The sequence below is a fragment of the Aythya ferina genome (assembly GCF_964211825.1).
Source record: "Aythya ferina genome assembly, chromosome: 3".
In the NCBI taxonomy this organism is placed as follows: Eukaryota; Metazoa; Chordata; class Aves; order Anseriformes; family Anatidae; genus Aythya; species Aythya ferina.
Genome location: NC_140298.1, coordinates 11,364,382 through 11,507,824, shown reverse-complemented (window position 1 = coordinate 11,507,824; position 143,443 = coordinate 11,364,382). Strand labels below are relative to the sequence as shown.

The following is a 143,443-nucleotide window of genomic DNA, read 5'->3' as shown; positions in this document are numbered from 1 at the left end:
TGTTAATATTCGAGTGGGTTTTGTTCATTTCCTTGCTTGCTCTGTTTAATACATTCAAACTAGAAACCATACCAAGACCACCACGTTCATTTCTTACAGGTCACCAAGTAATAGCGAGTTTGGATGCTTCCACCACTGACAAAAATGATGCAGAGCCCAAGACAGAACAAGCTCCTTGTTCTGCTTCCAGGCTCAGAAATCACCCACCCACTGGTAACCATAAAACACAGTCTGGATGTCACTGTATGCTAAAAGAGAAATTTATTTGTCACAACACGAAATAGTTCCTGTGCTGGCAATGCAGCCTGAAAAGATGTCACTCATTCTAAGTTTAACTTGGGCTGTGCAACTGGTAAAACATCGACAATAACCACTATCTCTTGAAACAGAAACTAGTATGAAAGCCCTCTTTGAGCCTTTGATGAAGCAGCCATTTGGTATCAGAAGAGAAGTAATTAAGCTGTTCTGATATGTGTCTCTTCAACAACAGCACGCTCCCCCCTGCTCTTTTGGAGGGGCTGTATTGATTGCGGGACTGTCAGCTTGTCACCTCGAGAGCGGCTCTGCAGGTGGTAAGCAGAGAGCCACAAACCACTTACACGCGGTGCTCTTCAGTCTCTGCTAGGACATCGCTTACATTAAAGGCAGCTGCTAGACTGACAGCGATGGCACAAAACTAATTTTGATCGGTTTTAAATGAGCCTTTAGACATGAAACAAACCGAAGAGTCTGATCTTACCTTACGGTAAAACAAGCTGTGGAAATTCTCCTCTGCTCGAGACCATGCTTCCCCATCTCCCTGTCGCATTATTCAAAAGCCACAGCTCCAAACCCAGACAGACTGAATTTTCACTTTACATCATTAACACACGCTAAACTCAAGTATAGTTTACAGTACATCAACCCCCCCCCCCAAAAAAAACATACAAAAGAGGTATTTATTTATATCTGTAAAACTGTCTGAGTTCAAGACAGCTTCTACAAAACAAGGAGTCACACGGAAAGAGCCACCACTGGCAGAGAAATTGCAACCAGAAGAGCTCTTTGGATTTCAACAAAGAAACTTATGAGACACTTAGGGGTGAACACTCCAGGACAAATGGAAAAAACTACACACAGAAAAAAAAAAAAAAAAAAAAAAAAGAAAAGAAAAAAAAAAAAAGATAAAAAATACCTTGAATATATATAGGCAAACTTCCAAACTTATTCCCAACGAGCAGTAATCCTCTTCCTTTTTTAGGCCTGCCCTATTTTTTGTCCAGGGATCCCTTAAATTGCATCCAGTGACTTATTATCAAGCTTATAGGGTAAATGAATGGGGAAAAAATTGCTCAAGGTCAAAAGAAAGGTAATGTTTGTGGAAGGGGAAGGCAGTGGGGCAGGTGAGGAACAGAAGAAGGGACTTTACCTTTCCTCTCATAAAATCGTTCCAAAGTCACCCACATTGCCATGGTGTCTGAGTTTTGGTAGAGGTTCTGCATGTCCTCAGCAGAGACCAAGAACAAATTATCTTGGAATCTACTAAAATCTGAAAGTGCATCAGTGAAATTGTAGGTATAACAAACCGATGGGGGGGGGGGGGGGGAAGGACATAGGAATTCCAAGTCTTTTTTTGTTTGTTTGTTTCTTTAATCATTTTGTGCTCCTTTGAACCCTGAAAACATTTCCGTGGACTTTTTTTTTTTTTTTTTTTTTTTTTTCTCTGAGCCCTCAGACTAAGACCTTACAAAAGAGGAAAACAGGTGGCTTGACTGGAATTGGTTTATTGCTTAGGAGAAACAAAATTTACCTGCTGAAAGAAGTTGGCCTACTTTTCTTTTTGTGGAATCTCGGAGTTCACTCCAAAAAAAATGTGGAAATACTTGGCATTCATATGTTATAATTAAGTAGAAGATAAATTACCTAGCTAGTCTTAGAGAAGGACTTCGGCAGTTTGTTTCCACGCTGCCATGATGTACATGTATGATCTAACGCTCCTGCTTATTTTAAATCTAAAGCCTGTTTCAAAAGTAAACAAAATTGTTTTGCTCCTCTATTGTCATGACGAGGACTTCTAAATTAAAAAACATCATAAATTTTAGACAAAGCCCTATTTGGCTAAATATCAGTATCTCCAAAATATTCTTCCTTAATACAGAGTGCCTTGAGCACTGCAAATTCAGGATATATTTGGATATATATTTGGATATACCCAAATTCAGAGTGCTCTGCAAGGAAGGCAGTTCAGGCACTAGATACAAATTCCTGGGAGCCCACCAAAACCCCACGATACCAGGCATCAGAAAAGCAGCCGCATAAAGAAATGTTGCAATGTCCCCTCAAAAAAAAACAGACACAAAGACCTGCGCAGGAGGCCAAGTCTCTCTCTGCCCTGCTAGTTTTGGCAAGGGGTCAGAGTGATTAGGAGAGAAACATCCTTCCCAACCGTCTGCTGTACCGAAATGGAGAAACGAACACAATAACATGTGCAATGATTATTTGCACAGCTGTTTTTAGATGTTCTCATCATCTCAAACTTTGTACAGCACGTAATTGTCACTTACATAACGTACAGAAAGTCAGGATCCCTCTTCTGACAGTCCACTGCAGACAAAAATCAATGCATTTATCCTAAGGTATCTCTACAAACCAACCTCTCTGAAGAAGGCATGAAGTATGTTTTCTGAGAAGTCAGTCTTATTTAAGATGCTAAGCAGCTGCTACTGAATACAGCTGCTTTTATCAACACTTAAAGAACAATTTGGTGGTTTTTTTTTTCCCAGTGTTTTTCCACTGTTTTTGATATTTTTTTACAAAATATCAAGCCAACCACCAGAAAAGACTGCTTTGCAGAAAGTTCATGGTAGTGGTTGGACTGATTCCCTTCACACGAAGCGTGTAAAAGCAGCCTGGTAAAGCCCGAAGATGGCAGTCGGCTGCAGACCGAGCAGCCCCGGGCATTGCATCATCCAGCAGTCTGCAGGAGCAACAGAGATATGATGTGTGAATAATGTAACCGCCTCACAGGCACAAACAAATAAGATGCTTACATGTTTTTTGTGGAGGAATGATCTGCTCTTTATTGCGCAGACATGTTGTGCGTGTTATGCATTACATGCATCCCAACACAAATGTAAATGTGATGACAGATTTATGCTTTGGAGATACGATACCCTGTGTGATCCTCAGTCTATCCGGAACTACTTCAATAGGCAGAAGAAAAACATCAATGCAACAGTCAAAAATTTTTAGCAAGCCCAAAGAAACAAAATTTCTTGCATTTATCATGTGTTTTCTCTCAGTCCAGAGCAGACAAACAGCAGACGCCTTCTGAGCAGGCCAGCGCTGCCTGGATAACACTGAAGGACTGTCACTGACAATGAAAAATGGGTATTTTCTTCTTGTGCAAGCACTTGGCCCATTTCCATTACCTTCTGGCTTGTACACTTTAAGCCCACAAGAACACAGCAAGTACTATGTTAAGAGGCAAACTTGAGGGTTTGCTTATGTAAAATGTTTAGTTAGGGTAATATTTCCAGCTGAAAATACTGGCGCGTCCACAGTGTTAGTTCTGGTTAAGATACCAAAATAGATGAGAGGTAAGAACTAAACTGTTCCTATTTATTGTAACAGGAAAACAAAACAGTGCGCTACCCACAAGTAGGAGAGAGGGTTGAGTCATCCAGCCAATTCTGTTGAAAAAGCACAATTTACAAATTCAGCTAACAAATTAATCTAGAATTCAGTTATGGCTACAGAAAAGTTTTGAGTCTACTTTGCAAGACAGCAATTTGATTTTTTTTATTTTTATTTTTTTTTAAACAAACAGACTAAGTAACACAACACAACAAAACCTGCAATTTTAAACTTAATAACCTCTGCATTTTCAAATTCTCCCTCTCTTTTTTATTAATCTGTTTTTGGCAAGTAAAGATGACTACAGCTTCTAGTTTCACAAAGATTTACTTTCACTTCTGCACAAAGTCAGATACGTGGTAAATCACTGAAAAAAAAAAAAAAAAAAAAAAAAAAACAAACTTGAAAAATTAAAATACAAAGCTGGTTTTGGAAAGAGGTTTTACATAGCAGATTTTTAGAAATAAGTCAGATAAAAAAAAAAAAAAAGCTTTTGTTCTCAAACGTGTGTCCTGGATTAATTTCTAAAGTCTTTATAAATCTTCAACGTTATTCAGATATATTATACATGAAATGTGGCATAAGTCGGCAAGTTAATTTATTACAGTATTTAATCAACAATCTATGCTGATCTTCAGAAAAGATAAACTAGAGAACAGATTCTCATTCTGTGGAGAAGATAAAAGTAAATGGGAAACTCTGAGCACGTTCCAGAAATGCAAATGCATACATCATTTGTGCTAACGGCAACACCAACATTTTCCCTTAAACGAAGCAATATATCAACATGTAAGAACAGGGAAGCATTTTTCTGTCAGCAGAAAACACGGAAAACATTGCCTGTGATGAGTAAGCGATCAAACCTTAAAAAAAAAGAAGGCAGCATGTATTACACTGTACTTCAAATTTTATTTTCCATGTGCTTGTATGCCTCAATACGTACGGATTGTAATTTAAAAGACATACAATGAGCGACACTGTGACTTGCCTGATTTTCTATAGATTCGTGATCTACAGTGTCACTATGATGTCAAATTTATCTCCCAAACCTCCACATTAGGCTCCTCGCATTTCCTTCAAGTTTACCAAATTCTTTCCACGTTGTTTCCAGCTCGTTCACTTCTTCCTGGCCGTGCACTTCAATTCCTTTTTCCATCCCCTCCTCTGCCACTTGATGCAACCAAGCACGAAAGCAGCAGGCTGCAGCTGGCCCAGACCTACAGAACTCCTCAGCCATCGGTACGTATGCGTTTAAATATTGATCTCAGAAGCTGAACAGAAGAAATCTTTGATCCCAGGTTGCAGCCCTTTATTGAGGAGTCAACTCTAATTTGGATGTCCGTGGATTTTCACAAAATACACGTATTTGGAGCTTTTCAGACCTCTACTTTGTCTGTCACTGGAATGGGCCAACAAGCTCCAAAAATAAACGTGAGGGAACAGAAAAGCAGACTGTCTCTCTTTAGGTAACCAAAGAAAAATGCTGTCCCTTTGCTCAGCAGTTTTTGCTCACAGTAGTCAAGCAATAAAAAAAGGGGAAACAATGCTGTTCCGAATATACCTGCCTCTGTTGTCTACCTGGAAATTACAGCTGCTACGTTGAGCTAAGCATTAACTCTACTTCTAAGTCATAATATGAAGACAGGAAAATTCTCATGCTTATTGTTAAATACTGTTGTGATGCCCAAACACATTTTAATGCTTCAGCATAGCAGATTAACTGATTTAAACCCTAATCTCAATAGAGACAAAGTTTCCGCGACCTACAGAACTAGTATTTACTCATTCCAGAAAAAGACTTCCAGAAAAGTAATTTTTTACAGCTTGAAATCTATCCCAATTTGTTTACCGTTGACACTAACTATGAAAACTGCAGTTTTAAAATACGTTTATGAAACTATACAACAAACCCATTAAAACCATCCTTCCTTAAAAGCTCGGTGATCGTTGTAAGTTAAGTCGCTCACTGCCCCCCTCCCAAAGTACATTACCACATTTCACCTGCCACTGCTCAATGTAAATATGTAAATCCGGACTTGCAGCTCACTTCTGAAATCTAGAGCACTGATAAATTGGCATTAGGTCCCTGAATTCAAGCACTCTGTGGTTATGACAAGCCTCCACTGCAGAGCAAACATGCAACTGGGCAATAAATGCCATTCTCCGATTCAGTTTTGAACAATTTAACGTCTTAATAATCAAAAGGAATGTTAGCCAAGCTCCGAGGAAAGATGCATGGATGAGTGATAAGACAAAGTAATGTATCTTCAGAGAAAAAGCATGAAGAATAACTCATTCTTCTCTGAAAGAAAAGGTAAAAATTGCAAAGCACCTCTACCTGGTGACAGCCAAATGGATTTCAGGAATGTTTTCTGCACTTTTTCTAAAATGCGGGGAAAAAATGAAAACAAGCCCTAATTATTAATACAATGCAGCTGTAATAGGGGTCATGAAAAAATACATTTTGGGGTGCACGGAAATGCTTTTCCCCAGAGGGATAAAGTTCCTTATACCCAGTTTCTGGCATATCCAACCACAATCCTGACTTTGCAGGGCAGATCCACTTTTTCATCACTTGTACTTCATACAAAAGCGTGCCCTGGAGCTACAGTTCTGAAAGGCAAACAAAAACTCATTTCATACCTCTTCCTCGAGTGTGGACAGTGAATTCTCATGTACTTCTCAAAATCAGAAAGAAGTACAACTTGTGAAAATGTGTGTTAAGTAAAACCTGGGCAAAGCCCAAGAACACTTGAAGGTGTCAACAAGACTTGGAGGGGCAAAACCCATGAATTTTTTCTGGAGAAATGGACAATAGTTGTCATGTTGAGGAAGCTGCCTCAGTTCTTGCTGAGCTCATTTCCACTTTCACATTCCCAGGCAGCAACTACAGTTAAAACCAAACCAAACCAAACCAAAAAACAAACAAACAAATCAAAACAAACAAAAAACCAAGCCACCAAACAAACAAACAAACAACAACAAGAAACACTTTTTTTTTTCTCCGTACTGATTCATCAAGATAGCTGTATCTTTTTGCAGTATGATGAGTGTCTAATTACAATGATTCAAATCTCTTGTCACCTTCAGGCTAGACTACAGATAGCAATGGTTTTTAGCCAGGGCTGATAGTGAAAATGAACTTGACACAGCATGCAATGGTTTGTTAAGCATGATATAATATTAAAAACATCACTCCCCTTTTTAATCTAGCCAGGAGGAGGAAGAAATCACAAGATTTCAAGTTCAAAGTTGCTAAATCCCTTCTCCAGCAGGGGAACATGCTTGTCTGATTACATTTTCAGGTTGAATGCATTTGTCAGTCTATCACCTTTCCCTGCGTTCAGTCCTGTTTTGAGCCCTGTTGGCTTCTGTTAGTTCTCCTGTCTCCTAATTTTGCAGTAAATTCTCAGAAGTTCCTTCAGTTTACTACCTATTTTTCTTCTTGGGAAATGGTTACATGCAGGCTGGGCCCTCTAGTGCATCTTGATGTTAATGCAGTACACGCCTGTGATGTACATTTCTGGTGCTTTTGTGTGATGTGTTTCCTCTACCAATAAAGTTGTGCAAGAGCATTCACTTTGTCCATGTGCCTTTTACAAGTGGGCTCTGTACGTGCTGGTATAACTTCAAAGAAAGACAGGCTGAGAGATGTCCACACCAGTTGTACAGTTGCTTACTGTCACGACCCAAACTCAAGTACTGAGCCCCATGAATGGCGCCTTCTGCTTACACACCACAAAACCTGCCCCAAGAGCCCACCACAAACCTGAGAGATGAGTTTGGAGAAGCAGCTTTCTCCCCAGCGGCAGAAGCTCAGGAATGAGAACATCTGAAATCTTCAAACACGGGTCCTTTACAGACAGAGATCTGCACTGTCCCTGGAGATCAAGACTACAAAGACTTGTATACGCATACACATCAGGACTATGTGGGCAATAGTAAACAACTTCTTCATATTTTGACCCTCAAAATATGTTCAGCTTCTGCTTAAGTCGGAGAATGAAATCCCAAGGCTGTAAATCTCACTAGTCACAATGCTGCACATCCTATCCAAGCCAATCTCAAGCTTCAGCGTTTAGAAAACAATCTTGATACTCCCGCATCACAAATTTTAGATTCCTCAGGTTCCATTTCCTGACCATTAACATCATTATTCATCTAATCTTGAGCCATTTACTTGTCTTTCACTTTCAGTTTCTTCAGATAAAAAAGACCTTGCTAACAGGCAGAACTGGAGATGGTTAAAATGCTTTAAATAAAAAGCTGCAATTAAACAAATTGTTACGTAATGTAAAATATTTATGTTTTTAAAGCAATGAGTGAAATGTTTTAAAAATAATAAATATTATGTACAAACCCAAAAATGACACTGACAAAGCTTGCAACAGTCCAGAGGAAAAGAACAAGTCCTAACGTAACAAGGAAACTGGCCGTGGTACAATTAGAATGAACAATATCAGGATTATCGCTAGTAATTCTCCATCAAGGGTGTATATAACTTCCCCATGTGTGATCTCTAAACCCATAAAAGCATCAAAGATCAGCAAACACAGATATGAATCTCCTCTGTAAGAATGACCGCTATTTACACTGATGAATCTTTCCAGTGAAAAAGGAAGCCTAAAGGAACGGCAATCCGATGGTAGAGGCAAAGTTGCACATTTTGTTAGAAGTCCCACAGTTACTAACAATCCAATGCGCCTCTTGGTTGCATCACACCCTGTCCAGATTTCAAAAGAAATGGTGGAAAAGTTGTTTTTAATTTTATAAGTAATATAAAATTATAAATAATGAGAATAAGTAATGATTTGCAATCAGCAAATGTGAAAAAACATGGGGAAAAAAAAAAAAAAAAAAAAAAAAACCATGAAAAAACAAGGGCTGAGAGGAATCAGACCATTAGACCATTACAGACCTCTCCAGTCCACTTGAAATAATACACTTAATTCAAATAAGGCACATTTGTTAGAAAGATTCTCCTATGATTGATACATACGACCAGTTTGACATAAGGATGAAACCTGGCCTGGCTGACTTGTAAACAAAATAGAGTTAAATTCTTATCACTGACATAAACTATAACAAAACAATGACTGTTTATGGTTTCTCTGTGAATTCTAGGAGTAAAACTCTGGATGCGGTCACAGAAATTATAAATCTGCTTTGTTATCTAGAAAACAAAACAATTATAGCAATTTTCTGTTATTACAACCAATTGTCTTTAATTACCCCAATATATTACTTAATTGTCTGAAAAGACAGGATGTCAGTGTGAATAGCATTGGTTTGGCAGCCCCAAATTATCAACAACCATCAAAATGGTACATGCTCTTTCTCTTCCCTTCCCTGAAGACAGTACCTGAGCTTTCAAAGCAGCTCGACTTTTTACCTTAGCATCACGGAAAAAGGAAAACTAAAGTGAAAGGAATCGGACAGAATTTTTAAAAGTGCAAGTGGTGTGTTCATGGCTTCCAAGTTTGCTTTCTGCATTGTGCATATACTTTAATTCCCAACCATTTCACAGTTCTGTCCACTCTTCCTGCCAACCCTTTTTTCATTTGACTCCAACTTACAACAAAGGTAAGCGTCAAGACAATGGAAACACCTGTTAAGTGATAGTAGTTCTGCAGCTAGCTGTGTAGGGATGCCCTTACAGGATCAGCCAACCACCCGCAAAATTCTTGATCTTGCAGAGTTTCCAAAGGAAAAAAAAAATAGAAAAGAGAAAAATAAAACAAAAATAAAAACTGTATCAACTCTCAAGTCTTTGGCCTTCTGTAAATCCATATATTCCCAAGATATTTTTTATCATTCGCAATTTTTGGAGTATGATTTTTTCACGCCAAAAGATAACAATTGTCATTTTTAAGCAGTTCAAAGACTTAGAATCATAGAATCATTATAACTTATTAAGGACATTGTTAAAAATGCGTTAATTCTGGAATTCCGATTAATTTGGAATGATTTTTCTCTCAAATGAGAGCCCCAAATGACCTGCCTATTTAGCTGCAACATTTCTTTCTATTTCTATACCTGTAAAATAAATGATTAAATTAACTCATACATACAAGTTTAATCTTCCACGGTACTGTCAGTGCAAAACCAAACCATTAAATGGCTTCACCTGTGGGAAGCAGAGCTAAGTGAGCTCTGTATTTATATATAAGTCTTTATTTTAGAAAAATCTTTTATGACTGATAGAGCATTAGGGGCCTTCTCACTTCTACCTGCGGATTTCTTTACCCAAAATCTTTGTCTGAGTTGGGCTCGCTCAAAAGTGTGTCTGCTGCTACACCTCTATGTGATGATGCTTCCTTTTCACCCACCTTCACAGGTTAAGAGAGGCAGCAGTATTTTCACCATTGTCGCTATTCCTTTCCTCAAAAGGAGGCCAACATCATAACCTCCATACTAATCCATGAAACAGATGATGATTACTACATCCATGAGAAAAAGATGCAGAGTTTTCATTCTTCTGCTTCCTTGTCCTATTTACCAAATATTGTATGTATCCTTTCATGATAATTGCATTTGTTTGATCCCAGCAAAGAATTTTTAAGAGTTTTTTTTTTTATTATTATTAAATGAAGTTAGTAATAAAAGTAAAATAACTAACTTGCACGGCCTCAATTACAAAATGGCATTTACTGCAGTTCAACCATGACTGGGGAGCTTTAAAATTCACAGCATGCCATCTTCTGCAAATCAAGCAGCAGCACCTTCACAGGTATGCCACTCCTGCAGCTCTATGCAGTGCTGGTGCTCTCATCACCTTGAATTCAGATTGACCAGTAACCTCAGCACAGCCCATACTTTAAAAGAAAATTCAGGCCAAAGTTGCCATTTATTCACTGACATTACAGGTGGTGTATTTTCTAGGCTGCTTTTTGAAGAATGTTCAACTACTTGCCTATTTTGCAGAATTTCAAGATCACCACAGCAAATTTCAGCTGTGCACCAGAAGTGAACACACTGCACAGATTTGCCAATCAGATTCGGAAAACAAGCATGACAGCAGTGCAGATAATTTGCTAAGTCACGCACTGAAAAGGGATACACCTTGATATACTGCAAAGCAGAGAGACCAAAAAAAAACCACTTTGGGTATTTCTATTACCACATATATATATATATATATTAAAAAAATAGCGAAAGAAAGGTGATACAGTCAAACAACATCACTGATGGATGCCAAAGAAGCTAGTCCAGCTAGTTCTTTATGGAATTTAAATATTCAATTTTCCCTTTGATGAAATGTCAAGTAATCAAGTTATTCTGAAATCAAATAATCCCCTGAGGAATATGTTCCACTTACTACTTAAGTATTTTTCGAGGGAAGCTGCCACTGACGCCACTGTTTCATTATCAGTCTGAATTTTGTGTTTTACCACATGAATGGCATTGTGTTATGAATTTTCCAGTACTAATCTTACACTGAATTCCACATGAAGAGACCTTTGGAGCCACCTGAAGGTGTAGTGAAGTTAACAGGACTCCCAACAGGTATGGAGCTTTGCCAGCACAGCGCTAACGAACAACCTGGGCTTTCACATAAATTCTGTCTCAAGCTGTACCTCGTTCACTGCCATTGCATCACAAAGAATTTTGTTTCAGTTTGAATGTATTAATGCTATTTACAAAGGAACAAAATAACGTGCCAGCTTCTTCACATGTCATGATGTTACAGACTGTCCATTCACCATTCTGCTTCACGGGACGAGCTGGCCAAGCCATCAGAGCTAAGGCAGAACGATGAATTGGTAAGCACCCACTCAAATATGCAGCTCAGGTAGAAAAGTATTGAAATAGCTTTGTGCACACATTAAGCTTCACATTTGCTTCTGTTTTTATGCTATTATTTAAAGAGCAGTCACTTCATTTAACCATTGCCAAAGAAATACAATCACCAAAAAAAAAAAAAGGCAATAAAATTGGAAATAAAACCATGTAATATGACCGATCTTGAAGTCCACATAGACTTACTCTTTCAACATAATTCCTACTGCATTTTACAAGCCTTCCATTTGTCAGGGAAGACATGCTCGACATTTAAAGAACCATCTAGCTTTCCTCCAAAAAAGCTGAATACCTCTAAAAGTGTATTTCTTTATTGTTTGGTCATTTCTGTGAAAAGCTAGAGAGCTCTCAGGTTTCATCACCCTGAGGTGGATGTTCTTGTCTTCTAGGAGGTGAATTCAAGCAGATAATTCTCTCTCAGACTTCATACAATGGAACTGCATCTGCAAGACAGGGTCTCACTCTACTGGCACAGAAATTTGGGTACAACTACCTGAGACCATCTATGATGGAAAAAGAGTCCATTATTCTCCAGCAGGCCTCAGCTGCCACGAAAATGTACGTGGTTGTTCAGAGCCCAGGAACAGGAGCTCAGCAGGCACACCGTGTCCACCAGTATTGCCACAGAGCCCCCAGCAGTGAGAGCAGATCTCGCAGCAGGGCTGCAATATTCCAGTAGCTTTCGTTACAAAAAAAAAAGCACGATTAATTTGGCAAGAGTGCTGTCTAGTATTCCAGTTAGCCTAACGGCAACATGAATGAAGTTCCACTAATTCATGTCCCGCATAGCTTCATTGTACAAACACATTATGTATACATGATAGACACGTACACCTGTACTCACAGCCACAGCATCCACATGATGAAAGGCAAGTTTATTAAACTGCATTTATCGTGCATCTTAAACCACCTGGAGGACACTGTTCTTTCAGATTCTCTCGGCAGTCTCTAAGTCTTTAAAACAAGTTCCCCTCTCCTCCCATCTGGTTTATTAGGCAAGGCGTAACGCTACACCTCCACAAGCAACTCGTCCACTATTGTTTAAAAAAGCTGTTTATCATGAAACTCTGAGCAGGTGTGAAATATCACAATATTGGCATTGTGCTGGACACTGCTCATGTGTACATCAGTCAAAAGTACTAATAGGAAAAAAGTCACCTACAGGTAAAACAAACAAACAAACAAACAATTTCTCCAAAGAGCATAGATCTTAAATTTCCACTAAACACCTTCTTACTCTGCCAAGTACTGAGATACTTAAAACACAGGATAAGAAATATATTTGTGCTAGAGATTCTGTAAAGGTTTTCTGCTCTCTCCCAAGGAATTTGTAAGCTGGGAACTCATTGCTCAAAGAGCTTCGCAATCAAACATGGCATATATGGACTATAAAAACCTAAAGGTTTAATCAGTGACTTTTTAGTTAAGTTCACAAACAGGTTTGACAAATTAACCTGCCCAGAACTGTGTAGATGCATCGTTAAGCTACGTTTTGAATTTGCATATTACCTGTCTCTTAGGAGCGTATTCATCTTCTGTTTGGGAATTTTATATACTTACATGGATACTATAAAATACTAAACTTTTGTCTTAAGAGAAAAATTGCATACAACGAGGGAAAACTTCTGCAGTAACTTTGGGATCTCACAACTTCTAAATTAACAAGGAAAGCATTGAGATAAGTCTTTGGGAGTATATTTGAAGTTTTAATGAAAGAGTTAGATTACAAAAAGCCATAGCGGGAGTCTTATATAAGGAAGCTTTAAAGTTGGTTGCAATGTATTAAAAAACAACATTCAAATAAATTATTTTTCACTGCAGTATGCCAAGCTTTTGGAGATAGAATTAAAATTGGGCTTTCATTTTATACCAAGCAAAGCATAATATTAGACTATAATACTGCATATACTAGTGAGATCCAAATGCCCATGGTGTTGCAAGAGAACATTTTCCCTCAGGCATTTGAAATTTAATGCTTCTTTAATATTCTCTGTTGGATATTGTTAGAATGGAATTTCAAATATTTCCTGCAATTTGAGTTAAAGATTACTGAATAATGCTGAGCAGCAAAAAATTTTTGAAGCGTACATCTAGAGCTGGCATAGTAGCTTAATGTCCTGTTGTTTCTTGCTTTAGCAAAATTAATTTCTACAGTCTTCAACCCTGAATTCAAGCACCACCTGGAGATTCAAACCCATAATTTAACTGTAGTGTATTTCTAGCTCCCTTGCCTAATACACTGAGGCTAGACCCTGGATGTCAGACAGCTATAAAAGGAAAAGGCCATTGCATAGCAACACTTTATATTCTTTTAAGTCAGGCAGAATGCAACTGAAACAGTAGCCGGCCCATTATTGTAAATAAATGGGATTACCTGCCATGAAATAAATGTACATGGCTTTGCCTATATTAAAAGTATATAGAAGTAGATACTGAAAGAGTAACATCTTTCCAATAGGACTAAAAATATTCAAAAGGCTTTTATCCAGTTAAGTTACAACTTTTTCACCACACGTTAGTGAATTACCAGGGCTGCTCAGGAGCTAAGGGTAGGCTGCAAATTAAGGCTAAGAAAAAAATGTAGCTGTATCACTCTAGAAACAAACTAGAAAAAATTAACTAGAATCATGATTCCCTTTGCTTGATTACTTCATGGGGAAGCTTTCTTTACCCAAAGATGAGGTTATTTTCTTTTCCATCATTTGTGTCCACACTATGATGTGCAGGATGCTCTTGATTTTGTTCCAGGGCCACGGATCCCTTATCATTCATAGTGGGCACACACTGACTCACTCCTTGGCTCTCCTATAGCAAGGTTTTTAATTCCCCTCAAAATGGTTCACAACATTGCTTCAGAAAGTATGACTACCACGAGTTCATGTGAAATGATTCCTCAACACCATCCCTGCAAGAGAAGGCAATTCTAATTGCCTTTGTGATATGCTCAGAAGTTAGTAACATCGATCCTCAGCGTCACACTATAAGAAATCCACTTTTATGGGGTCCAGCATAGCCTCTTTTGGCATTCTGAACTGAAAAACAACACCACCACCAACAACAAAATACGTTGCATGTTTCAGAGCCATGGGAAACTTGAAGTTATGCTGCATGAGTATAGCTACTAGTGCTGGATCCAAGGGCTTTACGCTTTTATCAAGAGATGGAGGCAGTTCAGCCTTGTAGCATGCAACTGATGGCAGGCAAGCATGTGCCGAAACTGAGTACTTGGGTTTACGTGAGCAGAATGAATAAATACAATTTCTTCTTTCTTTCTTCACACATCATTAAAACCACCGAATAAGGACACTACTAGGAGCAACACTACAGCCATCCATAGGCTCTGCTGCTGTTTACAAATCAATTTGGTAAGGTTCCAAAAGCAGGCCAGATAGTAAAATGGATGTGTGAAGCAGCAGAAAAAACATCCGTACAGGAAACAAGGAGTTTTAACTTGCTCTTCAGCTTCTTACTGTTCAAGTCTTGTTTTTAAAGTTATGTTTGACACATAAAAAATGAAATTCAGATAAAAATATTGACTATGGTTATTTCCTTTAACATTTATTGCTATTTCCTTTCTGTAAAGCGTTGTGTTTTGTTGTTTTTTTTTTTTTTTTTTTTTAATTTAACTTTAAAAAGTCAGTATCATAAGCCTTCATTTTCACTTCCCAGATACTTCTTTTGAAATTTTATTTAAAATAATTCTTAAAAGAGAGAAATTCAATCTGCAGAATGATAGCTGTTAACAACTTAATTCTGTGCAAATACAGAAGCAAACACAAAGGGATATTGTATAACAAGCTGAAATATTTTAAATAAACTCTGTGTTCATAATCCACGGAAATAATCTTAATGAGACCAGTTCAACATAGAAGAGCATCCATCAGTCATTTGGACTGGATGGATAAACAAAGCCAATGGATTCACCCACCTGCATTGAATCTAAAAAATGGAAGTTAACCGTTATGGCTAGTAACTTTTTGTATCTAAAGTTATTCTTTGATTATCAGGTTATCATGAACAAATGCCAAAGAAAGTCACTATGAGAAAAAGTAAGCGCTGATTTTCAGTAGAACCTGTTTTACCATTTGATTAACTGTTTATGTTGTTTGGAAAAAAAAACCTGCATGGACACCAGCTTAAACCTTGTCTAGGTTAATTTAACCTTGTCTAGGTTAAATGTGGGATTTTTTTGTTTGTTTTTAAAACTGTTGTAATAAATTAATTTAAGAGTACCGTGTTTGATTTTGCACAACTTCAATTGTCACACAGATAATTTATTCCATGGAAAGCCAACCTACCTCTTCTGATCGGGTTTAAAACACATCAACAGTTTTACTATGTTTTATAAAACTAGAGGAGAGGGAATGAAAAAGCTGTTGTATAATAGCAACAGTTTTCCAATGTTTATATAAAAACAACAGCAACAGATTTACAATTACTCATATGCTTTCAGTTAGCAAGTTAACCTGTTAGTTTTACTGAACAGCAATGTATTAAAACAGGCTGGTGTAATAATCTTCATTCAGATGTCTCAAAAACGTCGATGCTACGGATATGCCTTGGAAACCCTCTACATAAACACAATAATTTCATAACACTCAAAAAACAAAATGACACAAGGTAACATACCGCTTATTGTGATAAATGCCTAAGTTTTGTTTTGTTTTGTTTTGTTTTTGGTTTTGTTTTTGTTTTTTCTTTTTCACGTGAATCCCTAATCTGACATTCTTCTCATTAGATTTTAATTGGGAAGTCACATTTCCAAATGAAGTTGCCTTATTATGCTCATAAATCTGAACAGAAAAAAAAAAAAAGCTTTACTGCAAGCATTTCAAATAGCTAATAGAATCCATGATGTCCCAATTACGGACTTGCAGTTTTTGTCACTAACGTACAGTTAGCTTCTGTGGTCTGGAAAACTGCTTGACGGAGCAGCAAATACAAAAGAACACCTTCTGCCATACTCATGCCGTTCTCCCGCTTGCAAAGGATGCTCTTACTCTTCCCCTCCTTCCATTTCCCATCTCCCGATGGTTTGCAAAAACTTCTACCACCACAGCTCACCTACTATGGGGAGAAGTACCTAATTCACCCAAGTTACAAAGCACAGTCAACCTCCACATGTCAGCCTTAGTGAGCAAAAAATCCATGCTGCTGTCACATAGCTTCTGCATAACCAAGAAAAATACGGATTTCTGCTAAGTAAAAGGAGTGAATCCAGGAAGACTGTTTGTCAAATGTGTAGCAGGTGTTTGTACTGGTAAACTACACAGAAATAAGCAACAAAAAAGAACATTCTGGTCTCAATTTGTATTAAGATTTAAAACATAGATAGTTCAAAAAGATTACTAATAGACTCTACAAGTGCGCTATACATCATTCGTCTCTTCACACTAGACACATGAGCAGAGAATGTTATATGGGATCCTATCCACCCACCAAAAACATACTGGAAGCTTTATAAATAACTTAATGAATGTTCGATTACCTCTAATTACATTAAAGCACACCTAAACTATTAAGTAAAATTGAAGCTACGGGATGAAACAAACTGGTTCCGTAGATAGAAAGCAAAGCTTCTTTTTTAAAGAAAGTTTTCTGAACCACAGCAAAAATATATAAAATAAACTCAACGTTATTAGAAGAACGTCTAGATATTTGACTTTCTTCGCACCATTTAATGCCTGTGCTGTATCACTTAAGTGAAGGTTAGAAATGAACAGTAAAAAAGGAAGATTTGGACATTCAAGTTGGGAATACAAAATAAAAAATCTTGTATAAAAATATCAGTTCTTAATGCAAATGTATCTATTTTCATTTTCTAAGCTAACATCTTTATTGTTCTTGCCTATATCTACAGGTTTATCGTTTTTAAAACTCTTACGGATTTCTCATTATTTTAAAAAAATAGGTACTGAACCTCTTAATCTCATTCCAGTATTTTTTTAATGCTTTATTTCTGAAAAATCCCTTATTATTCCCTTGGATCATAATGGAGAGTAGGCTTCCAAAATTGTTCAAATTCTACTATTATATCTGGGATTGAAAGCAGCAAATATATAGTTAACTTTTTTTTACTTAGTCTTAAACACTTGAAGAATTACTTATATCACATAGGTTTAGCTACCTGAGACACATTTCTGTATAAAAATTGTAAGCAAGTGCATTAGGTAAAAGAAAAACTGTATGACACATGGAGACAATAAATAGATAACTTCACAAATTATTGGAAATGAATGTAAAAACTTACCCAAAATAATTCAATAATTTCTACAGATGGCAATGAAGAAAAAGAAAATCTGATCCAAAATATAAAGAACACAGCCGTCTGTTAACAGAGAATAATTTATTTTTAAAATATTGAAATATATAAATGTGGATTTATATAAATAAAACAGATTGAATTCTGGAAGAGTATCCTTCAAAACTAGTGGTTACGTTGAAAAATAATACTTAATAATTACAAGATGAAGATCGAAACATTTTGACTATTAATTGCATTGTTTAATTACACCAATTTCCACATAAATAAATACCACTGAGTGCAAAAAATGTAAAATATATTTCAAGAGTCAGCTTGGAGTCCAATCTGTGCATACTCAAGTTCTTTGCATCTCTGTGCATACTCAAGTACTTCTTTTGCACTTTTTTTTTTTTTCCATTTACACAGCTCTTCATCTGAAAGCACTACATAAGTGATATATATTAATAAAACATGGGGGATGCATTAAAGAATTTTTAAAGAATTACATGAACATCTCACCATCTCAAAAAAATAGAAGATGAAACAGTGGCAAGAAAACTATGAGACAGTAACAAATGGGAGGAAATTTGCATACTGTAACAAAATTGATCGGGAAAAACGGTGTTAAATTTTGAGTGAAAATATCCAAAACATTGAAAAGGTGTTAAGACTAATAAATCAACAAAAAGAAATCAAATACATCGCAGCTCTTGAAGATAAAGAACACACAGATTTGGAAGAATGGGATGCAGAAACTCAAACACTGTATGTTCATAGATTCCTGCAGTGACAACAATCTGAAGATGATGACATGAGCTAAGTGCAATAGGAATGCAACCAAGAACCAACATTTCCTGGCAAGAACGCCAGAAAGGTTTCTATCCAGAAGCAGAGGATTTTAAGAACTAATAAATATCAGGGGAAAAAAAAAAAAAAAAGGTGTTAAAACAGATGGAGAAGAAGGAAGCATCTCACATTTCTCTCATTTAGTTTAGTGCAGTTAGATATTGCTTGGAAGATATAAAAACCTAACAAGTATAAAACAAATTTAAGCCAAGAAAAAAAGGAAATTGCAGAATTGTTACATCTTGCTAACTATGAAAATTACACCACATTCGCAAAAGGCAAAACTTTAACATATCTTCAGTTAAGTCAGCACAAAAGACAGAGTTTGGCTTAAGACTGCACATTCTGGGACTAATTATACAGCAACAGATTTAAAATAAAGTGATATACACATCTCTGACTAATCAGTTTCAACACCAGGTATGTTATCTTCATTAACAAATAATCCAAGGAGCACAAGCTTGGACAGAAAAGGACAGAGTATGAAAACAGAGCCTTACCTACAGAAGAAATTGCAATTAGCTTAACTGAAATCCATTAAACCAATATAATCTGCCACATTGACAAGCAAATCAGTTTACAGCATGCTTACATTGATTTAGCTGAAAATTGATAAGGAATCAACTTAAAATGAACTCATTAGACCAAGTGGAAATTACCTTAAGTGGGTCCACACCAGCTTTTATGTAAATTTATATCTTAAATAATCTTAAATGGTGATAATTGAGTCTGTACAATGTCTGGGTGTAAAAAAAAGGTTAGAGCCACTAGTGTAAAGCATCTTAGGATGCTCTGGAAATATGTTTTGAAACTAGGGGCCCTTCTACACAACAGGCTTGTCTGTGCTTCACAGCAAGCCAGAGCCCAGCCTTGCTTGCAGCTATTTAGCTTTGCAATTCACCCCCAGCACAGGATTTGGGTACAAATTTAACTCGTGGCAAGAGCGTATGGTTAATAACGGGTGCGAGTCAGTAACAGTGTCGAGGAGTTTGGTATTTAAAACAAAACTGAGCGTAACTATACCTTTCCAACTCTGACACGGCGGGTTTCTGCACGCCAGGAGCTGCCAGAGGTTCAGCTAAAGTCTCGGCCAAGCCCCGGGAAGCCTGGAATTGTGGCACAAGGACAGTTAGCGGCGAGAAGTGCTAAAAAAAACAGCACGCGAGCACAAACACCTCAGCCTCGCACCCGCCACCCTGCAGGAGCGACTTGCTGCGCCCTGAGGGGGAACTGCCGGATTAAAAAAACAGCCTGCAGGATTAAAACCCGAATCGCCTCGGAAACCCGGGCTGGGATTAACGCTTAATCCTGCCGAAAAACGTTGGTAAAAGCGAGTTTGGACGGAATTAGGGGCTTAACGCCCTGAGGAGCCCCGTGGGAGACCCGGGGACGAAAAACACCCGCTTGTGCCACCGCCGGGCACGGACAGCAGGCTGGATCCTGCCCCCCTCCCCACACAAAGCACGACCACGCCGGTTTTTTTACGGATTTTATTATTTTAACGCCCCGCAGCCCGGTGAGGGCTGTGAGGGAAGGAGGGGGGGGGGCGCTGAGGTGACTGAGGGGGGGGAGAGGGGGGGGCAGCCCCGGGGGTTCTCGCGCGCGCGCCCGTCACCTAGCAACCACCGAAGCCCCGCCGCCTGCGCATGCGCGGTGACCGCGCCCCTCCCTCCTTCCAGGCCGGGCATTTCCCGGCGTGCCTCGCGCACGTCTCCGCCCGCGCTGCCCTAACCCCCTGTCCCGCGTCTCCTCGGCGCGCATGCGCATCCACCGCCTGCTGCCCCCCCCCTCCGCGGAGCAGCGTCCCCTCAATGAACGAGCCCGGCGGGCCAATCGCGTCGGGGGGCTTGGCGCGCGTGCCGCGAGGCACGCTGGGAGTTGTAGTTCCTCCCCGGCATCCACACGCTGAAGGCGGCGGGGCGCCAGACTACATCCCCCAGGCGGCCGCGCGGGGCGGCGCGCCCCGCCCCTTGCCGCTGTACCTCAGCGCGGCGCTGCCGGCGGTCGCAGTCGCGTCGTAGAGGTGACCTCGAGGTTGCCGGGCCCGCCGCTCCCAGCCATGGTCGGTGCCTCGGGGGGCCGTTGGGGGGCCGTTGGGGGGCCGTTGGGGGGCCGTTGGGGACCGTTGGGGACCGTTGGGGACCGTTGGGGACCGTTGGGGACCGTTGGGGACCGTTGGGGGGCCATTGGGGATTGTTGAGGGACCGTTGAGGGCCGTTGAGGGCCGTTGAGGGGCCGTTGGCTCCCTCAGGCGGAGGTGGCCGTGTGGTGGCGAATCCCCCCAGGCCCTCGCCGTGTCTCGGGCCCCGCGGTCGCTCCCACAGCCTGCGGGTTTTGTGGGGCGTCCCCCGGGGCCGCTGCGGCGGTCTCCTGAAGGGGAAATGCCGAGGTCCGGGGGTTCGTGTAGGCTCTGCGAGTCCTCAAGGAGTTTCTCCGGCTCTGCCCTGAGGGTGCATGGATGAAGGGGGGTGCTTGGGTTTGTATGTACGTGCACGCGTCTTGTGCAGAGACCTTGCTTTTCTTTATAATCTTGAGTGTTTCTTTTCGCTTTTTCTCCTAGCTATTATACCTTCTCGTTCAAACATTTAATTTTGATACTTATCTACAAAAAAGATGTCTAAGTGACCTTTCTAGCTATGTCCTAGAAAGCTAACCTGTCTAGCTACATAGATTACATAAGGCTGTAAACTTTGTCTATTCTACCTTTTTACTCTTTTTTTGTTTGTTTGTTTGTTGTTTGTTTTTTTACTCAATATATGGGTTGTCAGGAGTGACCTCAAGTCAAAATGTTCTGTTTTGCACTTAAGCTTTCAAAACGCTGGCTGCCATGAGGTTGTTGGTCTTCAAAGGGTCTCCTACTTGAAGATGCTCCTTTGGTGCTCAGGCTTTTCAGAATATTGCTCTTTTTGTTCTTTCAGTGTTCTAGTTATTCTTCTGCTGTTGGGCAGAGGCTCCAAACCTCTGAAACAAAATCTTCTGTCTATTGATGTGACTGCTGTTAGCTAAATGAAACGGAAAGATGTTTTTAAGGGCACCTTCCTGAAGGTCACTTGGGAAGGAAAGAATTCCTTTGGAACTCTCTGTGAACCACAGCGCTGCTGGGTTACTAAAGTACACGGCTGTCTTGATTCCTTCTGCTGCATTTCCAGACAGATTTATTGTGAGTGCCTCCCTGCTGCGGTGGGGGCACAAAGGGAGGCCCCACGTTTCTGAGGCGGTGCAGTTAGTTAAGCTCACTGGTACGCTTGGAGCGTTCTTGTCAAGCAAGGTGGGAGAGCTTCGTTAGCATTGACAGGAAAAACGTTAAGTTGATGGCGTGTTACAGACAGTCAAGTGTAGCAGCAATAATGCTTATTCAGTTCTTTTGTAATTGCAATTAGTAATGCAAAGTCCACGAGTTGTGTAAACAGGCCATGGATTTTTCTCGTTCGCACACCTGGTGTATAGTGGGCTATTTAATATTGCTCTTTAACCAAACTTTGTAACCTGCTGATCAGTTTTGCAGTGTAGTGCTATTGTCATGTATGGCACTGGTATTTTAGGTCTGCTGATATCAGCAGTAATCACAAAGATAATTTAGGCATGGAGTTTTTAAGCCAAAGTCGGATTGGGAGAGGTGTTAAACCCACAGTTCAATCATTTGGTAACAGAATCTTCGCTTCTGTCTGTGAAGATTTGGAGGTGGAGGGGATCCTACATGATTGTTGAATTAGAACATTAGGACAAACGCATCTAGGGTTGCGATATTTACACTTTTTTGCTTCCTTTTTATGATTGTTCTCTTTGTTTCTTAAAACTCTTAAATTACATGTCTGATTTATGCAGAGTGGAAAAAAAACTTGGAATTAAATAGCTCAGTTAGATTTGTTATATTTTTTTTTCTCTAGCTCATGTCTACCTGAGAGCGAATAAAGGTCACCTCTGCAGTTACCAAAGCATGAAAGTATTCTTGTCAGAGCCCAGCGCAGGAGCCAAGTCACGGATTAAAGTGCCTGAACACAAATGTGTGGCACCTACAACTGCCACGCAGAGAAGCTGTCAGCTCGAGAGCTGCATAGTTCTCTAAGCTCCCTACCCCAAAAGTAGCTTCAGATGCTCAGTGCTACCAGTTCTTAGATGTGATGTGGCATAAGTTTTCTAGGAAGAGTTAACTTTGTTTTGCTTTTGTAAGAAACACACTTCTGGGTTGCTAATCCAGCTTCTGAAATTGAGAAAGCATGAACATTTCTTTGCTTACCACTCACAGTCACTGATGGGAGAGCTTCTATGTGAATCCAGTGTACTGAGGGCTTGGAGAGAAAAAAACTAAATAGGCAATACTCCTCACTTTGTTAGCTGTCGCATTTCTTCCAGCCCAAAATAGAGGGAGGACAACAGGAAGGATGGTAGCAAACATTATTTTGTGAGAGGGTGGATCTGCGTCAGATTGAGGGTTTTTAACAAGGCTAAATGCTAAGTCTGTCTCAGGAAAAAATAGACCTATTTCTGGCATTTTTTATCTTCCTGTTCCGTTGCTGTGCTAAATATGTAGCATAATGTTAGTGGATTTATTGAAATTTTTTTATGTTTAAATCCCATTAACATATAAAGTGGAAAGCATACAGTAGAAAAAACTCTTGTTGAATTTGTTCACCTTTTGTGACACCGGTGTAGATTGGCTCACAGTTTGCGAAGGAGAAAGAGCCTAACTTCTTAGTCTTCTATTTCAGCAGAAATTCTCATGGAAATTCATTGTTGATTTAAGCTACCATGTAACACCAAGAAAATGCCTTCTGCGGGTTTTGCCCTGAGTTCTGGCATAGCAAGTGTAACACAGGATTTGTTTTTATTTGCTACTGAGACAGGATTTTACTGGGCCGAGTTCTTGCAACACAGTAATTTTTCCAGCACATATTTTCTAAACTAATATGATTAGCTGCCCTAAAATGGCATTCATTGTTCAATTTGCTTAAATAAAATGTAGGTTCTCTTGAAAAACACCTGGAAATGTTGGCTGCTAAACCTGCTTAGTCTGTGCTGCCCATCATCATTCAGACATTGTAGTACATTTGTAGGGTGTAACTTACCTACTTCAGTGCACTGAAACACATTTTGAGATTTTAAAATGAGAAGAACTGGTTTTCTCTTCCTTCCTCTCTCTTTACCTCATTTTGGCGAGGTCTGAGGCTCCCAGTAGGGCAGGTTCAAAAGAAATCAATGCAGTTCAACACCATAGCTGGCAGCTATTTAATTAAATATTTGAAGAGTTTAATGCATAACAAGGATGAAATCACATTGCGTTCTGCATCTGTGTGTTCGGTAGTAGTAACTTGATCACTTCTGCTCTCATTTTACCTATTATGGGGTAGAATGGGATGGCTTCTGGGTGGCCTCATTTTTGTGGTTATCTAATGCTAGCTTGATGCAGCTGTGCTTGGCTGGTAACTACTGCAGGGACTATATACTCAAATCCCCAAATCATCTCCCTATAAGTATTCATAGCAGGAATGCTGTTGGGAAGGATGTCTAGAGGTCATCCAGTCTGACCTCTGCCTTGCTCTGAGTCTGGAGGTTGTCCACTGCAGCCCGATAGCAAATCTTTTGCTGCTGTTAAATCGGGCCTTGCATGGCTTTTTCATCTGAATCTTGAAAAGCACCAAGGGTGAAGTTTGCACAAGCTCTCAGGGTACCTTGTTCCAGTGCAGCAGTTTCCCCCTAGCCAAGAATTTTTCTCTTGATGTCCACACTGAACCTTCCAAGCTGCAATTTGTGGCCTCCTTTTCTGCCACCTGCCATTACCAAGAAGCATTTGGCAGCGTTATTTTTGTAACCCTCCTCGAAGCAATGTTAGGCTGCTGTTGGAGCACCCCGTGTCCTCTACCTTTCCAGACTATGTGCAGCTTCCTCAGCATCATCTTAGAGCACGTGAGCGCTGGGCTCCAGCCATCCAAGTCACGCTTGCCTGGACCCTGTCTGGTTTTCAGCATCCCTCTGAAATTCAGGGCCCCCAAACTGGATTTGGTATTTTAGCTGCAGCTTCCCCAGTGCTAAGCGAAACAACTGCCTGTAGTCTGCAAGCTGTACTTTGTAATGTAACCCAGCATGCAACTAAATCACTTCAGGCATAATTAAATGTGTAAAGTGATTTGCCTGTAACTCAAACAATCATCTTTTAATTATTTGGAAAAAAAAAAAAAAATTGAGTGTGTAATTCCAGCAGACTGGTCAGAGTCTGCTTGTTCCTGTCTTAGCACAGCCTACCCCAGCTGTAATGCCTCTAGAGAAGAAGGGAGATGCAAAAAGCAGGCTTAAAGAATATCAGATTATGAACAACAGCCTTTGGCATGTTTTGCCTTTTCAGTATTAACTAGCCTCTGGAGTTCCCAGCGTCCTGGTTCTGATTAACAAAATGGACTTTTGCTGCTGAGTAAGCCTTCTGGGTGTTTTTTTGTTAGTTACAATATAGCAGTGTGTTGGCACAGTGTTCTTGGAGTTTTTGGTTACTTTAATAATGGACAGTTATACCATGGATATTAGCATCTTTATTTGTCCATAATGTAGCTTTTGTCTGTGGATTTGTTAATTGCTGTGTAACAGTTTACAGAGGTGTTAGTTTTTAAGTCCAACAGATCCCTTGGCTTATGGCATTCAGCAAGTCTTTGGTTGCAACTAAGCATTCAAAATGCTTAATAAAATCAACCCTCAGTATTGTAAGAGTCTGAAAACTGGCAAAGTGCAACAGCTTATGAAATTTCTGCAATGAGGTTAAAGCATAAGTGGGTAGTCTAATGAGTGGGTACGTGTTGCAAACACCTTATGCTAAAAAATATAACACTGTTAAAAGGCATGCAGAGTTTTTCAGATTGTTATTCCTGGCGTTTTAGGAGCTTTTCCAAGAGCATTTCTTCTTGGGGATATTTTTGAAAGTGTGGTTTGGTTCTGTACAGGCAAGTAGAGAAGTTGCTGGTGGTTCCAGCGTGACTCCAGGAGCTGGCCTTGGTCCACATTTGGGCACACGATTTTGGTTAAATAATCTTAACCTTATTTCTGTAGTAACTTAATTTTTACTGCTCAGGGGTGGTGTAAGCCTGCACCGTGTGGCTGTGGTTAAGTCTTCCCAACTTTCTTCCAGGGTGAACCTATCAGAGTCCTGGTGACTGGTGCCGCTGGGCAGATTGCTTACTCGCTGCTCTACAGTATTGCCAAGGGAGATGTCTTTGGCAAAGAACAGGTAAATGTCAACTAAATTTTCGCTTCTCTCTGCTGTGCACTAATGAATAATATCAAAACTGCAGAGTTCTGCAGGCAGAGCTGTCAGAGGCTTTTTTTTTTTTTTTGTAGGCACTCTGTTTTACCAATACGTTAGCAGTTTATTCTGTAGGAAACAAGAGTCCTGCTCTGTTAGGCAAGCTTATGTAGTTGTTTGTGGTGAAGTTTTTCAGCTTGTGTAAATAGATTTGAAGTTGATACCCCTTGCACTAGATAATTTGTCCTGTTATCTCAAATACATGTGAAAACTCAGTCTTTGTAACAGATTGACTCTGACCAATTCGTATTCAATTGTTCCTTTACAGCCGCTTGTGCTCGTGCTGCTGGATATCACCCCCATGATGACTGTTCTGGAAGGTGTAGTGATGGAGCTGCAAGACTGCGCCCTGCCGCTGCTGAGAGGTGGACAAAACAAGTTTTTCTTACATTTTCTTATACTTACAAGATGTTTTAACATAGCTACTGGATTTATAAGTTCCTTTAAATGGTGATAACCGGAAGAAATATTTGGACGATGCTTTTCTTGGTTTTGTATTTTGTGGAAGTTGAATTCATTTGACTTAGGCTGCATGCTAGAAAGAATGTCAGGAAGTGCATAAATTGACTAAGTAGATATCTTGAGTTTTGGTTTACGTAATCTAAACCTCAGTAGTTAGCGTGTACAACAAATCATCAGTAACCTCTACATTTACATTGTATTCTGGCCTAAAGGTGAAATAACTTTTGAATCTTTGGCTATGGCTACATGCTTCTACCAAATGAAAAAGCTATTCTTTAGAAATACCTTCTTTACAAAGACACAAACTGAGAAATTGCTCCTCAAGTCACATAAGCAAATTCATCTGTTCTAAACAAGCAGAAGAAAGGGAGCCAATAGATGCTACAGTAATTATTGCAGTACTTATTTGAAGAACATGTACCTTCCAGCTTTTGTACAAATCAAACCTTCTTCAGTTTGAATTGTTGTTAAAGGTAAAGGAAAACCTCATTTATGTTGGTACTTGGTTCTTTACATTGTAAATTATTTTGGCAACAGTGAAGAGCAACGTATATACATAGGTGTGTATACATATGTATTTATAAATATGTATACACGTATGTATTTAGAGAGAAACAAAAGGTATCTTTTAATATACATCTTTCTCCTGTGCTTAGAATTTATAGTTTTAAATATTTGTATATAGAAACTGTTGACTAGCATGTATTTAATCTTTGGCTTTAAGGCTAAATGACTGTATTTGTATTTTTGGAAAGGAAAGGTGCTGCTGTTTTCAGATTGCATTAAATATTATTTATGAACCAAGGAATAACCCCATTAATGCTCTGCCATAAGTATTTATCTTACTCAGACTTCTTGTTTTCCCTTTTCCTTTTTTTAGAGGTCATTCCAACAGACAAGGAGGAAGTTGCATTCAAAGACCTTGACATAGCAATTTTGGTTGGCTCCATGCCAAGGAGAGAGGGCATGGAGAGGAAGGATTTACTCAAAGCAAATGTGAAAATTTTCAAGTCTCAGGGTGCAGCTTTGGACAAGTATGCCAAAAAGACTGTCAAGGTAAATACAGAAACTAAATTTTAAAAATTAACTCTTCACTGAGTTACTTAGAGGTCTAAACACATTGTGAAATGGTACTGTGCAAGTTGGAGCCTACTCAGTGCAGGCATTCCTTTTCTTAAGCCATGGAGAATATACCACAGTCAAGGTTTGAGATATGATATGTTAAATAGGTAAATGGTTTAGTCCCTAATTCTTTCAGTGGAGAAGGTAAGTCTTACACTGTATTGCTATATTGCACACATACTCTGGAGTGGTTACCAGCAATTCTTAAATGAATAAATAAAAGTCTATATTTTAAAAAAGTATTCTGCTTGTTCTCTGTTCTCTGGGAGAACTGTATTATCTGCATGCAGCTGCCTACTTTGTATCTGTCTGTGGCTTTAACATAATGACCCTTAACTCCAGTGTCAATATGGAATTACAGTTGCACAAAAAATGGCTTTATTTTAGTTGTTTGCAACTTGGTCTTTGGAGCATTGGAAGCTTTTAATTGTTCTCTCTCAGATCGCTTCAGCACAGTTAATGGGATCATGTGGCTGCTCTCCTACTGCTCTTAATCTCAGACCCAGACTCCAACTGTGCTTTGTAACTGACTTTTTAATGTCTACTTCCTCTGCTGATGAACTTCCTACTGCTTCTAAAGACTTGTTTGCTGCTTTATACAGTTGGAATAAAAACTATCAATATAACTATTGCAGAGTAATGGAAAATTTACTGAACTTATTTTCAAAAGGGGGAAATACAAAGGAAGGTTTGTGGATTAGCTTGTGTGATTGAGATTATATGGAGCTGGACGTTAATCATTTGAGGCATATTAGTAGATGAAGGGTGCATAAAAATCAGTTTTCCCATTGTAATAAATCGATCTAAGTTCAGGCAATATTTTACTTCTGTCTATGAACGCTGAGATAAGCAACTGTTCTGACTTTCTAATTATAAAGCAATTATATAAAGCAGTGACAGCCAGTCTATGAACAGTTTTTAAGGTGATAGTGAATTTCCTGTTGGCTGACTAGTATCTGTATGTCATGGTTTTTGTGAATCCGGTAGCATGGAATTTGAATCCAGGCTGTGGGGCAGTGTGCAGACCTCTCTGGAAGTCATGTTCTTTCACATTTGTCAAATTGTAAAGGAAATACCTGCTATTTTTTTCCTGTGTGCATATAGAAGACTCAGTGACTGAACAACACTTATAAAACAATCTTGTTGAAGAAGACCAAGACATGGTTGTGTCAAAGGCAAAGCAGTTCCCTATATACAGTGTTTTTGTATTTCACTTGAAGGAGCTATTTTGCAGAAATAGTATTTCTGACTAAGTACATTTTTTGATGCTTCATCATTCTACAATTCTCCTTCCCTTTTTTTTTTTTTTTTTTTTAAGGTTGTGGTAGTTGGGAATCCAGCAAATACCAACTGCCTGATTGCATCGAAGTCAGCCCCGTCAATACCAAAGGAGAACTTCAGCTGCTTGACTCGCTTGGATCACAACAGAGCTAAATCTCAGGTAAAAGAACCTTTTCAAAGTAGAATGCTTTCTGTTGTGTCTGCGAAATACAAGCACAGCAGTGCTCTCAAAGAAGTTTGTGAATTGAGAAGTTTAAGCTAATGCAGTGGACATCTTTAATTTCCAATCAGATTGCTCTCAAACTTGGTGTGACTTCTAATGATGTGAAGAATGTCATCATCTGGGGCAACCACTCCTCCACTCAATATCCAGATGTTAACCATGCGAAGGTAAATGTGAAAGGGAAGGAAGTTGGAGTTTATGAAGCGATAAAAGATGACAGCTGGCTGAAGGGAGACTTTATCCTGGTAAGATCTTGATTTTTTATTTATTTATTTTTTAAAAAGAACCTTCTGTGCTTCTGCTTTCTCTGAACTTCACACAAAACTATAAACTATGTACCTAACTGACTTGGTCCACCAAGCTCTTTCTGTCTCAGAATATCCGTTTATCTAGAGTAAATCATCTTCAGATAGTTTGTCTTAATCAGTTATTTGCTCTTGAAAATTCAAGGCATTGTGAAACTTGTGTAAACACTACTAGAAAAATCCACTTAGATTGCTCAAATGATTCACCAAAAAAAAAAAATTGGTCATAATTTAGGCGCAACTGATCTGACACACAAGCACTATTGGCAGCTCACTGTAGTGGTTTTGTGGATAAAGCAGGCTGCTTCCCACCCAGCCACCAAAAAAAGCTAGCAGCCCTCCCTACTGTGTGTGTGGTGCACCCCATTCCCTCTTCCGCCCCTTCAAAACAGAATCTATGGCCTCATCATCAACACCTACCAAATCTGGAGGGGAAAAAAAAAAAAAAAGGAAAACGTGCAAGTCTTTTAACGTGGGTTAGTAAAAAATGAAGGTATTAAAACAAAATAATGGTAGTAATAGCCAGAGAACAGTCTACCTAACTGCAATATAAAGTGGAGGAGAATTACTAAAGCCTTTCAACATGGCCCCAAGCGGATGTCCATTGGTTGGTATTGCAGTGTTACTGGTGTGTTGACAGCCAAATTCTACTTCTTAGCCAAGATGCGTTTAGTGTGCGGCTTGGGGTGTGTTTTGTCATATGACTGTGCTCTCTCCGATCTTGATTTGGGTACAGCTTATTCTGCTCCATGTTTGCTGATACAGAAAAAATGATTGTATGCTGGCAACCAAAGTTCATGAGCCAGAATGTAAGCAGAAACCTGTTACAGGAGTTTCTTATTGCCATGTCCTTGATCCTGTCTTGGCCAAGCAAAGTACAGTGAGATACTGGTGTTGCATTCTAGGTACACTGTAATGCTGATCTGTGCTAATATACTTTGGCTAAGATAAGGAGGGGCTGAAGGAATCTTCAGGGACTACATGAATTTTATGCATTAAGTACCACAGGATTGAGACCATCAAGCAGTCCATGTTAGCATTCAGCTAAAAACCCAAATTCCCAATGAGGCTCTAAGAAATCTGTTACAACTGACATGCTTGAAGTCTCCTGATGGTAAAAGCTTGAACGATCTGGTTAGTAAGAGAAGTTAGTGGGCTGCTAACACTAGAGCAGATATAAAGAAGTGAGCAAGCCTTTGAAATATTCCATCATGTTCTTGTCTTAGCAAAACTCTTAATAGTATTTCTGCATTGTATGCCATGTTCGTTTACTGATAGAACAGCATCTTGACTGATGAAATTAAATCACGCTTGGAAGGCGGACTTTCCGTATGGCGTTCACTAGCAACAGTTAGACCAAACTGTGATTCTGCTGCTTATAATTTATTTATTTTCTTAATTGCAGACTGTTCAGCAACGTGGAGCAGCCGTTATAAAGGCTAGGAAGCTGTCCAGTGCAATGTCAGCTGCCAAAGCTATCTGTGATCATGTGAGGGACATCTGGTTTGGCACTCCAGCGGTAAGATGTAACTCTTGAGTAAGTCCTTGTTTGCCTGATGCTTTGATTACATGCCGGTGTCTTTTGTTGACCTCAGGCATCTATGTATGTTGAGAGAAATAATCAAACTCTCTTCTAGTCTGTCAGGAGGTGCAATATATTGGAAGTTAAAATTTTGCTTGCTTTTAGCAGTGAAATTTTTTTTTTTTGTTCTCTTCAGGGAGAATTTGTTTCTATGGGAGTCATTTCTGATGGCAATTCTTATGGTGTTCCTGAGGACTTGCTGTACTCATTCCCTGTTGTGATCAAGGTAACTTGTCTGTATTTACATCTAAGCATTTTCTGCAAGTTCTAGTTAAGTTGTCATAGGAGCTGCTTTAACAGCAATGCTTTTGGTATGGAACTGCAGTGGCTGGGACGTGAGGGTTTTAGCAGTCTTTCACAGAGGGGACTGCTGTTCACTGTTTTGGAAGTAGTTGTCAAATAAGTACAGCAAAGCAATCTGACATGACTAGCTACTGCTGGTAATATTCCTTATCTGAATACAAAATTCACTTGTTGTAAACTGCTTCTGACTGCATAGATCACATTTGAAAAACCAGTCAATTCTTTCACAAGTTCAGATCTTTATCCAACAGCAGGAAAATAGGATTTTTCAGGTAGCTGTGAACAATGCTTACCACCTTTACTAAAGTGCAAAATCAGTGTTGTACATCATTAAGAGCAAGCTAGTTCTAAATTAGCCAATTTGAAAACTCTCCTCAAAGGTGACACTTAGTTCTCTGTAGTTTGTAGACTGTAAAGGTTCCTTTGTGCACACTGAGTGAAGCTTGTTCTCATGAGGAGGACTTTTCTTTTTCCCCAAACAGGACAAGACCTGGAAGTTTGTTGAAGGTCTTCCTATTAACGATTTTTCTCGTGAGAAGATGGATCTGACTGCTAAGGAGTTAACTGAAGAGAAGGAGACTGCTGTGGAATTCCTCTCTAGTGCATGACTAGCTGATCCAGAAATACAAGATCACTTGACAGTGGCAGAATCTAAAAGTCGTCTCTAAGTCTGCTACCAACACTATTACTGTATTCAAGTCAACTGTCTGTGGCAATTGTGCATTTTAAGGTTCATATGCTCACTGGTACTATTGTGCCTATTGAGTTCTTAGCGAAAAAGATTAAATAAGTGAAACTAGTTTGTTGACCAAACTTTGTCTGTTCAATACTAGTTGCTTTCTGTGTATGATAAAATAATTGAGTAATTGTTTGCCTCTGCCTTGGCTAGTGACGCACAACTTCAGTTTTGATTAGAATCTGGCACTATCGGAACACATCCTGGTCTTTCATCACTTCAGCATCCTGTGGCTCAACTGGGAAGGAAATTAAAATGCCAGTAGTTCTCCTTGAACTGGTAGTTCAGTGACAAGTCTATCACTGGACAGACTCCAAATATATACTGTTCACTCTGGTCATGCTTACAATGTTTGTCAATAAAAGTATTAAAAGACGCTTAATCAAATAATGTCTAAGAGTAGTCTGTTGGACTTTATTTGCATGTTTTAGGTAGGTAGAATTTAATAGTACAACTTTACTTATGTTCTTAAATAGGTTATTAAATTTTATTTTTTAAGTTCTCAAGCATAAGTTGAGAACTTTGTTGGTAATTCACACTTCCATTTGTCTCTCCCAGGCAAAATTACTGTATATCAACATTAGACATGAAAGCCTGAAGGCAGATTTATACTCCAGCACTATAGCTCAAAAGCAGTTTTAGTACTGTAGCTCAGTGGCTTCAAAGGCAATCAGAGCCTTTTGTCCCAGGAGACAGGAACCTCACTTGGTTAAGGGCAAGAAAGGTTAATACATGTGCTTGAGAATTCTTACTGCAGCCTCCAACCACTTCACTGCAGGAAGCTATTTCAAACATATTGAACTGTAATTATTCCTTTGCAAACACAAGTGAATGTTTCTGCAACTCCTCTAGACTCCTGTTTTGTCTGTATCTAGTGTAGTAGCCCACCTTATGTATTACAAGATTTGGACTAGGTTTGTTCAGGGAATTTCTTAGATGCGCTCTGTGTTCTACTTGTTTTCTGAGCACCAAGTACGTCCCACCATGTTTGCAGAGTACAAACTCTCATGGTAATGGGATTTTTGCTTAAACGATGTTGGTGCTAAGTTTTTGTCTGCCCTGTTCCAATATATGTCTTGTACTGAAGTAAATCTTGAGTCTGTCACAGCTGGATTCATCTCATTTCCATCAGTTAAGGACAACAAACCAAAACAAAGGATTGAAGAAATAACCATTTTAGAGAGGGAAGGAAAAAATACCAGATCTAAAAGCCTTTATGTATTCTAAGCAAAAGAAGTGGTTTCTTTGGGGATTTATTAATTGGAATATAAAATACATCAGCAAACACTGGTAAGCTAATCCTTAAAATAAATTGCTCTTGTAATGCTGCTGTAGTTGCTAAATTAAATGATGACATGTTGCAAAGAAGTACTAAACATAATCAGTTGAAAGGGAAAAAACAAGCATTTCAGAAAATGGAGCAAAGCTGAGAAGCAAATTTTGTATGTCTCTTTTCATGACAATTTGGGAACTCCTACAGGAATTAGGGAAGTAAGGAAAGCTGCCAATGTGACAAGTGCCTTCTGGTGCTGCACACCGAGTCAGTGAAATTTAATTTCAACATGAGCCAAGGGACCAAAGGTGTTCATGCCAGTAATTACCATGATGCATCTTGTTTTAAAGCAGTGTGCTTTACAGCGAATGTTACAGGGGACAGCTATACTTCACACAACTCTGCTTGAAAAGGCTATGAGCTAATGAAAGGAAAAAGTACAGAGCCGTGCCTGAAAATCATAAATAAGGTGATAAATCCTGCGGTATGTTTTGTGCCATACCTACAGAATTATTACAATGCGGGGAAATTTTTTGTTAAAGAAAGTGAAGATCTGGCTTTCCAAGTTGTATTTTTTCTTTGTTTTTTGGTTGGTTGTTTTAAATCAGCCTTCCAGGTGAAGACATATTCATGTCCAGTGATGCTTACAGCACTTGGTGTGTCAGAACAATCGCATAATTGACCTCAGCACTTGACAGACTATCTGATCATGCCTTCTCAGGTTAACACTACCTAAATTGATTCATCTCATGTTACAAATTTTAAACACTGTTTGTATTTCTTCCATGTTTCTGTGAAATAACTCCAGAAGTCTTCCTAATTCTTATTGACCACATGCTTAACTACCAGCCTACTACCTCAAAACTCTCAAACTAGTGAGTGGCGGATATTGTTTGCATTTGTTCTACTTCCTCTAGGTTTTAGATTTCTGGGAGATTCCTCCCTCTATGGTTAGCTACCTCTTGTGCAAAGTGACAAAAGCCCCAATCAGTGCAGTGTTTCTGCAGGCAGCTTTGCTCTTCTTGTTGTAGCAGGCATATGAAAATATGAACATGAAACCAGGAGTAGTAGCCATCCCTTTTCCTTCTAGCTTAGAGGCTGTTACAGCTTTCTAGTACAAAAGGAAACTTGCATCTTGCTTTTCATTGGGATATTCCTATCCTGGGATTATTATGTTTTTGAGTAGTAATGTGCTGGAGGTTGTGATGTATGAGAAGAGACAGGGCGTTCAGCCTGGAGAAGGAAAGGCTCAGGAGAACGGCTACTAAAATGGCAGGTGCAGAGAAAGCAGAGCCAGATCTCTCAGCAGCATGCAGTTGAGGGTCAAGAGGCAACAGACACAGGTTGGAACACCAGAAACTGAGTTATGAAGTCTGAGGATGATCACGTACTGGAGCAAACAGAGGAGTTGAAGCTTGGATGTAGCCTTGGGCAGACAGGTAGAGGTCGGCCTTGCGTTCAGCAGGAGTTTGGGCTGGGTGGCTTCTGACCTAAGTGAGTCTACGAAAGCCACTGAGCCTTAGACACCCCCTTTATCTTCTAAACAACTTTAAGTGGATGAGTGTTAAAAGGCATTCTTCAGTTAGCAAGGAGGGTACTTTCAGCAAACACAGAGTTCCTGGCTAACAAGGAATCTCAGTTCCACTTATTGGCTTGGTTACTTCCCCGAGAGAACAAAAGTTGGGGCTCCAAGCAGCAACTCCAAGATGAGGACACATAAATCTTCCTTGAGAACCGAACCCCGGGGGAAATCAAGATTTGAATTGCAAAACCCACTCCTGGAAGGTTTCTAGATAGAGCAGCTAAGAACATCAGGGCTGCTGGCTGAGCTCATGCATCAGCAGAAAGGCTCCCAGGGAGGAGAGGAAGCTGTTCTGCGTGACTGGCATGCTTTGTCAGGGAGTCCCTGGATGTTTGGCATGAGAAGAACCTGGAAAACCCTGCGGATCCCAAATCCTCCCTCTGTGCTATTGAAAGCTTATCAAGACAGTTCTGCAAAGCTGATGTTCTTTTGCTTTCTTGACAGCTTTCCATTCCCAGCAAGAATTCTTTGAGAGAAGAAATAAAGCTGTTCCCCAATGAACAAAAAAAAATTGATTTTCAGTTTTTCTTGCATTGTTGTTTTTTCTCCTCTTGCTATTTTTCACAGTGACTGCAGGTGAAGCTAGAAACTCTATTTCATATAAATGAATCTAAACATTATGCTGATGCTCGCCATAAAGATTCACACTTTGGGCTTATAAATAAGGCATCATGTCATAGTAAATCAACGTGATTTGAATCTCGCATTGCATAAGGTAAGGCAAAAAAACTCTGGCAAGTAAAACAGATGCAGCATGCTCTCAAAGTACCTGATTTAACAAAACTTAGGACAATTCTACTGAAAAGAGTTTGTTAGCAATATTTTTTCCCCTTGCTGCCCATGTTTTTATTTGGTTTGTCTGTTTCAAAAAAGACATTTTACATTTGAAGTAGCAAATCCCGGAGTATGATGACTGCTCAGATGAAAAGAAAGTGGAAATTATGTAAATATAACTATTTGCAGCTCAAAATGCAAATAATTATTTTGTGTTAACTACCCTGTTTGGCTGAAAAACATTCTGACCGTTTTGAAGCGTCAGCTTTGTAGAGGAGCATGGCAAATGGTGTGTGCAGCACCTAGTCCACAATCACATCGTGCGTTCCCTTCGCATGATGATGGCCAAACCTCGCCTCTTTGGCTGTGGAGAAGGGAGCACATCTCTGGGCTGACAGCTGCTCTCCAGCTTCGTAAAGAAGCGGAAGCTGCAGCAGGAGGAGAGTGGTCCCCAGCTTTTTGAGGAACCTTCAGGAACATTCACTGGCAGCCCGAGTCCCCTGGGGATGTGCAGGAGGTCAGCAGAGGACAGCTTGGGGTCAGGGAGCCTCCAGAGGGGTGCTGCTTCTGGTTACACCGTGTCAGGTGTCAGGACAGGAAAAGATAAGGAGTGCAGGTCTAGGCAATTTCAAGATGTGAAATTGCATCCAAATTTTGCTGTGGTGCCTTTCATGTGCTTCATGACTAAAAAAAGCACAGGTTGCTTCCCAAAATAGCCTAAACTAACAGACTTGTCACCGCACAGCTGTTTGCAGACTCAGAGTTCAAGAGCAGCAGGGCTGGGCACGAGCTTCCAGCATGGATTCGTTATCAGCTAGAGGAGAAAAAATAAATTTGGCAGCTGACTTAGGAGCATGCTGGGCCTGTTACATATCACTCTGGTGCTGCTCTGGCTGGGTCGTTGCATCCAGCTTTTGGGGTGATTTTCTAATTCAGAATTGTCATTCCTTATTGACAGGAGGTCCTTCTTTATCCCCTCTTCCTGGTGCTCTCTCCACATCATCGCTGGCTGTCAGTCAAAATGCATCTGAAGTGTTTTTCCTGGTACATCTGCTGGTGGGGAACCAGCTGCAGATTCCTGGGGTGGCAAGAGTGAGAAGCACAACTCCACGGGCTGTGGGTGGTTGTGCAGGTGGTTTCTAAGCAGGAAAGCCTTGGAGAAAGGAGGACTGTGGAAGGGCTGCTTCTGCTCTCAGCTGGTCTGGCATGGACGGTCCCTGCCCTCCTCAACTCATTATTATCAGTGACTGCTCTGGAAAAGGGCAGTGTATGTATCCCTGATATGATTTTACTCTAAGAACAATTTGTGATGGAACAATCTGGTATTTATGCCAGGATAGAGTCAAGGACAGCAATTTTGAAATGGATTTTTGAGCTACATGGGAAATAGTGCTTCTGGCTCTGCTTCATGGGTCAGACAGCAGCAGAGACAGCTTCTGGAGCTTGTTTGGATGCACGTACACTTCTCACCAACATGATTTTTATGCATGAAGATTCAGGAGATCTCACCTGCACCATTCACAGAGCAGAAATGCCAACGCTGTTTTGGTAATGAGAGCAAACCTCCAACACAACCCCTTTTCCAGGGATGCTCAAATGGCATATCCCTGGAGTGACACCAGACTTCTGGAGCAAATACTCTCATCCCAGGGGGTTGTGTCAGTCAGTTGCGACTCCTTGTTCCACAGCCCCTCTGGCCAGGGCTGCTCCTTTTGTCTGGTTTGTCTCAGGACCTGAGTATGCTGAAGGTTAGGCATTAAGCTTTTTGGCAGTAGTGTTTTTCAACACCAAGGCAGCCTTAAATCCATAAAACTAAATAAATGGGTAAATAAATCAATGAAAAAAAAAAAAAAAAAAAAAAAGATTTTTATGGAGCCTCCAGGTGGAGCTAGTAGAGAGGGAGTTACACTGGGAGGACTTTTCCCCCTCAATCCGTGAGCCTGAAGAATTCAAACACTTGACCAAGAGAAAAATAAAAAGGCAAATCTTCCTCCACTTCTGTAATTACAAGCCTGGGGGGAGGGGAGGCTAGGAAACACTCAGCAGGAGAGGGGAGGTGTGGGTTACCCCGTGTTCCCACCGTGAAGAGGCCCGTGCCAAGTCCACACTGGGTGGACACCTTCCTCCAGGCAAGGGAGGACAAGTCTGCACGAGGTGCAGATTCCCTTGGGCAAGAAGAATAAACCTCAGACACACTTTGTGAATAGTACTTGAGATTAGGTTATAAATTCAGGACGTGAGTTCTGCTCCTGGCTCTGCAGGAGACATCCTCTCCACCAGCAGCCAGATAACCTGGCTTTGCCCCTCAGCTGCTTTTCCCAAACCAAGATGATAACATGGGGTGAGTGGTATCTAAAAGGTAGCTGATATTTGCAAAGTGAGCTGAAATCCTCAGCTGCAGGATGTTATTAAGGGAGTTGTCAGTATCCTTCCAAAGACTTTGGAGGAGATAGGGTGGCTGTGCACCAAGTAACACTGAAATATGAGATATACAGAGAGAAAGAAATATGGAGAAGTTAAAGACAGGTGAAGATGGTTATGTTACTTTTTCAGGCTTTTAAGGAAAAAACTATTATTATTATTATTATTATTATTATTATTATTATTATTAATTCTGTAATTCTTATATTCTTAATAATGATGATGATGATGATGATGATGATGATGATGATGATGATAATAATAATAATAATAATAATAATAATAATAATAATAATAATAAAGTGCCTTCCTGCAGCAGCAGGAGGAGAAGGCCCACGTAAAAAGCTCACCTCAGAAACAGCCAGGGGCCACCTCTGCAGGGCTGGGTCCTGGTGATATCACTGCACTGAAATACCCAGGGGATGGGGGGAGGCACCTGGTGTGTTTCCAGCCATTCCCGTTTCTCTCTGTACAGCCGCAGGAGATGAGGTTGGCTTTTTTGGAAAGTGATTCATCTGTGTTTCGCACAAATAGAGAAATAATTAATACAGGCTCCACATAAGCAAGGCTCCTGTCTAGCACTATCCATCACTGCGAAACTGGGCATGGGTTAAATTAAGTTTCTCTTGAGCGCTCAGTCTGATAACAGTAAAATCCAAGCAAACATTTCATTTGCAGCAGCTGCTACAAAGCAATTCTCCTGAGTGCCCAGTGCTCCCCATAACCAAACCCCCGGCAGCACCATTGCTGGGCTGATGGCAGGGGGCACACATCTCCACCTGAAAATTTGGGGATTTCAGCTCAGCCAATTATTGTTCCCTTAGGAAGGCTTCTGTCACATATGCATCCTACAGTTACTCTGATGTAAATCCCATATTCGATGCCCATGCAAAATGCATCAGAAATTTATGTAACCCACCTGAAATCCATGTGAATATTTCAAAATAAAGATTAGGATCGTATTCTGGCAGATCATCACAAGTTTTCTGAAGCGTGAAGAGCTCTGTAGCAAGATTTCTGAATTCATGCATATGACTTTCACTGCTTTTATAAATTTCAGTTTGCCATTATAAAAATACAATAATTGTATATTGCCACATTGCTTGTCAGCAGCCAGTTGTTCACTAAGTGTGTAATAATGGCATGCCTGCTTCTATCTCTGTTTCTTTATCTCTGTCCAGCACAGCATAAGCGGACATCTCCCTGGCACTGCTGGAGTTTGGAGGTGTGCCGGGAAGAGGAAATTGTACTTCTGCACAGCAAAACCGACATTGCCTTCTGCTCTGTTTCAGCACTGGACACATTCAACGAGAAGTGCACAGTCTGTAAAATACCATCCCTTCCTCTGTCACCTTTATATCCTTCTCTCTAAAGGTGGAGTGAAGGAAAGAGACCTATGTAATCATCTATGCACACGTGCCCTTTGCTGGAGGCAAGGGATGTGGCTTTGCCATTGCTGGGCTCCTGCACCAGTGGCAAGTGTCTAGGACAGCCTGGTGGACTAAGCTGTGCCAGCTCAGGATCTTATCCCCCTGTTTTTGTCAATTTTCTGCCTGTGTTAGAGCTCCTACCCATCTTGAAGCTATACCAACTCATGTTGTCCTGCAAGAGCAGCCCTCAGTATCCTCTCTGCAAAACATGTTCCTTTTCTTCAAGGATTTACAGGAGGTAATAGTCCCTCTCCAGCTGCCTAGGCTTATCTGTCACAGCTAGGGGTGTGCAACCATTGCTGAGTAATCACCTGCTTCTTTCTTCTTCCCACTCCAACCCTGGGACTGTCTGCCAGCAATGCTGCATAGATAGTGTGGCAAAAATAAAATGTGGGAAAGGACGAGTGGACACGCATGCATGTATGTGCATGTATCTGGGCATCAGATGACTTTTGGCAGCATCCAAACCCGATTGCCATTGTGAGCCTTGTCTGAGGGAGCTGGTTTGTGGTTGTCTGAATGAATGTTTTCACTGCAACTGTAGTGTTCAACATTTCCGTGATTTTCTAGTCTGTACAATTTTGTCATAAATCACCTACTTACCTGCAAGGGTCTTTGTAAGTGGTAAAGTCCATGTATTTTGATCATGTTCAGAACCTTTGCTTGGGAAAACAGAAAATTTTGCACAAGGAGTCACTAGCTGGGGTTGCCTTTGCCACTCACCTTGGAAAGGGAAGCTTTCCTGGAGTGCTGTGACTGTTTTTGCTAGAAGGACCTGGCTTTCTACACAGCATGTTCTTCCCAGAAGAAATCCTCTTTGATTTGCAGTACCTTGGGAAAGCAGCACATCAGGCGTCAGGGTGGGTTTTTTTGAGGCTTTCTTCTCCTTTGCCAGCCTCCCATCTCTTTACTCTCACTCAGGTTCCCAAGCTCTGGCTCTCAGAGCTTTGTTTTCTTTAATAGCAGGGTGCTGTGTATCTGTTTGTCTTTCTGTCATCCCACGCATGCACACACGCTGTTTTCATGTTGCTTGCCACATGTGTGGGTCTGGCACTCAGGTTTTCTCTATAATACTCCAGCCAAGAATTTGAGCCAAAGAAGATGAAGCTTTTCCCTCAGATGCTTGCTGATTCACTTGGTCTGCTGGCTTTGCTCCTCACTCCCTGCTTTTGGGCCATCTCTGGGGCTTTGCCACATGAGCTGTGTGTTGTGTTGGCCACCATGCCTGGATCTGGGCCCATCCACGTTCCCTCTGCTTTCTTGGGTGCTCCATGAGCCAGGAACACCATCAGATACAGGGAGACAATGAAGGAGGTGGGCTTGGAAGGCCCTACAGCCTTCTTTTTGTCCTTCCACCCCTCTTTAACCTTCCCCCTCTGGCTTCTGAGCAGTAGACCAGAAGAAATTATGTTCTCTACTAACCCCATGGAGCTGCCCTGGCTTGCTGGCTGGGGAGAGCTAGCAGTGAGGGGAAGAGGACCTAGCAGAGGAAGAGGATCTTTCCAAAGTCATCTGTGCTCCTGCATTTTGGAAATGTAAACCGTATGGGTTTTTGAGTCTGCTTGGCACTGACAACTGAGGGAGCCTTTGTGCAAAACAGGGCGCAGGCCTGTCACGCCTGTGGTGAAAGAAAATGGCGGAGGGCCGGAGCTGTGGGGGAGGCTGGTAAGGCAGACCTGCTCCTCGTCTCCACCACGTATCTGCCAGAGGTTGTCTTCACTGAACAGAAAAGGCTCAAGCTGCTTGCCCTCAGTCTTTGTTATGGCAGAAGAGGGAAGCAAGTCCTCACCACACCCTGCTTTTGCCTGTTCTGGGCCCTTCTTGCCATGAGCCACGTGGCCACCTTGTCACCTCAGTGGGGAGATCATTTCTGGATGTTCCTGTAGAAGCACTCTGTAAAGTTACTCGTGCATTGTAAATATACGTAAGAAACAAAGTAAACAATGAAAAATAGCTGCTGTTTTTCCATGTGGATGTCCAGGCGTCCAGGCAGTACCTAAGATTACAGGCAGAGCGATAACTGCAGGGAGGGACAACGTCTTTTATTGTAGTTGCTGATGCATTTGGGAAAATCAGCTTCTGTTAGGCAAACAGGTCTTCACAGAGAGAACAAATCCTCTTTTTTTCTTCTTCCCAAGTAGATTATTTGTTTTAGCAATAAAGCAAATACAAATCTCTGAGGGGAAAACAAATATATATGGTTTTATATAGGCAATGACAGGAACGGAAAGATCTCGAGGTCACGCAGGGAGAGGGAGCAGGACTTCCCCCGAACAGGCTGGGTTCACACACATGTCACTTGGCTCAGCCGCCTCCTCGGAGCTGCGTGACGCACGGGGAGATGGTGGCATTGCAACACAGCCCTGGCAAAGCAAATACACAGCTTGTTTGCCTTAAGCTGAGGTGGTGAGCCATGCTGAGGGACGGAGGTTCCTGCTTGGGGCAGTGGTCTGGTGACAACGAGGGCTGACGGTGGGGTTCTGGATGCATGCAATGGATCAGCTGTAGGTGTGTGAGTGTGGTGGTTTTACCAGACCCAGTACAATGAGGACTGCACTTGAGGTCCACCAGGCACCTCAGACCTGCCTTGGATCCATTTGGATCCAGTCAGGCTTCTGTAAGTCACACTGCACCTGAGCTGACCAAGCCCATGATAAAAATGCCCATGCAGACTTTGTAGCTAAGGAAGTTTTGTGCAGGCACCGGAGACATCTCATAAAAACAACACACGGTCCCAGATGATTAGTCTCTCTTGTGCTAAAGAAAGCTGCAAGAAGAGATCAGACAGATGGGCTTTCCACCAGGAGGCCAGCATGACAAATGCACCAGAAATGAAGAGCGTGTCACCTCTCTCCAGTATAAAAAAATAAACAGATTTTCTCCTCTGTAGGTCATCCCAGACTTCTTTCGCACTCAGCATGACAACAGTGAGTCTCTCGCAGATCTTCACCCGGATTCTGTCACATCCCTGCCCACGGCCAGCCACCACCACAAACCAGAGGCCAGCCTTTACCACAAACACATGGCAGGCATAGCTCTAGAAGAGGAAAAATACCTGTGGATGCACATACGTGTTGGTTCCAGAGGGACTACTGCCTCTCCTAAGTCCTTGGAAGAAAGGGATGTGGTTTTGTCGGAAGAATACTAAGGTTTCTTCTTCCAGAAGGGTAACATGAGTGTTGGTATAGGTGGGCAGAATTTTTAAACAGACACAAAAAGTGTAAAAGGAAAAATAACAATTTTCCCTCTATGCCTAATAGACATGTGTTGGAATAAATAACTTAACTGAAGTCTCCATCAATGAAGTGCCTGTGTTCTGGTCTGGTTTTGATACTCTCTGGCCTAACTGCCAGTTTCTCAAATACGTGTGTCTTAAAGCCTCAGGAATTTGAAAATGGATTCATGGCTTTATTATCCAGCACCAGGTTCATTTGCCACATTGCTGTAGAATCACTCAGGTTGGAAAGGGTCTTGAAAGGTCCCTGCCTGGTACAACACCTGCTCAGAGCAAGGTCAATGGCAAGATCAGGCCAGGTTGCTCAGAGCTTTATCTTGTTGGGTCTTGAAACCAAGGGTGGACACTGGGCAGCCTCTCTGGGCAACATCCTCCAGTGCTTAATTAATCTGGTAGTGATTTTTTCTCCCCTAATACCTAGTGAGAACCTCCTCTGTTTCAATTCATGTCTGTAGTCTCTTGTGCCCTTGCTGTGCATCCATGAGAAGATAGCGCCTGCCTCTGTTTTCTCAGAGCCTCCTTGTAGGTGTTGGTAGATGACTTTTAGGTTCGCCTCAAGCCTTCTCTTCTCCAAGCAGAACAAATCCCAGTCACCCAGCCTCTCCTCATACACCGTCTTGGTGGTCTCCCCTGTACTCTCTCCAGTTCGTTAACATTGTTCTTGATTCAGGGGCCCCAAAACTGGGTGCAGCATTCAGACGTGGGATAACAAGTGCCAAGGAAAGTGGAACATCACCTCCCTCTACTAACTGGCTGTTGGTGTGACCTAAAAGTGACAGATACTCAGGGAGAACAAACCTCTCATGCAGCATTCTGGGTTTTGTCTGAAATGGGTGTTAGCAGCTAAAAATCATTAGGAGAAGAGTAAGCATTTGGCAGAAATTATAGGCCAGACTTGTCTCATTTAGATCCCACCTCCAAATTTGACTTCATGTTTCACCTCCCAGATGGGACCAACAGTTCTAACCAACAGTTAAAATGTTTTGTGCAGGTTGTGCAGGAAGAGGTGCAGTTTCCCTGAAGCCAGCCAACAGCACCCAAACTAGAGGTGCCTCTTGAACCACGAGGTGTCCCCACAGGGCAGCTACACGGGCTTGGGAAGGACACAGAGGGAAGCCACAGAGGAGGGAGGACTCAGCCCTGCAGGGTAGGACATGCAGATCTACCTCTTGATATTTCAGAGATTTTTTGATTATTTTTTTTTAAGGGGAGTAATGTTTTTATTTTGTATTATGGTGGAAGTGGTGCTCCCTTTCACTTGGAGAGAAAAATACTCAATCTTTTCCAGTCTTCCTTGGATTCCTAACGAGGGTAGGTGAAACACAGGTGCAGGATAAAGCAGAAGTGTCATTTGCCTTGTCCTCCCCTGTTCCCAGAGCCCTGGTGTCTCCAGGTGGCAGCCAGGCAGAGGCAGGGAAGTGATCTGAAGAAATGATGCTCCTTGGCTAAACAGTAACTTCACAAGAAGTGATCATTTTGGTGCAGAAATTTTCCATGACATTTCCCATTCTTCTGATCCAAAGAGCAAAAAGGTGGGGTAAAGCTATTTAACTCCTCAAGGAGATTATAGTAAAGGGGTCTTGAGTGCTTTTGAGTAGGTTCCTGCAACTGTATGGCTATTTCTACAGGGTGAGATTAGGAGAGGTTCCCTTTGTGTCCCAGATTATGCAGGAGGCTGGGCACCTTCCTAAGCAATTCAAACCCTCTCATGGAAAGAGGACAGCAGAAGCAAGAGCTCTTTGTTAAGCTCTGAGCTACTTGATAGGCACAACCAAAAGCACCACTGCTATGTGAAACTAGCCCTTTCTTTCTCTTCTTTTTCATCCAAGCACTGAAACAAAATGCTTCATTTTGATTCACAGAGAAGCCTCTGATGTTGGATGAAAAACCCAGACATTTAATTTATTTTTGGTGAGAGGAGGAAAAATGGTGGCCCCACGTTCATGTTTCTGCACTTCCATACCTCACTAACTGGCCCTTTCTCCATTCCTGGTATTAATTTGATGAGTTTGTTATCCTAAAACATAACGAAGATTTGGGCTGGTGTTGATGCTCTTCAGCACTGACTATTTCCCCTTCCAGAGTAAAGAAGCTGATGGAAGGAAACTGAGCAAAACCTGACTGAAAAATATCTGTCTGCTGAGGCCTCTCTCCAAACCTACAGGCTAGCTGCTTTGAGACATGGCTCTGAGTAACCTGTGCTGAATAAAGTCCTTGGGTTTTTAACCAGGTCTTTAACCTGGATAATGACCTTGGTCATCCAATGAGGGACTGCGAGTAACCCCTTATCTTGGGATTTGGCATGGAAATTGCTGATGATGTGTTCAGAGAAAGCAGAGCTGGATGGTGTGTGCAGGGTGACTGCCCTCCAGTATTTGCTGTGGGCCTGACAGAGGTACCCAAGGCTGAAGAGCTGCTGCAGCTCCTCTTCCAAATCCCTGATGGTCCTGGTACAAAGCATCAATGACACTGCCAAAACCCTGGGAACTGACACATGTCCCTCTTGAAGCACCCAAACTATATTCAGATGTTCATCAACACAGCTGTTACCCATATACCTGACTCCTAACTATGCCTGGTGCAGAGAGAGAATTTGGGCAAAACTGCTTGAATTCTATGGGAAAAAAGGAAATGTCAGAAATACTGTCTGCAAAGTTCACCTACTTACGTGCTCTACATACCTTTATCAAAAATGCCAATCAAAAAATGAAATACGTCAGCAGTGAGAGAAGGGCTACCGTGTTCCGGAATATACTATCCATTAAAGACATATGGCTTATTACATTTTTTTTCACGTAATGAGCCGCCTGATTCCCGATAGGTCCACAAAGGCGCTGACGAAGTCCACACCTACTTGGGCACAAATTTTCTCCCAAGGCAATGGGAGAAGAGATACCTGGGCAAATAAATTGGAGCCTGACTCACAGCGCTCCTACGTGGACTTCCTCGGCCCATTACGCGGGCAGCGCTGCGGGGGGTACAAGGAAATGGTCAGGGAAGTGACTGCAGAAGAGCCATCCACCCACGTGTATCTTCAGGCACACAGTTAAACAAACAGAAGAGTGGCAGAAGAAGTCATAAATGATTACTCAAAGTTTACCTTGGCTCTTTTATTTAAATGAGCTGGAAAGGTGAATGTTGGGGTAACATGGCACAGACTGGCTTCTGGATACTTTTTTTAGGAAGATCCAACTGCAAAAAATCAATGAACCAGAAAAAAAGGTCAAGTGACCTTAAAATGAAAATCAATGCCGCAAAGATGCAACCTGATCAAAGCTGTCTTGTGGTTTCCCAATGAATTTTGCTATAGATTTTGACTGGGGTTTGGTCATGGACTTCAATAAAAGCATGGCCGGGCACAAAATCGATGCTTCTTCTCACCCTTATTCTCAGTCCATTATGTACTATTGATAGCACCACACATTTTTCATCATGACAAGTATTTATCTTCCCCTGGTTACTTCACGAACTTCTTAAGATACCTTTTGCCTGTCCAGCAGGTAGACATTGTTCTGCCCGGATAACTTATTTTTTAAGAGAGCTGTACTGAGACCTCTCGTCTTCAGTCCTAGCATCCTTCCTCAGCCTTCCTTTTCTTTTAGCATTCTGTGCCATTATCTTCTAATTGTTTCAGATGAAAGGTATGTTCTTTTCCCATTATTTTTGTTTCTGCTTTAGGAAGCACTGAGAATGCTGTGTTTTGCGTATGTTTATTAACAAAAAGAGCTTTCCTAACTTTTTCTCTCAACAGAAGGTGTGTTTTTGACTCGCACAGGCTAACCTACTTTTTGGAAGTGAAGGAAACTAGTTGGGAAGAGTGATTAACAGCATGAATGTCAAGAGAGGGGAGATAGGAGAAAATGAGGAGGTGAGCCAAATGAAGCAGTAGCCTGAAGCTCACAAGAAGAGTGGCTGAACACCAAAAAGAGAAGACGTGAAAAGGAAATGTGTGACTGCTGTAGAAAAGCAACCTGGCTGGGAGGGAGGACGTGAAGGTCACCTCAACTTATGAGGAGCTGATGAAGTGGTGGTGATAGAAGGAGAGGGAGGAAAGCCAGACTGGTCTGAGGGAGAATCTGAGTGTGGGAGAAGGGGAATATGGGCAGAAATAGGGAGAAATCAGGTCAGCAGAGAAAGAAGGATGAGTTAGTAAGGAAAAAGCAGGAGGGGAGAAGGGACAGAAGGTGGTGGTGGAAGGCAGATGCAGGGCAGAGAAGAGCTGGGTGTTTGGAGATGTGGGGCGGATGGAGTCCATCCCATGGCCCAGCCCAGCACTTGGGCAGGTGCGAGATCTGAGGCCGCGCCGTCATGCCTGATGCCTGAAGGAAGCTGGCAGAGGACCAGGATTCAGCAAATGCCGTGACCAGACAGCTGCGAGTGCACGTGGCATGAGAAGTGCCTTTGCCACGAGGTGCCTCTGCTGTGTTTGCTTTGGCGAGGCAAATGAACGTAACTGCAAAAAGCAGAGCACGAGTGGCAGCCAGCCAGCCTGCCTGGGAGGGGTGTACGGGGGGGTTATCTCGCCCCGCTGGAGTTGCATCATGTAGGCAGGGACAGAGAAAAAATATTGCTCAGGCAACTCTGATTTTCACTGTCAGGGCAAAAGCATGAAAGCCTTAGGAGGAAATCACGTAGAGCAGAAATCAAGACGGAGGCACTGGCAGCTGGGGAAGGGTGGAGCCTGGAGGTGATCCAGGGTGCAGAGTTTATGAATTTCTGTGAAATACCCCTGAAAGGGGCAGTTCCTCACACCACCACTGAGCCAACACTTTTGGTTAAGACCTCATCATGGTGGGACACGTCTGGGCACCCAGCGAGGACCCACCGCTGCCAGCTCTGGCTTGTTTGGAAATTCACCTACAGCAAAAGCACATCCTGCTGAGCATTTGCATACCTGCAAGAAGAGGCTTTTCTTTCCTTTTCAGGCATCTACGACCTAAAAAGTTTTATCCGAGCCCGTGAGCTGACCTCCCAGAAGTCTGGAAAGCAGGTGGTTTCCCGAAAGTGTGCTCATTACATCAAATGGGCACAGCGCTCTGGTACTTAGACTTAAAGGCTTCTCCTCCATTTATAGCACTTGACTGAATCAATATGATAAAGACAAATGGGTGAAATGGCTGTTTCCCTTTCAGACTCCCTCGAGTGCACACATTTGTGTTAGCTTTTGTACATGAGCACAGTTCTTCAGAGATTTCTGACGTCTGTGTGAGAGGGGGAAAGCAGCAAATCGTCAATCCCCACCATCCCTACCTCCCCTGGCTCCACCAACCTGAGGAAGACGCAGGGGGTGAATTTCCACAGTCCTATTCATCCCCTCAGAGTTACTCTTTTGGCATCCTTGTGTGGCTGTGTAATCACTGCTGAAGTCAAGCTGTTGCCGCTTCTCCACAGAACTGCCAAATACAAAGGAGATAGAAATTAGCAGCGATTGCCTCCAGTGCCTATCAGGGTATTGTGAGTGCAGCCCTCGCTTTCCAGGTGTTTCTTTTTCTCCTGTGTTTTTCTAATGACTACCCTGAATTTGCCTCTTTAGAGGAGAGGCCAACAATTTCTCTCACTGTTCTGCAGGCGATCAAAAATTTTGTCTACACAGAAAGCTGCAACTGGTGCTTTATTTAAGCACATTAAAAATACAGAAACCGAAATCATCCTGCCAGCGGTGAGAGGAGTGGTTCGGGTCTATCTGCCTGAGCAGTTTCACTCAAAGGCATGTGACAGCCCTTCCTGAGCAGTCACCGAGCAGACGAGGAGAAGAAACGCAATAACCAGGAGCCTATAAATCAGTCTGGAGGCGTTAAATGGGAGCTAGAAGGAAGGGTAGGTGCTGCCATGCTATTTATAAATTATGCCATCGTTACACGATTAAGGCCATCCCAAACAGAAGCAGGGCACGAGCTCAAGGCCTCACCCACCCCCAGCACCGTGCACTGCAGCAGCTCCACACCATTCAGCCGCTGCACGCCAGGGAAAAGGAGCCTGTGCTGGGCCCAGGGCAAAGCAGGAGTATTGAGATAAGTGTTAATGTTTAATGGCACGGGCTCACCAGCGCGCCAATACATGCAACATCGGAGGCCTGAGCTCGTGCGCTGGGCTCCATCCACGGAGTGCACATGCTGTCCTGTCAAGGACGAAGTCTCACACTGTAGAAAGTACCAAAGTCCCTTTGATAAGATGAATTGGCTCAGCACTGCTGTCTCAGACCAAAAAACAAAACAAACAAACAAAAAAAAACAGCACACAGCCCAGCACACCAGCACACAGCCCAGGCTCCAGCCTGGGTTACGCTGCAGTGAACCCAAGCACCTCCCAAGCAGCGATGCTGCAAGGTGCATCACCCATCTGCCACCCCTTGGGGTAAAGTCATTTTTCCATGGAAAAGCCTGTGGAGCTCACTTAAGCTTCCTTAAAGAACAGAGAAACTAAAACTACCTGCCCTGAGCCAACCACCTAGGTGCTTGTAAAGCACTGCCAGCAGTCATAAGTTCCCTGATGTCACCGCTGAAAAAATACCTGGCGTGGCTTCAAGAGGGAGGGCAGGTGGTGGAAGACGTTGTCAGAAAGGAGAAGGTGTTTTTGGTGCCTGTTCCCTTCCCCAGGGAGCTGTTTAACCAGCTGCAGTGCCAGATGGGGTACAAAGGAGGAGATTCGAGGTGCTGAGACAATTACAAGCTAACGAAGTCTTGGCCGAGGCAGGAGGTGGCACTAAGAGACCTGGTTCAGTGACGGGACTCGGGAGGTCAGGTGGGGCTTGGTGATTGTGAAGGTCTTCTCCAACCTAGGTGATTGTAGGTATCTCATGTCAGGAGGCTGCCCAAGCACAAGTAAAAAGGCACATCTGGAAAAAATGGCAAGGAAGTCTGTATTTTAAACTCACTGTCCAGGGACAAGGCACTCCACAGCACAGGTCATGAGCACTCTTAGCCTTGGCTGTAGCCCACAGGACTTTTTCAAGAAGCTGCCCAAAAGCAACAAATCAATTGTATTGTCCCGTTTCACTCTGTGAAGCTTCTGCCTCTCTGCCATACCCCTACCCACACGTGAGCATCCTTCATCCTTTCTCCTGCTTGCCCCCTGCTGCTTCTCCATTTGCAGGAGCAGTGCCCAAACCCAGGAGCAGGCGACGAGCAGACGTTGCATTACTGCTGCTCGAGATTTCTGCATCGTCTTAGGTGGGCGGCCATCCGGGGCGGACGGCAGTTTGGGAGAGGTGGTAGCCTCGGAGGCTGAGCAGAAGTCACAGCGACAAAGAGGAGTCTGCTAGAATCACAGCCCCGATGGCTGCCCCTCCTCTACGGGAGCAGGAAATGTTGCCGTACGCTGGGTACGTGCTGTACGTTTCAGTCAGAAAAAGCAACGCGGAGCCTCGCAGATGCAGGGTGCTTTTGGAAAGGAAGACCCAGAGGCACGTGTCTGAAGATGTGCCTTGCAGGTCTGTCTTACGGGGAGAGGCGAATCTCTCAGTGGGTCTCATTATGGGCTGGATTTACAAGACGGTTGTTTTATTGCAGGAAAAAAAATACCGTGCTTAGCAGGAAAAACTCCTGGTAGACTGGCAGGAAAGCACGGAGCAGAGAGGCAATGAAAAGATTTAAAACTTCAGCATTGTTAGGGCTACAATTCCTCTTGGTGCTCACAGCTTTGCCCTTGCGTCATGCGTAACGCCTATATGGCAAAAGCTTGCGGGCTGAAATAACTCACTTTCTCCGAATTTTACAGCAGGAACTGGGTCCGGTCCCTGCAGTTGTTAATGTGACTCAGTTGCGTGCTTATACCCTCATTCACAAGATTAGGAAATGAGTTCTCTATAACTGAGATTACTAGCCACTTCTTTTTCATTTATCTGGAAATGAAAAGCTGTTAGCAAAGTTAACAGCAGCTGAATATCAGAAGAACAATATATGGCAAGAATTGCTGACATATATTTAGTGGCTGTCCCCAGTAAAGTATTTGAAGAAGGCAGCTGGATAAAACCAGACCTAAAAATAGCACTTCTTAAGAACTGATGACAATAGACATGCTGTCTCCTGCGCTAGGAAAATGTGCTAGAGGTTCATTGTCATGTTTATTATTTAACCACAGGACAGCAACTCACAGCCACTGGAAATACTCCACTTAAATCCCAGCGTGCTGCTGAGTCCAACAAGAATATATTTTTAAGATGTAGAAAGAGGGGTGTGAGGAATTGCAAACCATTGCATTATCATAGGCTTGGGGGGGAAAAAAAAAAAGGCATGGAGACATTCAGATGGCCAAAGCTCCCCCCAAAACACTTACAGGAAAGATTTAATGTGAGGGATGCACTGCCAGACTCCTTGTCTGTCACCCCTCCCGCCTGGCCAGGCTCGTACAGCAACAGGGCATTAACTTCCCTTCCCACCAAGCCTTGCTGCCTGGTCTGGCATTTAGCTCTGAAGCGTCCCATGCCCCCGCAAAGTGAGAGCCCTGAGCTAACTTCTATTTGCTGTTTGTGCTGGAACTTCATCGTGCCTAGCAACCCTGGATGTTTTTTTCCATGCTGGTTTACCATTATTTATACATGTTTGTAGGAGCAGATGCAAACACGCAAAAATTCCCCCTGGAGCTGTGCCAGCAATTTACCCACAGAAGGGACTTGGATCCTGTGGTTGGGATTACCCCTGACCATCTTTGCTGTGCTGGTGCAAAACCAGGCTGCTTTGGACCTTTCCCTCCGGGGATTTTGGAGAGGTTCCTCCTGCAAATGTATCTTCTTGGTGAGGGACCGGGCAGCCTGCGCCTCATGCCCTTGGGAAACACAAAGCTTTGGTTAGGCACAGCTTTCTGATTGTCCTGTCCAGGACAATCCTGCCTGGGAGGAAGATCTCCAGCCACGCCACTGAGTGGGACACTCTGAAGGGCTGGGACAAAGTCCGGTGCTGCTGATGCAATTGCAGCAGAACTGCAGGTTTTATGGAAGCAGCAGAAATTTTAAATACTGATATTTTAAATCTGATATTTTAAATAAAAATAAATAAATCTTAAATCCTGATATTTTAAATTCTGTCTCCATGTTTTCCACTTGCTAACACACTTTTTGTTATACATCTCCGTTCCTGGTTTGGTGCTGGGTCTATAAACCATCTAAACCCTCTCAAGCTTCAGAGGAGGTGGCTCAGAAATGAGCAGTTGGACCTGTGTTTAAGCAGAAACTCCAAATCAGGATCTGAGCATCCCTTGTGTGGGAGAAGAGCGATTTGAATTTAGATGGCTGCTGTAGCATTTCTCTGACCTTGCAGCTGCCATGCTTTAGGGCTTGGTATGGCTTCTGTCCTCTGCAGGGTGCAGTCCAGCCAGCACAAGGGCTATGAGGGAGGCTTTTCTGCTCTTCCCCAAAATGTTGCGTTACCCAGAGGGCTGCAGCTGTGGAAGACACGGACACCACAGCCCACACACTGGTGCAACAGGGCCAGCACCAGCGTGTGTGAAAGCCAACCATGCTGCAGCCCATAAAGCAGAGAAGATCTGGGAGGAGGAGATGGAGAGGGAAGAGACCTTGCGGATGAAAAGGATGGTGCTGCCCGGGGAAAACAGAGAAGGAAAGCACAGTGTGCTTCTCTGTGCTGGCCGCACCCAGGATGTGACTGTTCAGCTGCTTCTACAGCAGTGGAAAGTGTTTTGAGCTTGAGCTGCGAGGTTCCTTTTCCCCAGTCCACCTAGCCTGCATCCTGCCGCAGCATCTCCCAGATGCTTAGACAGGTGAGGGCAGCAGGGCACGAAGAAATCTTTATATCTTCTTATTTGTTTTAATATGAGATTACAAGCCATGCAAACATGTATTCATCTCTAACCCAGGAAATGCTTGTACACACAAACACACATACATAGACGCGTGTATTTATACACAAGCACCTCTTTGCCATGCAGAAACCTGGTGCTTCATCCTACTGAACACACAATTTCTCCTAAAAGAGCTGTGGCTGCGATCCAGGCTCTAGTTGCTTTGTTGTTGGAGGCATCCACGCTCATCCTGTCCCCTCCATTAGCTGCCTGGCTGTGGGGCTGCCACTCAGTTTTATCCCACAGCTTTTACAGCCCCCCCCCAGCAAAACTCCCCATTTCGTGAGGAAAGTCCTTCCTCAGGCCTCTCATCCACCAATGCACAAAGGTGACCACAGAGGACTTTGGCACCTCTCCTTGCCCGAAGCACTGGTTCTGGGGAAGGGCCACGTGTCTGGGCTGAAGGAGATGGAGTCCCAGTTTCCACCAGCCAGGGTCAAGCCACTCTTACTGATACTGCCAGCTGGGCATACTGGTTTAGCTGGGTTTTCCACATTCTTCTACCTATCACGGGTTCCCCTGGTGAAGTAGCTCTGCTTCTGCCCTGGGAAGTGAGTGGGAGGCAGCGTGGAGAGTTGGGGCTTCTCCTCAAAAAATCCCATGCCCACCCAGACGGTGGCACCCAGGTCTTGGTGGTGCCTGAGGTGAATGGAGGTGCTGCTCCTGCCCCTCATCGCAGCACGGTTCGGGGCACCGGCCTGGCTGAAAAACAACCTTGCAGCCTGCCAAATTTTGCATGGTTTTACTGGCAATGAAACATAAACCCTTGGTTGCACCTACTGGCTGACTAAAAGCCGTGACAGATGATGCTGTAATCCAAATGTCACTGCAGCTGTAACCTTACACCGAGTGACTAGGACGGCGGGTCTCATGACTATTGTCGTATTTTTGGAGCTGCACTTCACCCGGAGATAAGGCTCCCTTTTGCAGCTCCCTTCCCACCAAGATTATTGCCGTGTGTGCCTGGTCTCCACCCTGGGACGCCCTGGGACATGGGATGGAGCAGCTCTTGTGCTGCTGGGGCTGGTGGAGCCCTCTCCCTGAAGTTGTTCTGTGGACAACCATGCCCACAGTTGTTTTGAGTTATTTTAAAACCACTCGGCAGATCATTTTCTTTCTCTGTGGCACTGATGTAGAAAAGCTGAGCTCTTCTTTTCAGGTTTAAAATATTCCTGAAGTTTAGGGAGAGCCCAGACGTAGAAAAATCAACCTGGGGAGTTCTACCGAGTCGGCGAGGCCTTCTCTTAAGACGCCTCTGGAGGCGCCCGCAATGGACTCCACAGGGTTTTGTTCTGCTTTTATCGGATCGATATCAGCCAGCCCTTCAGGTGGTTGCCTGATTTTTATTTTATTAAAGTTTTCTGTGGAAGACCTGACCCTCTGTTAAGAGGAAGACGCTTTCAGCTTGGTCGAGGGCAGATGAGGCCTCTGAGAGCCTCATCGGATGCCGGTGGTGGGTAGGGTGCGCAGGCCGGCCCCTTGGGCTGCAGACAGATTCCTCCCATTTGCTCACAGAGCACTTTACATTATCCTGGTGTATTTTAAGGCCAGGTCAGTGTAAAGTGGCTTTTGTATTACCGAGTATCAGACCCAGCGATTTTATAACTCCACTTATTGCAATCCTCATAATCAGCTTGAAGGCTCTAATTAGCTGCAGCAATGACTCAGCCTTGTCGACAAACCTTGAAGGTGAAGGGCAACATGCTAGGGCTGCTCTCTTATTAGGGAAAGGCAGAGATATATCATGCTTTTTTTTAGGGAAGAGACAACCAGTTAAAAAATTTACCCTGTCCCGGGTTTCATTGGCAATGCGCTGACTGCATCTTATTTATTTTTTAAGCCATCCGATGTGTTCAGAAGCCAGATCCGCCTCTATTCTCACCTGATCAGAAGTCTCCCTAAATCAGCTTTAAAAGATCCAATTGCCAAGTGGCGCAGCTTCCCAGGTGCCATCTGTTTGACCTCAGTAGAAGGTGAACAGCAGAAAGGAGGAAGTTCTTAAAAACTAAAAGGGTCATGCAAGCTCACACAGGAATGGGAATGTTGGGAGAGGCCCAGGGAAAGGATGAGAAGCTGATAAAGCAAAGCAAAGTCCACAAGGTGTGGGATCCCTGCACATACTTGCAGCTCCTTGCCACCTGCGAGCAGCTGATGTGGTAAGGTGTGACCGTGACATACACCAGCTGGAGCTGAGCCACCTTTGCATTGCCACCAGGCTGGAGGGCAGGACAAGCTGGCACCGGGCTGGAACGATGCAGTGCAGGCTGGTGGCATATGGAGGCAAAACCAGCACATCCTGTGGAGACACAGCATCTGCCAGCCTAACCTCTCACATGGTCACTCCAGCTTTCTGATCTTCATTTTTTTCAGTCTATTTTCCTTCACAAGATAAATTATATTTTTTTTCCCTCTACTTTTTTCACCCCATGCTTCCCAGAGAAGCAGAATGGCAAGCCCTGCCTCAACGCCCAGTGTGGCAATGCAAGTACAAAGGATGGCAATGGTTATGGGTGGTTTGGTCGCCCTCACTGCCTGTCCAGAGCACTTCCAGCCGCTGCCTAACCCAGCACCAGGTCACATCTGTGTGGCTCACAGCCACAGCAGTGCTGTCCCCTCACCACTGACACGGGAACGTGGCCCAGCACATTCACCACAGCACTACATCAACTTGTTGCTTTCCTTCTTGGAGGCTTCCAGCTGGCAAACCCCTCTGTTTGCTGTTCCTAAGGAGTCGGTTTCCAGGGTTTTCACTGAAAGCTGCAGGATTTGGCTCCTGCATGCAGTCTGCGTTCAGGGAATGCTTTGAGTTTCTCCACCACTAGACCGAAACTTCTGCCAAAGCCTCTTCCCTGAAGCAGAGAGCCTCATGTTGCCCTTGATAAGTCTGTAAAACATCTCTGACTATTTCTGGATTTCTCCAGAAAAATTATGTAGCAGTTACGTTTCACCACAGAACAGAAACTGGAAAAATGAAAAGAAAAGTGCTTCCAGACAGATCAGGTGAGGTTGAGGTGGGATGACTGGCTTTGAAGGACCCACTTTGGTACGATCAGGACCCAACTGCATAATAATGCTATTGCTGGTGATGCTGATGGAGCAAAACACAGCTCAGCACGCCACATTGTACACTCTCAGTAGCAAGTACAGCCCAAGGCAGCTGTGAGGAGCCTGGAGATGACCCCGGGTGTCCTTTCCTTCAGCAGCTTTAGCTGTCTCGCTGCCAGGTGCTGAGGTGGTGCTTCAGGCTGCCCACTGGCCCCACGTTGCCCAGCAGTCACACGCTCGCAGACCTGCTTTCCAATCCTCCCCTACATTTTTTTTTCCCTTGATAAGGGGCTTTTCGGGGTGAGGAAGACTTCTCCTGGGCTTGTTGTGTGCCTGCCCTAGTAGCAACACAACCTGCACTGAGGATTTTAGCAGCCCCCACACTAATAACATTGTACCAGGGACGGAAAGGTTTTGCATCACGTTTGTGACCTTTCGTTCCCAGATTTGGGCCATGGTGATGCGGCTGGCTTTGGAGAGGCTGCTGGGTGTGCTTTCAGTAGGAGAGGAGGAAGGGATGGACCTGCCCGGGAGAGGCTCCCCCGCCATGGAGGATGAGGAGAGGAGCACAGACCTAATTTGCGCCTGGCTGGGTTTTAGCATCTCTTACTCACGCACTACGTTAGGCAGCAAATCACTTGGGAGTGCTGCAGAAAACCGAAACATATGTGCACCGGGACTGTCCGCCTCTGCAGGAGAAAACATTGTCGTGCGGGAAATTGTTGAGTAATGGGGAAAATATGCCACTGCTCCTCTCCAAGCCTCCTCCCAGGACATGACACCTCTCAGCAAATGGGGTGCTGACGCAGCCCCCTCCCTTGCTGCCCAGAAAAGCATGGGAAGGACTCACAAGCTTTGGAGTCACTATTTCTGGTCACAAAAATGAAGATCCCTTCTCTGGGTAGATACTGTGATACCTTCTCAAGAAGGTTCAAGGTGCAACCATGGCTCGCTCTCCCCCACTTTTGCTGGAGATCTCCTATATGGCTTTGGTGGGGAGAACAGCCCCCCTCTGTGATGTAGGGTTGCTTGCTGGTCTCATTGCAGCCCTCTCCTCCCCTCGTGCTGTGTCCTACAGCCACCACCTGGCTCCAGAGGAGGGACCACCGTGGCCCTCAGGACCTCACCAAAAGTGCGAGCAATCCAACAGTTAAGCCTCTCCTTGAAAAACTGCCAAAACAGTAAATGTGATTTGTATTCCACAGACAGATTTAGAATCCAACAGCAAAGGAACGGCTCTGGGACAATGTGTGTTGCCACCAGCAAAGCCCGAGCAATGGTAACATGTCATTAAAATGGATTTGAGACTCCGCGTTTGGCACCAAAAGGAGATACAAGGGAAGTTGCATGTGTCACTACATGTACTGTGAGCACTAGAAATAAATTGTTGTCTGGCATTTCATTTAGCTTCTTTGTGAATATTTAGTACTGTGAAGAAAACCAAAAGCCAGGGTTCCTGCTGAAGCCTTTTGTTCCTCTGTAACTAAGAAAGGGAAGAAAACATGGCATTAATTAAAGAGGATTTACTAAGCGGTCTTCCTAGTGATACAAGCTTGTTTCAGCTGAGATGAAGCATGTGTGAGCAGGGAAGTCTGGTGTGGGGCAGAAGAGAAGCAAAAGGATGAAGCCTGCTGAGTTCCCTCAGAGAATGGGGAAAGGAGCGGTGCAGGCTTTGTTGGGAGTTACTGTGCTGGGGAAAAACACAGTGCAGTTTCCAACCACACAAATTGTGAAGACAGAAATGGAAACGACACATGTTGTGGTGGCTTTGGGGGTTCTGGGAGGCTCACCTGGAGATCACAAACTTGGCTGAAACTCTGAGACACGGAAGAGATGAGAAACATGCTCCTTCGTAGCAATAAAGATACTATCTTCTCCTTTCTGCCACAGACTTCAACGTGCCCCAAACGAGCAGAACTAAAACCAAAAGCGCTAAGTCAGTGATGACAAACCCTTCGCTTGAAATGGCTTGGCAGCTGACACTTCTTGCCTTCCTCCTACATCTCCTGAAATATAAGCACCCAAAGGGACACTGGGGACCCAGAGGGACCAAACAACATTTTCAGGTTTCTCCTTACCGTGAGAAGAGGCACTTGGAAGGGGCAGGACATCCTCAGCGAGTTGGGGCTCCAGGCTTGTTGAGGCCTTTGTTGGCTTTTGTTCCAGCAAGAGTCTGCCAAATCTCACTGGGGATGCCTCATTCCTCTACTGTGAAATTGCTGCAGAACGACCTCATGCAGGCAGCAGTCACACCACACTTTACATCTACCAGAAGAAGTTGTGGGGTGGCACTGGGCTGTTGGGAAGCCCCATGTTGATGGTGAAGCTTTGGGAAGCAGCAACAGCTTTGGTCATGGCTCTTTGTTGGATTTTCCTCACCCTCTCACAGTGACACTATTCAAAAGCAACCAGTGGGTCCAGTGGTGTGTCCTAGCTCCTCAAAGGCAGGACCGAGGACACGGCACAGGGCACATGACATGGAACAACTGGGAGACATCGCAGCTCCAGAGGCCTCCACCAGCCTCTGTTCTCCTGCAGATCTATGACTCGTGAAGAAAAACCCACAGTCTACTGGTGAAGAAACCAGAGAAGTGATAATCCTTTAATCTTGTTCTTAACCAGTCTGTGTGCTTTTTCACTGCCAGGTTCACCATGCTCCACTGCATGCCTTGTCCTTCTGCAGGTACATTTAGTTTCTAATTACTTGCCAGTCAAATGTCTACTCAAGCTCTGCTTGGCCAGGTGGAGCAAGAGAGGCCTGAGTAACCCTCTCTTCCTCACCTCTGGCGGTCTGTCAGCCACCAAAATCCTCCTGAGATGATTAACCAGACCCACAGGAGGAGTCACCACCTGGGCTAGGTCTTCAACCACCAAACGGGCCCGTGGTTTGTCAGGTCAGCACAGAAACTTCTGCAATGAAGTGATGCCAACACCTGATGACATCTTTGTGTCTCTGTAGGATCACTACAAGACTACCTTGGTTTTGGGTGGCCTTTGGTGGCCTCAGCCGGCCTAGGAGCTCATTTATCTCACTCCATGGGGCCTCTTTCTGCTGCTGAAAGATCCTTCAAGGGATGGGAGCTGGAAACTTGGCCACAAGCAGCGTGATCCTGATTCCTCAGTGCTCCACAGCCACACCATGGCAACTTGAGAGATCATTAATGACCTTTGTCCTTCTCCCAACCAACTATTTTGTTGTTGTTGTTATTTCATTTTGCTTTGCCCTTTTCTTGTTTCCTAGCTACCCTTCAAGGGAGAACAAGCCCCTTTTCCAACCCTCCCCTTTGGACATCTTCTCTGCTGTGGGGAAGTGGTTAGGGCTTCATAAAAACGACATCAGGTGGTTCTTCATTAGATGAGCGTTGTGCCTTGCAGACAAGGCTGTGAGGACAAGGCTCATCACATTTTGGATGTGCTTGTATTGCCCCACAGGGGTCATGCCCAGCCTCGAGGGCTGTGAGCCCAACCTGGTGGACACACAGATGTTTAGGTGGGCACACAGACACATAGGTGGACACACACGATTTGGGGAAATGGAGCCCATTTCAAGCAAGTAGCAAAATGGGGAATGCTCTGACCCCGTGACAAGCTTCTTCCCTCCCATCTTCCACAACTTGGCTTCAAGCATTGAAAGGAGAAGCTGTATGCCAAGAATTTTTAAGGTTGTATCCAGCAGAGCGAGCCAACCCCTGATTTGCCCTTAATTACAGTGGTGAGAACGGGGCGGGGGACAAATGGGAAAGGGTGAGGAGCAGGTGATGACGAGGACAGGACTCGTCTGTCGTGTGACAGAGGCCATGCCTCAGCCAGCACCACACGGGCTGCTTGTGTGCCTGCGTGCCGCTGGGCAGTGTGAGGGGAGCATGAGGGGAGCGGGGTAAAAACGGGGTAAAAGCAATCACCAAATTACACCAGAGGTTTTGTTGAGCCCATTTGTGTGTGACATGGCAGCAGCCCCAGGGGGTCTCCACGACTGCCTCCAGAGCTGTTTGTGTGAGGGGACGTGGGCGCCTCGAGCTGCTGGCAGGGGGCCTTGCGTTGGTGTGAAAAATGGAGAAAAAGGGTGTTTATAGGAAACGGACGGGGATGTGGGGGAAAGCAGAAAGGCTGTGTGTTGTGTGCAAACGGGAGCAGGTGAGCGGAGTGAGGCGGGTGCTTGATTTACACAGTTCCCTAGGAAAAAAAAATGTAATAATAATAAAATAATAATAATAATAAAAATAATAATAATAAAATAATAATAATAAATAATAATAAAATAAAAATAAAAATTAAAAATGATAATAAAATAATACAAAATAAAAATAATAAAAGTATAAAAATAATAAAATAATAACAATAAAAATAAAAATAAATGATAATAAAATAATAATAAAAATAAAAATATTAAAAAATAATAAAACAAATATTTAAAATAAAAATTATTATTAATAATAAAAATAAAATAAAAATATTAAAAAATAATAAAATAAATATAATAAAAATAAAAATTATTAATAATAAAATAATAAAAATAAAAATAAAAAAAATAAAAATAATGAAATAATAATAAAAATTAATAAAAATAATAAAAATCTGCACTTGGGCAGCAGGGGGGGAAGAGCATTTGTGGGTGCCGGGGACCCCTCAGCCTCACGCTGCATCCCCCTTGTTTAGAGCCCAGCAGCCCCGAGTTGCGGCAGAGAGGCACAGCCCCACTTCCCCCTCAAAACTGCCCAAAATCGGGGTTCCCCCCTCAAAAAAAAACACCTCCCCCCCCCCCGCCTTTTCCCGCGCATGCTCGCCCCCGCGGGGCCCGCCGGGAAGAGCCCGCCCCCTCCCCCGGCTCCCCCCGCCCCCCGCCGCGCCGCAGCGCCCAGGTGGGTCCGGCGGGGCCGCGGCCATGGCGGCCGCTCGCGCCGGGAGGGGGCGGGGCCGAGCGCCCGCTCCTGAGGGGAGGGAAAATGGCGGGGGGGCGGGAAAGGGAGGGGGGAGGCTGAGGCGGGAGGGGGGGGGGGAGAAGGGAAAATGGCGGCCGCGGGGGGCTCGGCCGTGCCCTGCCCGACCCGGCCCGTGCAGGGAGCGGGGAGGAGCCCGGTGGGAGCCCCGCGGAGGCGGGAGGCTCGGCCCGGGGGAGGGTTAGGGGGAAAGGGGTGGTGAATGCCGGCGCGCTGCTGGGTCCGCCTCTGCCACTGATGAAATTTAAATTGCTCGGGGCGAGCACGGGGCTGCGCCGGGCTCGGGAGGCTGCTCCCGGAGGGGACGGGGCCGCTGCTTTCCTCCTTCCCTCCCTCCCCTCCCATCCCATCCCATCCCATCCCGGCCGGGTGTGCTGTTTCTCCCTGCGCTCGCCTTCACCGAGGAGCGAAGATGTCGTTCGCCAAAGGTAGGCTGGCTGCTCCGCCGCAGGGACCTCGCTCCGCACCCGCTTGGTGTTATTTCGGTTATTTCGCTTTGACGCCGTGCCGCCTCCTTTTCTCTCCTCAGCAGCAGGCTGTGAGGGGTGCCAGGCTTTCCCCCGGCAGGTGACGGTGCCCGTCCCGTGGACATGTCCGTGGATGTGGACGTGGCCGTCTGCTCCGCCACGCAGCACCCCGACAGCCCCTCACCACAGCTGATGCATGTAGGGGGCTCCCCCCTTTGCCTCTCCCCGTCTGCCCAAGTTTTTTGGAGGTCTGAGTGTGTTTTGGCATTTGCCAGCCCCCGCTGTAGGCGCCGGCACGCTGCCCTGTGAGCGTCTTGCCCTGTCTTGAGTTGGGAATCGTACATTGGGAAACAGGGAACCGACCCGCGAGGGTCATTTCAGGAAGAAAAATTACTTTGGTGCATTGCCGTGGCACTTCTCCCCCTCCCTCCCCTCCTTTCTGGTGATCCTAGTGGTGCGTGTGTGGTTTTTCTGTTGCGGGTTTCACGCCTGTAGGTTTTCTTGGTGTAAGTCCATTCAGGCCTGTCACCGCCTTTAGAAAAAAAGAGTGAGTGGGCAATAGTAGGTCTTTTGCTGTGTGAACTTGGGTCCTGTGGGGAACCGAGAGCTTCTGCAGGCTTTGGGAAATCAGCCGCTCGCCCAGTGGATGTCCAGGAGTGTGCAACACTTGCTGTGTAAGTGCAGTGACACTTTGTGAATGTCCTGTGACAGCCGGGCGAAATGCACAGCACCGCTCGGGGAAGTGCTGAAGCCACGCTGCTCACCTGGTGTCCTGAAAGTTGTCAAGACAAGCCCCTTCTTGCTGTGAAACGAGTGACAAAAATAGGCTCTGAAGCCTTCTTTTTAAGCGGAATTGGCTTATCTCAGCCTTCTGCTGGAGGTAGCCATCTTGCAGGCAAGTGGTACTGTGTTAACCTACGTAAAGATCGAAGCCAGTTCTTAAAATATTACCGAGGTTTTGACAACACTAGAAGCTTCTTTAAAGAGTACTTTTACTAGGCTGATAGCACCAAAACACATTGCTGATGTCAGGCGATATTTTTAGCAGGAGGATCAGCCTCTAGACTCAGAAATCGTGCTGGGTCTGAGCAGTAACATCGCAGCCCTTGGTGTACGCGGCTGGCCAGGACGGCGTCCTGGGTTGCAAACTTCTGAGCGAGCTCAGGGTAACATGCTTCTCTGTGATGGGAAGACAGTGGCGAGGTTTCACTTCTTGTGTGCTTCAGTGCCGTGTGTGTTGACAAATTTTGCCTGTAGTGGTAGGGAGAAAGAAGTTTGCAAATGCTTCTTCGGTTTGTTGAGTTCTCAAAAGTCAAGCGAAGTAGTAGTTCTCAGTTTTGTGTTGGGCAGTGTGGACGTCTGTGAAGTTTTTATCCCTGTCAAGGATAAAAATTGCCTTGAACTTTCCAGCGGAGTCGGTGGAAGTTAAGGCATTCACTCTGTACCCTCAGCCCCGAGTTCAAGGATAGAGCATTTAAAGTTCAGCTGCGTGTTTCAACTTACGGGCCAACCTTCCGGATTTTTATGCAAGTAGTCTGGCTCCGAGGAAATAGAAATAATTTTCTGGTGTAGCTCTTTCAGTGTGCTTGCTTGGATTGCGGTGCTAATTACAATTCTCAACCCTCAGCCCAAAGGATCCCTACGTTTTCATGAGAGGACTTCTTGCTTGGCTTGTCCCGTGACTCCTTCCTGTGCCATGACCCCGTATGCTATGTACTAAGGCAGTGAGTTCTCTTCTGAGCGAGTTAATGAGCTCTTAGGGCAACAAAACTGAGCTTTGTGTGTTCCCTCTTTTAATGTAAAATAAAAGGAGGGATGGCAGAAAGAAAATACACTGCTGTTCTCTCCGTGTGCAGTTGGGGAAGCCTGGCCCTTATTTTATTTCCCATGGTTCGTGACGGTCTCCTCTTTAGTAACTTGATCTGATTTATCGTATATTGTTTGTTTCCCAAGTGTCAGTTATAAAATCATGCATCATAAACCTAAAAATACTGTGCTCTTTACCATAGTTCACGGTGTGAGGACAGTGGCAGGCTAACAGGGAGATAAGAGCAAAGTAGAAATAAAGGTGGGGACAATATTGTTTGAGTGAAACTCTCCACCGGTGACTTGACTAAAGGTCTTTCTCTACAACTTGACGGAGCATTTTCTGCTGAAGGCATTAAAAGAAGGTGTCCTGGGTGGTCATTTTTCTTGAAAACCCGGTGTTTTCTGGAGCCCCAACTGTTTCATCACGCGTTTCTGTTCTGCACTCATTCCTGTGTGGGCCCATCCCTTGTGAGTCTTCCGCTGCCATATCCCACCCCTTTCTTCCTTCAGAGGGGAGCTGAAGAACAGCGATCCCGTAAAAGTGAGCTTCAGCTGCAATCCGAGGCAGTGGTTGCAGTGTGGCTTGGAAGAGGCATTTCTTTTTCAAAGGTAATTTGGAAGCTCAGGGCAGCGTGTCCCCTGGGAAGTCTCTTCCTGCAGTTCTGCAGCACCCCTGCCTCCCGTCTGGTTTTACAGAGGTGCCATAACTACTTTTCACTGCAGCCTTAGGAAATTCGCCTTGCCTGTAGGAAATAACTGCCCTTAGAAATGCAGTCGTGCTGGCTTTTCTACTTCGTTGCCATTACGGCGAAGAGGGAAATAAACGTTAACCTGGGCTGTTAAATTTAACAGCAGCGCACGCTGAAGGACAGCAGCCATCCTCCTGCCATCGCTAGGCTGGAGGACAGAAACACCAGCTTCTTCCCCAAACCCTGGAGGGGTTTTCCTTAGGGAGGAAATCCCAGCAGGAAGGCTGGTGCTGAGCTCCTCGACGTTGGGTACAGCACTGAAATTCTTACCCTGCGCAACAGATCCCTCCCTGCACCCGTAATACTTGGGTTGGAAGCGTGTTTTTGTGGACTCCAGCTGTGCCAGCTCTCTCATTCCTCTTTCCCCCAGATGATCCCAGTATGGGCAGCGCCAGCAGGGCTCTCCCCAGCCACCCACATCCTGGTGGGCTGGATGAGACCAGTGGTGGCCACCAAATGGTGGCCAGGAGGCTGCGGGGTGGTGGCTCTGGGCACGGACCATCGGGCTGCTGCTCCGCACGCCTTCAGCATTTGCTCATGAAGCCCTGGAGAATGTGTTATCACGTGTTTACTTTTCCTCTGCCTTATCCTTTTGGTTTGCTTCTGATATTGCTTAATCTCTCAATGCTTTTTTGTTTTTTTATCAGGGAGATACACGTCTTTTGGCCATCGCGAGCCAACAGGATCTTCCTGCTTACATGGCAGCCCGGGATGGCTGTTTGCTGGCTCTTCCTTAACAAATGACAGCCTCTGTTGAATACTTGGTATTTGCAGAGTTTCTGCTGGGCTGCGTTGCATCATATCGGGAGGTTCAGCATGTTTTACAGGCTGATGAGCTGCGAGAAATGGTTGCTGCTGTTGCTGTAACCCCAGCCCTGTGTTACAACTCCTTGTAGGGAGGATTACAAACAAACAGCTGAAAGTATCTTGTAGCTGTTGTCGCCCTGGAAGTTTAAACACTGTTTCCATGTGCATCAAGTCGAAATGAGGGAAGGAAAGCTCAGCAGTTCTGGGTGAAACTATTCAGGTGGTAGAGATCTTATGCTCCCTTCTGTAGGAGGAAGTACTTTCAGTGAAGAGCTCTTGTGTTTTTACTTATTTCACCTGGAAAGATAAGCCTAAGGTGCCTCCAACTGTTAACCTGTTTTTACTACCAAGTGAAGCATGCGATGAAAAAATGAACCTATTGTTAATTGTGCTATTCATCTGGTGCTGGCATTTCCCCTGTGTTACACCACGGTGTGTGCACTGCAGCACTTGCCTCTCTATCTCCCTTTTTTTTTTTTTTTTTTTTTTTCCTTCCCTACCTGCAAAACAGTGCAGTCAGGAAAATGGCTTCTGTGGGCTTCAAAGCAAGGGCTTGACACTGTGACCGAGTCCGGGGAGTATTTTGCTTAAAAATACAATCAAAACTGTAATGCGAACGAACTGCCCCTGGCTTTCCGAGGCATTCTCGATAGAATAGCCTTTTAATGCGTGTCCCAAATAAGAAAACTTTAACCAAGGCTGCCTCTTCTGTTTCCTGGCACTATCAGTTCACTCGCAAAGTTTTTTCCTGCCCCTTTTTTGTACTAGTATCAGGGTGTTTCTAACATTCCAGCTATATTTGGCAATGCATCATTCTCCGTGTTATAGAGAAGCGATTACTCAAGGGATTTGGCAGAAATTAAATTAACCGAGGTCTTTAGAGAACATACTCGGAATGTCTTTAGGGAAGGCACTCAGTTCACATGCTTTCTTCTGGAAAATAAAGTCGAGCTATCTTCCATTCCTTCCTGTGCGGTGCTTTGACTATGGGCTTCACTGCATGGACCGTTTGTGTATTTACTCTTTCACATCCATGGAGCTTATCACTTTCAGAAGCAAAACAAATGCTGAAGTGATGGACGGACTATTTTTCCAGGTTGCTTAGTAACTGAAGGGCATGCTGTAGTGTGAAAATACTCATACGATAAAGGAAGGGAATATTTGCTGGAACAAACGGAAGACCGTGTGAAAATGCACAGCATAAATAATTAAAACGTGTTTTTATTTGCTTCTGTGAACGGAAGGATGCCCTCGATCACAATGTTCTGCATACAATATTTTTTTAGTGAATGGCTTTTTTGCGTTTTTACTTGCTAAAGTAAAAGTTGATGTGGTAGGACACGAACACTTTAGCTGCCTAGCAAAAAATACGTGTGCTGCTGTGGATTTGGAACATTTCTTGTGACGGATCATTGATCTTCTGGAACTTTTTAGAGTTTTGAGAGAAGGTTGGCTGTTTTTCGCACGCAATTTAAGATCTGTTCTCCAAGTTACTAGGAGCAAAATCTCTAGGTTCCTGGAGTGCTTGCACAGTAATAAAACAAGACTGGATTACATGATTATTTTTTTTTTCCCCGAAGAAATCTGAAAGCTGTCTGCAGTCTAAATAAGCTAGTTTTCTTTTTTCTTTTTTTTCCCCTTTAACCTTTTTTTTCTTTTTTCCTTTTAATTTAAGATTTCAGTAAAGCCATGTCTCAGGCTGGCCCCTCACAGTTTCAGGAAGTCATTCGACAAGAGCTGGAGTATTCAATGAAGGTAGAACTTGATAAGATACTTGCAACTGCACCTTCAAATGAGCTGGAGGTAAGAAGTGTGATGTGAATGCAACTCAAAGCCTGAGAAGGTAGAGATTTTATACAAGGGGACAAATCACAGAATATTGCTATCCTTATTTTTAAGATGTGCTTGGGTCTTGTGTGGAAGAGTAGCCTGGATACAGTGTCAGTAGGAGACTTTTTGTTGCATGCAAACTGCACGACAGAGTTATTACTAAGTGTTTAATCATCTTTAGTTATTAAAGGTTCTATATAATCTGTAATGGATTACAGACAAAGAGGGTAAAGCTGTTACTCTAAAGATTTGGCCAAATTCTTGTGGTTATAGTTTTGAATAAAGACTTGCCTTTTAGGTATCCAAGGTGTTGGATGTCTTTTTTTTTTTTGTGTGTGTGTGTGTTTTTTGTTGTTGTTTTGTTTTTTTTGTCCCCCCCTTTAACCCCCACTCCCATTTTTAGTTTTAGTGAGAATGAGCTTTTGGCACCTTTTGGAATTTAAAATTTTATCATGTCTGTACCTCACGAGCTGACAAACTTGCTCTTGTGAATGTGTTGTATATCAAGTTTGTAAAAATGCTTCCATGATAGGGTAGGTATTAATAAATACCAGTATTAATTAATATTATTTCTTCTCTGTAGCACACCAAAAATGACCTGGAAGGATTTAAGAAGCTATTTCATAGATTCCTACAAGAAAAGGGACCATCTGTGGACTGGGGGAAGATTCAAAGACCACCAGAAGATTCTGTAAGTTGCAATGGAGACGCAGTCAGTAGGGGACATAAAGCTATATACCATGGAATAGGTGTAACTGCCACGGTTCTGTAAAATCACGTAGGACAACACTTCGGGCTCTAGCTGAGAAGTAATAATTTACAGACATATGCTGTGTGTGTTCCTGAACATCAGGTCCTGCTTAACATATGCATCAAGTTCTGCAGTGTTATTTTGTTAGCTGTTCTCTGAGCAGGGGAGCAAAGTGGGACAGATGCCATCTTACCATTTGGTACCTTCTCTGGAGTGACTGGTAACTTTTGTTAGAGGGGAAGTAGGTAGGACTCTTGTTGTTCCCCTTTCCTTCCTGCCCATGACAGAAGGTCGCGCGTCTCAGTTGAGACTGTTTCCAACAATCCATTCTGCTAAATAATTCGAAAGGGACATATGGCAAGTGGGCTGGGTTATATAGCTCACTTAGCAACTTCTGTAATCTACAGCAGCTCTGTAAAAGTGAGGAATCTGAAACTTGTAGCTGACTGAGGGCTTTTGAGCATCGTTTTCTAATGCCATCTCTGGTGTTGTAACTTACAACCTGCTACTTGAGATGTTGCTGAAAAAGCACTAAACATTTTTTTTTTCAGCAATATTTAGTACCGAAATAAACAATTCCTATTAAACCTAACCTCATTTGGTTGATTCATCTGCAGCCCGAGGCTGTCCTTGGACTCTTGCGTAACTAACGGTGTAGCTGTGCTACGAATTCTTGCTTTTCCCACTGCCGTAATCTTGGCATATCCTGAGACTTCCTTACACATTTGTGGTCTCTCTTCGCCTCTGTGGTGATTCAATCAAGGCTCTGTTTGCAACTGAAAGACAGGCTGGCCAGTTACTTCCAGAACAGATGCAGCGCTGCTTTCTAAAGCGTTGATGAATGATGCTGTTTTAGAGCAAGTATAGGGCTTTTTCCAAGGTTGAGTGTTTTCTTTTAACTTCAAAAACATGCGATGTCTGTCTCTTCTGTACTGTAACACCGAGCAAACTGTTGCTTTGGGGAGAAAAATCCACCTTGAGGAAAGAGGCCAAGGTGAGAAGTTGGAGTTCTAGATAACGTTTTATAAGGAAGTCTGCAGAAAAGGGGGCTGCTTTTAGTCTAGAGAGGGGTGAGGCTCTAGGGGAGTGATAACTTTTGAATATGTAAAAGGGTAGCTGCAACAATCAATGAACGGAATAAACTGTTCTCTGTGTCAAGATAAAGCCTGGGATTAAATTACAGTAATTTGATGCAAGTGAATAGGCTGCTTTGTGGAGAGGGAGAGCTATTGTCTGTCCATTTTTAAGGTTTCGCACACTTTCAGTGGAGGGAAAAAAAAAAAATCAAGTTCTGCAAGGGACTGAAAATTACTGGGCAGGACAATGGGAGCAAATGTCAAACAGGAGGCATTAGACAACACTGAAATAGGTTGTTGGAGATGCCCACGCAAGGCAAGCTGTTTAAAAAGAAGGCCTAACTTAAGATCACAAAGGGCTGAAAGGAGGGCACGTTTAGAGTTGGTATCTCTCTTCTTCCTTCTGGCCTGTGCTGGCTCATCCTCATCTGTGTCCCTTAGCTAGGAAGCAACTTCTGATCAAAAACAGGGGAAAAAAGATGCAGCATCCTGTTGCTTTGGCTCAGGTGAGAAAAATGCGTGTTCTTAGATGAGAGTGTGCTTCCTAGCATGAACTCCAAATCACAAGGAGTCACAGAAGATGTCACAGAAAAAAGACAGGGAAAAATACCCTCAAACAAGTTTCCTCCCCATGCTGTCTTCACTTTGAAATAAAGATCTCTTGCTTTCCTGATCTGACAGGAGGTGGGTTGAGTGCTCTCAAAATTGAAAGTATTCTTAATTTTCTTGATTATTTTTTTTTATTATTATTATTATTTTTTCCCCCCCAACTGCAAGGGTTTCATTTCCCTGTCCTCCTCAAAACCTTCTTGTATTTATCCCAGATCCACCACCTGTATAATACGTGTCATGTTGGGACTGTGGAAAGTGAAAGGTGTCCTACATGAAAGTGTTTTCAGGTGACCTGCAGAGAAACGTCTTCCAAATTATTCTTTGCTGAGGGATATGACTTGCGGAATTATTCGATAAATCTTGATTTCGTTACAACTAGAGCTATCAATCTTACTAGTAGATGAGAACAGTAGGAACTTTTGAAAGGGATGAAGAATGATAATTTTCAGAAGGGCTTCAGAATCAAGTCTGCAGTCCTAACTTCTTTGGAACAGGTATCTGTGAAATATATGCAGATTGAGTGCTTTTATTCAGCTCTCATGGAGTTTTCATCCCGTAGCTATAAAAGCTTACAGTGCACTCTCCTCTTGGTCCTGTGGGAACAGCACAGAGAACATTATGGGCAAGACTTTTGGAAAGCTGGTTGGTTAATCTTGTAGCTGGTTTATAATCGCCCATTTTGATGATGTCATTTTATGAGGTGAGGGTGTGGGGGGCAGTGAGGTTCTCATCTACTTTTGAGACTCTTGTGCTACAAGTAGCATGGCCTAGAAAGGAAGGACTTACAGTCCCCAGGGTGACTTGATTTGCCTGTGATTTTTCTGGGGAATTGGCTTGCTGCTTGATCTGCCCAAAGGATCAAGAATTCTGGCATGTGTGATCTTCAACTGCTAGCTGGTGAAGCTCAAAGTACGTGTTTAGGTATGTAGGTGCATGTGTGTATATATATGCACATACACTTATAAAATATATCTATATACATACAGGTGTGCACGTACGCGTGGCTATATGTATAAGCACCCAAAAATGTGCCAAAGATTTTACCAGCTTAGAGTTATTGAATGGTTCACTGCATTTTTAGGCTTTAGCTTTTAGTTTTCTGTTTTGCATAAGGTTCTTCTGAATGTCAGGTTCAGTGGGAAAGGTGTTCCAGGCTTTTCTGCAATGCTGTGCTGCGCAGGAGGAGAATTTCTGATCAGACTTCCATGGGTCACTTAATGTTTTATCCATGGTACTTGTTCTTTGAATGCAGTTTTCTGTTCTTTTCTGAAGCATCTGCTGACAAGTAAAGACTCCTTTCAGTAAACCGAAATGTAATTGTGGTGTAATGTTCCCCCTTTTTCTCTGCAATGGGAGATTTTATTCCTGAACTCCATATTTTAGCGTAGCAACTAATACCGATGGGCAAGCAAGCTGTAGGCTCCAGATGAAGATAACACAAGATTGAACCCATTTCGTGCTATATTGGTAAACTTCTGACTTGTTTTTTCCTTCCAGATGCTTTCCTTCTATATGTCCAAAGGCTTACAGTGATAGCTGGCATAGTTAGGACCCATTACTGTTACAGTCTTCAGAGAAGAAAGTGCACTTAGAGTGCTGGTTAACGAGGAGGAGACGAGGTAAAGAATGTGGACACGGCAAGTGTAATTTAATCTTGTTGATGTAGATTGCAGTGATCTGTTTGTTTGACTTGGAAGCAGTAACAAAGTCGTGCTGGGAGGCCTCTGAGGGAACAGCAGTGAACAAGTTAACCTCAGAGCAGCAATGCAAAACCTCATCAGTGAGCTAAAGAGAGCACCCAAAGCACTTTGAGTGTGAAAGGAGCATGTCTATTATGATAATTTTTTTTTTAACCCACTGCTTGGATTGTCTGCAGCTTGAGCTGTCACCTCAAAGAACTATATCATGAAGGAAAAAAAAAAAAAAAAGGCATGCTTTTAATCAAAAATCAAATGTCTTCCTAACCCTCAAATCTGGAAGCAGGTTTTAAGGGTTCATTCGGTGCTATTTCTTTTTAAACTGTCCTTTGGTGCTGAGTAGATACTAGCTTGTTTTTCTGCAGCTACATATTGACTAATATGGGTGTATTCCTCTCCAGTCTACCCATGATGAGGGCCCAGATGCTCATTTTGTCTCTCTGGCAAACCGTTCCAAACATCCTTGCAGTAGGAGTATACTTCTGAGATCAGTCACACTCCCAATGTTGCCTCACACAGACTGTTCCAAAAATCACTTTGGTGACATTGTGTGCAAAACCAAATGAAGCTAGATGTTATCGTAGCAGAATCCCTGACCACAATTTCGAGATGTGTCTCAAATGACTAACACTGTAGTCATGTGCCTGTGAGCCCTGTCATTCCTGCCCATTTTTGTTCCTGAAGTATTTCCCCATCAGCGCTTGCTTGTCAAGCCCAGTGTTCCAAATCCTTAGAGCAAGAAGTGATTTTTATTACTGGGGAGCACTTTCTGCTCTTGTGTATGTGCTTAGGAGGTGATGAGGCAGTTCCTCTGCGTGTTAGAGCCTACGTGTGACTGGAACAGCTAAATGGCAGTGCCGACACCTAGCAGGCCTGATGCTGCAGGGATCCTGCCTGAATTTGAATTCCCGACGTTTGTTTTTCTCTGAATTAAAGACCCTTCAAGATCCAGGGCTTCCTTGCCAAGTTGTCATTTCCAATACCTGTGCCAAAAGGAACTGAAATATTTAGCAAGGCTGAGTTTCATATTTTGTGTTGGAGCTGATGCAACCGCAAATGAAGTAAATGCATGACAGAGGCCTGGGCGGAACTGTTAACTGCATCAGGACTGGGTTTCTACTCTGAGCTTTCTGCTTAAGCTCATTTCAGACACGATAGTGAAGACATAAAAGGGGGAGTTGGAACTTCAGCAAAGGAAAATAATTTTTGAGGCAGTCTGGCCCTGAACTGAGCAGCAGACTTCCTTCATTTTGGAGAGCTGTACTGGGCATGATGCAGGAAGAAAGGAGTAAGACTTTAAAGGTGAAATCACGTTTTTGGCTTTTCAGACAGCATCTGAATGCTGTGGGTGTGACTCATGTCCCACCTGCTAAATGTTTAAATCCCCTGGAGTCTAGTACGGGGTGGTATTGACCTTAGAGTAGACTGGAGGTAGTGGCAGGGAGTGAGGATCAAGCTGCATTTCTCTTCTGAATGGTGCCCAGTGCCAAGTATAAATCTCTAGATCCCGTTTGTAGTGAATCGTTCTTGAAGCTTTCTGATGCACCTTCAGCACGTTAAATTTGGTATTTATAACCTTTTTGTTAGTGAGAAAAATAGTTGCTTTTAATGTCTGCCCAGCCTGAACACAACCATTGTTGTTGTCAAAACACAGCAAGGTTCTACTTTTTGTATGCTTCTGTTCCTGAAATCTTCTAGAAGCTTTGGAATGAAGTTCCCACCGATGTTCTCCGTGAAGTAGCGATATGGTGTTTATTTTTAGGAGCAATCTTACAGTCACAGCATGTGGCTACCTTGGCCCTTGAGTAACTCATTTCAATGTTGACCTTGGGAAGGCAAGGGTCTGTAGGTACAGAATTGTATGGATCCATTAGTTAGAGATTTAAAAAAAAACAACAAAAAAAAACACCTTCATAGTTTGGGCAACAGTCTTTTTAGATAAGAACTAGAAGGTTGTGTGCATATTTGCTATTTCTTCTCTGTGTGCACTTGGAATTGGGTATCTGCTGTCAATTCCTGCATTCGTGACCCATTCTGCTGTATCAGCTGTCCCTGTCTTTCTGACAGATCTATGCTTGTAACCTTCAGGATGTTTTATCTTCTGTAGTTTGTTCAGATGCATCCTGCACCACTGGAATGCTGTATCCATGTCCTGCCTCTTCCATTTGTTCTACGTGTTCCCTTTTGAAAGTATAGCAGAATAAATGGACTGTGGATAGAATAAACTGACTATGAACAGATGGTATTCCTGAACGGATGTGCAAGTGGAATAAAAGAGGGATTGCACTAGACCAAAAAGCTTCAGTTCTGTCTGATTTTTGCATATCAACATTCTGCAAAACCGCTTCTGTCAAAGATCCTTGCATAGCAGCTAGAAGATTGCTAGAGGATTTTCTTGTGTGTAGTTTCCCTCGTAGTGGGAAGGAAAAGGTTGTGTGAGATGGAAAGGATTTTGTGTTCTCCTGCATGAAAATTCTTCTGCCTCAGGTTCACAGAGTGTGCCTCTGCTATTCTCGTCTAGCATGACCGTAGCAGTGCTAAGTTAGTGCTTAAGACTTAAAGTAATTTATGCTTTTATGAGAGGATGGCACAGCTGGTGAAAATGGTGGTGTTTCCAGTTGGAACTGGAGTAGCGCACATTATTTGTATCCTTCCTCTCTCCATCCTCCCCTCTCTTCCAGTTAGCAATGAATTTCATGTGAAAAAGGTCCCGCTTTGATGAAGGTTCCTTTGAATTGTTCTAATCTCTGGATCATCAACGAGCGGGTGACCAGATCTGCCATGCAAGCTCATTGCTGTGGCTTATCTCGAAGCTGTGGTTTTGCTCCAGGTGTGACTGGCTTTTGTGATGTTCAGCTTCTCTCCCTCCCACCTGTTTAGCTCCTAACAGCCCCAGAATCCACTCACCCAGTAACCATGTGTGGCTGTCTCACATCTGTGCAGCAAGCAGCCCGCTCTGAACCAGCAGAGGCATCTGTGGGAATGGGTGAAGTCTTTTTGTTTGCCACGCTGCCCTGGCAGGGAATGCTGAACTCATCACGTGCAAAGTCTGGTAGGTGCTGTTTTAATGGATCCCTTTCTGATGGCTGCTGCCATTGCTTTGGTACGTGCTACTTCTGTTGTACCAACAGAGACATCCAGAGATGCCAAGGCATTGCTGAAGCAAGACCAGTCCAGCGTGTGCCTTCTTTTGGTTGCAGAGCTCTTTGCTGATAACCATTTTCTGGAGCTGTTCTTGCCGCTGTCCTTGCGCAGCGTTTTGCCTGGGTCAGTTACCTCAGCTGTGTGCAGCACCTGCCACGCAGGATCTGTGGGGTTGCAGATGACGAGCTCCATAAACCTGTGGTGTTCAGTGATTATTTTCAGGTCAGCTGTAGCTGACTGGCAGTCCCTTGAGGCACGATTACAGGAGTGATAGTTTTCACTTTTGTTGTGAAGATTGCTGTACAAGCTTCCTGTTAAATAGATGTCATAGTCCAGCCTTTCTGCCCAACTAGTGAAGGTACAGTGCGTGTAATCGCTCTTCCCCCTTCCTCATACCCTAAGGAGCTGACTTTCCTTATTTCCTAGTCTATAAAAACATCTCAGTGTTTTCAAGAGACTTTTCTCTATTTCAGAGTGTGCCTGTGTGTGTATACACACCACACATGTAAGTGATAAGCCATGTATGTCCGTGTTCTGTTTATTTTCTTTTTTCAAATATTAGTCTCCTGGTTTTCTTCATCTCACTTCCTGGAAGAAATGAGCCTCTCAGCTAAGTTATAAATAAAACAACTCTGCGGACTTGAAAGCTTTCTCTGTCTTAATTTAGCTGAATATTGCCAGTCAAAGTTTCCTGATGAAGGGCAGTAGTGTTCCTCTGTAACATAAAGTGCTTGTGTGGGCAATCTGAAATGGTCCTGTACGAGTCTGCTCGATGTGGGTATTTAGGAAGTGGCTTTGAAATGATGTTTGTCTAGGTTGCCACGGCTGCCCCGACTTAGTAACCTTCCCATCCTGGTATTCTTTGGACAGTTGAGGTTTACGCATGTGACAGAGGCCAGGACAGATGCTATCAGTAGCTTCGTAACCCGTGGGTTGTGTGAATACAGCTCAGGGCCAAGGAGAACAATTTCCCCCTGCAGAGGAGAAAGGACAATGTTTGAGAATGTCTGGAGAGGTGTAGGCTCCTGCCACACATGGGTAGGTCGGGTTTCTCATTTGGTAGCTTGCCTCCCTTAGAAACCCACTGCAGAGGATCTGAATTCCCCCCTTGTCCCCCACAGCTTTTGGTGTGAGGGAATAAAGAGTAAAGCCCTGTTGAAACAGCGCAACCATCACCGCCTTGGGCCTGCTTCCATTCCTTCTTTACCCTTCCAGCAAGCAGGAGACATCAGGGCTCATGTGTGGTGCATCTTTGAGTAGAGAACATGCTACTGCAAAAACAATTTGACAGCTACCAGTTTGTTCCCAGACGCTTTCCCTGTGTAATAGCATAGTTTCATGCAAGTGTATGTGTTCTTGTTTATTTACTGAAAGTACAAAGTAAAGATGGACTTTTTTTTTTTTGAAATAGTTTATGGGTTTCTTAGACTTTGATTGAATTTCTGCATAAAAAAGAAAAACAAAAAAAGCATAGTTATATTCAGATCACTTACCTGTTGGACTCTTTTTTTTTAATCAAATGAAACCCACTTTAAACAAGGAAATGGTAAGACAAAGATCGACCTCTGTGCTAGAGGAGCACTGGGACTACGTTGACCTGTGGAGGTTATAATACGTTAATCTTATTCCCAGTTTCCTCTAAAAACACAGATCGCTTCCTTAAGCCTCCGGACAAACAAACTCATTCTGAAGACCTCACAGGATGGCCGAGCTCCTGACTTGACAGGCACAAACCCAAATTTAAAAACAAACAAAAAAACCACAACAGAAACCATTAAGAGCGTGTTCCCCAGGGCACGGTATCGCAGCGCAGGCTTGGCGTGGGCAGGCTCCCTTCTGGGGAGGCCACGCATGCATTTGGGCTGCACCGTGATGGGGCTTTCATCCCGGGGCTCTGAGTTGCAGCTGAAGTGCTCTGGAGCCACATTTGGCTGCTCCCAATTTTGCTTATCCTGGGTTATCCATCTTTTAAGCCTTTGCTGAAGTTGGACTGTGGGGATGCTTCCAAAATCCTGCTGGTAAATTTAAAATGTGAAGGGCAATGTTTTGATAAGGCTTAGTGGGCTGACAGTGGTGTACCAGTGCTTTATTTCCTGGCATTTCAGGTCTTTTGCCCTTTTGCCCTGAGTCTCCATTCATTTCTAGCTGCCACCTTATCTTCCACCTTCCTCCCCCTTATCAACCTCAGCTGTCTCTTTCCTTACTTATTTCAACCTTCTGTCATCTCGGGATGATGCAACTGAGCATAATTTATAACCTGGAGGCAGCAAGCTGTGCCACGCTTTGGGGTGGGAACAGGCTGCAGCTAGCTAGCACGTAGGGGAGGGCATGGGCAGCGTGGTGGGCTGGGGAGAGGAAAAAGCAAGCCAAAATGGGTGAGTATTTCCCTCCTGGTAACAGCCTCTTATACCCTGCCTGTGCTTCTTGGAGTAACACATGGCACGTAAACTGGACGCTGTGTGACTAACTGGGAAGATGTGGTTGTGATTGGAGTGGTAGTTTCATTTCTTGATGTTGCCAGATACCAAATCTTCTTTTTTATTTTTATTTTTTGTGTAAAATGAAGTCTGTCACACCCTCACGTGAGAAAGCTGGAATGGAAGGACTCACCTTACTGCTTCCCTAGCAAAGTGGTCAGACTGAAGTACCTTTCGGTTGCGCTTTTGATTTTATAAAAGGAGCTGGCATAAATTATTCATAACAAATTGTGAAGTTACCACTTTAAGCCACGTATTTAAAACTGTCAGACTTCTGAAGTAAGGGATTTTGGAGACCTGTTTTAAGCCAGCTGGTTAACAAGAAAGGAGCCCTTTGTTAATCCTTTGTTCAAGGCAGCAGAAATCCAGAGCAGTCGTTTTGGCTTAATATACCTTCTTTTGGGGTTACTTCAGATGTGCATTTCTGTTGAAGTGCTGTGTTTGATTTCATGGTCTTACGATACAGAACCAAGACGAGACACTGGCCGTCGGATTGCTGGGACCCCCTGAGCCCTCGTTTGAAAACTGTCTCTCTTGGGTGTGTGAATCAGACTGTGGTGCCACAGGGACACTGCTAGGGGTCAGAGTTCTGGCTGTCCTCAAGTTAGCGTTGGACTTTGTGTCCAGACTGACAGATTGCCCCTCCCTTGTCTTTTATGGATGCGTATAGATTTTTCTGACAAACCCGTGTGCTTATTAATGGCAAAGGGGCATATTATTTCTGCTCTTATCACTCTGGAAAGCAGCATGTCGACGTCACCTGCTTTGTTTAATCAGCTGATTCCTTCTGCTAAGGAGAACGTGGATATTAGCAGACAACTGCAGCACTGGTTGTGTTCCTTCGTGCTGCCCGAGCCACGATAATGCTGTTTGCCTTCTAGCTGGCTTGCTGGGAGAGTGAAATAAAACCTGTCCAGCTACCATGTCTGCTGCTGTGACCTAGCTTGGAAAATGGAGGCTTAAATGTGTGTGATTTTCCTCTTCATTCTTACTTTCCCAAGCAAAACCACGTTTATCTTGAAGGCAGTGATAATTGTAGCACTCGGGACAGTTCGTGCATTACTCACAGGGCTCCTTGCCTTGCCCATGAGGCTGTCTCAAGGGTTTTTGGCGTAGGAGCCTCTGTCACTTTGAAGCATGAAGAAGTACAGTTAAGCCTGAATTTACGTGTTTTCTTGGAATGTGAGAACTTGGTAAAGAGCGTGTAGATGGAAACATTCCCGTCCTTCATGTGTTGGCTAGATCTCAGCAGAGGGTCAACAGCGAGCCTGGATGTTACCTCTTCTCCTGGGAAGCGTGTGGTCTGGGGGTACTGAATTCCCAGTGTCTTCTCTGTGCTAGGAGATGCTGAGAGGGATTGCACCTGCCAGAAACAACCAGCAAAGCTCCTGGTAGTTGTGTAGAAAGTGGCTTTTAAAAACCACACAGAAGGAAAATAATTGGTAAGCTTGTTGGACAAACCTCTTGCTTTCAGTTGTATTCATTTTGATGAGTGCGTATCACAAAACTACCGAAACTCGTCTTGTTCTCCACTAACACTGCCCACTGAGCCAGAAAAATAAGTCACAACAGTGACATATGGTTTTCTATTCAACAGCTAGAGTGTTTCAACAAGGAACCCCGTGCTATTCTTACAGATATTTAATCTGTTTTCGTATTAGCTAAAATATTTGAGTGAGGGAGTAAGGCTTTCAAGTCCAGTTAATGGCTTGCTTTTTTGGAAACATTTTTAGGTGGAATGTGTTCAAGCAGTTGCATCAAGATGTTCCTCCCGGGCCAGTTACCACTGTTTGAGTAATGAGAGTTTAGTTAGTCATTACGCTGCAGCTTGTGGAGTGATCTTATCTTTAAATATATACCGTGAGCTTTCCAGATCATGCAGGAGGCAGAATTTCCCTAATGTGAGGGATCCGCTCTAATCGGCCATCTGTGGCCTGCTGGAATTGCACAAGTTTTCCTCCCAACCTCCCCACATCCGAGTAAGAAATCTGACTCTTGTTCCAGTGCACCGTGAATTTCCAAGGAAATTCGGGCCTGACTTGCCTGAAGCAGACACAGACTTCTGAGAAGGACTTGGTATGTGTTTGTTTTCAGAAATCAGCTGTGCGATTTACAAATCCCTTATCAGAATTACAATCACTTCCTTGCTGCTAGAATACATGCAGCACTGAAACACAAAGGCTTTTCTTTGGAAGGAAATCTCTAGATGGGCAGGCTAAAAGATGATTGTATTGATTTTGCTGGCATGATACCTATTGTTGCACTATTACCTTTGTTTCCTTGACTTATGTGCTTTGGATTAGGGGGGAAGCAATGCCTAATGGAAAGCATGCTGACTTTCATTACAAGGCTGATTTTGTTCTCTATCCCTAGCCCTAAACGTATCCCATACTCTGTTCTTAAACCTGTAGGATATGGCTATATCAGCAAGTAGAAGGCTTTCTGCAAGGTTTGATGAACGCATCCTGAAAAAATGAGGATAAGAATTAGGAACTTTCTTTATTCCTTTATTGGGAACTTTCTGCATTCCTTCCTGGCTTCTCTTCGGTGTGATGAATTATTATATTGGGCTGGTAATATGAATAAATATTACTTTAGACTGAGTCAAAGAACCAACCTTTTGCCAAGAATGTTGCTTCTGAGAAACCTTAGTGCAATGTATCAAAAAAATCTGCTCTGACTTTAGGTTGCTCAGGGAAGAAAAGTTATGTCCAGTGTGTGGAGCCTGCGCTCTTAAATCACATCCTGACTGAAGGAGGAGATCTTACGGGGAAGGGAGTTAGGCAAGTCACAAAGAGACCCCCCCCTCCTCCTGCAGGACAAGAGGAAGCTTGGGTTAGGCAGCATAACTGGGCTGAGTTGTTCTGAACCCCTCTTCACCATCGAGTCAGCTCCCTGTATCTGGAAGGAGTAGACTGAGACATGCCTGGATGAAGCTGATGGTGACAGGTCTCACAGAGGCTAGGGGGCTTCTCTAGAGAATAGGTTATGGTGGGAATAGATCAGGTTATTTGTATTGTACCAAATGGGGCTGTTGTAGACTCATTTTGCAAATGTTCTGTAGTTTTCCTAAATCACGTATGTCAATTTGGGTTACCAAGTTTGAAGTTTTGAAAGCTTTTAGGAGAAAGCACTTTCCTTCCAAATACCTGACTTTCTGAAAATTTTGCTTCTTACAGATCCAACCCTATGAGAAGATAAAGGCTAGAGGGCTGCCCGATAACATTGCTTCTGTCTTGAACAAGCTGGTGGTTGTGAAACTCAATGGCGGCTTGGGCACAAGCATGGGTTGTAAAGGCCCCAAAAGCCTCATCGGGGTGCGGAACGAGAACACCTTCTTGGATCTGACCGTGCAGCAGATTGAGGTAACTTCTGATGTGCTTTGAATGTCCTTGTGGATGCTTCAAGGGAGCCGTGCACTTGAGACTTACTCTGAAATCACCTTCACCTAGAGCTGACGTCCTGGCCAGTACAGAAACACTTCCCACTAGAAGTCTGACCTCAGTGAGCACACGGCCCAGGGTCACACTTCCCCTTTTTGGGGCGAGGGGGAGTTTGGGTCCAATCCATGTTTCACCATATGAGCCGTGGTCACTGAGTGTGCTGCGTATCTGAGTTGTAATTCAGGGTAGAGCCTTCCCTTTCTGCACAGGGTGAAGCGAGGCACAGCGAGCTTCTGTGGGAGCCTTAAGAGAGGTGACGGTGGAGGCCTGCCAAAAGAAAGAGGGAAAGGGGGCCTGGTCTCAGAGCTAGTGGTGGAGCAGAGAATTGCTGTGGAAAGAATGGGCGCTAGTGATGTGCAGCACATGTGGACAGAGGGGACGGAGCAATCGGCGACTGAACTCTGTCCTCTCTGCACATGTTAGCACAAGAGTAATTCAGCCTGTGCGCACCAACCGGAACAGGGCTGGTTGTGTCCAGCTACACAAGGGACCAAATTGTGGAGCTGGCCTGGCGTGGCTAACTCCTGGGCTCGCTTCCGACTCCTCCAGGTGCAGGTCTGAGTGTAGCTTTGTTCGTGTGCCTCGGAACAAAGCTCTTCACAGCAGCTCTGAGTTCCTTCTCAAATTAAAACCCTCATCATGGAAGTGATTGCTAGGATTTTCCTCAGAAGGAAGAAAAAGTAACAGCTGCTGGTGCTGGGAGAGGACGTTTCAGCTTATGTTTCTAATGCAGAATATTCCTCTTGCAGCAGATATTTAAGATGGCCATTAGAGTAGGAAATCGAGTGTGCTTGTTCCATAGTTTTTAGAACTCCAACCATTTTTGCCTCATCATGTTTTTTGCTTGGAATAACTGTCTCATGTATGCAGGAGAGTCCCACACACCACTTAAATTTATGTCCAACTAATGCAGTCCTAATCCTTCACGTCTGTGGGTGCTTCCCCAAAAGGGTTATTGCAGTATTCTGACTCCCCCAGAGGTTAATGATCCCAAACATTCCCCAACAGACAAGGGGGATCTGGTGCACCAAGATTTCAATTCAATTAAAGTGTATTTTCTGCATGTTCTTTTGGTAGAACACACTTGTTTTCTGTTGTTCTTTTTTTTTTTTTTTTTCTTTTCTTTTGCTGTGCTGAAAGTGCTCACATGTATTTCAGTTTTTTTTTATAGATGCCCAAATAATTACCATTGCAACATTTCATCCATTATGTGGTCATGATAATATTTTCTGTCTCAGAGCCTGACAAAAAGGCTCAAAACTGCTTGCTGTGCAGAGAAGTTTTTGCAACCTTCCCCTCACAGACTTAAATAATTTTGGGGAAAGCATGCCTTTTGTAATCAACAGTAGCCTAAAATTTAAAAGAATAGTTTTGCAGTGTCACGCTCTTTAAATTTGGAATCTTGACGCAGATTTAAAAACAAAGATTAATTATATGTTAAGTAATGGGTCTTATCTTAAATACTTCACTGCTTACAATGGTTTGTTTTCTTTTACTTGCTTTATTGTGTATTCTAGTGGTACAAGAATTTTTCTCTTTTATCTAATGGATAGATAAAGCAGACTGGAAATAATAAGTGTATTTCCTTTTTCCCCAAAATCTTAGGTGTCAGGAGTTAAAGCTAAAAATACATGCTGAATTTACCATTTCTTTCCCATCTCAGCACTTAAACAAAACCTACAACACCGACGTTCCTCTTGTTCTTATGAATTCCTTCAACACCGATGAGGACACAAAGAAAATCCTGCAGAAATACAGTCACAGCCGTGTGAAAATATATACCTTTAATCAAAGCAGGTATCAAAAAACTTTTCTACTTGAGGTGAAAGGAAACACTAGCTTGCATTTTCTCATGCTCCAAATAGTACGGTGTTTAGTTTGAGGTAGCAGTGGTATTTTCTATACTCACGTTCAATCTCATTATTTGAAAGGACGACTGAAATGTCAGGGGGTTCAGTAGAGTCAAAAGCGATGTATTAGAGAGAGATGTGGGGTGGGGACAGGCTACGGTTTCAAGAAATGGGTGTAATGGAGTGCTGGATGCTGGCCACTTGGTTCCTGAATTTGCTTTTAGGATAGATGCCTGGGCTCTGGAGGGAGACAGAACGTGGTTTCCTTATCGAGAGAAAGCTCTTATCTAAAGTGGCTGATGGGGTTGGAGGTGTACTTGGCATGCTCTGGAGCCCTGTGTCAGAGGAATGCTGTTTTACTGCATGGTCTGAGAACTGTGGTTTTAAATCCATGAATGAAAGACCGTGTTCTGCACCTTCTCAGTGACCTAGCAAGCATAACATCTAAAGCTGCATGAAAAAGCCCAGGTAGCTGCACCCAAACTATTGCATTTTCATTTTACTTTGTGCTAACAACCTAACAAAAATGTTGTCTTTCCAGGTATCCTAGAATTAATAAGGAAACTCTGCTGCCAATAGCCAAGGACGTATCTTACTCAGGAGAGAATACGGAGTGCTGGTATCCCCCAGGCCACGGAGACATCTACGCCAGCTTCTATAACTCCGGGCTGCTGGATAACCTCATTGCAGAGGGGAAGGAGTATATTTTTGTATCCAATATAGATAACTTGGGAGCCACTGTGGACCTCTACATTCTGAACCATCTTATGAACCCACCCAATGGAAAACGCTGTGAGTTTGTCATGGAAGTCACAAACAAGACCAGGGCAGATGTGAAGGTAAATGCAAACAGTTGTGCAATGTGTCTGAGTGCCCGCGTGTTGGTGCCAATCTGTGCCTCTTATCTCTTCCGTATGCATGAATTCAGACATACATTAAATCTTCTTATAGCTATTTCAGGCACCATTTAACACATCAGCTGCGATCTCATTTGAGATGCACAAAATCAGCCAGTTTATGAAGTTTTAATTCATGGAACAAATTGGATCTAGCTTCTGGGCAACAGCAGCCAAGGATTACTGACAACAAGTAATTTCTGCAGGTCACACTCTCCTTACCTTCTCCAAACTGTCACTTGCACGTGGGAGAGGTTTGGGATAGCTGGGATATTGCAGTTGTATCACTACTGACTGAAACCTGCGCAAGCTCCTTGTGCAGCTGTACATGTGAGCATAACGCAACGCAGCTTGTCGGGGCTGCAAATCCCCTCCTGCCACAGCTGCCTGACTTTGTGCAAAGTCCAGGTTTGACAACTTATCAGATGTTTAGTGCATGTATCAAATATTCTTAGTGAGTAGTAACTAGTCATGTAACAGAACTTTAGTCATGTAACAGAACTTTACCTTTGCTCTTTTAAGTATGAGGCTGGAGGGAACATGGTTTTCCCCCAGCTAGTCGTCAGATACCAAGAAAGGTCTGACAGTCCTATAACACCACAAAAAGGCCCTGTAAAAATACAGGGCTTCACCCATGGAGAGTCCAGGTTGTCTAAGAAATGGTGTAGAGTTAATAGGCTTGATTTAAGTTTTGCACTGTAATCCAGCAAAGCGCTAGAAGATGACTTCTGACAAAAGCAGCACTTGTCAAAGATTCTCAGCAACTTTCATTAACAGAAGTAACTGTTCTGGAGTGCTGAAACATGATCATTTAACAGTTCTGACTGTAATTTAAAGACGCTCTATAATTAGTAACCCAGTAGCTGACCACAAGTAACACGTTTTCACCGAGGTTCAACTTAAATGGCACCAAAGCAGTGCATGCAGCTGGGGTGGTGGCTTCTCTGTTGGGCAGCTCACGAACAGGGCTTTAAACTTCTTCTTTTACCCCTGCAGGGTGGGACACTTACGCAATATGAAAACAAGCTGAGACTGGTGGAGATAGCTCAGGTCCCAAAAGCACACGTTGATGAATTCAAGTCTGTGTCAAAATTCAAAATATTCAACACGAACAATTTGTGGATTGCTCTGTCTGCAATTAAAAGGCTGCAAGAGAAAAACGCTATTGACATGGAGATCATTGTTAACCCAAAGGTAAGCAGATAACAAGATTTTAGAGGAAATGAACTCAAAAAAAATTTTGTTTCTGTGTAACTAAACAAGGACTGATGCCTTCAAAAAGGAGCTGGTCTAGTTGGTAAATGTGGAACTCTGAGTTATGCTAGGCTGTAGAGCTGAGTGCCTTTACCTGCTGGTCGTGCTTACGTGAGTTTTCTCTTCCAGACCCTGGATGGAGGTTTGAATGTTATCCAGCTGGAGACTGCAGTTGGTGCTGCTATTAAGAGCTTTGAGAACTCCCTGGGGATAAATGTTCCTCGCAGTCGTTTTCTGCCTGTTAAGACCACGTCCGATCTCCTGCTTGTGATGTCGAACTTGTACAGCCTTAACGCTGGGTCTTTAACCATGAGTGAGAAGCGAGAATTTCCGACAGTGCCTCTTGTCAAGCTGGGAAGCTCTTTCACGAAGGTAAACTCCCATAACTGCACTTGTATTTTATCGCATGGTATAAAAACACAGTCCATAGCAATAAATAAATAAAGCGAGGTTTACTTTATCTACCTCTACCCATCATACGTACTGTTCTGTGCTCCTTCACCCCATCAGTTGAGGAAGAGTAAAGGCTTGCATGTGGTCTCTAGCGCTCACCCAGCTTTGATGGGATATTGCCTTTACTGTCCCTTGGTTGTAGTCATCTCAGACAATATGACAATAAATGACAGAAGTAGCAACATTTATATTTGTCAGACATAGATTCCAGAACTACCTTTTAAAAAGAGTTTTTAAAAGAAGCTCCAATGTTTGTCTACAAAGGGATTTAAAACAGTCTGTATTTTTTCTTCCCTTCAAAAGGTTCAAGATTACCTGCGGAGGTTTGAAAGTATTCCAGATATGCTGGAACTGGATCACCTCACGGTTTCAGGTGATGTTACGTTTGGGAAGAATGTTTCATTAAAGGTGAGTTTGCAAGCAGGATGCTCTTGCATATACATGACTCATCTCTGCTACTCTGTAAGAAAACTGATCCTAAGTCAGCACCTTCCCCTGGAAGCATTCCTAAGAATTAAAAAATAACAAAAGGGCCTGCAACAAGGATTGCAGCGGTCAAGTTTGAGCCAATATTACCCCTTCTGAATGGGCACAAGGCATTACCAGAATAAGTGCTTTTCTGTACAGTTCTAGCAAGAGATGAGGTTGGTCTACAAGTACAGGCCTGTGAAAACACCACAGACCTGGTGACTCTGTGTCCAAAACAATGCTTGCATCTTTGTGATTTACCAGGCATGTACCACCTTGCTTCCCAGGCTGGCTTTACAGCCATAGGCCCATTCTCATCAATTTGGGGTTCTTGATTAGTAAATGTTGGAGCTGAGCTATTTCAGATGCTTCTTAGGATCTGTGGCACAGTACTTACATTTCCTTGCCTTATAGCCGTAATGGTGAGCTGCATTACCAGCTAAGGCAGCAACATCTTTACACCTAAAAGCAAGCAGGCACAATAGGATCATATAAAGCAAGTATCTATTGTTAAGTTAGCAACCCTGCTTATAATCTGGTGATATCAAGTATGCTTCTATAATTACAATAGTTCCAATATTATTGCTTATTTCAAAGCTCTGTACAAAAAAAAAGTAATTCAGTTGAAGCACGTGCAGGGTCTGGCTGTTAACAGCCTCCCAACAACGCTGCTCTAACTGTTGATTTGGAATGAGCTATCCTACAGTAAAGTTTCCCTACAGTAAAGTTTCTGACCACTCACTCTCTTCTCTGTGACTCCAGGGAACAGTTATCATCATTGCAAATCATGGCGACAGAATTGACATCCCCGCGGGAGCTGTACTAGAGAACAAGATTGTGTCAGGCAATCTTCGGATCTTGGACCACTGAGTCGGTGGAAGGGCATGGCCGGTTCTGTAGGCTGCTGTGCTAAACCAGCCTGGTCACGGAAGAACCTTTTAAGCATTAGAAATAAGTACACAGAGGGCCTACGCTTTGTCATCCTCACAGTACCCTGCAGTATTAATTTAAAATTAATTTCTCTTGCTTATCTTTTTAAGCAGACACATAGCGCAATGGATGTGCGTAAGTAATGTTTCAGTCCTTAAAGAGATTCTGTAACTCAGTTAATATAACCTTGAAGTGCAATACTGTTTGTCTTGAGGTAAGATGGACAGATCTTTGATAAGAAGTTAAGAGGCTTGCCTCTAACATTTAGTAGTTTTGAATTGCTTGTAACCGCAGAAATAAAGCTGTGAAGCAATACATGTGGGACATGGTTAGCTACTCATGCAACTTTTTTTTAAATGAAGTGTAAATGGCAGGCACAGTTGAAATAAACCCAAAGTTTCACTACTGCTAAATGGGCTGTTTAAAAACCCTGTAGTTCATGTGCTCACAACTCCCCCAACCTATAACCCTCTTTAACCCCCACAACTGACAGGTGGGATTCCTATCACGATTATACTGTACGTCACAATACTGGGGTTAAGGTTGTAAATACCTCTGTTTCTGTATTGTGAGAGCATGGGCATCGCTGATGTTCCAAACTCACCCAAAGAATCTAATACTTGAGAAAAATGCCTCGGTATCCACACGTGGTGTTTGCTTTTCACATCCCATTTAAGACTGGATCACCCATTAGTATCTTTATCCTTTATCTGCCCTCTCTTTCAATAAATGGATTTCATCACGTTGTCTCTGTCCATGTTCATACTGCCACAGCCACATGTTAATTTATCTGCTCTTGACTCATTTCTAGATTTGTACAGGAATTGAAATCCCTGGCCTGATCGCTATTGATTTCTTAATGTTTCTCTTGTATTTACATGCAGACAATTTATTTTATAAGCTTAGTATAACACTGGTATGTATCATTAAAGAAGTTGGTCTTTAAAAACAACTCTGATTTTATAGCTTTATTTTGACTGACAATGAATGACATCTGTTATGCTAACAGATAAGCATGCCTGTCTGAAGAAACCATAGGCGCGCACACACTGGAGACCATTCCATCATACATAATCAGCACAGGGTTAGGCACTCAGACTATGCTTAGGTAAAGAGGTGTGAGGTGAAATACACAGGCACTTTTACTTAGTACTGGCAGCATCCAGTCTTAAAAGGTAGTATTTAAAAAAAAAAACTCTTAAATTAATTTCAGTTGCACCTTCTTTAACAGTACAACCCTTTATAAGCAGCCTAAAAACTTTAAAACGCCTCCTGGCCCATTTTCTGTGTCCTATTCTGTCTCTATTTAGTGAAAAACCAAACAACTCAGCACGGTACTTACCCTGGTGTAAGTGGCGGTGGGGTAGCTGCAGGAAGCCATCTGCACACCAGCCTTTTTACTACCTTCAGGTTCCACGAGAAGCCCGCTGTTATTTTGTCGTTGCTAATGATTACGAGTTCACAACTCTATCCTCTAGTAATGGCTTCAGTGAACAGGCAGTTTATTAGAAAATCGTATCTTCAGGTGGCAGTTTAGAGCCCAGCTGTGAGAAATACCCTGAAACAGGACTGCTTCCTAACAAATCTGAATCCTATATGCAAGCAATCAAAAGACATTTATTTATATAAAGTTCTGTAAAAAAATAAATTTTAGAACAGCATAGTTTCATAGAGAAAAACATTTTCTACAGAGTTCCAACTGCAAGATTCTTATATTGTACCATCATTAAATAAGGTGGGACACCATGTGAATTTCATTGCACTAGAAGAAATGCAAAGCATCTTTTTAATATAAAGATATACAGAGCATTCTAGACAACTACAGCTGTGTTACAGCTATGTGTTCTTTTGGATTTGGTCCAAAGAAACCTGAGTCTGTTTCCAGAGAGAATGAAAAACATTGCACAGACAGCTGATCACTTGTTTCTTGCTGAAGGACACTGAAAAGATCACTCCCTGCAGCTCACTCTGAGTCTAGTTTCCCCGACTATCAATAGTGTCCTTTCTTGGACTCTGTTCTTAAGTATTCACCTCACAGTCGTCACGCTTCTTAGAAGAAAGTCGGTCTGTTGTCAGAGCCAAGTGACTGCTCCCAGTGGATTATCACCTCTTCTGCTCCCAAATTTCAGCCATGTTCAGGTCTAAGTTGTTAAGGCCTTTCAGCGCTTGAAGGTTTCCAGTGTAAAAAGCTACATCTGACGTAACCAGTCTGCATTGAAACACAGGATAAGATTAGCATCTGAATGTATCAACTCCAGCTCAAATATTTAGAAAAAGCCACCAGAGGTTATTTATGAATCAAACAATTACTGTGATGCATGTTCAAATACTATGACCAGGTTAGGTATGAAAAACATCAGCCCAAAACTCAATGGGATTGGGGTTTTTCTTACAATGGTGATAGTACACAAGCTGTGATTCCTGCTAGATGTAAAACCAGTTATTGGGGAAAGGAGATAAAGTTCAGCAGGAATTAGGCACCCAAAACTTCTATCCTCTTGCTGTAATCCCAGGCTTATCTTGACTTAAAATTGATTCCATCGCAACTTAGAACACTAATTATTGCAATATTAGCTTCTGTATTCTGAATATAGAAAAATATTCATAATAATAGAAAATAATAATAATTTTAGATACTAGAAAAGCAACCAAACAGCTATACTGAGTGTTTACAACACTTATATCCAGAGTTAAAATCCATTACACTGTTGAAACGTATCGTGGGATCACACAAACATGACCACAGTGTTTTTGGTTAGGAAAGGGCAAGATGTAGGAGTGAAAGCTGTATTTTCAGAGGTGAAAGATAACCAAGATTCACAGATAGGGATTTTTACTATTGTTACAGAAACAAGCAGGTTAAAATGGGATGAGAAACAGAAAACTGTGCTAAAAACTAGGTCAGTAAAGACTGCTGGAACAGCAGCAAGTGAAATGCAGTGTTTGATATTTTCCTTCTCAAAAGGCCCCAGCTACATATTTGGAGAGATGTGTGCTCTAAAGGAAGCAACTGCTGCCACAAAAGATGCAGGCTTGGGGCATCACTGCTTCCAGCTGGAGGTGAGGGACCCTTCTGACAGGGAGGATGACCCTGCTGGGAAACACAGGGCCGCTAAAGGGATCCTTTTAGGCCCTCCAACTACAGACATTGACCAAAACCAAAAGCAGCAGCACGCAGACAGCACAGCACAGCTCAGGATTACACAAGAAGCACAAGATCAAACACTCCACAAAGCACCCTGGGTGCTCGAGTTTGGGCTGTGCAGCCTCGCTCTACGCAGTAAACTCGCTGGCTTACATCTCTGTTATCTGTAACTACACCATGAGTACAGAACAGCATTTCACAGAGACTCACATAGAGGACAAGGATGAATAAGCTTAAGCAGGACAAGAAAGAATAAATTGGGACAGGAACAAAATTCTTCTTTCCAGCAACGTTTAAGAACATTTATAAAACCTCCTTCTCTGGCTTTTTCAACCTAAGACAAGGCTTTCTTGCAGGTGGGTAGGCTGACTGAGTTCCACTCCTGCTTGACCACAAGTAAGGGTCATTAAGCAGCCTTTTATTTCAGGGCACAATTTGCCTTAAAACAGAGACTGAGCCACAAGAGGCTGCATGCTTCCTCCTGAGGTGACCAGGCAGCATCAGGCACCCACCCCTGAGAAGTGCCGCTGACCAGTTGTGGCGAGGGAAGGTTGTACTGGGACAGGAAAGGGCAACGTGCTCGCAGAGCTTATCTCCAGTTCAAATCTCTACTTCTGCCACAAAAACAATTGCTGTGTAGAAGCTACCCGACGCACAGATGAAATGCCACTTTTTCTTATTTTTCTCTGCTAGCACCATGAGTCATCATCCACATTTTAACACTGCTTCAAGGATCACTCGATTCTTGCAAGTTAAAATGTGGCTGCTGCTGTCACACCGAAGGGGAAAAAGCAATTCACAAACTGAGGAGCCCTACACAAGTCTCAGAGCAGGCCTCCAGTAAGACAGTGCCCAACTCCCCCGCCTGTTAGCAAGCTGATTGCATTCCGATGGTGATGTCCCTTATCATAAGGCGGCTCCAAACAAATCCATAAAAAATATGGGAGTGTGGCTGCATTCTGCTTTCCAAACTTCTTACAGAGGACAATGTCCACCCATTTAAATTAAGCGGTAGAAGAAGTGCTCAAACTCACCCATTCTGAGGTCCTCCGTCATTGACTACATTTAGGTGGGCCAGCTGCCTCTTCAGATGAAGTTTGTAGCTTGCGTTAATTCTTAAAAACAACATCTGGAAGAAACCAAAGAATTGGGAATAAGGAACCATCCCCATGCTTGCATCATTGCCTACAGAGAAGAAATACCTTGCAAATAACTAAAATCACACTGACCTGTTTTATTCATGCAATTAGTGTGACTTTCCCTCAATACATCACCTACAGGACAGTATTACCCCTGCCTTATCTGTTACATGTTGCACTTAGAGACACACTCTTTTAAACATGACCTTTTTCTTCCCTGTTCCTCTGGATCATCTGGCAACTTGTATTCAGGCTAGAAGACAACGTATCTTTTTCCTGAACTACAACCACTTACAGTCTTTTTTCCATGAGGAAGTACAAAAACTGTTTGAAGGGAACATTTAATTTAGTGTAAAAAGAGAACCTACAGCTCAGCACATTCAGTGACTATCGGCCCTTCCTACCCTTAGATTTACAACTCTGCAGCAGACTCAACTGCAGCAAAATACTAGAAAAGCCTATCTGGTACAATTTGGCCACAAAATACGTTTAGGGGCCTTCAGAACCCACTGTGTTTGAGCAGTGTTACAGAAGAATTCCCCCAAAGGGCTGTCTTTGAGCCCTGAATGCTGCCATTTGCATACAATTTCAGCACTAATGTCTGAATTGAAGATCCACCTCTCTAGACATGAAACCACAGCTCCAAATGCTGGAACCAGTTAATTTTGTGTGTCTCATTGTTCTTGCTGCACATTCAAATGTTTATTTCGGTTCAGACCAAGCTGTCTACGTGACTGCTGCCAACCCCTCTCATGTGTGGGTTTTGCAAAAACCTGGTATTTCCCCCCCGTTCACAGATAAAGCAGAAGTCTCTCTGTTACACAGTGAATGTGACTTTGCAAAGGAGGTGTTACATGAATCTCAAAAATAACATTCACCTGAGTTTGTTCCTCGGGAAGGAGATCATATATAGCTTCGTGCATCTTTGCCATTTGCTTGCAGATATTCCTGAAGCACGCTGAAGGAACAGGAGCTTTCACTTCATACTGGAAATAAAAACAAAAGCCCTTACTCCTTTCTGCCACGGCTAACTGGTTCTCACAGGAAAGTTTCCATCGGCCACCTAAAGCCCCGCGTTGCTGCTAACGGTGTCGTGGACCAAGGCTCATTTAGCACACCACAAATGAAAGCAGTCACTGGGCACGATCTGTGGCTCCCAAAACATCGTACAATCTTTTATCACTTCCTGCTTTCTAAACAGTCGCATTCAAAGCGCTATGAAAGCTGAGAATTTCCCAACTTCATCTGCTCATCTTTGTTAGTTTTAATTGCTTCTCCTCGCTTATTATTTTTGTTGGTTTCCATTACCCTATGAATTACAGATGCGGACAGAATAATCACTGCAGTGGCTGAAGAGATGCACGCCATGTGCCCTGCTAGCTGGCCCACTCCACTCTTCTTTGGATTTATATTCTCGCCAGGATCCCTGACAGAAACGATTATACCTCTGAAGAATATGCCCCCCAGAACTTCACCAGAGGAGACTGCTTCTCTAAGATTGCATGCATACAAATTTCTGAAGGAACGAGGGAAGAAAAGCATAAAATGCAAGGTGCTGACAACTCAGTGTGGGCCAAGAAGCTAACGCAAACTGCTGCAGGAATATCTGGGAAAGCAAAGTAGGAAACTTCTTTTCTCTAACAGCGCCCGAGATCTGAGAAACGAGGCATGGAAACCACCAGAAGGCGAGCGATTTGCTGCAAAGGGAACAAAACTTTTACGTCCCCACCCTGGAAAGGGAAAATCTGAATGTGAGCTTAGTTTTTCCAGGTACTTCTATCCCAGCAGCAGCAGCGAAGCCAGCTCTTCTTCATCTCCTGGGGGAGAGGCTGTGCTAGCGGGGGCCTGGGTTAAACACCCGTGGGTCTGCCTCTCTGAGGAGGGCGATCCTTCCCCACACAGGCTTGCACAACTCAGCGCAAGGCCTGACTCATGCTCACTAATAATTTACCAGCATATAGGAGGAGATGCTCGCTCATATGCTGGCCTGAATTGTGAAAGAGAACAAAGCTTGCCCAAGTGGGGGAGAAAAAAGGAGTGGGGAGTTCTGAAAAAGTCTTTAAGGAAAAGCCAAACCAATAACTAATAGAAGCAGCAGAAAGGTGGTACTTAGTGCTCCAGGAGCCCTGCTCCCTGCGTGGGACAACCACAGAGCGCCCGGGATTGTGCCTCAAGACGCGAGTTAGGCAACAAACGATTTACGATTTACCAGCGTGGTGAAAAGCCAGAGGGAACTGGCAAGCCGCAGCTAAGGCTCTTGCATGACTACAGACAAACTCCTCATGATGACAGGGAAAAAGCTACAGCACCAGAAAGAAACATGAGCTCCAGCCCTGCACGTAGCTGGCCATTTTTATCTCCCGCTAAGGTCAGCAGCGTGTAACGCCACGAGGGATCAGACAAAAATTCACTGCTCTTCCTTCCAACCAGTCACAAGACAGCAAGCTGCAAGAGAAGCGAAGAACCCCACCTGTTTTGTTTTTTCCATGAACGTTTATCCCTTTCTAAAAACCTATGCCTTTTAAAACTGTTAATTATAGCTGTTACACATCCCTGTTCTCTCTTTACGCCAGTGCCAAAGCCACCAGAGGGATGCCGGGAGCTGGCTGCACACCGGTACAGCTCCCTGCAGAGCACCCGGCCTCGTGGTGGTGGGGTGGCAGAGCACAGCTCCTGCTCTGCAGGGCTTGGGAAGGCAGAAATCAGTTTCCTGCGCTGCCCAAGCACTGCCTGCAGTGCTAGGACTTTATTACTGCAGGAACAAGAGGAGCCAAATTATGGGATATGTTAGGAAGGGAGGCAAACCAACACATGGCCTCCTCTTCTGTACTCTGTGGGTTGCATTCCTATGAGCCAGGCGCTCTCACTCAAGCCTTTAGGACCTTTATAGAACAGGAATATTCTCCGTTTGTATCTCCTGCCAGCTCACAAGAGGTGAGCAGGCTGCAAAGATGGAAGGACAGTAGGGGATAGATGACCACTAACTACCATCAGGAACAAAAAGCGTGTTCATGATCTGCTGTGGGCTAACTTGTTTAGTATCGATGACCAACATTCCTGCATTTGTTTTTTACTTTCACAAGGAGTAACAAAAAGTGATCAAAAAGCCATGCACGGAACTGCTATTTACGAGCTTCAGAAAAGGGCATAAACATGTGTTCAAAATGTAAACACAACAGAGGGGAAAAAAAGTTCTTACTTAAATGTTTTGGACTTTTTCCCTACATTTAGGTGACACTGTGGCTAAAGGAAACACATGACAAGAAAAAGCACAGCACAGAATACACAACAAACACTAAAATAATAGAAACAGCAAGGAACAGCAAGGAAGACAGAAATTCTGCCTGTTACAGCTGCCCCACTGCAGTGAAACCCCCTGCACACCAACCCGTGCCCCAGCACGGAGATGCTGCGATTCTCACAAGCTGCCACAAGGAAGAGGTTGGCCAAGGTCAATCAATCAAATCTGACGCTGAAGGATTAATCCTTTTCTCTCATGAAAGAGCTTTTTTTTTTTTTTTTTTTTTTTTTTTTTTTTAAGAGCATAAGAGCCAAAGCAAAGCACTAAGCTTTAAATGCTCACATGCTTTATCCAGCAGATCAGTGAACCCAACAGGCCCGTCCTGGGGCAGAGGCTCTTCCGTAGCCCCAAGAGGTGCAGCCTCCAGGTGAGTCAGCGACTGGAGCCTGCCCAGGGCCAACCTGTTGAGCTGACAGGCACTCATAAAACACTAAGAGAACCTAATGGCACAGCCATCAGCTCTGCTACGCAGCAGGAACTACTCAGCACAGACTTCTAGTCCCCAGGCTTGCAGCCCTATCAATGAGCAGATCCTTCCCTCAAGAAAATTTCCTTCTCAGCATTTTTTTGCTGTTTCCTCAGCTGCAGGAAATTACACACACAGAGGCACCATCTGGAAATGCAGGAAAGGGGAACCAGCTCTTTGGGACAGGCAAGAGGCAGCAGCAGCAACCTGACTGCAGACAAGCTGTCAGGGATAAAACTGCCCAAGGCAGGAGAGCGCTTCAGCTCCTAAACACCAGAGCATCCACGCCAGCCAAAGCACGCCCATTACTGATGAAGGAGTAAATCAACATTTTTTGGGGGTGAAGATGAATGACACCCATGTGGCAAGTGTTAGGACAAAATAAATTCCCCAGTACTGCACTAAACTGTGTATACAGAAAGTTCTAAGATGTTCAAACAACTCCTGATGAGGAAAGTTTAAGACTTCATTTGAAACATCCAGACTGTATACAGTGAGACCTCCAACTGCAATTTCCAGTGTGTATAATTATTTCTGTAAATCATTACCTTGGATAATAGTTTGTCAAACAAGCTATCCATTATGGCAACAAGCTTCGCTGAAATTTCAGCTATGTGGTCGTGATAATCCTGTAATGAAAGAGAATGGCTTTTATTTATTATCTAATGACATTCGTATTTTTCAGAGCACAACTGAGAGGCAGAACTTCCCGTTTAATTAGGAAACGCCAAAAGAATTACCTTTGTTATGTGGTCAAAATGCCTGAGCATGCTAAACTGCTTCGGCTGCAGTCGAGCTTCAAAATGAGCCCTGATAATAGGAATGTAGTGTACGATTAGCTGTAGGCAGCGTGAAGAAAGGGCTGTAAATCCAGAAGTGAGAGAGGAAAAGAAAAACAACAATTATTACACAAGAAGAGTCATTTGGTATAGACTGTGTCTGCTGTAACATGACTGAGATAGACCTAATGCCATTTAATATGCTTTAAAACAACCAAACAAGGTAACAAGGCAGGAGGTCAGCACTTTTTCCCCCTAGAAGACCCCACCCAGTGGAGACACCAGACGAGTACCTGGCAATTCACACCCAGATTCTGTAAGATATGGGATAAGGGACTGATTTTACAAGAGGCTTTAAGTGTCTGTTTGACATTTTGAGCCCTGAGCACATGCAGACATCAGAGAGATCTCACAAGACCTGACTCATCAGCTACCTAACCTCGGCAGCCACATTCTCAAGGCACCAACATTTCTCCCCCGACAGATGTACACAAACACACTGCCCTGCCAGCGCCGAGCTGCCCAGAGCCAGCTCCTGCCTGTGGTGCCGGCAGGATTCCCAAAACTGAGCTTCTCCTGAGCCAGCAGCAGGACATGCGGTGGTGCCAGCACGATCGCCAAGCCTTCTGGAGCAAGGTCCTGAATGCAGCTTCTTCTCTCTGCTCACCTGTGTCTGCTGCAACACCACAGCCCGTGGCTCCCTGGCCAGAAGCCTCTCATACCACCCTCAAGCTCATCTCTTTTTAGAACTTAAATGCAGTTTGGTAATCAGTACACCCTGAAACATGGGAACCGGGAGCTCAAACACCTGCTTTAACCCGCCACCAAAGGCACTTCATTTGAGTTTAAAACTGAGGGGTCTGAAGCACCATGTCAGGCTGTTCTGCAGCATGGAAGCCTACACCTAGCTCTCCCTGAAAAGGGTAGATAAAGCAACCCAGGCAGCAAACTCTGCACTGCCAATTCAGCTAAATAGCTGCACCCTTCAAATGAGAGATTCTAAAGCCCAGAGTTTGGATTCAGCACACAGACACAGAGCCCTAATTTACCTGACTGCACTGAGCCATTCGACCACATAAAGACTAACTGTTTGATTCAGAGCCACCCGCAGAAATCATTCTGCACATTACTGACACGCGGTTATAACCCACAGGAGCAGCATTTGGACACTGCATTACAAAACACAGCACCACAGGGCAGATGGGACAGCACAGCTCAGCAAAACACACGGCGAGACTGGCGTTTGGCTGGATTCCTCTACCTACATACCTCCAGTCTCAAGGCTGAAACGCTGAGCAGCTCCCAAGCATGCCAAAGTCACCACTGAAAAAGTAACTACGCCTTCCCACAGGCAAAACATTTTCATGGAAAAACTTACTAGCCTGTTTATTTCCTTCTCACAACAGAGAAGAGCTTTGTATTTGTGAAGCAAAGCGGTAGACAGCAAAGGAATTTGATGGATTTTAGTGCACCCCTTGAACAGACAACTCATTACCCTTTATATTTGTTTTACCTTCTAACAAGGAAGGTTTTATCACTGCCTGTGCTCCACACACAGCACCACAACACAAGAATAGCTTATCCTAAATGTTTAGTGGTTGATTTGTTTGTTTTTTAAACAGACAGGAATACAAGATTTGACACTTCAAATACAGAAATCCTTACCTAGGTTCTTTGTAGTGATTGTTTTCAAGCCAACAACTTGCAACGCGCCAGCTCCAAGCACCAGTTGGCAGCTTCTAGAGTTGAAATACTACAAGACCAAAAAAAAGATAATGAAAAGGTATGCTGACTCTGTAAGAACGACACATAGCCACAGTTTAGAAATACTATCATTAGAATTGTGCAAGGTTAAACAGATGATTACAAAATAAACAAAGGCACTACCGGGGTTTCACATACTCATACTACAGACGAGTCCATGACTATTAACTAGTAAGACAGAAGGAACTTTTTTTAAAGCCAATTTCAGCAGTCACTGGTCTGTAGTATTTTTTGACTCAGCTTAGGCTAAAGCACTCAAGGCAGTGCTTCATGAAATGGAAGTAGAAATAATGTTATTAAAAATACAGTTAGCAAGTCAGTGACTTCAATCCGGGGACTAATTTCTGCTTTTGTATGAGACCTTTGGGTGAGGTTTCTCTGAGTCTAGAAATAGAGTATTAAGTCAGAGGTGCTGCAGACTAGCTACGTTCTGCCTTACTTTGAAGGCACTACACTAGCAGCTTTGTACTAGAAATCTAAAAAAATGTTCTTCTGAAACCAGGGCCTTGGACAAAGTGAAGGGTAAAAATCTCACCAGTTTTGCTAAGTAGAGTGGAGGGAGTAGAAGTGTTAATACCAGAATGGAAAATATCAAAAGGACTCGTTTCTAACTTTGGCTCCAGACTTTTCACACTGTTCACGTTACAGGAAGCTTGAAAAAAAAACAAACTCACTGCTGCTGAAGTAGCCAAATTTGTGTTTATAACACTACAGAGTGCTGAGATCTAGGAAATGATGCACAGAAGTCTTGAAGCAACATCAAAAAACAAAGCTACAAGAATTCCAGGTATAATGGATGACTTTTGACTTGATCTTCCTAACTCAGCTCCAGCAGAAAGAAGTAATTAAATGCACACAGGCCAACGAGGTCTCTGGAAGGTTAAGGATGTGCTAAGAGGAACTGTCAGTCTTATTCTGGAATTCTGCTCTCCCACGCAAGACCCAAAATACTCTAGGCCAGGTTGGGTGATGCAGCAGTGATGAAGGAACTGTTGCTGTTGTCCCTGAGCCCTGTGCTAAATGGACAGGAGTTCCAGGGCTCATGTTTGAGCAGAACTGAGACACTGGGGTGGAAATCAGGAGGTTAAACCTAAAGAGATGGCACCTTTTCTTGTACTATTTTCAAGCTATTGCCTGAAACTAGTCACCAAACTCAGGACCGCAGGGGATGTGCTGTGAGCAGCAGATGTGCACCTGCTCTGGGCTGCTAGAGTAGCGAGTCGAGGGCAAAAAAAGCAACCCAGACCTAGTGCTCACAGATGAAACTGAGCTACACGTGGTCCCTGAGCCGACAAGGGGCATAATCTACTCTGCTCTCAGTCAGAAGTCAGGATCTGAAACTGTCTGACATTCGCTTCATCCCCTCCTCCTGAAAAGCAAGGCCTTTTCTTATGCCTCCTGGTGGACTTCAGAAGCAGATCCACTGAGCAGACATCCTACACAGCCTAAGCTCCTCTGAGGTATTTAGCTTAGGTTAGCGCCAGCTCATCAACTGTGTGGCAGACCATTAGAAGCATGTTCTATAAAGGATGATGGACGCTTGCACTCTCCCCCTACCTTTCAGGGATATTGCTAACTTACCGGATGGCCTGTTGCAGACAAAGCAGCAAGGAAGTAGCGTGTCTGAAACATCAAAAGAGCAATACCCCCTCCTTGTGTCTGCTTGGAGGAAAGCATCTCCACATTCTGGAACCATGGCTGCAAACCTTCTCTTGTCTGCGCCAGGTAAACTCCAGTAACAATGGTTGTGTTTTTGATGAAACACAGGTGTTGTTTCACTCGGGTTACAGCCACAGCTCAAATTTCATCATCTGGGAACCACTTCACAGCTTCCAATCACAATACAGACTAACTCTTGTTACATTTGTCATGCAATTATCACACAAAGTACAGCAACTTGCAAGGACACCTTTAAGGAACTCTTATTTTGCCCAAAACATAAAAAAAATGCACTTTTGTTTTGGTTCTTGTCATCTTTCTGATGGTCACCTCGCTGCCACAGAGACAGGAACTACAACAACTGAACTGCACATGCTATTTGGGTACCAAGGAATAAAACATGCCTAATTCATGCAGAGCTCTAACGAGATATGGTAGGGAGAAAGACATAACACAGAGATGCAGATCTGGCCAAGTCTGAGGCAGCTGCTGCTGTTCTGCCTGCCTGCAAAAAGGTGCTGCAAGTCCTGTGTGAAGCAGTAGCTTGAGAACAAGGTGGAAAGAGAAGGATCCCAGTCCCAAACTAGCTTGATTCTCCTTGGGTGGTACTTATAAAGGGGAAGGTTTGCGGATGAAGCTGAGTGACGACTTCAGGAAGGAGTGTGCCTGTGTCTGGATATTCAGATAGGAACTACTAGCCAAAAGGAAGATTATTTAAAGGACTCTCTCCCCAGGTATGTTCCCTCCACAGCCCCTTTATGTAAAACCTACTTTTGCAGAGTATAATCTGTTGGTCTTTTATCAATTATGCTTATGTTCAGAACTCTAAAACCTGGTATAACCTTTGTGAGCAAAGACATCAGTGAAAAACTTGAACTGAATTAACCGGTGAGCTATGGATATATAAGAAAGGTTTCAGAAGCACTCACGTGCTCCTTTTATTCTTGTTTACTTGTATCACCTTGCAGTATCTGCGCTGTATCAGCTTTCATCTTCTCTAGAGAGAAGCAGATTAATAAAGGGCCTGGTCTTTCATCATCTTTGCATTTTACAACAGCAGCTTCATCCTATACTATTTTTCATGCTTCTACTGACCATATTTCTACCGACTTGTAGAAATCAAGGGAATAGGTTCCTTCCTGAATACAGATACATCTCGGTGACATCTGGAATCAAATCACTTCTCTGTCAGTAGCATTAATCCTACATTCACCCCGAAGGACAGGCAGCTATGACAAACACTACTAGATGGGATTTCAAACATCCCAGGTGACCAAAAGGAAGGACGGCCTTCCCGACACAAGAAATTGCATCTTCAATTCCCTTAACTTAAAAACTTACCTTACAACACAATAACAAATGCATAGTTTCTAGATAATTTGTATCATCTATATCAAGTCATAAAAGCATGCGAAACATTAGTGCAAGATATATTTGCTGCCCTGAATATCCTGGACAAGTACAGACCGTATGCTTGGAGTCATACCTTCAGTAAATCAGACAGGCGGGTAAGCATGTCAGTGGTGATGGAAGGAATGTTATCCACACACTGGCAGTACTCAAGGATTATTCTTATTAACAGCAATACTGTCCTGCAAGAGAGGAAACAGCCAAATACGTTATCTCAGTGAACACAGGATATCACAAAATTACAAACAGGCCAGTCATGCTGATAGAAAGCTACCTAATGCTGGAGGCTACAGCATTAAATAAACCCAGTAACTGATCTGAGGTAAAAACTTAACATAAAAAACATAGATAAAGAATACCCGTTTCAGAGGGTGGTGTGTGGATAAAGCACTTAATGTATACGAGAGAAAACCTCTGATATTTATCAGCATAACTTCTTAATCTCCAAAAATAACTGTTGTGGAACTAGAAGCCTCTGTGCAGATGTTAGCTGGGGAAAAAGTCTAAAGCTCCTTTCTTGTAACACTCCATAGTTCTGGCCAACTTTGAGCAGGTATAATTCAGAGCCTGTAGACAACAGCCACTGAAAAGGATGCAACGGGTGCTGAGGAGTCAAAAAGAAAGAAGGCAGCTATCAAGGAACAGCACCAAATATTTAAAGATGCTGAGTACCTGTAATTTCCCATGAATTCAGTGGGGACCAGAGAATTTGGGAGGTACTGCATGGAATTAGGAAGACTCCACGCAGAGCAAGTACACTCCCTTGAACTCAAATGCAGAGAAGACAAGAAAACTGAGGCCAGATCAAATTTCAGAGTAGATATTCTAACACTTCTAAATATAAATTCACTTTCTTCTTTTAGGCAGCAGGGTATGGAAAGAAGCAGAACAATTACTGAGAATAAGCACCTGAAGAATTCTGGGGGGGAACATCGAGCCTTTTTTTGGTGAATGTTTTTGATTTAATACAATGAAAATGTACGTAATAGTGTGTGGAACGGTATTTGTATCGCTGTGAAGCTGACAATAGGTTTGTGGAGCTAAAAATAAAGTTTCAAACGAGCAGAGATGAATTTTCTAATATATAGTCTATTAAGCATATTTTTATCCTTCAGAGTGTGTTCAAATGCTCCTACTTGACCTGAAATGCTCTTTTGCAGTGATATCTGTAGGCTGGCACTGAAGTTCTGAGCCATCAGCTTCTGTTTCTAATTGAACAACGGCACATCATCATGAAACAACGACAGCTGGTCAAAGACATTATGTAAATCAGCACTTTTCGGTTTAAGTTTGGGGTAAATTGATGTTAGGACTCTGGGGAGTGAGATCTTCCTGCTTTTACTCCCTCTCCAAAAACACTTTCATGTATATTTAATGCTTAAGCCTCTCAGTCTTCGGAAACACAGAATGCTTTTGAATGAAAGAAGTGTTTCAGTATTATGTATTTTAAAATCTCTCTGATATGGCCAGTTTTAAACTATTTTCAAACGTAAAGCAATCAGGATATCACGAAATAAGGAGTGCAGCTTCTGAGATAGCCCATATCTTATTTCTTATTCTGAGTAAGATAAGCAATTGTTCAGTAGTGGACTACCGTATTTTGCCAGAGATAACCTATACTGTAAGAAATAAAAACAATATTCTATGAAGATAAATCTGTATTTTCATGAGTAAGTGTCTTCATGAAATAATTGCTAAAAATCAAATGAAACCGTAAGTTCAGTCCAGTCATTCAGAGAATAAAAAGCATTTTAATATACAGAAGAGCTTGCAATGCTGTGTAACTGGTCAGGAGCTAAAAAAGAAACTAATCTGTGCAAGAAAAGGTTTTCTTTCTATTTAAATGAGATTGCTAAAGTTATTAGTATTTATCACAATTCTACTTAAAAACACTTGCCAAATAACCCACTGCTAAGAGAAAAATGCATCTTACCCAACTGTTGCATATTTTTGTCCTTCAACAATAAGAAACTCAGTTGGCTTTCTCTCTTCAGTAGCTAAAACATTTATCAGAAAGGAAAAAGATGAGTTAAACTAAAAAGAAGCAGAAAAAAATGCTAATTTCTAGAAACCAAGCGTTCCCCAGCCCAAGTTTGAAAACAATGAATAAATCTTTGGAATATGTCTTTATTTAAAAAGTGTCACCCTTCATAATTAATGTAAGTAACCTTGCTGGTTGTATCTGCTAGAATACAGATGGGATTTTAGATGAAAAAAAAAACGAAGTCCCACAGTCATTATGGATTTAGAAACTTCAAATGCAGCAGGTTAGAAATACAAGAAAAAAAGCAGAAGCCACTAGGTTTTCTACTGTGCATTCTCTAATGATTTGCTGTGTATATTAATATTTTAGCTTCAAACCACTACTTCCCTCAGTAGCTCTTAGTGATGCAGTTTTTCATGCTAAATTTGATGCCTCCAGTTTTCTATCTGCTTGAAGGAAGCAGCAAAAGCTTCTTCTAAGAGGAATGGCAGATGAGCATCTTTTGGTATTGTGCTCCATGATTTGGGTGAGTATTGCCTCATCTCACCCTCCATCTCTGCTGTGCTCCTTTTGGGGGAGCAGGGAGGGTTTCCACACCACGACAGTACTATAGTTTCCTCCTCTTTATCTCTTGCCATTTTCCTTCCCCTCTGTGTATATTTTCTTCGTGTTCTAGCTGTTCACACACATTTATCACTGCAATATTGGATGAGAACACCCACAAGGTAAAAATGCATTATGCAGTCCCATTTTGCACATGGGGAAATGAGGCACAAGGGAAAAAAAGTGACTTCTCTGAGGTCAAATGAGGTTTCTGTGGCGAGGTAAATAATTGAACGTACATAAGTTTTCACTTCCATGAGCAGCCACGTAGCATGCTGCCTTTCACTGGAACAACTGGGAGATGAAGCCGTGGAAGAAGAGCTAGCACTGTTTTACACAAAAGGGACTGAGCACATGCACGTGCTACTCAGTCCCTTGCAGCATTTCAGCAGTATGTTCTGGGGGAAAGACTAAATTTCTGCATGGACTGGAAGCCTCTACAATGTGAATACTACTATAAAAAAGTAGCTCTCTTCCTGGGCTAACATTTAAATGGATTAAAAAAAAATAAATAAATGTAAAGTTGGCCCAAGTTTCAACACCATTGACAGGAGAAAAAACAAAAACAAAAACAAAAACACACCACTATCAATTTCCTTCCTTTTAGATTCTGCCCACAGAACCCAGAAAGCAAACACAGATCAGGAGTGACTTCAGAATATGTCCATCAACATTAACCAGCACTATTTGTTGATAACATGTTTAAATTCGAGTAATGGTAGAACTGCACGATACATACCTGTTGTTTTTTTTTCAGGGAGAGAAATTCTGCCATCTGACACAGAATCGACAAGATCCTGAAACTCGGCAGGAACTTCAGCCTGTTTCCAGCGCTCATTGTCCAAGAGTAGGCTGGTTATAAAGACAAAAGAAAGGAGGCTTAGAAAAGGAAATACCTTGTTGTGACACCTCTCTTGCCTGTACTGCCGTGGAACCAAAGATACAGTAATTTAAAAAAAAAAAAAAGCTAGTGGTCCAAAATGTTACATTATTAATCCTTATTAGAAAGAGGTGCAGTAGCAAACGAGAAAAACACCCTCCTTGGCCTAGAGATCTAACAATTCATTCATTCAAGCTATCAGAGGACAAAGGACCCTTCTAGGGAGTAAAGATTCTCATGAGATCAGTGCCACTGAAATTATGTAGAAATACCAAAACTTTAAGAACTTACGATGGATGACAGCAAAAAGGACTTGATGTGTATTACTGGAAAGGCTATTTCCCAAGTGTGGTTTTTTTGGGTGTGTGTGTTTCTTATTATTTGTAATGTTTTTAAAAGCAGTTGGGAGTGAACTATCCTGGAGTTACTAACCGCTGAGATGGGACATTTCAGCCCTTCAAGATCACTTTGGAGTTCTCCCTGTAGCTACTAACTGCCTTTATTTAAATAATCATAGAACAATCCACTTTGAAGAAACTGTTATAAAAACTGTCAAAATCTAAAACCATTGGAAACAACTGCGTTTTAGAACAGTGTTCCACACTGCCCCCACTTCTGCTAAGTACAACTGAATTACAAGCGTTCCAGGCAACAGAAGATCTGTGTTTGCATGGGAATGATAAAATTCAAGTAAGAAGATGAAGGCTTTCTACCCAGATACCTTAGCTTTGTCTTTCTCTCCTCGTGGAACCTATTCACAAATTTATTGGCTTGGCTCTGAAGTGCTCCTCGCAAGGACATGCTTTTTCTGCCGCAGATCTGCTCAGTGTCTAGGATGAAGCCTTCCATCAACCGAGAAAGAGCGACGAACTCATTGGAATTCAGCTTCTCTAGGAAGCCACCCTAAATGCAAAGAAAATCCTTGTAAGGAGACTTAGCACCACAAACATTCAGAGAAGCCATGAAACAATTAGTCAGCATGTCTGAGGGCTGCTAGTATTTTAAGAGGGGCATTATTTAACTCTAAATGAAAGGCTGACTGATAGCAAGCAGCTATCTTGTCACAGATATGCATTCTCTGCATGGAACTTCAAAGACAGCAAGTCAGAATATTAGAAAGGGAGAACAAAAAGTAGCAGAAACCCACATTGCCTTGCATTGACATGGTATGTTAATGCCTGTGTGCTCTGGGCTTTAATTAACATCAGGCACCTGTGACAGTGGGAACAGTGAGTTAATTTCAATTGAGAAAGCCATTTCAGAAGTCTCGCTCATTAAGCCACTAACTCGGAGTAACTGCTCATTAAGGATGAGACACCGACTGTGGTCTGGTCTGAGCTCCTTACCTTTGCTCTTGCCATGAGGAACTTGACTGAACGATCATGGCAGATATCAGAAGCGTTATAAAGCAGCTCTTGAATATTGTTTGCCAGCCTGCCCAGTTCCAGTTCAGTTAGCTTCATGTCGTCGCTGATCCTACAAACGACAGAGCCATTTGCTTGAGCATCAATTTATAAAAAACAGTATTTCTGCTCACAGTTTGAAGGAGGAAAGAACCTTGCAGCAGCTGTCAAACACACAGTCAGTTAATCTCCAAAGTCACGTTGCGCAGATGGGACCATCCAAGCTGCTGTCAACGTCACGTCAGTCCCCGTGACAAGCAAATGCACAACTGCACTGTCCTTAGATTTTGTTTTAATTCCATATCTTAATTGCTGCTAGTTGAGATAAAAAAGCACACAACCAGTATTAATACAGTAAATAGTAATGTTTACTGAACTAATCTTTAAGTGTTACTCCTGTAATATTTGAGTATCACAGCATTTTTCTTCCAGTGAAAGTATAAGGTCTGCCACAGATACTCTGCACCTATTTTGCTAGCTTTTTAGCTTTCAGGCTCCTAAGTCTCTGTTCTTTAAAATAATCTTGTGGCTTGTCTGCTGTTTTGAAGCTAGGCGAACGGCAGAGCCATGCCATGTGCTAACTAGTTAAGATAACAATCTTTTGGTCTAGTCTGGCTGTTCAAGTGCTGACAGTGCGAGAGGAGGGAGAAAACCTGGGATGCTACAGCACAGCAACAGGGCTAACGTTGCCATAATTACCTAAGTTTATTAGCCCTCTCCGTATGTGGGGCAGAGGTACAAGGAAAATCAGAAAAGGGATGAAACAAGTTCATTTTGGAACAGTTTCACACCAACCTCAGACGCTCTGTCTGGATGGTCTGTTTTTAGCCAACTTGGCTAACTGCTCCGGGCCATTTGGGATCCAACTCCTTCCTGCTTCCTTGCTCCTCACCGTAACCCCCTGGACTCCTCACTGCGGTATTTTTTCACAGCATAGGATGAGTGTTTGGATATACTCTGGCCTGGATCTCTTTTAAACACAACATATTTATTTTATATTCTCATTCAGCCAGCATTGTGATTTAGAGGGGGAAGGTCCCTACCAAATCTGACACAGGAGGATCGACACCCAAGTACCAATCAGCAGCTGTGAGCAGGCCAGTCACTACCTTCCACCCTTCAGCAGGGTAAGAAGTGGTATTTCAATTTCGCTTCATAAAACTCGGGATCCAGACGTGCTGGCTTTTGAAGTGGCTCAGAGCTGAGCCCCACACGTGTTATGCCTTGTTCTTTTACAAAGGCAGCTGACTTACAGCCATAAATAAGGAACGCATAAAAGGTTGTTCAAGAAGTTTATAGCTCTGGAGTCAGGAGCACCACAGGGCAGCACTGCCTACGTTGCCAAAGCACTGAGATGTATTTGTCTAATCATACAAGTCACAGAGTTGATGACAAGCAGAAGATTTTTCACTAGGATTCACCAAGGTGTATTCCATGAAGTCAGCTTAAAAGAGAAAGGAAAAACTAGCCACGGTGGACATATGCAGGGAACAGATGCCTTTGCCAGCTAAGGCCATGCCAAACGATCTGTGCCTTTCATGTAGGGCAGACTTTGCATTTTCCCCTGCTTTCTACATAAGAAGGCTCCCCAGCAAAACAGACAGCAGAAGGGGCCCTTTTCTGTAAGGAGTGACAAAATCAGTACCTATACCACTGCACAGAGATGAAAACAAAGCTAACAAAACAAAGGCAAGACAGGGACAGTGCAGTCAGATGGCAGACAGCATGGGCAACCACAGAAAGCCACTCCACACCATTTGCCTGGAAAAAGACATTCCTCCAAAGTAAGTTTTGTACCACACAAACAGCCCCTAGCGTCCACCACCTTGTCTCTGTTAACTTACATCATCTCCACTCCTCCTGGAGTAACGGAAGAGGACGTTTGCTCTTTGCTGGATGAGGAATCGGTAGTGCATTCTGGTTCGGAGACTGAATCGCTGCTACAGGGCTCGCTGTTTGGGGAAGTGTTTCTTTGAGAGGTAGTGTCAGCTGCTACGGGCGGGAGGTCCGCTTCGCCGAACGCGTCGCTTATAAACATGCCCTCGTGGGTCAGGTAAGCCACTTCTGTGTCCACCGTGCTGTCTTTAACAGAGTGCTTTTGTAAGGTGTCCTCCAGGTCTCTGGTTCTTTGGTTCTTGTCTAGAACCAAGAGAACCACGCTACGGATAGTATTTAACGTTGCCTGGAATCAAACATAACTTTTATTACACAGCAAAAGAGAACCCCGTACCACAAGCCCGCACTGCAAAGATTTTCTTTTTCCCCGCAAAATTAAACTAAATCCTGGCTTTATTTTCTGTTGCGCAATTAGCATTCAGAGGCAGACCCATCTGTCTTTGATGGTAACCAATATCAGATGTTTCTGAGAATAGTGAAAGAAACCTCATTTGGAGCAATCTGACACATACAAAAGTTCTGCCCTAATCCCCAGCAGCCTGAAATGGATGTAATCACGCTACAAGAGGTATTATCTCCTCCCCAATGCTCTCTTTGTTAGCACTAATCATTTCTGCCCTGGATGCCGATATTCACATATCCCTCTTTCAATCAGAAGTTTGAACTCTATAATCAAAATGAACACCTTGAAACTTCAAATGGGAAGCGGCTTCATCCCGTGTCACGTCTGAACCAGCTACATGAAAATCTCAGTAAATGAATGTCTTACCTTTATTCTCTTGAGGAAGATGGTAAACTTAGAGAAAATATCCTTCAGTAAGTCAAACCACTGAGGAAAATTCATCATCCTTATCTGGTCTGCAAGCCTAGAAAAAGAGCAGTATTCAGTAAACAGCAAATATTTACTAACCATGCTGACTACTGGCATATAAAGGATATAACTATGCTATAGGTAGAATTGTAAATATAAGGAAAACTGTGCAAACTTTTATCTGGCAACACAACAGACATGACCTGAACAACAGTCATGATTAATACAGGGTATGCAAGTGGAACGGTGAAGGAGGTGCATAAAAATAGATCATGTTAGAGAAAAAAGCCTCACATTTACCATTTTCCAGGGCATAGTGCTCTTTTCCAAGATAAGTATGTGTTACTACCAAGGGAGGGAGTTAATAACAGTTTCACAAATCACGTAGAAAAAAATTAGACCACAAAAAAAATAAATAAAAACATTTTGCAAGTATTACAAAAGCCGTGCTTTTAAGCCCATTTTGCTGCATTGCAATGAGACCACTTCTGCTATTAAAGTGCAAGTCATCTCTTTGCAGCAGAGGGCTGAAAAGTCACTGGCCAAACAGAAGTTAAACCCTCTACTACAGAGTTAGGGCCTAGTTGCAGAATAGTAAACGTTGGAGAATGGTGAACAAATTTCCAAATGTTTAAAAATGCTGCTGTGCCCAGTCTTTTCTCAGTTTCAGCACGAACACCAGGCAGATTCTGCTGCTCACTTTGCTTTATCAACTAGTCTGCTTGGTTTTCCTGTTTTGGGGTAACCCTTTACTGAGCCAAAAGGATCAGAGCCACAGAAAAACAGAGGCTGGGGGGGATCCTCTGGAGCTGGGACCTCTGAAGGTCCCGTGTCCAAACCCTGCTCAATGCAGGTCCAACTAGATCAGGCTGTTGAGGGCCATGCCCAGAAAAGGGTTGAATATGTCCCAGGACAGAGATCCCACAGCCAATCTGGGCCTCTCTTCCTAGGTTTGACCACCCTTACAGTAAAACCTGCGTTTTCTAAGATTCAGTTAGCATTTCTCAGCTCCCAACTTGTTCCCTGCTTGCCCTTCGTCCTCCCCTTGCCCTCCTCTCAGAGGAGCTTGGCTCTGTCTCCATCTGTACCAGAACTCTCCTGTAGGAGAGCTGCAGGCAGCTCACCCCTGAGCTCTCCACTCCTGAGGCTGAACAAAGCCAGCTCCTTTGAGCACTGCCCTCTGCTGGATCTAAATGCTTTTCTTGTACTGGGGAGCCCGAAACTGAGCACAGCCACCAGACGTAGCTTCACAAGTGCCAACAGAGGGGAAGGATCATTTCCTCCACCTTTTCTCCTGCAAAGCTGCTCCAAAGCCAGGCAGCCCCTGCCTCTCATCCAGCAAAGGGTTGCTCCCCCCCAGGTGCAGGACATGGCATCTGCTGGGCTTTGTGAGGGTCCTGCTGGCCCATTTCTTAGAGCTGGTGTTGCCTGATCTCCTCTCCAGGTGGCTCCTGTTCTCATTCATATGGGAGGCATCGAAACTACTGACACATTTTGGTACAAAATCCCAGGTTGTAACAACAGGGAATGCCTTCAGGTAGTTAACACATGCCTAGGTACGGTAGTTTAGGCTTCATGCAATGAGGGTCAGAGAATTTTAGTATTTATTTCAGTAGCAGATTTAAATTCAGGGAAAGATTTGTAGCATTAGAGTCTGAACGAGAAAAGGAATATGCAATATTCTCGCAGAGGCAGACAGGAGCAGAGGCTCAAGGTGAAACAGAAGGGTAATCCTTGGTTACAGGGAAACTGAAGCAAAAATTAGAACGGTTAATTTATCTGTGCTGAAAGCATCCGTCTCCTGTCCCCCACCCACCACAAAAAAAAAATAATCTAGCTGTATACTTACTTAACAACCACTTCTGTATCTATTTCTTCTATCTGCGATACCGTATTAACCACACACTGTCAAATTTAAAGGGGAAAAACAAAACAAAAAAAAGATCTTAGCTTCTAACTGCTGCTGAATTTCATCGCATGCACAATAAGCCTCAAGTTAAATAAGGAGAAAGAAAACCAAAAAGGAAAGACATGTTTGTAGCATTTAACAGCTTGTTTCTCTAAGGAGAAAAAAAAAAAAATCAATGAAAACAAAACAAAACAAAAAAAACAAGACACCCCCCCCCAACATCTAGTTGCAGAATAGATGGACATTTGTTGCTAGATTTCTCCACGCTGATTGCTGTGCTGTGGCCTTTTCTTAAAGGATGCTGTGGGGTAACACCTTCAGCTTGTACACATGAAGCTGGACTTCAGGTCTCCAGAACAATCAATTTTCATCCCAAACCCATTGTTTTACAGCGATTTGCTCACTGATCTCTTTTCACGTTACTGCCTTGTAAGCCCATGGTACAAATTAACTTTTTTTTAGATTGAAGGAGGGGTTTTCTTCCAAATATCAATCAATAACCTGACGAAATGAGTCAGCAGCATACCTTTACGTGGCTGTGTACAACCCAGTGACTGAGGGCAACCCTCTCAAGCTACACTGATTTTACCTGAGCTTTGCATAATGGTGGTCAGTACAGAAGCTTCTTGAAAACAGACCTTGTTCCTGAACTATGCAGTGAGTTAGTGAAGTGCTTACAGATCTCTGCTCTTCCACTTGCCTGGCAGTAAAGAGCTACTGAAGTACTGACCAAAACAGCCCAGCATCGCGCCTGAACAGGAAACACATTTGAGACACGGGAGGGAAATGGTTTCCTCTATTAAGGAAAAATGGCTTTACAAGTTCAGACAATAGGCCACAACGCAAACATATTCCACAAGCCACGCAGAAATACTCTGAGCCTGTCGCTTTTCCCAATTTAATGCAAAAACTTATATTGGAAGTTGATTAAACTTCATCTACATGTATTACTGAGCAGAGGTGGCTGAAAAAATCATGATGTAAAGACAAATATTCCCAGCAGAATGGGGAAAGCAATGTATGGCTGAGGGTGAGCAGGAAAACAGAGTGCTACCTGCCCGCTATCTGAGCAAGCAGAATTTAAAGAGAAAAAGGTCTCCTCGTGACTGCCTACATAGGCAAGTGAAAAACCAGGAGACTGATGGGCAGATAACAGGTTTATCCTGGTGTTCCCCATTCATGCAGCTGTACACAGGTGTATGCCCTTGTTTGTCCAGGCTTACAGTAACACAGCACGACTAGAAAGCAGTGCTTGCTCTCACCCACCGCTGAGCTTTCAGGGAGCTGGGCAGTGACCCAGCCCAGCTCCCCACTGCTTTCAGTTGGGAATGAAACAAGTAGCGAGAGACAGGGGCACTAAACATGATCTAAATTGCTTTCTAAAGTGAGAAAGGACTCGTATCATAGCCAAGTCCTTACATGAAGCGGTTGTGCAGTCACACACATCTCTTTGTCTTCTCATCCTGCCACCATAAGCATCAGCAGCGCTGGCTTCTGTTATCTACACCTACTCTGCACAACCAGATCAACAGAATCATAGGGCTGCTGTCCAAGATGGACTTGGGAAGCTAATATGGCTTAAAACAAAACTTTTAAAATAATAAGAATTAAAAGAATTCGAAACTTTTAAAAGCTGGGGAAGTTCCAAATCTGATTCACAACACAGCTGTGACCTTTAATGGCAAACCCACCACTTAACTGTCTCCCAGTCTTTGGGATACACATCACAACCTGACTCCTGAAATGATCACATCTCTATAAGGGGGAAAACCCCACCACTACGTAATACCCCACATGTACATGCAAACAAACAAACAAGATGAGTAAAAAAATGAAACTCCAAACATGTTCAAAGTTCAGCCTAAGTTTTTGTTTGTAAACAAAAGCCATCACGTCACTGTTCAAAAACAATCCATGCATTTTTCTCCAGAGAAGGCAACTGGAGTTATTTGTTCATGTTTTGGTTTTAGCTGTTTTTATCTACAAAGACTTTTGGTTTGAAAATACAGATATACTGCCCTAGGTGGCATGCAACCAGACTAATGCGGGCAAAGGTTCATTTTTGAAGTAATTCTTACAGGCAAGCAGCTCTACCTGCGTCATGAACTCACCTTGCTCTCTTCAGAAAAGGCAGGGATGTTTTCCAGCTTTTAGCCACGTGCCTATACTAGGTCTGGGCTAGCACTGAGGCAAGTAATGTTTTCTGTATTATTTGCTGGTGATTTTTTCTTTTCAAATGGGATTTTTCTTGGTTCTTTTTTTAATGTGCTTACACCAAGAACCCAACTTTTTGTTGTTCGGGTTTTTTTTTTTTGGTTGTTTTTGTTTTGTTTTTTGAAATGGTATTATGACACAACTATACTATCTGGGAAAGCTGTGTACTAAAAAAAAAAAAAAAAGAGCTAAAATCAGTGGATTCAGAATAATGGCAATCACATAGAGAAAGCTGTGATCTTCAGCCATACTTGTGCTACTTGTACCTACTTCTTGCAGAAAGTCATCTCTGCAAACAGACTTTTGTGCTTCAGGAAGTCCTTTGTGTTGTAAGCTCAGCTGCTCTAAACATGAGATCATTCACCACCAAAACATCTCAAAGTTGTTCTTAACTACTTGAAAAACAACAACAAAAAACATTTTTAAGAGGTTGAGGCAACCTTGTCAGGTGAGTTTGAAACATTTGGCTTACCTGTTTAATTATGTTCTTTGCGGTAATAATCATTTCATCTCCGTATATTTCATAAAAGTTGAGATTTCTTTGCTTTAAAAGTCCAAATACTAGTGATACAAGTCTCTCCTATCAAGAAAAAGAAACGCATTAAAACCATCAAGACGAAAACAAGAAACAATTTTAAGAATCTTCACAGCAATTAGAGTTCACATATCAAACACGCAGTGGACAGAATTTAGATCAGTCCAGTGCCTTGAGACTACTGTCATGGTTTAACCGTACAAAGTTTCCTGTGGCAATACCAGCTAACGGAGTCCCTTCCTCACAGTTATTTTCATTCCTGTTCCTCAGCTGTGCTCGTGCAATTGTGCTTGAAAACCTACGTATTTCCTAAGATTAATGAGTTTCCTTACCGCAAGCGAGAATGACGCTCGACACAATTGCACCAGCACAAGTGAGAGGCTACCACGTCGCAGCATCGAGACAGGGAGAAAGTGCAGGGCAGAAGTGGGAATATTTAAATACTACTGCCACTCACCACATTGCACCAAACCCACAGGTTAGACAAGACTAAACAATTCATAGGGTCTAGCAATTATGGCAGAATTGCACAGGTAAGATCCAGAAGAATGCGCATCTTTTTCTTTTTGAGCCAGAAAAGATCTTTTTCTGGCTCAAAAGCAGTCACAATAGCTTGATCTTCAGAAATTTATGATCTTTAAAGGAAGATACCCTGCAAATGAAGTGTGTACTCAGGGCAACCATATGCTTGATGTAAATACTCTTAAGTGCATAGGGAGGCAGAATAAGAATAACATGCACAGCTTTCACTGCAAAACTGAAGTTTTACAGTCAAGCAGATACAAGGGTTCATGTTCTCTTCCACTTACATGTTGAGGTTCATGAAGTGTCCAAACTAAAACTCATTATACATTTAAAATGTATAGTTAGAAATGATTATTTAAAAATAAAATAAAATAAAATAAAGCAGGACTGGATTGCAGTTCTGTATGGTTAGTTACAATTATTTAATTAGATCAAGTACAAATAGGTGTGGGGAAAATTTGGATGAGAAATTGTGCAAAATGATAATGTTGCTACCAGGGACCTGAATTAATTAGCTGGTGCTAATTAAGGATGTTACAGATGCAAACATACTCATCAGACAGTTTATTTCAATAACAGACGTACCTCTTCTAGAATTTGGCAATCATCTTCTAGGGGTCTATTTAAATCATTGCGAGCATAAGTTGAAAACTCCGCAATCATCATTTTATCTATCAGCTTTTCCAGTTCACAAAGCTGTGAGCCAAGATGCCTAAGAAAAACAGCCATTGAGATATGAGCTCAATAATCAACCTGAAAATGAATCATTAGTTCACAGCTGAAGAAAATAACCACCCAGCAGGTAATTTCCATGCAATCAATGCTGGCTTAATGGGAGGCGCAAATCTTTCAGTTCTTAGAGCAGCTGAAACCACACATTTTTCAGAGACACCATCACCTTGCAGCAAAAACATATGGACTTGAATGTTAATGGAACGTTAAAATTGGATGGAAGACTTTGTCGGAAGATGCTGAGTACCCTCTCTTCCCAATGAAGGGAACCAGAATCAAGAATACTCAGCGCTTGACTGTATCTAGCTGCTAAAAAGAAATGCTTCTTTTGCTGAATATTCTTCCACTTCAAACATTTGAGCTTTTTATACGGTCAAGGTATTTACTTTATATGACCGAGATACAGGAGCAGCTTCACAAAACAGAATGGCTTTCAGAGAACACAAGAATTTTAAGATTTTCCATTTTTAGACCATTCAGATTTAAAAATACTTTTTCATATATCACAGATTTTAAACCATATTTTGCAAACTGTTTTCATACAAAGCCATGAGGGAATTTCTCCCATCAGATATGTCAACTAGTCTTTAAAAGTCATCCAGCTAGAGAGACTTTTAGCAGAGTAAAAATACAATTGGGAACTTCGGAGATGCCAAACACTCCCAAGCTTTCCAGCTTCCAATAACCATTGAGATCACCAAGTATCTGTAACAATCAGCCCCATGTATTTAAACCCAACGTAACCTACCCTCTTGTGCCTCGTAATTATGGAAACGTCCGACAAGAGCTGGACAACTGTAGTTGGGCTACAATCCCCTTGAGTAAAACTGTTAGTGCAGGGCAAAAACTCATTAAAAGCATACAGACGAGAACAGTGCTTCCAGGTGTCTGTGCTTTGCTGTATGAAGTCTGATTTGCCAACACAGCCGTGTAAAAACGTACTGGATGTCCAACACCCCAAACAAGGATTGAAAAAACAACATAAAAACTGGCAGTAGAGATTTGTAATTTAATCAACACGTTGTTTGTTCATCTTTTTAATTAAAAAGATGAACTTGCAAATGTTAAAGAGCTCGAGAACTGTAATTCTACCCTACAATAGTTGCTAGGAACGATCATAATGCTGTAACTGATACGTATAATCATAGGGGATATTAACCTATGTTAAAGACAGCAATTTGCATTGAACGATGCTGCACCATGGCTTGATTTAAAGCTAACAATGTCTGTTTAACAACAAACTCCACAAGCTGTCACACACAATACACTAAAGCAACAAGTTTGTTTTGTTTGGTTGTGGAAAAAAAAAAAGATACTGAATATTTTAGGGAAAAAAAAGAGATTAAAAAAAAGAGATAGTAATTACTTGGAAACTTCTCCCTCCTCCAGATAAAACAGGTATTTATCTCACTTGAGAGCTGCAGCATTCGTGCTCACAGCAAACCACGAACAGTCATTCACTATTTTGTGGAAAAAAGCTGAAGTATTTGTGTATGGCATTAATTTATCATTATTGTTTTCCAAACCAACATTCTACTGAGCAGTTTTCATCAAGATCCCCATCTTTTCATTGCACATTATTTCTCCAGACATGCAACACACAGAGGCTATTGTAAGAGTTGGGAGCAAGCGTGCTGGGTTTGTCAGAGACACAGAGCTGCGTTTGCATCCCTGGTGGGGCTGAGGAGTGAGGCTGCATTTAATTCAGCTTTCTGAGCCTTTATTATCCAAGGCAGAGAGGATTTTTCCCACTCACATCACTTTTTAAAGAAGTAAATGAATTATTTTTCAATTCTACCATATCAATCAACTAGGCATTATTCACAGACATTGTTTTTCATAGACGAGATATTTACCTGCAAGTATGTAACACATCTGATTGTGAATTTAAAATAATGACACATTCTTGGAACATCAAATATGACAACAGAACTGCATCCTCTGCTAGCATTGTATGTAACTTAGCTTACCTGATTGCAAAAGAAAGCTAATTCTGATTGATGTCTCAGGTTTGTAGAAGTACACTCAGTATCAGTAATGTAAATACAACTATGACTTGGTCAAGTTTATTAGCTTAAAAAAAAAAAAAAAAAAAGTGGGATATTTTTCTTTTAAGGACTTTTTCTGAGTTTTTCCTGCATAAAATTTGATTCTTTTTGTAAACCAGCTAAAAGGGGTGTTACAAGCAGAGCTTGTCAGCACAGATGGACCACAGCAGCAACCGTATAAAGTTCTCAATATTCGTGTTGCAGTTATTGAGCAACAACCACATTTTTAATTACAAAAACTGGAAACCCTTGGGTTGCAGGAACCACATAACCTCAAAACCAAACAGAAAAATAGCATCAACTTATGAAACTAAGTAGGCAGCTCCTCAACTGGCTAATACAAATCTCTGAGCCTATTTAACATACACTGCTTCTACCAGCATCGTATCACAGAGGCAGCTTTGCATATGACACTGTTGTAGTGAACACAGCAGTTATGATAGCTTTTTTTGCACCAGCTGAAAGGATTCTGATGTACCGATGCTCCTGCATATCACAGAGGACCCTGCCCAGTGCAGCACCGTCTCCCAGACAGAGCTCTGAGTATCCACCATGAACAGCAGCAACCAGCACAGGACCCTGGACTCACTAACCCCCATGACCATAGCAAACAAGTGAAAAACCAGCAGCAGGAGCTCAGGCAGCACCTTCCCACTGTTTCTTCCCAACTCTAGCAGCTTATAGAACTGGATTTCTCAGTGGGATGAACCCCTCTCAGGAGGATGCACCCCTGGCCGTGGTAAATACAGCTCTCCCCAAGAGGAGGTGCTGCTGAACACATCCCATCTGACCAGCTGGCAGCCTCAGACCACATTTTGAGTCATGGTTTGATAGCTTTGCGCTGCCTTTTGCTTGCAAAGCTTCTTCCAGCACAAGGACAGGCTGGAGGCAGACCTACTCTGCATGAGGATTGCAGACCACCACTTAGAAACATCTCTCAGCTCTGGGCTACAAACCCTGCAAGATGAAGGTCCAGTCACTGCACCCCTAAACCACCTGTTGACAAGAATGGAGTACAGAGCATCTCGATATTAAAAGTTCACCAAAATAAAATTTATCTGGCACATGCAGCAGTCACACTACATATGCTTTACTTACATGTTGTACTTTTTGTACCATGTCCTCTAGGAATGAGCAAACACAGGTAAAACAACCCCCATCAGCCAGCAGAATATACTTGACACCCTCTAGCTCTGTTTGCTTTTTACTGCTTTCTTAGATGGTTACCTACCGGAAACTGTGAATGCCTTGAAGTTCTTGCTGCAACACCTCCTGCGTTGTTGCTATTAAGTCCAAAGCTCCAACAAACTCGGAAGTGGACAACAGCAACTGTACCGTGGGCTGCGTTTGGTGTACAGTAGCCATTAGCTTCAGTTTATTGTATGCTTTTATACAGTTATTTCTGGTGAGCGACAGTCTTAAAACTCGGAGTGATCCTTCACACATCACTTTATCAATTTTGGAGATTTTCTCTCGAAGTAATTTTACAGCCTGGGAGGTTTTCCTGAGGTAGTCCTGCAACTCATGCTGAGAGGTCATTGCATGGAAAAATGCTTCAGAGCGCAGAGAAATCTGATGAGCAATATTGACTTCCACGATGTCCAGATAATGGCTCAGCTGGGAAGAGGGAAGAAATTGAAAGGCATTGTTATGGCTTGGCATGTTCATCACCGTGAAAACATACATTGAGAGTACAACCGAAATGTCTTACTGTATCACAAGGACATTTTGCTAATAATAAAAAAAATGCTATAACATTATATCAAACCCTTTATCAGAGTAGCAAGCAAATACCACCTGGTGTGGTTTGTTCATTTGTTTCTCAATGAGCTCAAAAAATCACTTTGGGAAGGCTGACCTGATGCCTCTCCTGCTTGAAAATGACAAGAGAGAAAGCCAAATAGTTTTAAAATACCCAAGGTTTTGTACCACAGGGGTTGGCTTGCAAGTAAGGACAGCATACATGTGCAAATATACTACGTACTTAGAGCCATTCAAGTTGATAAAAATGCACCATGACCGCACTTGATGGCATGGCTCTGGGTCTGCTCAGTTAAAAGGCTGCAGAATCATCTTTATAGAAAAATCCTCAGGAGATGTCTGGCTGCAGTTGCTTTTTGCCAGCCAGTTGGAGCTCCTGCTAAGGTTATTTCATGTCTGCTGGCACTGTGGGACTCCAGAGACAGAGCATACCTACACGTTTGGAACCTGAGACTCAAATTCTTTCTGTCGAACAAATTCCAATTCTTTGTGTTACCAGGCCACTGGGTTGGCCTGATCAGTTGAGCTGCAAAAGCTCTGTGTTCTGGCTTACGCTGAATATGCAAACTCAAAGGACTGAGGCATTAGGATGCTCATCTGAATGCTAATACTCAGATGACCTGTTTTTTTTTGGGAGGTGCCATGCACTCAAAACCTCACACTGAATTTCAAAAGACCTATCCAAAATTGAGAGGGGAAAAAAAACATCAGAGAAATGTTTCTGTCTTATAGCTATTTTCATCCTGCATATGTTTAATGCTGGGGATTTATGCAATATGCAAAGCCATCTTTTTTTGTACAACATTTAATCAAAAAAGTCCTCCACCAACCAGCTGTGACACACCTAGCCCATGGGAGAAGCCGAGACAGGCTGTGACACAGGGATCAGAGGAAGGGTTATTATTATCATTTATTTACGTGATTGTCACATCCAGATGCCCCAGGCCCTTTCACTACGTCGAGGACTACAGAACAAACAGAACAAAACAACACTACCTGCCTCAAAGAGCTGACAGTCCCAGCGTAGGGCAGGAAATAGGAGGTAAGATGGACAAGTATCAGGGGGAGCTGTTCAAGTAGATAAGCAGCAATAGCCTAAATGTGTGTGCTTATGGCAGGGTTTTCCAAATCCTGCTGAAAAATTGTGCCTGGAGCTAAGGATGATATTTGGGCAGCAGGATGAATGTTTACACCTGGTAAGCTGGAACAAATTTTGGGCACTTCAGAGCCTTTAAAACAAGTAAAACAAAATTTAGGCCAATTTTGGTAGCATGAAACTGTAATAATTTGGTTGTCACACGTGGCTTTGGAGGCAACAGAACTGCTTTATGCTATTTAGATATTTCTATTACCTCTCTAAAAAAGCATGGCTCACAGCTATTTATAACCTTATTTTCATTCTGCTGCATCCAGGTGGGCTCTGGGTCTCCTTTATTCAAGTCCCTACTGAGTGTCCATCCCTTCACCCAGGCACACTCTGAAAGTTTCAAGCACGTGCCAGACACTGCTTTTTCAACTTCAGACAGCAACTGCCAAAAGCTCCAAAGTAGTATTTCCAAAAGCCACCTCTACATGTGTGAAGCAAGTTATCAGTTGTCTTAAAGCTGGGCCTGCCCATCCCTCCTGAACTGGAGGGGAAGCAGGAAGACTAACGCCTGGAAATTTGCAAACATGTGATTCCCTGGAAGATGTTATTTTTTTTCTGAGTCACCTCCCTTTTTTTTTTTTTTATGCCAGCTCCCAGAAGCTGTAGTAGGTTAAGCAGGAAGGAAAACTGAAGTTAGAAAATCAAAATAATTTGAGTCCATTCCATAACTACTTCACGGATACTTATACCTTAAAAGTGATTCAGTAGGGGATTTCTATACTGAATACATAGCTCTAAAAACCAAAAAAGAATAAGCAAAGACACGTGTTTCCAGTATGAATGAAGCAGCTCTGCTTTCTTGCTCTCCAACATACACAAGTCCTTGTCAGCACAGATGACATAACAAAAGGAAAGAAGTTCCTGACATACAAAAGCTTGATATTTAGTATTTCTTTTAGCACCGAAAACACAGTGCCTTGGAGTTTTCCTGAGACATGAGAAAGCAGTAGTCTTAGCAGATGTCCTAAAACCTCTAGCTTAACCTTCTCATGGAATTGCTCTTCCCCCCTAGCAAAGAGCTTCACATCTTGAAGTTCTCAATGTGTATCTGCTTCATTCCGTTTCAGCAATCATTAGCCAATTACTATGCTATATGAAGATTTTTTCTCCCTACAGATTTGACAGATACATTTATTTAGAAGGGAAAAAAGTTCTTGCATTGTTTACTAACAATGTGTAACCTGATGTAAAACCAAAGTTGCCAAAGTCCCCAATACTGATGTCTTAGCAACTAGTACAGGACAGCAGCAATGAACTTGGCTGCCAATAGCTTCTTTGTAGTAACAGCTAGGATGTATCGTGACACGTTGCATCAAATTCTTACCTTTTCTTGAAGTAACTTGGAGGAAGCTGCGTCACGATTTCCTTTTCCACCAGCAGTACTAAAATGGGACCATGGTAAAACGGCATTAAATGTTAAGGAATCTTCCAAGGCAAAATCTGGTTTCATAAAAATCTGAAACAGAAAAACAAAAGAAAAAAAAAAAAAGCATGTCTCTCACCTCTATGCTCATCCTTGCCAGTTTAACAGACATCCTGGTTAACGAAACTAATGCTGATTATTTTTTTTCTTCTCCAAAAAACAAGTTTTCATTTATCCAAGCAAACAGATCTTCTAACCAATTTACTTCACACCCTAAAAGCATGTGTGATCTGACAAACGTTTATTTTCATAGAAGTAGAAGTCCACTCTGAAATGACCTGGGTCAAGATCTAAACAACAAATTGCAGATGGATCCCCTAAAGGATCAGAGCAAGCAGAGGCATCCCACTGCTGATATGCTCATTTCTGGGGCCTTGGTTTCTGCTAGACTGAGGATCTGGCCAGCTGTTCACATGCACCAAGTGTTGCCTGGAAGTGAACAGGGCCTCAAATGTATCTCCTTTAGGCACAGCACAGCAAATGTGCTGATTGTAGAAAGGTTTGATAGCATTTAACATTAACTCTACACATCTCAGAAAACTTTCAGTCTAAAGTTCTCTTTGATCACATTATTTTTACTTGACAAGATTGGTATAAACCTGGAGGTACAGTAGCTCCCCTTTCCCTTTATTTGTGAAGTGTAATTTTAAGAGGTTCAACACAGGCTACAGCATCACACTACACTCAAACTCTTGTTTCTGGGGCTTTAAACATTGCAGTCACAGCTGTTGAAGCAACAGGCTACACAACTGGCACAGAGATGCCGACCCATATTAACACTTTGACTCTTTAATGTACCTATAAAAAAGGTATTCAGACTGAAGTGGAATCTAGGGTTGTGTCTTTTGTCAACCCATGGCATAAAAACACATCATATATGCTGCAAGCATCTATGCAAAAGGACTTTCCTTGAGGATTCAAGGGGTTAAATTCAATGCTACGTGGCACACTATGTAATATTCAAACATCTGTTGAACTCTCCAGTTTCCCCTTCCTCCTAAAACACAGGCTGTCTAGTTTTGCCCAGCTTTAAGGTTTTAACAGGTTTTAACTATTAAAGATGAAAAAAAATAATGGCATTTGTATTTTACTTTAAGTAAGAACAAAATGAACATCATAGTCAATATTAACCAAATAAAAAAAGAAAAAGCAGCTTGTTCTTAATTCTTGTAAATTCTGAGCATCGCAGACACTCTTGATAATCAGTTCAAGTGATCAGCTTGGACAAGACTTCCATGTAACAGGAGAGTACATCCATATGTTCAAGGCTATATGTGAGAAATCCTTATAAAAGTTTAGAGTTCACAGAAACCATACCTTAGGTACTTGTTCCAGATCTGTCCTGGATTTATCTAAAATAAAGCAAAACACAAGAATTCATTCATGAGCAAAGAATTAAAAACAATTTCCTTGAATACTTTAAAATGCTACAAAATTTTTTAAGACAACAGTGCCAGACTCCTCACAGTGAGTGGACAAGTAACAGGATCATAAATTGAAACAAAAAAACTTCTGACTGAACAAGAAAACCTTTTTCATCATGAGGACAGTCAAGCAGGCTGTCCAGAGATTGAGTAGCCTCCATCCTTGAACGTTTTCAAGATCTGACTGGATAAAACCTGTACCTCAGCTGACAAGAACAGTCTCCCTGCTCTTGACAAGCATGGTAAGCAGGACATCAGAATTATCTCCCACATTTCTCTCACCTCTCTGTTACTTAATTGGTATTGAAATACTAAAGGAAACCTAAGAATCATTCTGCTGTTCTCAGTGGTTGGACAGACCAACTCTTACGGAAGTGAAAGGCCAGGTCTTGTGGACCAGAGCTGGGGAAAAACAAGCAATGCCTAAAAAAGAAACCACAGAAAATCCAGAATTTCAGTTTACCAAATGATGCTTCTAGGAATTTCCCACCTACAAAAGGAGTGTCCAGATACTTTGGTGACACGGTATTTTTTTTCTTTCTAAAACCAAAGCTCTTTCAAAACGGCTAAAGCTAAGCCTAAAGAAGGAACTTGTCTTTCACAGTATGTGCCACAAACAGATTCACTGAGGAAGAGCTAATTCAAAATAACAAGCCCAGGGAAACCCTGCAGAAGGGCTGCCTTTTGCATGGAAAAGAAGGAAGAAAGCTGACTGGAAGAACAACTTGATCACAAGCAGTACACTACCGAATGCTTCTTGTTGCATTACATGTAGACAATTGATATAGATGAGCCTGATCAAACAGTGATTTGCAAATTAATCTTTAATTCATTTTATCAGAAACTTTAACACAAAAATATTACAAACTTGCTGCAGTTTATAAGGGTTTATTTCCCTTTTGTTTGACTTGTGATTTTCATTTTCATTTTGCCTCTCCCTTTCCTTTGTCGAGTTTCATACTTGCTGAACTATTTCTATAAAATCTTGAAATTCAGCCTGCAGACACCAAAAAAAAAAAGTGCTCCAGGTAGTCCTTGCTAACAGTAATGACAGAAACACTAAACAGAAATGGCCAGAGTGGAATTTCATGAGGTTCAACAATAGGAAATGCAAAGCCCTGCACCTGGGGGAGGAATAACTCCAGGCACGCTACACACTGAGGGTTGAGCAGCTGCACAGCATCTGTGCAGAGAAGGATCTGGGGGGGTCCTACCGGACAACAAACCAACCGTGAGCCAGCACTGCACCCTTGTGGCAAAGTATCCTGGACTGTTTTAGGAAAAACACTGGCAGCAGGTCAAGGGAAGCTGATTCTCTACATAGAACTGGTGAGATCACATCTGGAGCACCGTATCCAGTTCTGGGCTGCACAATAGAAGAAAGGAATGGACATACTGCAGCAAGTCCAGCAAAGGGCCACAAATATGAATGAGGGACTGGGGTATGTTTCATACAAGGAAAGAGAGAGCTCAGACTGTTTAGCATAGAAAAGCTCGGGGGAAATCTTTTCAGTGTTTATAAATATCCAGTGAGAGAGTGTAGAGAAGAGGGAACCAAACTCTTCTCAGTGGTGGCCACTGACAGTACAAGTGGCAACAAGTACAAAATGAAATGTGAAAAATTCCATCTTCTATGGTGTGGGTGGCCAACACTGAAAGAGGCTGCCCAGAGAGGTTGTGTAGTCTTTATCTGTAGAAATACTCAAAACCAGACTGAACAGGGTCCTTGGCAGCTGCCTGAGGTGACCCTGCTTGAGCAAGGAGTTTGGACTAGGCCATCTTGAGAGGTCACCTCCTCTTCAGCCATTCTTTGATCCTCATGGCAGAGCCAGAAATGGCTCACTGCTGCTGCTCTTCATTGCAAAGTCAAGAGCTGCTAGAAGGTTGCTGTAATAGTCTCAGCTTATCTTCAACAAAAGAAAGTTAAAGAAAACACTGCCAGGGACTTAGTGACCTTCCATGAATGTAAACATGCCAAGAAAAAAAAAATTATGAGCAGGTCTCACAAACATTTTGGCCTATCAGGTAGGAGCAGTGGTCACAAATACGTCTAGTCAATCGTGTCTGGGTTTTCAATTATTGTTACAAAGAAATCACCAGCAGCTATTTTTGCACATGAAGCCTATGAGCAAGTAAAAGAGATGATCAGTATGTTATAGTATTCATTAAAGGAACGACTTTTTAATGACAAAAGGAGGGCTTTGACTATACCATGGGTGTGTAACAGAGTCCTGTCGAAGGTATCTTTAGGAGGACAAATATTCCTGCACCTTTCATGAACCTTCTCTCTCTGTAAAACAAAAAATATATTAAAAATTACTCTGGGACTTCAAAAAGATTCTTTTTCTTTCAGACGGAACATTTTCATGGAAACATACTGCATCATGCCAAATAATTCTGACAATTTCACAGTAATATTTTTTTCCTCTTAAAAGCTCAGATGTTTGTCCACAGGTTAAAAATTTTGGTTGCTACATTGTTTTTTCAGTTATTGAAAAGCCAAAATAACCTCTCTGTATAACAGGAGATAATCACAGATTGGTTGTAATTACATATCCAAATGCTTATTTGCTCTCTGACCCAGAAATCACACCAACAAAGTAAATGCTTTTTCATTGCTAAATTAATTGAATCAAAGTAGATACTGCTTCAACATCCTGTTAATGGACACCTAGCTGAAATCACGTATCTTGTTTTGTCATGCTGAGCTTCAGGTTCTACCTACAGGTGCAGTCAGCACTAGAGACCATAACGATCAGAAACTATGCTTCTAAAGACCACTGATAGATAGCTAGATCTCTTCTAGAAGCTACATCACGGGCCAGTTCCTCTTTCCAAAACCTTCTTTCATTTGCAGTCACTGCATTACACATTAATTTTAACAGAGCTCTTAAATGCTTTAAATGTCGAGCGTGTGAATGAATGGCATTACAGACAATTCCCTTTGACATACTTTAACTGTGATTTACACAAGTAACACTTCCTGCAGCCAATTCTGTAACAGCAGAACGGTAAGAAAGTTACAAACCAAGGAAGCAGAAAACAGTGGGAGACTTCTGTATGTTCTTTCAGTTCAAAATAAAATAATAATAAAAAGAATGTTACTACATACTTACTGACACCTGTATTTTAAGAGTTTTTAGAAGTCTCCTACTGGTCCTGGTGTCCTTAGATGTAGCTTAAAATTTCCTGTTACAAAAGAAATCATTGAAATAATAGATCTACTTATAGTTTTAGAACTTCACGTATAAATGTTTAAATTGGAGATTCTTTAGAAATATCTCTAATCCTTGCAGCACTTACTCATGTTTTATATTTGATCCAAAGGTCTTAAAACGTTACGTTGCACTGTAGATCTCAATCATTAAACAATCCTTACAGAAAAAGGATTGATAATCAGAAAGAATTAATATGAAATGCAAGCCCTGGTGCAGACTGTGGTATTCAGAGATGCAAGTGAAAAAACATGGAACTTTCTAGACGGAATTTAGCCATTTTTCACACTAATAATATTGAGATTATAAAACCAGAAATGCCTAATGGAAAGTCAACAAGCACTGGAGAACAAATTAACGATCAGCTAACTGTAAGATGGTCTCCTAACGGGCACAGTCACTAATTAGTAGCAGGTTCTCCTCTCTCTTTCTGGCCCCTAGTACCACATGCATCGAATTTTGCATCCTTACCGGAGTGATTTCCTGTTGGTATAATGCAAAATGTTCCTTGGTGATCTGTGGGAGGTAGAATGAAGGCGTGACTTCAGTGTCCACAAAGTCCACTCCCCATGTTTTTGTAAAGAAATCAGATTCCCTTTTTGCTAACCTAGGATCATTTAGCGCTGCTGGGAGATTGACTTTGGAATGATAAATAGTCCATCTGTGCTGATCCGCAACTAGAGATGGGCTGTCACATAAGTTACTGGGATCGCCTGCGGCACAAAAGACAAGACAGTTGTGTGTTTTTAAGATGAGAAACCAAAAGTTGTATTTTTGTTAAAATGTGATCTTTAAACAAGCTACGTTTTAACAATTACACAGGGGATCAGAATTACCTATCCAGAAGACACGACATTTTCATTTCTTCAATGCTACCTTGCATTTCTTCTATCACATTAACCAACACAAGTTTTGAACACAAAAGTGTATCCATGCTCACTAAGTATCTTTAGCTCAACACCATTAACTTCCACTGAAGAAGAAAAAAATCCAACTCCTTACACACATTATTAAAAATCTGGACTACTTGATCAGAAACACAGTTGAAATTCACTAGAATCATATTCCTTAATTCTTCAGATCCCATCCCACCACCTCTCTTTATCAACTAAGCTTTGGTATACTGCAGCAGCTATGACTTTGACCAAAACCAGGTCTTATGATACCACTAGAGACTTATGACAGTGGTACAGACAGGTCTTGGTCTTTTGCTTCCCACTGCAAAAGGGCTGGGGTGTAACACAGAAGTAGAACAACAAGACCCCAAGCACGCTGGATAGATCTGTTCCACACACACCTTTTTTCTTGTTTGTGGTAAGAATCATAGCTACAGTGTAGAATCACACAGACAAGACCCTTCCTATAACGTGGAGATCTAAAAGGAAACTGGAAGGTAAGAAGCAGAACTACAGCATACTTTGAAATAAGGCCATGGCTTAGTTCGCTACACACAGAATGCAAGAGAATTTGGAAATTTGACTGAAGAATTGAAAATGGATTTTCACATTAGCAAACATAACAGTGTTTTCACTCTCCTTGCACAGCAATATTACCTGTGGGCTCCTTGGGACAGACATCAGGCAGTGACTGCACAGGTCGAAAGCGCTTGGCCACATCCATTTCCTTTTTAAAGAAAGCATCGCTGCTGTTTGACTGAGGCACTGGTGAAGAACTGTGGCTCGATGCCATTGCATAAAATCACCACTTGATAAAAGCTGAAGGAGAAACAACAAATACCACGGCTTTAATGAAGTTCTGGCTGCGGACTAACAAGAAAGAAACGCTCTGTCAGTTACATAGATTTCGGTTTGTTTTTTCATACTGCAACAATTTAACTGACACATTTCAACAGGAACGTGAAAAATAAAGACGAAAATAAAAGGCAGAATGTAACTTCACCGTCCGTTTCCTCCCACACCTTCAGGTATGAAGGTTGGCTTGTTCCTGTGCACAGCACCAATAAATTCTGACGTTAACAGCAACGGAAATCTTTCAGGCACTTCTGCCTTTCTGCTGCCAGAAGCACTGCAGTCACGTTGGCAGTAAAACTCCCTCCGAGGTACCAAATAGCGCAGGTAAAGTAACGTAACAGAGGGAGGAGATCACCTTCATTTTCTGTACATGTTTCATACCGTCCTGGAGCTGCCCTGCACACGTACAGCAGGGTAAGGGAAGACACAGAGGATCCCAGCACCTGAAGAAGCGCTGCAGGACAAACCCTCTGCAAAGCCAGCCTGGTGACAGGCTCAGCTCCCAGCCTGGAGCTGGGTGTAAAACCGCTGCTCGGGGGCTCGCAAAAGCTGCTGGAGCTTCCTGGCCTCGCTCTGGTGGAGGCAGAGGCAGCGTGCCAGACGTCTGCACAGGTAGGCAGCTGTGCTCAGCGAGGCTGAACCGCGGCGTGTCGCAGTGGGTGCCCTCGCCCCGCCGCCTCACACGCGCTGTTTTTTCCCAAAGGAGCTCTAAAACCTACGCCTGCCATTTGGGGAGAGCCCAGCGGCGACGACCCACGCGAATGATACAGCATTCAGCATTTACAGCAGCTGGAATCTGATGTCGGAGGGCATCCTGGAGTTTCAGACAAATCAGGATCCGACGAGCACGCCACGTGCGTGAGAAAAACACGAGCACGCAGTACTCAGAGAGCACAAACATCTTCCCTAACTCCATCCAGGAAAAATGGTAATTCCCCTTCTCGTGGCTGTCTAGCACAGCACACTGGAGTTTATTTCCGTACTAAAAGCACTCACACAGAGAAGACAATCACAACCCAGATCAAAAAGCCCTGGAGGAGGGAAAGTCCCACTAATCTTCAGTTGAATTTTAAAGACTTCGTTTGAAAATAAACACCCTTAGAAATCGTACACCAGGACTGAACACCAGCACGAGTTCCCTCCGTCTGCAAACAAAGCTGCATTTCTATCAAAGCGTTGGCCAGCTCCGTAATAAACTGCACAACTATTACAGGTTGGAGAGTTTATTAAAACTTCCCTATAATGCACGGCTCCAAGAGCGCCTGTTCAAAGGGACTGATCTGAATCCTCTAAAGAGAAATAAACACATCCAGCAAAATCTGAACGCTTAACTGCCAACCCCTAAGGGACACCTAAATTACTTACTACCCTGCGAAGGAGCACAGGAAGATAAAAGGCCTATTTCATCTTCAATCACTCGAGTAGGCACCGAGGGATGACTGCACGTCACCGTGTCAACTTCTAACAGCAGCACGTACGTTGCAGCCAATCTCATCTGGAAAAAAAAAAAAAAAGTTCTGCTTTCTAAACGGGGTTGGAAGTGCCCTACAAAACAGTTCTGAAGAAAAGCTAAGATATGCACAGCTGTAAGACAGCATCCCAATGAGCAGGAGCATAAAAACAAGCCAACACTGAGCACGGTGCTGATGTACCCTTGCCTTTTTCCCCCTTCTAACTACGCTGTACGACAATGAGGGTAACATGCTTTAAAAGTGACTTTTAAGGGGTGAAAACAGACCAGCAGAACCCTTTTTTCTACAAATGTGCCAAAAAGCTGAAAAGCTGTCTCCCTTTTTTGTGGGGAAGGAGTATCCCAGGTTTCCAGTTAAATCAACACTGAAGTTACAGCTCAAGGTATAGAACAGGAGCACTAAAGGAAATCTGGACATAGCAATACAGGGGAAAAAAGAAATAAAAACACAGCAAAACATCTCAAATGTATGACAGACCTTCCTTAGATACCATAAACATCAGTGTTGCTCCCTAAAATGTCCCAAAGAAAACTTTTTTTCAATGCTGCTTCTGTTAAGCCTTCACATTTTTGTGTCTCTCGGCATTCCCAAAGCATATTCTTTCTTTATGAAGCTCTTCCCTAATGTTTTCGGGTGTTTAGTGAAAAATCTAGCTCGTGATAATGACAGAACAATATCACTTTAGCATCTTGAAAAACACATCCGGTGCTGAAATATAATAATCAAGTCTCCTAAAGGCATACAGTAAATTTATCCGCACTTGGAACTGCTTCAAAGTTGTGTTTTTGCAGTTTTTCTCCCGAAAAAAAGCCTCTGTAATGAGACACAGCCTGCTCTAGCAGATGTGTGAGCAGCTAAAGCAATTTGTAGGAAGCACCGAAATCTTGTCCCCTTGTTAGCGAGTCTTTCATTAAACCTCTCTCCTTCCCCTATAACGAAGCATTGCTTCAAAGTATTTTCCAAGATGGAAATCGTCTGAAGTACATAAATCTCAGTGGAGAAAACGCTAGCTGCACTGTGCAGGAGCAAGATTTAAAATACATTAAAAGGCCAATTTAACAACGAGGACAGGTTTAATACCTCAAATTTTCACAAAGGAATGATACCTCCTCTTTCACAGGTATATTTTAGGGTGAAAATGGTAAAAATTCACATTGCCTTCGGACACTGACAAAACCTGAAAATGGAACGAGAAGGGCACAACAGAATTTCAAGGAGTGGATTTCAGGGAGATATAAAGATTCACAGACAGAGACCTTCTTAAGTGGCATGCAATACGATGCTGCACTAAATTATTCATAGTTAACAGCTATTCTAGTAGACTCATAAGTCAGGGCCTTATGGATAATTAACCTCAGCCAACAGCCACGTTTGCAGAGGAATATTCTCATCTGTGCTGCCAAAAACAGGCATTCCCCAAACTGCAGTCCTTAAATTAGGAAGAATTGCTTCGGATAGAGGAAGGAAAAGAAAATAAAAAGACAGACAACCAGACAGAATTACCAGAATTAAATCCAAATTGCCAAGGAAAATGTGAGAAGCTTATTTTAAGAGAAAAATCCTGGCCTACACCTGAACCCTTCTGTGTCTGTTAACCTGGCAGACAACCCAAAAATGCTGTTTCACTTGCCCACCAGCAGAACGGCCTTTCCTTGAGCTACACTGCTGAACACTTGCGAGAGAAATGGATTTATAACCAGCCTTCTGAATCAGCGTTTTAAAATATGCGGCGATACATGAAGTTGCTGATTTAAACACCCGAGAAACAATGACTTTCAACATCAACGTGGAACAAAACTGCCGCAGGATATTTTAACTCTTTCAACTTCAAGTGAAACGCAGGTAAATGGAGCCAACTGAATAAGCTGGGCGGGATGAGTTCGGAGACGGTGCATCCCCTGAGCCTCCTGCTTAGGAGAGCATATGTGCAGCAAGACGGATATGCATCTGGGTGACTTCATGGCATCAATATTTAAGTGACATCCAATTAAAACCGGGTTAGATTAACTCTGTTCTCTCCAGCAATCACTGTAATTTACTCACATCTTGTCTAGCAACGCATACTAAACTAGCATAATAAAAAACCTGAGGGATTAGATACTAGAGAAATAATGGAAATAGAGGATTATGGCTGTGTTTGCAACGTGCCTTCGATGTATTAAACCCACCCTGCACACACTATTCCTTTCCTTAGTTAAAGGATGACATTGAATTACACTGTTGTGATGACTTACTGTCACTGAAGTTAAACTTTTTTCCCCTTCAAATTCAACCACCACAAAGAAAACAGCTTCGGTGATGCAAATTCACAGCACTCTGATGGTCTGAACACACGAAGATTAGTATTTCGTGTTTAACCATTACACAGCTTCCTCTGAAAACATCCTCATTCAGTAACAGGCTTGGCAACTACGATATGACACGGTCATACAATGAGCAGCGTTGAATAAAATGTCTGTAATGATAAATGCAATAACCTCACGCGTGCATACCGTACACTCAGCACAGGATGAGATCTGTGCAGTTAGTAATATCTTAATCATATCAGTTTTAACAAGTTCTGTGATGACTGCTCTATGACTGAAGTTACACAAGCAAGCTTTCAGCAGCTAAAAGGAGAGCACAACAAACGATTCAACCTCTGGGTATTACTCAGAAGTGATTGCACGGGATGGTTGTAACTCCTGCGCACGTGTTGCTTTTTTTTAAGCTCTTACCAACTGGGTGAAGTTCCTCAGAAGCTGCCTTTCCATGTTCTGTTACCCTCTGCTACTGAAGCAGCAGTACGCAGCTCCATATGCACACCCTGTCACACGAGGCACAAACTAAGCCTCACCTACCCGTGGTTAGCTTCGTTCTCAGATTTCCTCGTTTGCTGGCAGTTTGCCGTTAGCACTATCAAGCACTTTTCTGTTTGCTACTTGAGGTAGCAACTTCAAGTGAATTAATCTTTTTTTTCTTTTACTGGAAATTTTCATGTGTGCACGCTCTGGTTTGTAAAGCTGTAATTTTGTGCTAACAATACAAATTAGAATTTATGAAGCCAGCACAGCCCCTGCAAGGTGCAGAAGTAGGTAGTAATTTCTCCTTTATCTGCACTCTACCTCTCAAATGAAAATAAATCTCACCTACTAGTATTAACTCCAACTTAAATTGGTAGTTTTGATTAGTTAGCTGGTACTACAATAGACACCCAGGAACACAGAGCTTATTAACTCCAAACCTTCATGTTATTCATAGAAGCTCCTCTCCAAACGCAGCTTTGGCTTCAAGCACAACACCTGAGAAGAGGCCCTTTTGGAACGGAAAACCATCAGAAGCCACCCACAACTCACATTAAAGCAAAACATTTTACTGTTTCCAGAGAAGTGATAAATACTGCAGATACTTATCAAGAAACGGATACTTGAAACGTTACTGGGAGAGAAAAATGCACCAGGGACTGCTTCCAGGGCCTCAACAGGCAACGATGTGCCCGTTATTGGTCCGGTGTATTTACCCTGTCCTCAAAAGCCTAGATTTCCCACTGCTATTTTACAGTTCTTTGTTGAATCAGCAAGGTTTAACCTTGTAACAAGGAAACCGCGGTAGGAGCAAAGTACACACCACCTTTGTAAGACAATATGGAGCAGCCCTGGCTCACGCAAGCTTTCATTTTCTTTCAACCAGCTAATTCCTCGGGCTGAAGTTTCCCCGCTTGCCCCCACACCTCAAGACAGACATCTCTCTTTCAGGAGGGGTGCCAAGAGGGTGAGCTTTCAGTAAAAAGATTTAAGCAGTTTCAGAGAATGAGGTTAAGGCTGCGGAAGCTGTTCTGCGAACTCAAGCTTTTTCTGAATACCTATTTACATCCTGGGTCTTCAGAGCAAGAAGCAGATTGTCGGGGGAAGGCAAGGCTAGATTCGGAGGAGAGCTGTGACTTGTCCCCAGGAGGAGCCATCCACACTTGGTGCATATTTCAGCAGCACGTTTCCTTAAACAACTTGGAGAGGAGCCTGTGCCAGCCCAGCCTTCTGAAAGCTGAATAATTACACATGTGTTTCTGTTCACACACACACACACAGGTATTTCAGTGTGTTCCGCACACCCAGTAATAGCATCTCCAATCTCGTACTCCCACCTTGTCCACAAAGGTAGCAGGAGTGCTGAGCGCCCAGATGAGCTCTGCTGGAAGGAAAGCGACCTGACAAGGAGGCCGTTTATCAGTTATCCATATCTCTCATCTGCCCTGCTCTCCGCCACGTGTGCTGTCACAAGCCAGCATATTCTGCAGTGGGTTGGGCCGTGCTGAGCCAAGACAGACTGTGCTACTTTCTCAGCAACCAGGGACCACGTAAAAGCAGGAGCATTTGAAAAGCTTAATTAACAATGCCACCACCCTGCCCCGCATCATCTCCTTCATAACGCCACCTTGCAGAGCCTTCCTCAAATGAGGAAAGTGGCAAGAAAAAAAAAATGTGACTACAATGAACACGACAGCTACATCCCCACTGCACTGTGTGCAGACTACAAGGCCAGGGCAAAACAGCAGCAGATTTTCATACCACGACAGTTTGTACCAGTTTCTTTTGCCTTCCCTAGCTGAAGTCACCTTGGCAGTAGATTTAAAATGAAAATAAAAGTTAAAAAAGAGCCACGTGAGCTTTAGCTGAGCACCACTTCTTTAAACATAAAAATAAGATCCTCTGAAAAAAGTTACCCTGTAAAGCCCCCAGTGCTGAATAGTCTATGCTTGTTTGAGTGAGCGTACCCACAAATTATTTAGAATAATAAACAGGTGTAAACATTTTGTTAAATATTTGAGAGAGATCCGTCTCCCTATAGACAAACTATATCAGAAGTAGAATTTCACAGTTCTCCAGGTATTAAATGAAACAAATTAAATGGAACATCTGTGATACATCCAATGTGCCAAACGCATTTCTTCTCATCTGGAAACCTGACTTCCCAATGATGAACACTAATCTGAAGTCAGAAGGCAGCTTCTGTGCTGGAACAGTCTTTCCTACAGCTATTTAGGTCATTACACGTCGAGTTCTTCAATGCCACGAGTGGTAGAATCATTCAGAAACAATTAACAAAGCAGGAAAAACCTCTATCAGAAAAGAAAAGCCCTTGTGGTTATTTGCCCACACTAACACACAACAAAGGAGCGAGATCTTTGAACTCTTGTCAGGCACCAGCATTACCGTGTGCATCATCTCCTTGGAAAATGGTGAAACATGAGCATCTCGTACAGCTCCACAAAGGTACGTGCAGCTGAACAGAGATCAAGGAGCCCCAGCAGACACTCCAGCTAAAGTCTGTCAAAGGCAGAGCCTGCGGAGTAGTGACATTTTGAGGAGAGGCAGAACTACATCAGCCAGAGCAAAAACTGTAACAGTAAGGTTCTGACTTTTTGAAAGGAGTCAGACAGAAGCTCACGGGGATTTGCGTCAACAGCAGGTTTCCCTGCACAGGCTTTCCACTTGCTGTCTTCGTCAGGGTTAGGCTCAATTCATTAATCTGAAACTAATTTTCTAAAAATGCGATTTTTCATGAGAATCATGGCTTTCCAACGCCATACCACAGCTCTGAAAAACTGCAAGCAGCTGTGAAATAGCTATTTCTGTTAAATAAAAGATATTTAACAGTTTTGACATTATGCAAAAAGCTGAGATCAGTGGTTATCCAAGAGCTGGCACATCATACTTTCTACAGTTTTATTGAGCAACCCCAGTCCACAAGCAAGAGGCAGGAAGCTGCTCTGTAGGGCAACTATTCTGCAAGCAAGACCAACAAAACTTTACCTTGGGGAGCATCAGCAAGTGCCACCCATGTTTGTTAATAGTTCTTGTGATGTTAACACCATCCCAACAGAAGATCAATCGAAAGGGATTCGATTTTCATCACTGCCTTTTTATCCCTCAAGGAGCTTCCACTTACAAGAATGAAAAATATTTATATAAACATAAAGAAGTAGAGCATGGCTATGCTACATTTAGAATACCAAAAAATAGAAGCAAGGTCTCACATTCCTGCTTACAGTAACTGTATTATACCGATGGACACACTCTACCATATTGCAAAGCACAAAATAAGCAACTGCAACTGTAATAACCCACTGCATGCCACCTCAGGTGGGGTGCATGTGTGTTTCTTTTCATGTTTTAAGACCAGATTCATAGAGAAAATGCTAGGATATTTCTACTATCTAAATATGAGTATTTTGGAACATCTGGTCAGAAAACTGATCCAGCATTTTTAAATAGGAAGAAAACAATTCAATACATTATTTTGAAAATAATACATTTTTTTTTTTTAAAGCCTAATATCTAGGTGAGGTAGGTGCAAAAAGTTAGATACAGAGAACCTTACATGTATTGGAAAATATTTCTTTGGAATTAATAGTATGAAGCCCCAGAAATACATACATAGAACATCCATTCATGCACACACTTTCTCTCTTTATGCCTTATTCGTAAATCAGCAAGAATCAACAAAATAAAGACTTAAAAAGAAAAATAATAAAAAAAAAAGGTTGTCTGAGCCTGTCAACTTGGAGGATTTTAAATCCTGGGTTGTAAGATGTCTGTGGCCCTTGACTCTTCTGCTCAAGAAACATACGGTTCCTTATTTCCCCAAAAGTCTGAAGAGGGAAAGCAGAAGTGGCTTTTACACCAAGTTGGAGCCCCAAAAGGAGAAACGATACCTGATTCCACTTCCCAACTTCTTCTCACTCAAACCAACAAAGAACAAGTCTGCAGACTGCTTTCTCTGCCCTCTCTAGTGGCTCCTGACACTTCTTGGGGAAATGTTTCTGTTCAGCCTTGGAAATAGATGTCCCTTTTATCCCATGAAGCTCATGCTGGCAACAGAAAAGCAAAATTCCTCTATATGCACGCTAGACTCCTACAACAGAAAGATAGTGATGAAGACACAGGGACAGCCGGTGGAAAGTCCCCAGATGTTACTGGGGAATGGGATGAGAGAGGTTGAGCTGTTTCTCAGCACACCGCCTTCAGACCTCATTGATGAGGCTGCCAGCACGATGCACTGTGGCTTTTGCTTAGAGAGCTGCAGATCTGTCAATTAGTTAATGTTAGGCATTGTTTTCCTACCCAACGGAAGTACTGTCCGACTTCCAGAGGATTTCGAGGGAACTACAGCTTGGGAAAGAGTCACCCTGGCTCTATAGTAAAGCAGCAATTACTGCAGCCACTACAACAATTAACATACTGCAGTCAGGGTTTTCAGTAAGACGACTTTCTCACAGGGACACAAAGCAGCTGTAGCTGTACAGGACAACTGCGGTCACACTTGGGGATCTTTGTTCCACGTGCCTTCTTCTTGTTAAGGACTCCATCAGACAGGATGCGAGTAAGACAGTAAAGTCAATACACCGCCTGTACTTCAAAACACCCAGAAGCACATATCCAGGTTTATCATCAAATAAATATTTTGATGTACTTTAGAACTGGTACAAGTTTGAGATCACTCGATGTTCTCTAACAGAAATCTGAAGTATTTATAGAATATAAGAACATTAGATAAGGAAAAGGGAATCAATAAAATGGTAAGGCCAAAACCGGATAGTCAGAGAGAGAAAGTTCATGTTTTGGTGATACAGGTGGTCAGCATTTGACAAACACACTTAGCTACGTCCCTCTCAACAGGGCATACTGCATTTGGAAAATTACAGTAAAGAAAGGTAAGAAACAATGTTTCTCTACAATTTTGTCATAGAATCACAGAATCACCTAGGTTGGAAAAGACCTTAAAAAATGCTCAGGTCCAACCACCAACCTGACCTACTACTGAGTCTCATCACTAAACCACCCCCAGTGCCACAACCGTGTCCCTCAGTGCCACAACCATGAAGGAAGTGGCTGTGATTCTGTTTGTCTATAAACTCAGGAACCACCACACTTCCAAATGATATTTGTAAACAAACAAACAACGAATCGTTTTGTGCTCCCCATCCCAGCTGGGCATTACGGAGAAAACCCAAAACACCTTCTCCAAGCGTTACGCCGGTCAGTATAAAAGCCGTCCGTGCTGAGCACGGTGCCACCACGCCGTACCTTAGTGAAAACACTCCAAGAGCATCTGAGGAAGGCCGTCGTCATATCTCTTCCAGTTGCATCATACAGAAACCCTCCTGATGGTGTAGCCGGGCAGCAGCGCGCCGAGGACCTGCGTGGAAAAAAGCCCAGTGAGTGCCCGGCCAGGGAAGGCTGACATTTCCACACACAACGCCTTCCCTTCCACACACACACACACACAGACACACACAAAACCACCAGGCACCACTTTCCAAACTGCCCGGGGTTGCCATGGAAATGCGAAATTTATCTTTAGAGAGGAGAGCTGCACGCTCCCCGGCTCGGCGCCCCTTCCCCTCAGCGCCCCCACCGCCCGCCTCGCTGCGCACACGGCTTGGGGGCGGCCCGGACAAAGGGCCCTGAGGGAAATTATTCAACTTTCCCGGCCTTTAAACCAAAAAAAGGGGGGGACCCCGGGGTTGAGGTTGCGGTGGCACCTGTACGGGCGGCCTAGCGGCAGGGCGGCCGGGGGCGGCTCCCCGCTGCCTACCTGAGGCGCCGGCCCGGGCGGCGCGGCCTAGCGCGGCGACACGTCGCTGCCCCGGGCTCGGGGCGGCCCTCGGGAAGCGGCCCGGGCGGTGTCGGTGGCGGTGTCGGCCCGGAGGAGGCACGGAGGAGGCTGAGAGGAGGAGCCGAGGCGCCGCCTTCTCTCCCCGCCGCCCGGGGGAGGAGCGGCGGCGGCCGGCGGAAGGGGCTGCCCCCGGCCGGCCGGGGAGGCCGCGGGCACCGCCGCCATTTGAGGGACTGGAGCGGGGTGGATGGGGATGGGGGTGCGAGGAGCTTTGCGTGGGCTAAAAGCTCTTTGTAACGCCTGAAGTGCCCCTCAGGGCCGTGTTTTAGGATCTAATGCCGTAGCAGGCCGCCAAAGGTGGTGAAGTTTGCGATAGGGGAGGGTCCCCCAGGCAGAGATCCCAGCACCGAGCCTGCCAGAGCTCAAGAAGCGTTTGGAAAATGCTCTCAGGCACCCGGGCTGATGTCTGGGTGCTCCTGTGTGCAGCCAGGAGTTGGGCTCAACGCGCCTTGTGGGTCCCTCGCAGCTCAGGATACTCGCATTGTTCTGTGAAACACGGGGGCATGGCACATCCCAGTGAAACACCTCACACCTTACCATGTCTACAACGCACTCAAACGCCAGACAACAAAAAGTATCGCAATGCAGGGGCACGCGAGGCGCTGATTAATCACCAGCAGCAATTCCAGTCTCATTAAGGAGCAGAAAGGCACGTGGACGTGTCGCCACGGGCCCATGGCTATGTAAGCCGGGTGAGTGCGTGTCTGTGGAAATTCACACCCTGCACACCCACGGCTTGCCAGCTCACGCCTGCTGACACGGAGCACTGTGTGTCCTGCCTGCCGTGACTGCAGCCTAACCCCGTGAGAAGAATTTGGCAGCCAGGCCCCAGCAGTCCAGCTCGCTCAAACACGTCACCACAGCTGGGTTTAATATGTTTTCTCACTCCTCGGTGGTGAATGTTGACAGACCTTAGTTGGGTAGACCTTGAGAGCGCTGGACCTGATCTGACCCAATTTGCCCTTCTTCTCAGGGTGCTGCTCCTCTGCCAGGTGGCAGCCTCCTGTCTGTAGCTTTTCACTTTGCAACAATGACAACAGAAACCCACCGACATCCATAGTGACCCCCTCTAGTTGCTAGTGCAGCAGAGTGGGATTTTTTTGCAAGAGAAGAAATTAGTTGTGGATGCAGAATAGAGACATACATACGTGCACACATTACACGGTACTGAATAACAGGAAGCAAATGCAAGACACTGCTGTCCATGGAACCCTGTTTTAAGGACATTATTATTCTGCATTTCACTGGTGGTCCTGGGGAGAGTGCATTTTAAGAGTGCAGTGTCCCTTTTCATTTTTCCTGTCTGACTTAGTTTGCAACACAGCAAATGGCTGCATCAGGCTAAAGAAATTGTGCTAGCATTGCTACCACCGGCTATGAAAGGCTTATTCCAAAGAATAACATTATAACTATAATAATCTATAACCTCAGTAAATTTAAAGCACAGACCCAGCAGCAAGGAAGCCGTTGCACATCCCATGGTAGAGGCCGCAGTTTCAGGTGAGTGGATGTCATGCTCATAGGGTGGACCTCATGTGTCTTCGTCACTTCAAAGCTGTGTTTTGCTAAAACTTTGGCTCCAACAGGCAAATGACACAGCTATTCACACCAGTGTATTTACACACTTGGGCTGTAATTTCCACTGAGACTTCTTGTCTAGCATTAGCACGAGTCTAAGAGCTAGGCAGAGCGCAGCTTTTGGACCAGGACATGGAATCTCCTGGGTCAGGTGTCCCAAATAGGGGACAACTATTTGTGGGATCTGTTGTCCCGCCCAGCCCACAGTTATGTTCTTGTTGGTTTGTCAACTTCTCAGACACTGCAGAAAGGAATGCTTGAGAGTTCTAGGTGGGAGGATTTCATTAGTGTTCATTACCCTCAAAGGGCAATGTAAATCTGTGGCTGCAGTTTTTCTGCTTTCACTTCTTAATTTCATTCTCTCAGGCCACTGCATGCCTGGATGCATTCATGGGTCCCCAGTATTCAAACTGTGAAATCCTGAGTGATACCATGGAGCAAAAAAAAGGGTCCTAAGATGCTTACTTTGCAATTACTTCCCTCTTGTTTACCTATCTGGAAGGCCCCAGCTGAGCTGACGCTATGAAGCCAAACAAACTCCTCATCAACTGTCCACATGGAAGCGTGTGAGCATGCTGACCACCTCTGTGACAATCACAGCCCTAGCCTGCATGTCACACAGCCCTAGCAGCACAACATCACATTTTATTGAGGGCACAGGGAACACCTTTGACTCCCTTTCATTCACAATATCAATACCACTGTTTTCCATGTAAAACCATCCAGAGCTGTTGGGAAGTGGTAATGTCATGCCCGGTGCTGGACGTTTGGATGTTTGGATGTTTGTGTTGTCGTTGCTATTGTTGATCCAGGTTAACACCCTAAAGCTGAAACAACTGGAGAGTGAAATCTGTGCTGTGGATCACAAGCATTTTGCATAAGAATATTCCTGCCATTTTTTTACAATGTCTTTGTGGCTCGCTACTCACACAGCACCAAACATTTAATTGCAAAGCTTATTGAAAGTACAGCTTAATGTGCTCCTGTGTGGACTGCAGTGCTGGCTACTCAGCCTGGCCCACTGATTGCCAGTTGTGTGTGTGACAGCCTGGGAAATGCTGCTGTAGACTGAAACAACACTGTTAGCTGCTCTGTGTGTGAAGGTGCAATGTAATCTCATCTTCTGTCTTACCCTGCAACAGATTTGTGCAAGGTTTATTTCATCACGTTAAAAAGCAGAAAATGTGGCACTACAGAAAAGGAATCATTAGTTTAATATTACTGTTACATCATAACTGTTGGCTTTGACTTCTGATGTCACCAGCACCACTAGTTCATCCTCTTTACATCCATTATACCTTTCCTAGACACAATTTAGAAAATAAAGCTGTACTCTTGCTTTAAAATACCATGCTTGGCTTTCTGAGGTACTGCTATTAATATAATTTCAGCAGAGCTCAAACAGGTTTTACTGGTAGCTGGAATAGCAAAAGGAGCAAAAAAAGCATGTTAAATATTAAATGCTTGTTAGGAAGCCAACAGGAATTTCCCTCCAGCAACCTGTAAACTTCTCTCACCATATTTTTGTAGCATCTTTTCCACTACCTGGCAGAAATCTCTTTGTCCCTAACAGCCACAGCTGTGTTCAGACTGCAGGCACACGTTTGACACGCTTCTCATGGGGAAAATATGTCTTTCTCTGCCCTTTAATCCCCAAAATATGGCACAGTTGCAATAAAATGTGAGATCATGCACATAATGTAAAACTAATCATTGTATATAGATCCATACTGCAGAAACACTGCGTTTGCAGAATTTACTCACATGGATAAAGCCAGTAAAATCAGTAATGTCTTTGAAATAGGTTGTAAAGCTAGGGAGGGGGAATGGCAATGCTCAAGATTTACAGGTTCCTAGTAATCAAAAATACTCCACCTCTTTGCCAGGGGTCATTTTCCTTTCAACACGGATGATGCTGTGAGACTGAGGTCTATCAGTAAGAAGCGGAGCCAGCTGGAGGAGCCTGCGAGTACCACCTCTGGATGAAGCAGCCGTGCACAGCACCGTAAAATCTGTGCTGTGGCTCCAGTGTTTTTAAGAGCTAGGAAACCCCAAGCGGTGAAGTTCCAAGAGGTGAGTGATCTGGCAACCACGCGTGGCAGAAAGAAAGTCCAAGAGTCTGCGGGAGGGATGGAGGCCGTGTCTGGGTCTGGTTTGTGTTACTTATTATTGCTTCTGGTGGATGTCCTCAGCCGTGGGAGTTCAGGGTGGCATTCCTGCCTCTCTGGTTTGTCATTGCTACAGACTGGCTGAGCTCCTGCAAACGCTCTTGAGGGAGATGGAAAGTCAGCCAGCTTTGCTCAAACCATGTTCATGGCTTGTTTTCAGTAGCCTGACTGACTTTCTGGAAAGGGACCTGTGAGTATGTACATAACCGCTTCCCCCTGGCAAAGAAATAGACGGGAAAGGAAGGGAAAGGCAAAAAGAAAGGGAATGCCCAGCAGAGGAACAGCTGTGGGTGGTTGTTAACTACAGCCACCGTTTGTGAAGGGAAAACCCTTCCCACAGCCTCAGTGGTAAACCAGTTTTCCCCTCCCTGGCCCTCTGGGTCAGCCTGAGGCCGAAGGCCGGCGCTGCGGGCGCCATTTTGTGGGGCGGCAGGTGCTGAGGCACCCGCTGCTACGTCGCCTCCAGCCCTGGCCCCAACCCAGGGCTGGCCTCTGGCGTGATTCAGACTGACGATTTTGAAGCGTCCTTACTCTGCTGAGGAGGACTTCCTGCCTGGTTATCCTCAGTCAGTCACTCAGAGCAACTTTAAAAAGAAATTTGGCATCACTCGCTTAGCATGAAGTAACCTTTACCCAGAGCCGGACCTACCCCTTCTCTGACACTCGCCCAGGAAGTACTGATCTGGTTGAAAACTTCAGGTCTTTGTTTCTCTTTCACCAAAGAGGTGCATTTAAATGATTAGTTGTGCTGCAGACATACAGGAAAGCCATACTCTCGAGTGACCTTTTAGCTGTGCGGCCTCCCATGATCTTTAATGTTTTTCAGTCGCAATGAAAAGAGACTTGTTATCTACTTACACAGGGAAAGAGTGAGTAACCAGTCGTTTGATTTTCTACTTTATGCTTCATTGACATTATCTTTGAATCGAATGTTTTTACTGTCCTGCAGCATTCTGTAGTAACAGCAAAGCTCTCTGTTCCCCTTGGTAAGAATAAAATGATGCCAAATGATATTTGTGGACTGGAGTGAAAGGATGACAGACTTGCCCTTACGTCCTACTGCTTGCTGTTCTGGCTGTCATCTTTTGGTTAAACACCACTGTAAAAATAACAAAACCAGCCCAGCCCAAGGTATATCCTCCTGCCTAGACTGTAGGACATTAGTGGGTGATTTCTAGCAGTTTTGAGAGGGAAGGCTCCTTTAAACCGTAACAAAGTTCTCCAGGGCACACAGCGTGGCTGGTCTTGTGTACTCCCGTGTCTGCAGCCTGAACATGCTGATAGTTCTCTGCAGATAAAACAAATTGCCATTTCTTTACCAGCAGAGTTTGGTGAGGAGATTGTGAGTCAGTAAACCATAGTTCATTTGATGTGGTGTTTATCTGCCTATTTGAGTACGACTTATATCCATAAAGTATGTTTTTATGGTGATTCTTGTGACTGCAACATTTCAGTTATCTCAGCTTCCTACTGATTGCCAAGGGCCACGTAGGCTTTGCAGGGGAACGTGACTCAGTGCTGCCAGCGTGCTACAGTGCCCTGGTGATATAAAATGACAAACATCCTTATTCCTGTGTATGTGGGACACAGCACTACAAAGAATCTCCTAAGTAAACAAGTCCAATCCCCTGTACTTTTAGCCAGGAAAATTTTTCTATCACTTTTTTTTTTCTTTTTTTTCTTTTCTTCTTTTTTAATATGTGAGTTAAATTGGCATTCTTGAGAATCAACAAAAATATGACAGGGCTTTTTCCTACAGTCACTTTGCTCAAGGAGTTTTCTGTGGTGTCTTCCTGGAAAAGTAACAGGAGTAGGTTTTATGGTGTAAAAAAATAATAGTAAAAAGAAAAAAGTAGCTCAACATTTCCCCAGGTATCAGATAGTAATAGATAAGGAAAAGAATATTCGGTGGCAGAACTGTCAGCCAATTATTCTAAAAGCTGGGTTATCTGTAGTAATATCTGGGCTCCTTTCTTGGCGTGCTATAGTATTTTAAAAGGCCTTGCTTGCAGGGCCCTGGTACTGGCAATTTTCAGAAACTTTCACATAAAAACTTTCCTCAACTTGTAGTGCAAGCAAAAAATGAAAAGATACTGGGATCCATAAAGAATATGAGAGAAAAAAGAAAAAAAGATTAAATGTAATTAGAAGGGCAAGTCCCCCAGGATCCCTGAGTATAGTGGGTAATCCTGTCATGAAAAGAGCATCATTAAACAATAAGAGGAACAACCAAACATCAAGGAAAAGCTCTCCTCAGAGGAAGCAGGGGATATAAAAGAAATCTGTAAAATAATGAACACTGCAGTGAAAGCAGATGGAGAGTTTCTGCTCTCCTTGTCTTCAGTGAAGTGGAGGGATTTTACGACTGAATTTTTCATGCCAATACTGGGGAAAACATTTCCATGCCTTGTGTAAGTGGAGCGTGGTGTGCATTGCCACAAGAAACCATTGAGGAGAGGAACTTGGGATGCAGAACAGGACAGCAGTTTTATAGAAAACACAAAGTGTCAGAAGAAACAGTTGTTTCTACAGCCTGCAGGAAGAAAAAGTGGTTGGATCAAGGTAGGGGAGGTCAATGGCTCCGTCTAGGCCAAGCATGGTGTTGTAAGTAGACTCCATCGAGACACCACCACAACATGAGGACAGCTCATAAAACAGGGATGTCAAATCACTCCTAAGTGATAGAGCATTTATTCCTCTATATCTGCAGCGCTAGCAGACTTCTTCCTGGCTTCAGGGCATTCCTTGGCACATTAGACATCTTGCAGATGTATTCATGCTTAACCCAGCTTCTTCTTGGTACTGCCAGCCTCCAGTACAGAGGCTTCTCTATCTGGAGTGAGCACATTTTATCAGATGCCAGCTTAGTCTGATGGAGTACATTAATACCTGAGTCATCAGGGGCTCTGTTTTTGTTTTTAATTTATTTTTTTAATTTGTCAGCTTTCCAGGCTAGCTTTGTTACGTGCAGTACTCCCTTTGAAATCAGTCACTGCCATCCCTATGTTACAAAAGGAGGGATTCTGGTGGGATGTTTTCGGGGAAGTGTAATGGAAAGCAGTCTAGTCTGAGTGGCAAATCTGCTATCATCAACCCTGAATTCAAACAGGACTTTGCTTTTAAATTAGATGGCAACATGGGACGTTACTGAAAAGCACAACTAGAAATCTCTTGTTTAGGAAGAAGGCATGCCTGGTATATGGAATTCATCTACAGCATTTACTTAAATCATCCATGGGGATTAAGATGCCTTATCAAGGCCCTCCAGCTCTCAGTATAAGACTTCTTCTGCAGACAGTAGACTCCTTTTTAATCCTGCTGCTCTTTGAGGTACTCCTGAAGAAGTCCCCTTCTCTCTCTCTCTCATCTTTTTTATGGTCTGTATGTTACCCTGGGTATTTCCACGTCTCACCCAGAGCTTTATCCTACAGATAAATTTCTCTCTCTGTCTGCCTACACCATTTAGACTTGAGAACCCACCACCCTGACCTGACTTTTCTTCAGCATTATTTGCTGTTTGACCTCCTGATTACTGTGACAAAACACAGCCAAAACCATTTATTTTTATTCACTGTTTCCAACCATCCTTCCATCATCTGCTGGCATTGCAGGAGCAGAGAAATGTCTTGACATTACCAGAGTTCAGTGTGTTAGCCACTGCCCGGCAGAGCAATGGATGCCGTCCCTACCTCTACCTTGCAAGCAAGTAGAAAATGCACTACACAAATGTTTTAAAAACTGTATCATCTCCTAAACACATCCTTTTCTTCTGAGCATGTGAGAGAAGCGTTTGATTCTTAAAGTAATCCAGGAACAGGCACCCATCAAAGCTGCCACCCACAGCCGCGCACTGAATTTCTGTTTGCAAAATGGGCAGGGTGTCAGGAGTTCCTGTCCTTTGTTCCCACCTTTGCACCTGTTCCCATGATAACTCATTTATTTGGAACAATTCTTTCTGGCCTCTCGGTCTTTCTTTGCTCAAGTAAGATAAAACTTCTTGTTTGTGAGAAAACCTGCGCAAAAACGTGCAGTTTCAAAGAATCAAGCAAGGAGTTACCTGCCAAGGAGGGCTGGGGTGTTAGTCAGTGACTTTAAGAGATACAAATTTGATTTTAGTTTTACCACAGTTTCAGAAGTTTTTTGTTGTTGTTGTTTGTTTGCTTGTTTTTAATAAGGAACAGAGATAAGGGCTCTGAATTATAGATGTTTTTTAGACTTTGCTCTTCTCCAGGATGCAAGGTCCTCTGGTAGAAGGTGTAATGAATCTTAATCAAGTAATGCTGAAGTGGCCAAGCTAACTTGTTGCTGTCTTAGCTATCACATACATACCACGGAGAGGAGACACACACCTTTAAGCATTTTATAAGGTACCTCTTCATGTACAACAGCTGAGAGGCTGTAGAGGTACCATGGGCACCTAGATTAAATCAGGGACAGAAGCTGGGGAGCAGCACACTGTCTGTCTCCCAGCCAGTAGTTTTCTAAGAGGTGCTTACAAACATTGCTGCCCCTCTGCTCATCTCTGAACCCGACTGGAAATATCAGGGATGAAGGCAGGTGGGGGCAACAAGGGTGATTCTTTTCCTCTAAGGGCATGATTTTGTAGGGATGGGTAATAGCTGTTATTAGGAGGGTGA

The 143,443-nt window shown here is 43.1% G+C and overlaps 4 protein-coding genes across 8 annotated transcripts in view; 2 read left to right on the top strand and 2 right to left on the bottom strand.

Annotated features, from left to right (window-relative positions):
• The window catches only part of WDPCP (WD repeat containing planar cell polarity effector), a 148,756-nt gene extending 128,789 nt beyond the window's left edge, over positions 1-19,967 (bottom strand). For 2 of the 3 annotated variants that reach the window (XM_084516123.1, XM_084516124.1), the window contains exons 1-2: positions 19,529-19,967; positions 17,666-17,743 (exon numbers count right to left, since the gene is read on the bottom strand). The gene's annotated coding sequence lies outside the window, so the exon portion shown is untranslated. The remainder of the gene's footprint in view (positions 1-17,665; positions 17,744-19,528) is intronic. The other variant, XM_084516121.1, reaches the window with a different exon arrangement.
• Positions 19,968-20,247: 280 nt separating this feature from the next.
• MDH1 (malate dehydrogenase 1) lies at positions 20,248-32,191 on the top strand. The gene is made up of 9 exons (XM_084516127.1): positions 20,248-20,567; positions 25,617-25,715; positions 26,059-26,155; positions 27,133-27,308; positions 28,693-28,815; positions 28,947-29,123; positions 30,589-30,702; positions 30,902-30,991; positions 31,551-32,191. Exons 1-9 carry the CDS (start codon positions 20,565-20,567, stop codon positions 31,674-31,676), a joined length of 1,005 nt encoding a protein of 334 aa, XP_084372253.1. The 5' UTR covers positions 20,248-20,564; the 3' UTR covers positions 31,677-32,191.
• Positions 32,192-60,489: 28,298 nt separating this feature from the next.
• Positions 60,490-85,961, top strand: UGP2 (UDP-glucose pyrophosphorylase 2). 2 transcript variants are annotated; one of them, XM_084512747.1, is made up of 11 exons: positions 60,507-60,724; positions 65,804-65,931; positions 66,542-66,649; positions 77,720-77,791; positions 78,895-79,080; positions 80,822-80,955; positions 81,550-81,847; positions 82,901-83,098; positions 83,288-83,530; positions 83,915-84,019; positions 84,842-85,961. In XM_084512747.1, exons 1-11 carry the CDS (start codon positions 60,709-60,711, stop codon positions 84,947-84,949), a joined length of 1,596 nt encoding a protein of 531 aa, XP_084368873.1. In that variant the 5' UTR covers positions 60,507-60,708; the 3' UTR covers positions 84,950-85,961. The 2 variants fall into 2 exon arrangements, with proteins under 2 accessions (XP_084368874.1, XP_084368873.1); XM_084512748.1 differs by lacking the exon at positions 77,720-77,791 and having other exon boundaries at positions 60,490-60,724.
• On the bottom strand, positions 85,582-135,123 carry VPS54 (VPS54 subunit of GARP complex). Of its 2 annotated transcripts, XM_084512745.1 has the most exons (24): positions 134,980-135,123; positions 134,469-134,580; positions 124,736-124,897; positions 123,654-123,895; positions 122,179-122,257; positions 119,861-119,895; positions 118,445-118,576; positions 115,444-115,829; positions 112,018-112,144; positions 110,845-110,952; positions 108,099-108,154; positions 106,208-106,304; positions 105,387-105,724; positions 103,486-103,615; positions 102,861-103,042; positions 101,999-102,111; positions 100,606-100,669; positions 98,749-98,854; positions 95,505-95,592; positions 93,801-93,922; positions 93,609-93,689; positions 90,172-90,279; positions 89,189-89,283; positions 85,582-87,218 (listed from the first exon to the last, which is right to left on the bottom strand). In XM_084512745.1, the coding sequence occupies exons 3-24, from the start codon at positions 124,869-124,871 to the stop codon at positions 87,113-87,115; spliced, it is 2,931 nt and encodes a 976-aa protein (XP_084368871.1). In that variant the 5' UTR covers positions 124,872-124,897; positions 134,469-134,580; positions 134,980-135,123; the 3' UTR covers positions 85,582-87,112. The 2 variants fall into 2 exon arrangements, with proteins under 2 accessions (XP_084368871.1, XP_084368872.1); XM_084512746.1 differs by lacking the exons at positions 134,469-134,580; positions 134,980-135,123 and adding an exon at positions 126,299-126,428.
• Positions 135,124-143,443: the final 8,320 nt, after the last annotated feature.

Excerpts from the sequence above, each read along its gene's own strand:
- MDH1 (XM_084516127.1), top strand. Across the intron at positions 25,716-26,058 it reads ATGTCTTTGGCAAAGAACAG|CCGCTTGTGCTCGTGCTGCT; the intron begins GTAAATGTCAAC and ends GTTCCTTTACAG. Across the intron at positions 26,156-27,132 it reads CGCCCTGCCGCTGCTGAGAG|AGGTCATTCCAACAGACAAG; the intron begins GTGGACAAAACA and ends TCCTTTTTTTAG.
- UGP2 (XM_084512747.1), top strand. Across the intron at positions 65,932-66,541 it reads CACCTTCAAATGAGCTGGAG|CACACCAAAAATGACCTGGA; the intron begins GTAAGAAGTGTG and ends TCTTCTCTGTAG. Across the intron at positions 83,099-83,287 it reads AGATCATTGTTAACCCAAAG|ACCCTGGATGGAGGTTTGAA; the intron begins GTAAGCAGATAA and ends TTTCTCTTCCAG.
- VPS54 (XM_084512745.1), bottom strand. The coding sequence starts at position 124,871 with ATGGCATCGAGCCACAGTTCTTCACCAGTGCCTCAGTCAAACAGCAGC. Across the intron at positions 123,896-124,735 it reads CTGTCCCAAGGAGCCCACAG|GCGATCCCAGTAACTTATGT; the intron begins GTAATATTGCTG and ends TTTGTGCCGCAG. Across the intron at positions 115,830-118,444 it reads CCAAGTTACTTCAAGAAAAG|CTGAGCCATTATCTGGACAT; the intron begins GTAAGAATTTGA and ends CCCTCTTCCCAG.